We start from the raw sequence: 136606 nt of genomic DNA on the forward strand, positions 1-136606 counted from the left end.
GGACATGAGTCTGCGTCACTGAGGTTTAAAGGTGGGAGAGCACTGGGCGTGGTTTGCAGGGTGGTACTCTCTTCCGGTCGGCACATTCCTTCCTGCCACGTACTGAGGCAGGACCTCATTATATTGCCTAGGTTGTACTTGAACTCAAGATCCCAAGGCTTCAGCCTCCTAAAAACTGCAAATATTACAGTGTGTCACTACATCCAGCTTACAGTTTCTTGAACACAGAACGAAGGAGCTTTCATTTGGGGAAATGCTACACTCTTGCTAATTTATAGAAGGGTTTGTTATTGTTAGCATCAGAACCTTCCACAGATAGCCAGAAGCTGTTTACAGCCAGCCTCTGAACCCAGCAATGATGCCATCCCTAGATGACAAGACCCTCCTGCGACTATTGCCATGACAACCATCTCACACCCCCTGTGCATGGATTAACCTGTTACTGCATCATCTGCACATCACCACCTGTGTTACTTAAGTCACAGCCCTAATAAAAGCCCAAACCATGACCCAGAGCTCTCTCTCTCCCTCACTTCTTTCCCTCCCCATCTTCAGGAGCACCTCCTTCAGTAAAGACCTCCCCTGTGAGAACTATGCTGGCTTGGAGTGATCTGTCCAGTAATATGCCGATTTTCATCTAACAGTTACCACATTTGAAGTGGGCACACTCCTGAGCAAAACCAATTTTAGGGTCATAATCATATACCACACCCCATGTTGTCCCCAAAAAGATGGTTGATACAAACAACCCCAGACAGGGATTTCAGCATAAGGAGCCAAGTTTTCTTCTATAGGGCAGCTAAGATAACTTCGGGAGAGGTGCCTTGCTGAAGCTGGTGAGTTTTTAAGTTTGTCCAAGGAGCCTTTCTTTACTCAAAGAAAAAGAAAACTTTAGTGCTGGGCATAGGTCTCAGATGATAGTCTTTCCCTAATATGATCAAAGGCGTGGCTCGAGCAACAAAGCTACATAAAACCACAAGTGCTGGCACGAGCCTGTGACATACAGCTCTCAGCAGATAGAAACAGGAGGGTCAGAAGTTCAAGGTCATTCCCAACTACCTAAGGAGTCTGAGGTCAACCTGAGCTATAAGAGATCTTGTCTGCCAAAGTAAGGGTAGTGGGAGTGAGTAGCCGCCGTGAAACAACAAGAAGGGAAGAGGAAGCCTAGGAGATGCACTGTCAGCTGACAGCCTTTCTTTCCTCTTTGCATATGGAGCTTGTCCCTAAAGGTCCCCGCCTTGCCTCCAGCTTCCTGCAATATGCCTTGCTCTGACCACAGAATAGAAACAAAAGGACCGAGGACAGAGAAGGAAAAGAAATGGCTTTGACTCAATAGAGAGGAAGCGGAAGTTCCCCAACCCTTATCACGAAAGGAATAAAACCCACAACTCTAAAGAACAGGGTACTTACATGGAGGGGCCCATGACTCCAGCAACATATGCAGCAGGGGTTGGCCTTATCAGGCATCAACAAGAAGAGAGGTCCTTGGCCTTGTGAAGGCTCAATACCCCAGTGTAGGGGAATGCCAGGTTGGGGAGATGGGAGGTAGTGGGTGGGTAGGGAAGCACTCTCATAGAGGCAGGGGGAGAGGAGATTGGATAGGGGGATTCCAGAGGGGAAACCAGGAAAGGGAATAACATTTAAAATGTAAGTAAAGAAAATATCCAATTAAGAAAAAAAAAAAGGAAGAAGAATAGGGTACTCTTATCATTTCTCAAACTATATAAACTTTCACTGTGTGTTATGAGGACAACTATTCTCTAAATGGAAATGTCTTAGTCAGGGTTTCTATTTGTGCACAAACATCATGACCAAGAAGCAAGTTGGGGAGCAAAAGATTTATTCAGCTTACACTTCCACATCGCTGTTCATCACCAAAGGAAGTCAGGACTGGAACTCAAGCAGGTCAGGAAGCAGGAGCTGATGCAGAGGCCATGGAGGGATGTTGCTTACTGGCTTGCTTCCCCTGGCTTGCTCATCCTGCTTTGTTATAGAACCCAGGTCTACAAGCCCAGGGATGGCACCACCCAATGGGCTGGGCCTCCCCTCCTGGTCACTAGCTGAGAAAATGCCTTACAGCTGGATCTCATGAAGGCATTTCCTCAACTGAGGCTCCTCTTTCTGTGGTAACTTCAGTTTGTGCCACGTTGACATCAAACCAGCCAGTACAGGGAATGTTCCCACTATGTTTTTCAGGTGACTTGTGAGCCTACAGAAGACAGCATTTTGTGACGATGTTCTGAGTCCTAGGAAGAACCCCCAGCCCCATTCTGAAAAGTCTGCTTCACCCACTCAGAGCTTTGTAAGTGTAAAGACTGTGGGTGATTATCACATGCAGAACACATCAGCTTAAATGCACAGAAACAACTGCAGGAAATATAAAACCCGAGCCTGAGAACACAAGGAAAGATTTTTGAACAATGCCTGTCAAAGGTGAATACCGCACCAGTCATTTTCTTCTAATTCGTTAGGCACTTGGGCTGGCTAGTCTTAGGTCAACTTGACACAGAAGCTATAGTTATCTCAAAGAGTAAACCTCAGTCGAGAAAATGCCTCCAGAAAGCATTTCCTCAATTAGTGATTGATTGGGGAACCCATTGTGGGTGGTGTCATCCCTGGGCTGGTAGTCCTGGGTTCTATAAGAAAGCAGGCTGAGTAAGCCAGTGAGCAGCATTCCTCCATGGCCTCTACATCAGCTCCAGCCTCCAGGTTCCTTCCCTGTTTGCGTTCCTGCCCTGACTTCCTTCAGTGTTGAACAGCAATGTGGAAGTGTGAGCGAAATGGACCCTTCTCTCTCCAACTTGCTCTTTAGTCATGGCGGTTTTAGCAAAGCAGTGAAAACCTTAACTAAGACAGTACTCTAGGTCAGTTGATTCAAGGTGTTAAGTCCTCCTGACAGTTTCCCATGATGAGGCAGGTCTCTGAGACCTGGTTGCCCAGACCTCCGGAGAGGGCTGGGGGGTGGAGAACAGGTGGTTTCTGGCTAACAGAAGCCTAACCTCAGTAGTGACATTCTGTGGACCTCTTATGCCATTTATTCATTGACAAACACATATTGCTGCTATATCTTTTCCCAACTGACAGTTGTAAAAAAAAAATAATAACAATACTCCACTAATTTTTTTTGTTTGTTTTGTTCTCAGAATTTTCCCCTTGTCCTGAACAGATCAAAGCTTGGGGAAAGGACTATGTTAACATTGATTGTTTAAAAGGATCAAGCCTAGCTGATAACAGTGAGCAACTTCCTAGCATCCAGATAAGCAGGTTCCACAGCCAGCGGAGAAGTTGGGCAATTGCCCATTATCAATATGGCCGGCCTGCTCTGAGGACCAGGATGTGCTAAAGCCTATGGCAGGTATGCTTCTGGAAACTAGCTTCAGTGATTTCATATCCACGTTTGCTTTTTACTCGAAGATATTTTATTAAGAGCAAAGGTTTTTCATATCATTGTTTATAAACCCTCAGTCTACAGAGAAACAAAAAGTAGATATATATCTTTAAGGAACTTTTGACAAACGTTAAAGACATTTTCGTGGGGAGGGCTGGAGAGATGGCTCAGTGGTAAAGAACACTGGCTGTTCTTCCACAGGACCCTGGTAAAATTCCAGCAACCACATGGCAGTTCACAGTTGACTGTAGCTCTAGTTGCAGGGTATCTAACATCTTCATCTGGCACCAGATATATATGTGGTGCACAGACACATATGGTGGCAAAACATTAATATACATAAGATAAAATATATCTGTAACTAAAATATATAAAGAGATAGAGATATAGTTTGACTGGGTCTGGTGAGATGGGTCATTAGGTAAAGATACCTGCTGCCAAGCCTGTAGACATCAATTGGATCCTCAGGACTCACATGGGCATAAGGAAAGAACCAACTTCCAAAAGTTGGCCCCCTACTTCTTTACTCTAGACATGAAACCTGTACACATACGCATACACACATATCATTTAATATAAGAAACATTAACATTAAAGGTACTCCCACACTGATCAGTAAAACAGTAAAATCGAGTTTTTAATTATTTTAAAGATATATTTATTTATTATATATGAGTACACTGTATCTGTCTTCAGACACACCAAAAGAGGGCATCAGATCCCATTACAGATAGTTGTGAGCCACCATGTGGTTGCTGAGATTTGAACTCAGGACCTCTGGAAGATCAGTCAGTGCTCTTAACCACTGAGCTATCTCTCCAGCCAAGTTTTTAATTTCTGACCTTAACTCTAACTCACTTTTCTTTAAGTGACTCTAATGTATGGGTAACCTTTTCCCAGAGATCACTGTGCTAAAGGCTTAGTCGTTGGTTTGGCACTTTAGAAGGTAGAGGAAACTTGTAAAAGGCAGGGTCATTGGAGGAGCAGGGTAGAAGGAAGTAACATGTCTTCCTCTCTCCTTTCTGGCTGCCATGGTCACGGTGAAAGTAGAAACCCGTTAAGACACTATTTTCTTCTGGTCAAAAGAATGAAGACACTGTTTTGGTGGAGACATTCCAGTTGGACAGGTCTGTGATGTGGCTAAAGGACCACCCTTCAAGAAGGAGATTATCACCCAAAACAGGTAGGCTTGCCTTAAGCCATGCCTCATGGGAGGAATGATTGGCTCTTTAATGAGATACTGTATATTCCCTTCCCAGAATGCCTGCCTCCAGCGCAGTCCTGCGGGCTCCCAGAAGCCCTGATCCAGAAAAGATGCTATTTCTTTTTCTTATTCTCTCTTTCTTTGGGATGCTTTCTTTCTATTATTTGGGCTTCCCTAGTCTTTCTCTGACTCTCCTCTTTCTGTCATGTGGCTGACCCCCATGCCAGCTTAACTCAAAAGGACACGATGGGCATTTTTCCTTCTCCCCATCCTTCTCCCAGGGGAGGCTTCCAAGATTTATAGCTTGCCTGCCCAAAGTGTTTTTCTTTTAAACTCCCGCTGTCCTCAAGCTTCTATTGAGTCTGTTCTTAAATTCTTTTATTAATGCGAGTAAGGACCCTAACAGGGGACATACAACAACTCTACTGGGATGTCCAAAAATTTCAGGTCACACCATGAAGCAAACAGCTTCCTCTCCCATGTGTGTCTGATCCTGACCTGTTGTCTCAATCGTGGGTCCAAAAAGCAATAATGAAACAAACCTACCTTTTGTTTATATACCTCGGGTGCTTGTTATAGTAACAGAAAGTTGACTAACACAATGGGCAAATAGAATGCCCTCTTGATCTTTGAAATTTTTAAACAGATTTTTTAAAGTGGTACCCTGTATGCTGGTACCTGCAGAATCTAGAAGGTGTCAGATTCCTGGATCTGAAGTTATAATAAGTCTTGAGCCGTCTAACCTGAGTGTTGGGAATTGAACTTGGGTTCTCTGATAAAACAGGAAGTACTCTTGACTGCTGAGCCAATCTTAAATTTTTATTTTTATTTTTTATTGGCACCGATGTGCGTGCACGATTAAGTGGTGGCATGTGTGCTATGGCCCTTGTGTAGACTTCAAAGGACAACTTTGTGATGTTACTTCTCTCCTTCTATCTTTATGTTGTTTCCAGGTACCAAACTGAGGTCATCAAACTCTAGTTCTTTCTACACACCGGGCCATCTTACAGGCATGATCTTAAATTCTAAATATATTAACTTAGAATTTTAAGGGTTTTTCTTTTTCTCCTATGCACAGGTCAATGTTCTATCTTAGAAACAGGCTGCTAATGGAATCAAAATAGCCAGAGAGAGAGCTTTCAAACAAAGACAATGTTAGCTTTGTGGCTAAGTAAATGTAGAGAACAGGAAGAGATAAACGCCACCTTCAAATGCAAAGCCCACTGGGTCTTTCTTTCCTCCTGGTCTACTTCCCTCTACAACAAGAAAGGAAAATAGGGGCTAACAGTCCCCGACGGTGTAACTAAATTATAAGACAGTTTTCTAAAGAGACTAAATATATCTACGGTTATAAAGATCATTTGCACTGTGATTCTGACTTTAAATATGGAAACACTGAGATCATCATTTGGAGGTCTTCTGCCAGGATTTTTATTTGCAGCTTCCTGATAGGAATAATAGAAAAATAGCAAGTTTGGAATATAAGTCACAAGGCCCTGGTTAAAACCCAGTGCCATGTGGGGGTGAGGAGGAGAGTAAGGGAGAGGGGAGGGGAGGGGAGGGAAGGGGAAAGGAGAGGAGAAGAGAGAGAGGGGAGGGCAGGGGAGGAGAGGGGAGAGGGGAGGAGAGAGGGGAGGGGAGGGGAGAAGCGAAGAGAAGAGAAGAGATGAGAAGAGAAGAGGTAGGGAGACAGACAGACAGACAGGGCACACATGCATGTGTGCATACCACATAAAAATGAATTTATTTAAAAAAATAAAAGATCAGAGAAAGAGAGAGAGAAGAGACAGAACAGGAAGAGAAATGGAGATGGAGAGAAAAGAGATGAGGAGAAGCGAGGGAGGAGAGAGGGAAGGCGATGGCAGAAGTCAGATCATTGCGTAGCCATACTCTGTCTCCGCTGGGTGGGTAGCAGCCTTTACCTCCCTGTGTAGGAGAGATTGCAATGTTCATGGTCCTAGACACATGTCTTTTGCATTAACAGTTCTCGTGCCTGTTCTGTGGCGTTCTGCGAGTGTGCTCTTGAGTAGGCAATTAAAGCTATAATGCATGCTGTTGTCCAAAACTTTTAAGATACAACTGAGTCATACCTGAAAGTAATGGAACTAAAGGAGTTCATCATTTCAGACAAGAGGTCAATTCGTTCAGGCAATAAACAACTCCAGACTGAACTCATCTGTTTTTAGTTTGGAGGTATGTTATTATTGTTGTTGTTATTATTTAAACAGATGGTTTTCTTTCAAACCAATTCTGTCTCGTTTTCCCTCAATTTCTCTCAAATTATTTATATAAACAGAAAAGAACTTTTAACACAAAACCAAAAAAATTCTACACACACACACACACACACACACACACACACACACACACAAAATCTACTTGTTGGCAGATGTTGATTTTCTCATTTTCATAAAAATCCTTGATTGTGAATAAATCTCACAATATTTTTCCTTTTAAAAAAAAAAGAGAGAAAAAGAAGAGGAAAAGGGACACAGAGTACATGCTAGTACATATTTTTAATCTCAGTACTTGGGAGGCAGAGGCAGGTGGATCAGATCACCGAGTTCAAGACCAGCCTGGTCTACAGAGCAACAGCCAGGAGTGTTTGTTACACAGAGAAAGCATCTGTTGAGAAAATTAATTAACTAATTTAAAATGAGATTTTGATATTATATGTCAGAGGAGCAGATGCTGATACCTTGAGGGAACCTGGGAATGTGGCAGCCATCCTTAACTTAGTCCTTCTCATGGCTGACTGAAACAATGTGTGTTCTTCAGGGAGCCACTAAGCTTACCTCTCTGCTGCTCCCTCACGCTAGAGCAGAAACTGGGGTTTCTGGCAAACCCACCTGTTCTTTGCTCTCCACCATTACTAATCACACAGATGGCTTTCCTATTTGTATAAGACACACCACACTCGGCCATTCCAGCACCCAGTAGGCCTCACCCGAGCAAAGAATGTTCTTTTCTGCACATATAAGGTCTTCCTTTTCGTTCTCTTCCAACCAACACCCCTGCTCCATTCATAACTATCCCCCATTGTTGGAAAGCCAGCACTACATATTCTCCCAACAATAGGCTCGGCCTTCAACTGACTCCCACAGTTGTCCTCTGGGCCTCCACACATGCAGTGCTGAACACAAAATAAAGGTAATTTTTTAAAATACTAAAAATAAATAAATCATACCTTGGTCTCTCTCTCTCTCTCTCAGATCATACAAAATTGTTTACCTTCTAAAGACAAAATCAGTGATGTCAGGAACAAACCTGTTATTGGGGTTGGCAATTTGTAGGATGTGCTAGGGTTTTGGTATTTTGATGCCAGGCACCGTCTGCAGTACATACTCAACCCACTCAAGAATGAGTCCTTGAGGACCAAACAGAAAAAAATAGGCCTAGCTTGTAAATGTCTCATTAGCCTGCACTGGGCTTGCTGCCCAACCCAGATTGTGTTCCCAGTGACCTCTTTTCAGGCATGAGGCCAGAACTTATTTTTGTTAGATCTGGAAGCCATTTATTCCCACAAACGCCCCAGTATTGTGGCAAAGTGCAGGTTGAACAGTGGCAGTGTCCAACAGAGGTGTAAGTGGAGTAGGAAAGAGAGAGACACGTAATGAGGACAGTTCCACTCCCTCCGTCAGAGCAATCCAAGTTCGGTCAACCCGTGTCCCGAGCTAAATTCCCACACCAGCTTGAGATAATTAGCCAGTTTCCAAGGGAAAAACCTCCAGCATCGCAAGCAAGCCATGGGGGGGACAGAGAATGCAGACAGAGAAGGCCATTCACTGATCACCGATGTGTTCCCAACCCTATACTAGTTGTCCGCCGACTTGCCCTTCAGAAAATTCCATGAGAAATGACGGGAAAGGAGACGCTGCCTCGCTTTAACTGACTGCACAGAGCCTGGTCATGCACAAAACATGGGAAGCTGTCAACAGCAGCAGAGTCATTCCATCGCTTGAATAAAGCTGTACTAGGTATTGCCTTTGCATGTGGCTCCCATGTCTGGCTCCTCAGTAAGGACACAAGTTTACCCCAAAACTGGTTGGCAATCTTGAGGATGAGTAACCGTCTCCACCCCCACCACCCAGTTACTTAGACAAACCACCACATGGCTATGGCTCATGGAGGGATTCCTCCATTTCCAAAGTTTCAGACTCGGGAGAACATCAAAGGCCAGGCTTCTAGTAGTGTTCATGGTTTCCCCACGCCCCAGGGTTAAGATTGATGGGATGTATTAGTTACCATTCTCCTGGCTGTAATAAAATGCCTGACAAAAGCAACTTAAGGAAGGAAGGATGTTGGGCTCACAGTTTTGAGAGCACAGTCCACCATGGTGGGGAAGGCATGGCAGCTGGGCACATTGCATCTGCTCTCAGGAAACAGGAAGATGAGTAAGTGCTGGTTCTTAGCTTGCTTTTTCTTTCAACAATGGGAGATTCCAGCTCACTCAAGGTGGGTCTTGCCTCCCCAGTTAAACCTTTCTGAAAATGCACTTACAGATATACCTAAGGGTAGATTTCTACACCAATCCAGTCAAATTAACAGTCAAGATTAGCCCTTATGCTGGGCTTGGCCAGCCAGCCATCAGGAGTGTCTTCGAGTTACCATGATGAAACATAATAACCAAAGTAAGTTGGGGAACAAAGGGTTTATTTGGCTTACACTTTCATATCGTTGTTCATCAATGAAGGAGATCAGAACAAGAACTCAAACAGGGCAGGAACCCAGAGACAGGAGCTGATGCAGAGGCCATGGATGGATGTTGCTTACTGGCTTGTTCCTCAGGGCTAGCTCACTCTGCTTTCTTATAGAACCCAGGACCACCAGAACAGGGATGGCACCACCCACAAAAGGCTGGGCCCTCCCCCATCAATCACTAATTAAGAAGATGCCCTACAGGCTTGTCTACAGCCTAATCTTATGTAGGCATTTTCTCAATTGAGGTTGCCTTCTCTGTTGACTCTAGCTTGTGTCAAGTTCACACAGAAATCTGGCCAGGATAGTGAGTCTACAGAAAGTTTGTACACTTTCAGACACCTTTCACCCCCACCATGTTTTTCTTTGGCATGTTTCAAGTTAGCTTTTCTGACAGATAAGGACAAAATCAACTGTAAAAGGCTGATCAGGGGCTTGGAGAGATGGCTCAGCGGTTAAGAGCATGGACTGCCCTTCCAAAGGTCCTGAGTTCGATTCCCAGCAACCACATGGTGGCTCACAACCATCTGTAATAGGATCCGATGGCCTCTTCTGCTGTGTCTGAAGACAGTGTGCTCAAATATAAATTAAAAAAAAAAAAAAGGCTGCTCACTTATAGAAGCAACTTTCACCATGACGTTACTGAATGAAGAGCTACCGGGTATAGGGAACACTTGTACCTGAAAACACCCTTCTGGAAATCACCCTTCTGGCCTGTAAGGATCCTTGTATAGGAGGATTGGGGGCTCTTGATGGTTGGCTCAGAGATTTCCACAGGTGGCTGTTACTCAGGAGATTATCTGTGTGAGAAAATGGCCCTGGTTCACTGAGCACCTCTCCCAGCTGCCTTTCCTAGCTTCCTCAGGCTGCTACCCTCAGAGACTCAAGCCTCTGCACGAGTGCGTGTGTGTGTGTGTGTGTGTTTCCTATGGGTGGGCACTTTGATAAATTCCTTTCTATCCCCTCCTCTCTTGTCGATCTATCTGTTACCAGTCTATTTCAAATTAAATTATCAAATTGTCATAAGACAAAGAATAAACTGAAACATCCCAAAGGAAACCATCTGTGATGGAAAAAAAAAATTAGCCTGCATACAACAGGACACCCAAAGTCATGGATGATTTTATTTAAAAACAAAAGAAAAAAGGAAAGGAAGGAAGGAAGGAAGGGAAAGGAGAAGGAAGCAGGCAAGGAAGAGAAATCCAGTCTTTCAACGTAAGCTAAAAGCACTGACCTGTGACCCCAAGAAACTGAGGATATTGGAGAGATGTAAGCAATTAAGTTAAAGCCTCCTCTGTGTCCCATTCCCAACTGAAGCAATGACCTTCAACACTTATTCCTCCAGGTGCCCACCCAGCAGGGCTCACAAAGGGTGCCACACACTAGATACCATTCTGGGAGACGGACAACAATGGAAAAATGATCTTCTGTCAACTGAGTAAACCTGGCTTGCCTGAGAAATGTCATAAAATGGAGTCAAATCAGAGAGAAAACATCAGAGTTTGAACCAGGAAAAATGTTTACATTCTTAATGTCAGGTCCGACTTCTGGCAATGAGACAAAAGCCAGCATTTCCCCTCTAAAGGAGTCAGCCATATCTCTATCAGTGGCTATCTGTGGCACCTTTCTTTCAGCATTCGACCTCAGGCTGGTCTCCAGGTTCCTTCAGTATCACGAGTGTTACACATTTTAAAATCCATGCGGGCTCCTGGTCTTCTCACTTGGCTTCCCTACCCCAGACTTTCCCACCTCGGCTTTTCTTCCCCCACTTCTAATTCCCTTAAAACCCCACTACTCCAGAAATGTGCTCTCTTGCACCCCGCCCCATGTTCACCTTTCTCTTCCTCTCTTGCCCCACCCACTTCCCGTGGCCAAGTCCAATCTGTTGGCCAAGTTCAGTGTATTATTACTTCCTCTCCCTGCTCTGGACTCTTCCAGATGCTTACGGCTGTTCTCCTCATATCTATGAGGGAAGAAAATCCCCTCAACCATACCGTGGATCTGTCTTGTCACTAGTTTATATAATTTACTTATGTAGTGTACAGTTTTCTTCTCAATGTATATGAATCAACTATTTTCACCACTGTAATAGCTGGGGCTGGTTGAGTGAGGGTGTTTTGGGGGTTGATTTGTTTAGTTGGTGGGTTTTGGATATTTTTGGAAGACCGCCTTCAAATATGGCCTAAGGTGGCCTAGAACTTGCTGGGCAGGCCAATAGAAAGTTCATGAATCCTTCTGTCTCAGTGTCGGGAGTACACAGACCACCACAGGTTCAAGCCACCACACCCAGCATTTTATAAAGAGGCTGGTTTAGCCTCTGTTTGGGAGGCTGGTTGACTAAACAGCATGGTGCTGTCGAAGGAGAGACTCATAACAAATGACATCATGGCAGGAACAAAATAAAGCAGAGGCGTAAGGCCTGATGGTGCACACAGAACCTCAGCCCTAGGGAGCCCAGGCAGGAAAAGTCCTGAAAGTTTGAGGACATCCAAGGCTATAGAATGAGACGCTGTCCAAACAAACAAACAAGACAAAACAAACAAACAAAGAGCCTGGGAAAGACTGGGAGAAAGCACGTAGTCCTGAGTTCAACCCCAATTCTGCAACACTACACACAAGCCTGGCATTGGTGGCAAAAGCCTGAAACCCCAACATTCAGGAGGTAGAGGTGGGAATTCTCAGAAGTTCAACTTCTTGGCTACACGGTGAGGATGAGGCCAGCCTGGGCTACATGAGACCCTGTGTCAATATTATAGAGAGAACTCGAATCATAAGGCAGGGACTGGGGATGTGTGGGGTTCACTGTAACAATTCATTCTCTGGAAATAACTGGAGTCCCACGGCCACCATTTAAAGGTCCCCCTGTCTCTTAGGATCACCACACTAAAAGACTCCTGCACATGAATTCAGGATGACCATCCAAACCATACCATACGTTGTCTTCTCCTAGTGTGTGTATGTGTGTATGTGTGTGTGTATATGTGGTGGCTGATTTTCTCACTTGCTGTGTTCAGTTCAGCAGATTGCAGCCAGGCTAAACACTAGTTTCCTAAGTACAAAGGAACTTGTGTTCACTTCTCACCAGTGAACTAGATTAGTGGACTCGGAGGTGGGAGCAGGGGGAGGTAGGATTAAATGGACCCTAAAGCCCCAAAGCCCTGCTTACCCTATAGATTGCAAGGCAGGGTAGAGGAAATGGCTCCACAGCTCCCTGATGACTGTGGATGGTGAGTGCACCGTGTCCTGATGGGACCTGTTTATAGCCCTGGGTGTACCTGGGTCACGAATGGGAGGGACATTTCCTCAGTGGGTGTAACAACACAGCCTGGTGTGCTTGACCACTGGGCTACTTGAGAGGGAGCCCAAAGCGTAGCTGGGTGTGGTTTGAGCTCTTGCTGAGAACAGCAGGGCAGGTAGGTGTGAGGAGACCCAGCTCCTGCAAAGACAACCTATCATTTCTTCAAGAGCTTACATTACTTCAAGCCAGTGAGATTCTTACTCATCTGAACCTTCATTTAAGTTCAGTCTATTGTACTTCAGCAATGGTGTAACACTTAGGATCCTAGTCTTCAGATCATATAAGAGGAGTCTGCAACCAAGGAAAGCAAGCATCCTGACAAGTGAAACTTGTCCACACCCCACAATGGGGAATTTTCTCAGAAACCACACTGCAGAATAATCCCTACCGACAGTCTCATATCCTTTTACTTACTTACATTCACCAAATCTTATCGGTTTTTTAAACACTCTAGAAGAAAAAAAAAAAAAAAAAAAAACTATGATACCCATTTCCCCAGCTCTAACAGTCCTGCATTGAACAGCATAGTTACTAAATGTTTGTGCACCTGCTTTCTTATGGCCTTAGGGTAAACATCCAAGGTGAATTTCAGCTCAAAGGATAGATACATTTTTATGGCTTTTGAAATCAAATTGCTCCCTCAAAGAAGGAGCTATTTCTGTTCCCACTAGTCTTGTGTGGAAGTATTTTACTCCCTGTAACTGTCTCTTGGTTGAATACTGCAATAAAACAAAATTGCCAATACGATGGATGAATAAACAAGTTACTTCTTTCTATGAATTTCTTTATAGCTATTGGGGTCATAGATTCTGTTTGCCGTATACTTTGTATGTGAATTCATTGTTCATATAGTTTGTAAGTATTCTTTATGGAGCAACGAACATTCTATATGTATATATTTTACAAAGAATGAGCTTTTTAAAAACTGTAAGTGTGTGTATATCTACGTATGTGTGTGTGTGTGTGTGTCTGTTTCTGAGTCTGTGTCTATATGAGGGTATGTGCACTTAGATGTAGGTGCCCCTGGAGTAAGAAGAGTATATAGGATCTTCCAGAGCTGAAGCGATGGGTAGTTAAGAGCCACTTAATGTGTATGCTAGGAACTAAACTCGGGTCTTCTGTAAAAGAGGCACAAATTCTTAACCTCTGAGCCATCTCTCTAAGCCCAGAACAAGCCTTTATAACTTATATGCTATTCTTGATAGTTTCTGTCTTCTGTGCTCTGTAAATCATACGCAGAATTTGGTTTCATTCATCATTTCCTAATCACATTTTCTTAAAGGCTAGACTATTTTGAAGAATGGTCCCTTAGGCATGGCAGTTACAGGGAGTAAATACTTCCACCAACACAGCTCACCTCATGCACATTTAATGCCGAGGACCAAGTCTAGAGTCTCACACTTTCTAGGAAACTGATCTACCATGGAGCCACACATCCGAACCCTCGTTCTTATTCTTTAGACTATTCTCAAAACAAAACACATCACACTGTGATCCAATATATTCATACGGAGATACATGTGTATACATAGTTAATAAAAATTCATGTCTATGATAGAAGCATTTGTTTTATAGAACAGTACTTTCCTTAATATCTGTCATTTACATGATTGGACAGGAGAGAGAGAGGCAGGGAAAGGTTGAAGGATGGAAGTGAAGACAGGAGGGGAGAGGAGATTCCAGAAAAAATAAATCAAGATGGAGCTGGAGAAGGAGGATCTGGATCCAGGTGGACTTAATTGGCGATAGGTAGATATGAATATTTTAAGGGATTCTTTAGGTCTTTTTTATCTCATATAAAAGTGCAGTTTGTATCTTTATCCATTGGATGTAATCTTATTGTGTTGAGGGTTTGTTGATTGAGAATTTAATATATAAACCTGCTTTAAAACTTATTGGGCTTTGGAGTCATGTTTGTACCAGGTGGCGGAGGAAAGAAAACACCAGGGTGGTCATATCCACACGGACAGAAACAACAGGGGCGGTGGAGTGAACCATGCCTGAGTTCTTAGAGGTGGCCTGGAGAGCCAAGTGATGTGGGGACCAAATGTGCGTGAGACCGTGGGGGCGATAAAAGGCTAAGCCATCCATTTTAATATTTACCGCAACAGTTAAGAGCACTGGCTGCTCTCCCAGAGGAATTGGGTTCAATGCCCAGCACCCACATGGCAGCTCACAACAGTCTGTAACTCCAGTTCCAGGGGATCTGGCACCTTCTTACAGACACACAGGCAGTCAAGACACCAAATGCACATAAGAATAAACTTAAAAATCCTTAAAAGGAGAAAGACTCAGGTAGAAGGATATTATTCTCATTTGACAGATAAGAAAATCCAGCCTGGCGCCGTAAGAAATCTTCACACCCAGAGCTGCCAATACTACTTCTTTAGGCTCCATCTTCAGAGCCTACACGGTGGCGCCTGCTTGTGTTCTCAGGACTAGGAAGACCGAGGTATGCAGATCTGTAGGGCCGGCTGCCTAGTCAGTCTGGCCTGCTAGGCACACCCCAGGCCAACGAAAGATCCTATCTAAAGGAAAGCCAAAGCTAAGAGAAAACCTGAGGAAGGACACACATGCATACACCAGTAAACACATGAACACGTGTGCGCACACCTGTACACACACACATCAATAAGTAAAGTGAAACTGAAAAGAACCGGACAACAGCGACTGCTGCTCCCGACAAACCCCGTGCCCCATCGCTAAGTGGAGGCGCTCTGGCCTGCTGCCCTGGGCTTCAAAGAGTCCTCAAGCAGAATCCGAACTTGGGTTTCCCTAGCCACTCACTTCAAACCTCTTTTTCTTTTCTTTGATGTCTTATTATCTCCGGCAAAGCTGGGCACTCAGCCTGCTCTACGGTTGGTGGATGGTGGCTTGGTTTTCATACCAACAATCAAACTGGCAGGAAGTCCTCTCCTGCAAGTCTTCACAATAACTCCACCAGCAACTCACTTAATAACATCGTAACCAGGAAGTCCTCTCTGAGATCTAATCTACATCCAGATGGCAGCAACTTATAAATAAACTTTAATTTCCCACCCCATAACCAGAGTGTTGGATCCAAGGACAATGCAAAACAGTAGTTGGGTGCAAACCAAACACAGCCAAGAGGAGAACTGGTTAATTTGCATGTGAACCATTGTAATCCTCAGAAAAAGGTGTCACACGTTAAAAAGACTTTCTACTTTAAAAAAAAAAAAATTAGTCCTATAATTAAACTCCTGCTAAGAGTAGCTGCAAATACTCAATAATCTTATTCAAAGAAGAAAGCCCCCATACTTCATTTCCTCTCGTTGTTGGGAGATATGTACATCCTTATCTGAAGACTTGAGGCACAGAACCCCTGCTGGGGCAAATTAGCAACGATAGTGAGCTGAATCCAATGGAATTTTCAAATTCTCTGCACCAGAGAAAAAGGTTCCCCAGGTCCCAGGTGTCCGTTGGAGGTGGGAGGGCGGAGGGTTTCACGGTTGCCTATTAACTCTCTCACCTCCCCTAGATAGCCAGGTGACAGCTGCAGTGTGGTTTCTTTGAAGTGTCCATTCTGGGGCGGCACTTCAGAGAGCACAGGCCTCTAAGGCAGGTATGTTTGCCGGACACACCTGCTACCTGCCAAGCTCACAGCCACAGATGGAAGGCAGGAATCGTCTGAGCCGGTGGTTTTCAACCTTCCTAATGCCACAACCCTTCCATTCAGCTCCTCATACTGTGGTGAGCCCCCGTGCCCCGCAGCCATAAAATTATTCCATTGCTACTTCAAAACTGTAATTCTGCTCCTGTTATGAATCGTAGTGCAAATATCTGGGGAGATAGAGGTTTGCCAAAGGGGTCGCAACCCAGAGGTTGAGAACCCCTGGTCTATGCCAAGGGACCCTTTAATAAAGTACAACCAACTGACATTCATTCAAGGAGACAGGGTGAGCTCAGAGATGACGTGTGTCAAAATCTGTTCTTCTTGAAGGAAAAACAAACCTTTCTTCTCTACCAAGGATAATCATAGCACAGACTCATTGTAGGGGTGGGGTACTTTGACTGGCAAGTGCCCTATGTGAAGAATCAAATCTTATTCCCATGAGCAAGAAGCTGTGAACACAGACTTGGTTAAAAACAGCCTGGGAGTAGAAAGCTAGGGATGTGTGTTCTGTTGTACATGGAAATGTGAAACCACCATAAAAATAGATACTAAGGAACCAAAGAGTCCACGCAGAGGTCAGACACAGAACGTGAGGAATCCTGGCCTCTTTCCAAGTTGGCTAGACAACACTCAGGCCGTACCTTATGCCGAAGACATTGCCGAGTAGCCTTAAATAAGTCACCTTCGGGATGGTCTGCAGAGTGAGTATTACTCAGCCCATACTCTATCTGTGGGGGTGTCAGGGCGTAAACAAGACACCATGAAAATTTAGGGTGTGATCCAGACAGCTGCAGCCCTCTCTACCCAGCATTTGCCTCTGGGGGGTGGGGGGAGAGACGTCCCGTGGTTTGAATAGAAGTCTGCTAACTGCGAGACACTGAGCAAACAGATGTAATGTCTCTGCTTCAGTTCCACCCTCCAAAAGGAGTTGTGTGCGCTGAGTAAGTGAATGCACGCACTTACTGGGCTAGTGTCTAGTGCTTAGCAACAGCTCAACAAATATTAACTAATACTCTGATGGCCTGTTGGGAGGAGATTGGTAACGGTGAGATGTGACCTGAAAAAAAAAAAACCCACAGTCCCACCCAGCCCCGAGAACCACATTGACTGTCAATGAACTATATCTGCATTCTTGACTCATTTGTTTCTGGAGGAAGAAAGGTCCAGTGCCAGATGCTTGTGGTCTACCTCTCTCTCTCTCTCTCTCTGTGTGTGTGTGTGTGTGTGTGTGTGTATGTTTTCTTTCCCCAGAACATCTGGAGTAGAAGGCAGCACAACAGAGCTCGCCCAGCTTCATGAAGCTCAGCAGTAAACAGGAAAGTCCTCAACTTAACTTACCACCTCCTCCCAGCAGCCTGCCTGCCCTACAGATTGCTCAGCTATTGAGCTTCTTGCAAGGGTTCCATGAGAAGCGGAATGTGATGCCCGGGGTGGTAACTGGTATCCAGGAAGGACACCAATATGGCGGCTCTCACTGTGCTCCCATAGAATTGTTGTCTAGAACAGCACAGGACTATTTTCCATGGACACGCCCATTCCTATCACCGAGCTGGTGCAAGATAAGTCTAGTGTGCAGCCTTCTTCAAGTGCATTTCGCACTATTAGGAAGAACGTATAGACTGGCCTGGGTTTTATAAAGACTTTGCTACTTACTATGTTACTTCACCTCTGTAAGTCTTAGCGATCTCATCTCTAGAAAGAAAAGGGGGCTGGAGCGGTGGCTCGGCAGATAGGAGCACTCACTGCTCTTCCAGAGAACCCAAGTTTAATTCCCAGCACCCACATAGCAGCTCACAACTGACTGTAATCCAGCTCCAAGTGATCTGACACCTTCACACAGATATGCATGTAGGAAAAACACCAATGCATGTAAAATGAGGATAAATACATTTTTTTAAGGACAAAAAGGGATTGGGGAAATAACCTTGTGTTTATTTGTAGATATCTATAGTTGCTATTTTAAATTATGTGTACTTGTATATGTATTCCTGTGGGAATGTGTCTGTCGGGGTGATAAGGAAGCCAGAGGTATCTGAGTACCTTGGGGTAGTAGAGTCACAGACTCATGAGCTGCCTGACATGGGTTCTGGGAATCAAACTCAGATCCCCTGAAAGAGCAGCAAATGTTCTTGACTGCTGAGCCATCTCTCCACTGATAATACCTAGTTCAATGTCTGGTTTACCATTATCAATAGACAGCCATGATACCAACTACCTATTGGTTCTCCTTTCTTACACATTCTCTATTTTTGTAAACAACAAACGTGGGCATTTTTTTCTCAGGACGAGTAACCCCACCTAGGAAACAGCAGCATATGAGGTAGTTGGATAAGAAAGATCACCACCACCTCGTGTATGGGACTGCTCAGGGAATGGCACTGTCTGAAAGGTTAGGAGGTGTGGCCTTGTGGGAAGTAATGTGTCACGAGAGTGGGGAGTGAGGGGGTTGGGGGTAGGCTTTGATGTTTCAAGGGCCCAAGACAGGCCCGCTATCTGTCTTCCTGCTGCCTGCAGATCCAGATACAGAACTTGCAGCTACCTCCCCAGCACCATGTCTGCCTACATGCTGCCCGTGTGCTGCCATGTTTCTTGCCATGAAAGATATTGGAGTAAACCTCTGAAACTGTAAGCCCCAATGAAATTCGTTCTTTTATGTGAGTTGTGATGGTCACCGTGTCTCCTCACAGCAATAGGACACTGACTAAGACAACATACTGGAGTGTATTGGCCATGCTTCCGGCAGGCAACACTACAGATCTGGCTAGCCCCAGCGTGGGGAAAGCGGGAGTTAACTTCAGTAACTCTCTTTCCTGTCTTAGTCAGTGTCCTATCAATGTGAACAGACACCACAACCATGGCTACTCTTATGAAAGAAAGCATTTCATTGCTTACAGTTTCAGAGGGTTAGTCCTCACAGCAAGGAGCATGGTAGCCCACAGGCAGAAGACATGTAGGTGAGAGTTCTACATCTGGATCCATAGGCAGCAGGAAGAGGGTCACCTGACCTGGCTTAGGCCCTGGAAACCTCAAAGACCACCTCCCCACACACGGAGACGTACTTCCTCCAAAAAAGCCACACCTACTCTAACAAGGCCACGCCTCTTACTAGTGCTACTCCCCTACGACCAAGCTTTCAAATATATGAGCCTATGGGGCCATTCCCACACAAACCAGCACAGTTCCCTTTCTCCCAACACCTCTTCCTTATTACTTCTTTGTTCTCATTACTACCCAGGTGACATCTTGGGGGCTGATAACTCATAGGTACGTATTCATATGCAAAGGGATGCTCGTATGCATATATGCCTCATTCTGTGGATTTAACACAGGTTTTGCTATTTGAGAAACTGTTAAGGTTTGTTTTTGACAATTTCATACGTGTATATAGTGGATCCTAGATTTAGACACCCCCTCCCCACTCTCCCTCCCTCCAGACTCCTAGCCCATCCCCCTTTCACACTCACGTCCTGCTATTTATGTTTCAATAACTTACTGAGTCCAGTTAGCACTGCCTGTAAGCATCCTCTTCTTAGGTAGGTAGGTTTAAATGGCAGAGATGTGACATCCCAAAGGCCAAACTCCTAATTAACACAGTTTTCTAAGGCTCTGTCCTCCTTGGCCAGGGCCGAGGCATGTTCTCTATCCCTGAGATAGCTAGGTCTTCATTGTCAGCAAACAAGCTGGAAGTGGTTCCTGTTTCCATCCACCTGCACATCCTGTTTTAAAATTACTACTCCCAAATTAGAGACCAAATAGTTGTCCAGTGTGGTACAGTGACTGACTCACCCGGAACCAGACACTATGGCCTGATAGCCCTTGGCATCCCTCTGTGCAAACAAAAAGGAAACCTTAAACACATCCACCCCAAACCCAAACCAAACCAAAGAAGCACCTAACTGGGAAGTTTACTTCACCCTGTGAGTTTGTGGCCAGTCTGCTCGGCATAGTGGGGTCCAGCACAGCCAGCCAGGGCTTTAGAGAGAGACGCTCAAAAACAAAAGCAAACAAACAAATAAAAGAAAAGAGCTCTTCATTCAAGTGCAGCTCAATTTGAATTTGGCACTGGCAGAGGACTTGGTGTCTGTCAAACAGCTGACTACACCCCCTCTGAAGGACAGGGGTTAGATAGATGCCTGAGGCAGTATGTCTACAGAAGCCTCCAGCTACTGCCTGGTCAGGCTGGTTTGCCTCACGCCCTCACTTCTGTATCTATCTCTCCAACACACCAGACCAGATGGGCAGGTTCCTGGTTAGTGTTTTAGGATGATTTTAGAAATCCTGAGAGATGAACTCCACCATTTCTCTCCTCGGGGTTTCTGCACTGTACATCCTTGGGGCACAGCGGAGAGGGTACAACCCTGGCATAGAAGGCTATCTCTCTTTCCCAAAAAACACTTTTAGTTTCTCACCAGTGCCCCGAGGTGTACCAAGCCTTCTTTCTGTACTTGGTAAGAATACTTTAAATGAAGAGAGTCTTACCAAAGAGTACACCAAGAGTCAAGTCTTTGCCTGGTGATCCTTGGAGGTAGGGGTAGTCATAAAGGACTTAACATTGCAGGCTAAATTGGTGGAGGATGTGGGAGAAATGCTGGGAAGACAGGGAGACACACTGTGCACATATGTTAAGATGAAATTCAGATATGGCTTTCAGAATGCCTGAATAAACACCTTGGTTTGAGGATAACATACATAGAAACCAAAAATGCTGCTTTCTTACCTTGTTCTTCAGTAGCAATCTATCCCCATAAATAAAATTCAGACATGTTTTTAAGGAAAGGAGAGGGGACCTGTGATTTTCATAGTACTGAGCCATCTTCGATTTCCTGGTTCTCAGATTTACTGTAACATGCTGACCTGCGTATTATTTTGAGAAGACAACTCAAGTTTCAGAAGACATGCATTCCATGGGGGTGCTCGAAAGAAATTGCAGCCAGGCTTCCACAGATGTTTCACTACCTAGTCATTAAAATGTGACACTCTCAGCTCATAAATCTTGAAAACAGATTCCCGCCCCCCCCCCCCCAAGTATAATGTTTTCCTTGGCCAGGCCGCTTTCCCTCCTCTCCCTTGACATTCTATACCCTTTGTGTTTAAATATGAGGTTCCGCTGGCTTTGTCGGTGGTCGGGTTTCTGGTTTGGCTTTACGAGAAAACACAGAATACAGTCCCCCAAGATGTCCAGCCGGTGTTCTCTTTTCACCCCATGGTGAAATGGGATCATGTGCAGAAATTAATATGGAGTGAAAGGGGGGCAGGTGGAGTAACCAGCCCGGCGGACAAAGTCAGAGACTTGGTGGTGGGCAGGCTCAAAAGCGCTATGGGGCTTTAAAGATGGGCGCGCACTCGTTTTCTCCGTCCTTTTTTCAAAAAGGACGGAGATCACCAGGGCAAACATCAGAAACTCAGAAGCTAAGGAAACTTGAGCTTCTCAGAGTACGTGTGGAAAAGCTCTGGAGCAAGAGAACGGCTGCTTTTAATAACAAGATTCTTTTCTATCGTGTGCGGCCCATGTTCTGCCTTGTTCACATGAGAGGTATTGGACCTTTAATAGTCTACGTGGCCAAACAACCAACCAAGTCAAGTTTCTATCAAGCATTAAGGCTCAGAAGAAGCCAGGGATTGGCATAAATCTAAGCCAGTCTGGACAGGAAACAATCCCTTCCCTTCCTTCCCTTCCCTTCTCTCTCTCCCTCACTCCCTCCTGTTTTCCCTTTATTGGGCGACAGCAATGTTCCTCCTAAGGCTACCCGAGGCTCCTCCCACGACACAGGCTGATGCACAGACGGGTGGTGCCTGAGATGCTGATGTGGGTTAACAAGCCAGAAAGGCCCGCATTCTTAGCCATGCAAACGACTTTGAGTAGAGCAAAGCTTTCCCTCACTTTGTGGGTGACAAGTTTAGGGCTGACTACAGTGAGTTCTCCATGGACCCGGCTTCTTTCTTTGTTCTTTGTTCTTGGCATCTGGCCTCAAGTCCTGTGTTAAATGTTCCCCTAAATAAGAGGACTCTGGCTCCTGCTCGTTATCCAGCGATGCCACAGGAATGAGTTCATTCTTCTGCTTAGGAAAACTGACCTGAAACACTTGCCTGGAGATTTTGGAGATATAACAAGTGTCTCAGGTGGAGAGCTGACTTCATGATGTATGCTGTGATGCTCAAGTCTCCAAGCCCCCTCTCGGCACCATCAAATTTAGTCCGATCTCTGGGGTCCCAGCACTAGGGATTGTACCACTCTACTGGGTCATAACTCATTTGGGGTAGAACACCCGTATGCTGTCTGAGGCTCCCCTTAACCTGACAAATGCAGAGAAATTTGGAAAAGGTGCCTGCCTTGAAGTACTGCAGGCTGTCTTCATCTGGGACACTCCTCCTTGCTTCTGAACCAATTCCTGGTTCTTGATGACTTAGAACAGAAAGCATTAGTTCCCCCTTTCAGACCCCAGCTCTACCCATGGGAAAGAAGAGCTCCATTAGTCACCAAAGAGAACTTTGTTTAACCCACTGTAAATCAAAGTGCCTGTCACACCTGGGTAAATTCTGTTATCTGGTAGCTGGGAGAGCAATGAGTTACTGTTGCCACGGCAATCTTCCTTGCTTTATCTCATTTGTACCAGCCTCCAACTTGGAGCCATACACAAGACCTCGGCTCAAATTAAACCAGGGGGCTCCTAACGCCAGGGCTGGGTACCATAACTATCTTCCTATCTAGGCACCTGGCATAAAAGTCACTAAGAAGAAAGGGCTTGGGCACAGAGCCCTTTTTGACAGCCTGCCTAGCCACACCTTTGGCAAGCAATCCCCCCAAGTGTGGGTATTTCCAGCCTGTTGTGAGCTTACTGCCAGACCCTGGAGCAATCTGAGAGCTGGACTCTGCCAAGTGAGAAAGAAGACACTAAATAGGCCTTTTTATTTTTTAACCATGGTTGGATAATAGTATATGATTTCACTCTTTTTATTTAGCCCAGAGTGTGTTTATTATTTGAGTCTTGAGACATTCTTTTATTTTACAGTAGCTACCCCTACAATTGTGCATAAATTTTCTCCGTAGCATTGCTTTTATACTTGACTACAGGGTGTAGGCTGGGAAATAACACCACCTATTTAAATAAGTAGGAAAAAACGAGGATTTGGACAATACAGAATTTAGAAACAAGAATTTGGTGTGCAGTTCAATTCAGTCCCTAACTTGACATATATGAATGTTCTAAAAGAACAAAACACTCGAGTACAATTACTTTTCTATTGTTTTTAACCTCAAATATCTTATTTAATGAGCCTCAACTCATTGCTTGTTACAGAGTCTCCGTATACACTGCTCTATTGCCATTAGAACTATGACAGACATACAGGTGTCCGATTCCCACCTGGGCAGTGGCACAATGAATGGTGGCCATTCAATGACACAGCTGGGAAGACAGACCAGTCGGGAAGTATATTTTGTAATAAAAGGGATGAGGCTAATTCTGCTGGTTACCAGGCACTGACATTAGATAAATCACCTCCTCAGCTAGAGCCTCTTTCCACCGAGATGGATACTGGCTGTTGCTTCCGGTTCTAGTGGAGAATCTAATGCTATTTTAGATCTTCAGAAATAATTCATAGTTCACACAGAGTCAAGAACCAAATCTGCAATGTTCTCCCGGTGACTTGGATACAGAAGTAACACTTCAGAAAGCTAATTCAGGAATGTGCTTCCAGTGTTGATACAGCTGTAAGAACAAAGAGAACAAGGGAGAGAGTAAACCCTGTTCTTTGGGTTCCATCACTCCATAAAGTCTTTCCTTACTGTCAAGGTTTACATGTAACCTTTATCGTTATTATTTCTATAGATGACCAACACAGGCAACTTTTCCATAGCACCTACAATCATATAATTGTGTTTTTAAAGCTCATGGAAAATAAAAATGAAGGGTTGGCAAAGCCCTGAGTTCAATCCCTGGAACCCACATGGTAGAGGGAGAGAGCTGACTCCCCAGAGTGGTCCTCTGACCACCAAGTGTTCACTATGTATGTGTGCACGCATGTATTACACACACACACACACACACACACAGAGAGAGAGAATACATACATACATACATACGTAAATAAATAAATGTAACTTTTTTAAAGAAACACTTCATAAATGAAATAAATTGCATTGTTGGTTTATATTGTTAGCTATTGCCAGGGTCTAAGACACTGCCTGACAATGTGTGGAGAAGTTAAAAAAAAAAAAAAAAAGAACTGAAGGAGCTGAAGGGGTTTGCAACCCCATAGGAAGAACAACATCAACCAACCAGACCCCCCAAGAGCTCCAAAAGACTAAACCACCAACCAAAGAGTACACGTGGAGGGACCCATGGTTCAGCTGCATATGTAGCAGAGGATGGCATCAACTGGAGAAAAGACCTTCGGTCCTGGGAAAGCTTGATGCCCCAGTGTAGGGGAATGTCAGGTTGGGGAGGTGGGAGTGGCTAGGTGGGTGGAGGAGCACCCTCATAGAGACAAAGGGATGAGGGGAGGGGATAGAGAGACTCTGGAGGGGAAACTGGGAAAGAGGATAACATTTGAAATGTAAATAAAGAAAATAATCCAATTTAAATGTTTTCGAAATGAATAGCCACAGGAATTATTTTCTTAGGAAGGCAGGCTGAAGGAGTATTTCATAGGAAAATAGCAATAATACGGTCACTGTGTCCCTTCAGAGAAGCTAAGTGATCCAGCCTGGAGTGGGGAGGGGACAGAAATTTGTCCTTGTCTCTGTGGATTCAGAGCCATGCTCCCTGGCTTCCTCCTCTGGAAATGTCCTTCAGCACTGAGCCACCATGCCCACTTGATGAATGAAAACCACGGGCCCCAGGATCCTGGCCCTTGTGACAGGCTCTGAGGTCTCGTCCAGGTTCCACATTTAGTGTGACGCAGATGTTCCTCTCCCAAACTCCAGGATACAGATTGGGACAATTCATAATCACCTCTGAAAATATCTTCTACGTGCTCCATAAATGCCACCTCCAGACACGCTCCAAAATTAAATCCCCGCCTCATTTGTTTTGTGAACACCTGCTCCTCAGCTGAGCAACTGCTGCCTGAAGCCTTCCCGTGTTCTCCTCTCCTGAAGAAATGCAGCCACAGGATGACATGTGGGGGTGGAAGGTGACAGGGGACATGGGCATGACTGCCCTATGGGCAAAGGCCAACACAGAGTGCGGCCTTACGTTGAGTTACACATTTCGATAAGGTCTGAGGCAGACAGGTGTTTTACCAACTTGAACCCCACAGTGAACCCCATTACACAGCTATGGTTGTCACCACAGTTATCTCCCTTCAAATTGCCTTCCTCCTTTTCTAATTAGATTTTTCTTACATTCTGCTCAAAAATACAGGACTACAGACTGTGGGTCGGAGGCAGCCAGACCTGTCAGGAAACACAGAAACTGGCCCATGATCAAACAGGAGCTTCAAAGACTTATGGCCTGCCCCTCCCACCCCCCTGTAGGGGAGGAGGGAAAGGGAACTGCCATACCCTGAGGCCCTTTACCCTAAAGATTCTCAAGTCAAAGTCAGTGTTTTAAGTATGTGGGTCCCAGGGCCGATTTCTACCAACAAACCTGAGCGCATATTTCCTGTCTAACAAGAACTCCAGAGAAAGGGGGAGGGGCAAGCAGGAGGAGGAGGAGGAGGAGGGGGAAAGAAAGAAAGAAAGAAAGAAAGAAAGAAAGAAAGAAAGGAAGGAAGGAAGGAAGGAAGGAAGGAAGGAAGGAAGGAAGGAAGAAAGAAAGAAAGAAAGAAAGAAGAAAGAAAGAAAGATGGAGGGAGGGAGGAAAGAAGGAAGAAGGAAGGAAAGAAGAAAGAAAAAATAGTAAGGTGGTTGTGAATGAACTCCAGGGTCCTCAGCCAAATGAACACAGAGGGGGCTTACCTAATAAGAATTTGGGTGCCAGAGGTGGGGGTGGGGAAGGCATGCATACCTTTAATCCCAGTACTTGGGAGGCAGAAGTAGGCAGATGCCTAAATTCAAGGCTAGTGTGGTCTACAGAGTAAATTTACAGAACAGTCAGGGCTACAAAAAGAAACCCTGCCTCAGAAAAGAAATGAAAACAAGCAAACAAACAAAAAAAGAACTTAGTTTTTTAGATCAACCTTTGAATTCCTGGTGTCTAGTTTTGGTGAGCCTTTAATAGTTTCTGAAGGGTTTTGGTGGCAGTGGCCTCTCTTACATGGTAGGAACAGTAAGCCACCATCTCCAAGAATTGTATGTATAAAATACTGTTAACCTGTCTGCCCCCAAGCAAATCTGTGTTGGCCTGTGACAAAATAAAGGAAATCGTGGAAGTAAAAGAGGTTGAAAATGAGCTTTTATGTCCAATCCCACTTACCCTCTTCCCTAGTTCAGCAGAGAATACTCCAGATCAGCCCCAGAAGAAATACACAGAGACAGCAAGTAGGAAGTTGGGGTGGGGGCGGGGGTGGTGAGCCTGGAACTAGGAAAAGGCCCTTGTCATGAACAACTTGTGAAGACTTTAGAAGCTGCTGGGCTATTTCCCACCGAAGTTAAAGAGAAGAGCCTAGAATAAGGAGGGGCCAAGTCTTCCCACCAGGAGCTATTTAACTCTACTTGCAGCCTAGAAACTGCAGCATGCAGAAGGACCACTGCAAGCATCAGGCTTGGGCCACTGCAAGGGTCACGACTAAACCACTACAGTGTCTTGCTTACCTCACCTCCACAGTGCTATCATTCTAAGCATATGTCTTAGCAGAAGTGCTGTTAGTTCGCAACTGGAGACATGGGTTAGCAGTTTTGTGTAATTCTGAGATGAAAAAAGAAGGCTACATACAATTGGGCTAGCCCTGTGTTCCCTGTGGTTATTACTTAACACAAACGAATCACACCGTGCCACACACAGGAGATAAAGGTGACACTGCCCTAAATATAATTACCTAGTGCACAGACATATTCACAAAAGCAAGGAAGTAGCTGCCATAAATAAGGGTACCCCAAGGGGTGGCAAGAGCGTGGTCTGGAAGGCAAACAAAGGAGGGGCTTCTGGGCTGGACCTGTTTCACTTCTTGATGGAGGGTGTTTGGTTGATAATTATTTCTTACAGTGTGCACTTAGTTTTCTGTTTGTATATTTGATTTCATGCCTTTTAAAAGATGAAAACAAAACAGTGACCTCCCTTCATTGAGGAAACAACAACTTGGCAGAGTCCTCAGTGCGAGGTGTTTAAAGGCCACCTGCCTCAGTTGATGTCTGCTGTCCCCGTACTCAGTCGTTCTGGAAGGTGAACTTTTGAGGAGTCATGACTACACCTCTCCGAATAGTTTAGTCTAAATGATGTTCAAGCATATTTTATTTTGTGTGTGTGTACACATATGCATGCATATGTGTGTCCATGCTCATGTGTGTCCATGTATACATGATTGTCAAAGCAAGTCATCTTTCTAAGTCATTCCTCTGATGCCTTCCACCATGTTGTTGCTGTTTTCCAGAATTTATTTTATTTTTATTCTTTTGGTTGCTTTGTTTTGGTTTTGAGACAGGTTTCTCTGTATAGTCCTGACTGTCCTGGAACTCGATCTATAGGCCAACCTGGCCTTGGACTCAGAAATCCACCTGCCTCTGCCTTTCTCCCCCACCCCAAGTGCTGGGATTAAAAACATACACTACCAATGTCCAGTGATTTTTTTTTAATTATGTGAGTGTGTATCTCTGTGTGGGTATGTTTATGTGATGGCAGGTACCTAGAGAGATGTGTCAGAGAATCTCTAACTGAAGTTACAGTCAATTACGATCCATCCTAAGTCGGTGCTGGGAACTAAACTTATATCCTCTGCAAGAGAAGTGTTTGTTCATAACCACTGAGCTGTCTCTCCAGCCCCATCCTGTTTTATGAGACAACGTTTCTCATTGGCCTGCAGCTTACAGATTAGAGTAGGCTGGGGCCAGCAATCCCCAGATAGAGAAGGACCCCTCTCTTCTCTATCTCTTGGCACTAAGGTTACAAGCATGAGCCAGTACATCTAGCTTTTTGTTTGTTTGTTTGTTTGTTTGTTTGTTTTTAAAGACAGGGTTTCTCTGTATAGTTCTGGCTGTCCTGGAACTCTCACTGAAGATCAGGTTGGCTTGAACTCAAGAGTATCTGCTTTCTGAGAGTTGGGATTAAAGATATGCACCTCTACCACCCAAAACACATCTGGCTTTTCCATGTAAGTTCTGAGAATTGAACTCGAGTCTTCAAGCTTGTGCAACATGCATTTGACTCGCTGAGCTATTCCTCTAGCCCCTGGGAAGTATTTTAACATAAGGGTAAATTTGAGGTATATTTTATTATTACATAAAATGTCTGACATTTCTGGAGTCAGAATTCAATGAGAGCACATTAGATAATAAAGTTCTCCAAGTAAGCAGGCTGCATTTACAAACTGGGCAAAGAAAGGGGGCACAGATGAGCTTATGAAACCACAGGAGGAAAATACAAAAACTGTAAGGGGTCCTCAAGAACTATTCTTCTTCCAGCAGCGCCTTGGGGCTCATGTAAAAGAGCCCCCACCCTTCCCCCATGCTTGGCATCCGAGTGACTCATCCAGAAAGCTGTCCACTGCGTGCAGCAAAGAGGAAATGAATCATAGAAGTTTCTGACCTTTGCCCTTGTCATTCTTCATGAGAGTGGGTGCTGGGAGGGGAAACCACCCACAGACCGTCTCCCAGTGCTGGAGGAGAGGCAGTCAAACAAGGCACACACAGAGATGATATAAATTCATTGGCTGGGAGAGCTGGGAGCTCCGGTTAGGAGAGAGGAGCTCAGGGGTTGCAAACACAAACAGTCATTTTATGATAGAGAAAGCAGAGCCTGTGTGTTGGCAGGGACAGTTAGCAGTGCCCAGTGGTGTCTTGTGCAGTAATGCGAACTTCTCACAGTCCTAGCTGGGGGTGGGAAGGGGGCAGCACAGATGAGAACCGTGACCTTTGAATTCCCATCTTACATCTGGCATTTGGAGAATTTGCTTGGCTTGCTTAGAGGAAGTCCAGTGTGCAAGTGGGAAGGCATCTGCGATTCACAGATTCAAAAGATGGAATCCCAGAGCCTTTCCCCTGCAAAGGCAGAGAACTTCCAGTAACCAGGCAGGAGCATCAATGTTATCTCAAGAGGAATCCAACGAGTGTAGGGGGTGATTGAAGTTTGAAATAAAAGCAGAGTGGGCCCTTCCAGATGCTAAAAGGAAAGCAAAATACAGTTCTCCAAGAGAACCTGGATGGAGCCAAGAGTAAACAGGCAGTGGAGACCAGAAGGCCCAGCTTTAAAGTGCCACCTAACTGTGTGCTCCTCGATGCCTTTGTGTCTGCTTGAGTACAGGGTTCGGAGGTGAGACTGGCAGGTTCTCTGCTCATACTTCAGCATAGAGAATGGCTAGCTACATTTTGAGTACCAAAGTAGTTCCTTAGGATGAGGTGGGTTTTTTTTTTTTTTTTAATGTAATTTTTCTCCTCATCTGGGTCTACAGATGGCAACTTAGCTTCTTCAACTCCTTATTATAAAAAGAAGGTGCCATTCTTCAAAGCAGCACACTTCACTAGGAAAAAAAAAAAAAAAACACTCCTCATAATTGCAGAAGTGGGAGTCAGGGGTGTTCATGAACCCCTCGGTTCAGTTCAAAGCCTTCTTCTCTGCCTGGTACAGAGTCATTGGATAGTGGATGATGCTCTAGCCATCTCTCAAAAAGGAAGCCTGGGACTGACCCTAGGTGCATCCCTCTCTCCTGTCTGCACTGAATAAATACTTCCACATTTCTTCTTGCTCGCCTGACAGCAGTCTACTTGCTTAAATGACAGAGAAGACAGTGTGTTCCAGTTAGGCAGACAGCACCTATTGCTTCTTTGCCTTCAGCATATCAGTACATACTGCTAATGTACTTCCTGTCACAGGACAGAATTACAGCAACCATGGTGCCTCAGGAGCTCCTTTAACTGCTCAGAAAGTTCACCTTGGGCAAACCCAAGACCCATGACTTTAATGCAGAAAAGAACCCAGAACTAGCTGGTATGAGGCAGAACTGAGGCTGAACAAAGATATCTTAAGACAGACATCAAACACTAGGACAAGAGAGGGACATTTTATTTTCTTTATAATTTTCGTATTTAGGATGTGGGTGAGGTTTGAAGTTAGAAGCTTTAGAGGGTTGTTAAGAAACCTAAGGGAGGTCACTCACAAGTTTCTGTGGGGCATCTGTCAGGATGACAATTGATAATGTAACAGTCTAGATCTTGGTGGCTAACTACACTATATGCAAGAAAGGTGGCTAGCTTCACTATAAACAAAGTTAACTGTTTGGTTTGAGATTCCCAGGACATGTCTAGGGACAGATATGAGAGGGTCTACCCAAGGTCATATACACTAAAGTTTTACATCTTATTTATTGCTACTTTAGAGTAAAATATCTGTATACGAAGCAAATATTATTTCTATGTCGACTCACATCAGCCTGATAAAGTTACCCAGTCTCTGTACCCTGCTTCAGTCCTTGGCTCACAGTTCAATGATTTTCATACAACCGGTATTCAGGAAGAGCAGTAATCTCCCTCTACCTCCTGTGAGCTTCTACCCTATTTTCAAACAATAAAATAGTTGCTCTTTTTACAGGCTACAGTTTAAAAGTAACTTTTATTAACCTGATATAATTGTTGTCTCTGAGGCTTACTACCTTTGTCTGCTAACTTAGGCCTAGTTCTGGAAGCTTCTTAGCCTACATACAATCTAACCTAGGCCTAGAAAGTTTTCAGCCTCTAAGACTTTCTGCTGAATAAGCTCATGCTTTCTAGCTCTTTCTGAACTCTGGCTAGCTGGTCAACTCAGCTGCTATGGCTCAAAACTCCCCAATAAGCTGACTGATTCAAACTGGCTTCTCAGCTTCTGACTAAATTGCTCTGCTTGGCCTCATCCTAACGTTGGAAATATGTTCTAAACTTCTGGCTCCTTCTCATTCTCTGGCTCATTCTGTCTACCTGTGACTGGCTTGTTCTCTCTTCAACACATTTCTGACAGACTTTCCAGTTAAAACTGCCTCCTCCCTCTCTGTGCTGTTCTCTCTTTTCATCTCTCTTTCTTCACTGTTTTTGTGAGAGTTGGGCGGATCCTATTTTGTCAGATCTCTCTCTGATTCATCACTTTGTCTGCCCCTCAATTTGACGTTCAAACATAGCTGCTTCCTTCTACAAACTAACTTTACCTTCATTGTTTGGAATTAAGGTGAATACTAAGGGCGTGTCTGTATTCCAGCCGAATTAGCTATGTTACTGGGTTAAAATCCCTCTATAGGGCAGTGCTTCCCTAATAAGCACAAAGCCCTGGGCTCCATCCTCAACATTACATAAACTGGGCATGGTGGCACATACCTGCAATCCAAATTCTCAGGAGGTAGAGGCAGAAGAATCAGAGGTTCAAGGTCACCCTCTACCACATATTGAGTTCAGGATAGATTGGGAAACATGAGACCCTGGCTCAAAAAAAAAAAAAAAAAAAAAAAAAAAAAAAAAAAAAAAAAAAAAAAAATTAAGTAACTATTATCTATTCAGTACTTCTCAAACACCAGGGTTTCTCCTAAGTTTTTTTTAAAATAAGCATCAGACCTTCTAGTCTCACAGTAATCATATTAGAGAAATGACATTTTTATTCCTCCTAATAGATGAGCAATCATGAGTTAGCCTATAGAGCTTGCCCCAAGTTAGGCCAATTAGTGAAGAGATCAGAATTGAAGTCCAGGGCTATCACTTTCAGGTTTCAATCTTTTAACAACATATTGTGGGCCCCAGGAACTAGGAGCAAATGTGGCAGCAATGGGGCTTGTATATTTGTTGCCATGTCAGGTTCTGTCCCTCTTCCTTGTGTCTGAGAATATAACAGTAGAATGTGATGGGAAAATGAAGAAGTCTTGTTCCCATGTGTTATCTAGTCATTTTTTAATTTCTTTCTTTTGTATACAAAAGAAGGGGAGATACAGCAGCAAACATCCTAGCAGCTTCTAGCCTATTTCCTTGTCCCCCCAATATGGAAAATGTGACCTTTGAGGACAGACTAACTTTCAAAGTTTGACCAATAAAAGCTCCAACCAAAACACCTCATCAAGCACCCATTGAAAGGGGTCCATTGAATTCTGGTTCTCACTTACAATTTGTCCTCTGACCTTCTGTTGTGAACCATAGTCAAGGCAACCATCCCTCTATTCCCCCAGGATTTTAGCAGACAATATTCAGAGTGGCCCCTAACAGCATTAGGATTGTGACTGTCACCACAGCATCCCCAAGCATCAGCACATGCCCCTTAGAGCGTGATGTTGTGCAGAATGGTTGGCCTTTCATCTTGTTTACTAAGCATGTCACTGTATTCATATCTGAGCAGCTAGGGCTGGGTACAGCACATCTTTGCAAGGTTGTTCACCCACATCACACAGCGGAAAAGGACAAATCATTTAGATATGGCATGGGGGGGTCATGCTAATGTGACCCATAGCGATAGGTATGAAGAATAGGCTGTCTGACCCAGAATTATTACAGCACCTGAACCAAGTGACTTGAACCCTATTGGCCTCCTACATCCAATGGCTGGATCACATGATCTCATTCCAAACCACTACCAATGGGAAAGTCCTGAGGAACATTTGGTAATCTGGACAAAAACACTTACGGTGTCTCGCTCCACCAGAGGTCATAAACAGCACAGGAACATACCACGACTTGTCCAAACTAAGATTTCATTATTAGGAATGTATACAAATGCTTCCTGAATGACACTGAAAACCCACCAGGAACATCGTGAGTGTTGAGCAGCAGCCCATTCTGAGCTTTAGCAGTAAGAGTCGGACTAAAATGCAGAACGAATTTCATCGTCCAACAAGTCCTAAGAAACGAAATGGGTGGAGCAGTAAGGGAAATAACCCAGCAAGAGAAGGCCAAGGAGGGAATAGCCTACTTGGATCCTGCAGAGGATGGGAGGCGAGAACACCAAAACTCACAGGAAATGAAGTCAAGAAGGAAACTGTGGGAGAATTCGAGAGTGCCTGGAGGAGAAGCCAGGCGTTAGTGGGTGACGCAGACGCTCACTTCCTGCCAGCTGAACTCCTGAGCAGAAGAACCCAGAGTCTGTTCAAACCCTGAGGAAAGCAAAGGCTCCCGGACCTGGCAGGCTTGTGCAGAGCAGCCTCAGGCATGATCCTCTTCACTGACACTGCAATCCCAAGCCAGTGGTGACACAATACAACAACTCGAATTTATCTCAGTCCTCCGTGGGAAGGCTGTATTTTCTTCCGAGGTAATCTGCAGCAAATATAGCTCCCACACGGTCTCGTTTTATGAGGAGAGGTAGCAAGTCCAGCTTAACCTGGCTGCACCACACTAGGCTAACAAAGGGAAATGGCAGAGGTGGCATGGGGTGACTCAGCCCGTCTTGCCATCTGAAAGCCTGAAGAGTAACATCTAGCTCAGCTCTTCTCACACCGAGAGCGCTGGGGGACCTGTCTGCTTTCAGAGCCAAGAGATCAACACTTGGGGACAGCTGCCTGTCCTTGTCTCCTAGTCCTCAGTTTCCAGGGGCGAATAAAGAACCTTACTTTCTACTGCCTGAACTGCCATCCCTCAGCCTTACTTCCAGTTCCTTCTGAGCCGGGACACGATGATGCAGTCCCTGGCTTTTCGACTTGGGAAGCACACACACAAACACGCACAAATTCCAACTTAATGTGTCCAGTTAGCTACTGAATACCTCTGACGAGTGCCAAATGTGACATGTACCAAACAAAAGGCAACGCCCCATTCCCCCTCCTCACTGAATGGCAATTCCATCTTCTCCAAACTCAGCTTAATAATGTGCACCCAGCCCTCCAGAAAATGCCTTGGGTGTCCATTTAGACCATACCTTGACGGCCACGTCTTAGCCCACCACCATCCATCTCTCATGGCTGCAATAACCTCCTACCTGGCCTTCCTGCTTCCGTTCCTGTTGTCCTTCATACAAAACAGCAGACTTACGGGTGCTTCCAAACTTCAAGTAACACTTTCCACTCAGACTCTCCAGGGATGTCAACTAGAGAAAAAGAGAACGTTCCTTTTCTAATTTTAGCTAAAAAGAACCTAATTATTTTGTGTGTTTGCGCTTGTGCTCCAGCATACATGTAGCGGTCATAAGATAACTTGCTGGCAGAATTAGCTCGCTTTTTCTATCACGTGGGTTGTAAGGATCGAACCCAGGTCATCAGACTTGGAGGTAAGTGCCTTTAACCACTGAGTCATCCCAAAGGCCAGCAAGTTCTTACAGTGGCCTAAAACACCCTCCAAATTCACCCCATCCCTCTAGACCTCTCCTGCCTCATCTCTTTCCATCCCCCCCTTCCTACCTCTAACTCAGCCATCACACCCCCTCCCTTCAATCCCCTGACTCTGCCAGATAGATCTAACTTTGCTGGATTTAGCAGAGAAGAATACAAGGCACTCTGCAATTTTCTAGGTTAGGCGTGTTCTAAGTACTACAGGATAATTACATTAACAATTCTGCATTGTTTATGTGAAGTTCATCTTTGACCCAGCATCCTGCCTTTTCTCTGGCAAGCCCCAGCTTTCCCCCACCTCTGACTCTTTTACAATAGACCTGTTCCCACTGCATCAATACCTTATCCATACAGTTACTGATTGTGGTCTGTTCTCTCATCTACTTAACATGTTTTTCCAAACATAAATTACATATGCATTCTGGAGTTGGTGGGGAAGTGGAAATAAACTCCACAAGAGCAGGATAAGGTACTAGGAAACCACCAGTGAATGTTAGTTGAATGAATGAATGAATGAGCAAGCCTCTTAGAGCTTTTGGTTAAATCTCTAATAACAACTAGCCCTAATTCAATGATTTCAATCTGCATTTTCCAACCATTTTGCAATTACTTCACAGCAGAGGAGCTCCAGATAAATCATCATTTGGGGTTACTGTCAATAAGAATTGTCTCATTTGATACTAATTTTGAATATCTTAAACCCCAAACTTCATAAAAGGCATAAAAGTAACTTACTTTAATGTCTTGCTATATACAATATACTTTCATGCGTGAATTGACGTGAAGGCCTTGCATTTCATAGAACCAGATCCAAGGGGAACAACTAATTTCACAAGGAAAACCATGAGTCCCATGATGATAATTATATGTGTGAGGACAATAACACCCAACTCTAAATAATTAAGCAAAGTCCGTAAGATATCTACTTTGCTCAAAATGTTCTCTTCAGCATCCTGCTGAGATGGATAATGTTGTGATAAACAGCCTGAGAAATCAATCTGTAGGGTAATACCATGACGTCGTATGTGTACACGTCTGTCTATTAGGTATACGTGGTTTTAAGAGACAAATTCTTGGCACCACATCCCAAGTGATGGAGGAACTGATGATTGTTGGACTCTTCGGTGTACATTTTAAAACAAAAGGAAAGTGTGCATTTCTCAAAGCACAGGGAGAGTGTTCAGAACGAGAGATGACAGACCTTATCTCTCATCATGGCGGGAGGGGGGTGGTTAGCCACTTAAGTAATCCACATTCCGTAAGCCAGCCCATGCGAGCGATCCTGGGAAAATCTGGTGAACTGTGCCTCCGACCTAACGGCCCTGATTCTCAGCTAGAGCCTCGCACCGGAATTACCTGCGTGGTGACTGCTGACTCACGTCGTAGCTCAGCTTCCAATACAATTGGCTGGGCAGGTGGGGTACCCCAGGATTACATTTAAGACTCCCCAGATGAGTGTAACCAATAGCCGAGACTGAGATGGCTGTTTTAAAGTCTAGAAGCGGAGGGAAAGACACAGTCTGGAATAAGCCGAGACTGAGATGGCTGTTTTAAAGTCTAGAAGCGGAGGGAAAGACACAGTCTGGAATAAGCCGAGACTGAGATGGCTGTTTTAAAGTCTAGAAGCAGAGGGAAAGACACAGTCTGGAATAAGCGTGCCCCGTTCAGCTTCCGGGTCTTAAGATAGATCTTCTCTCCAGAATACAGAGAAGTAGATGAGTTTGAAGGAGAGGAAAAAGTTTTCAGGTTTTATCTAAAACTGATGTGTAATGCTTAAGAGGGGAAAAAAATAATCCAGGCTTTAATGTAGACAAAGGAAGCTTCAGTTGAGCTGCCTTGGGAAAATCCCCAATTTCACGCAGCCTCGCTGTGATTCTCACGAACCATCACCAAGGCAGAAATAATAAGTTACAATGTTCACTTTATTCACACCAAACACACTAGTAGACTTCAAAGGGAAAAAAAATTAACATTTACAGTTTAATTACTATTTATTGTCTGTATTCAAATCCGTTTTCTTTGACTCCCCACCCCCCCAACTCCACCACCATCACCAAAAGTGCGGAGGGAGATTTAATCATTTGATGTAATTTTTCCTCAAACAATAGAAAGTTATCATTATGACAGCAACGTTGAACTAAAACAATTAAAGAAATGCTGAGGAAATTATATGCAGGATAATTGCTTTGGACATTTTTCAAAACCAGTGTGAAGATAAAATAATTCATTTTAAAGATAGTAATTGAGGGGTTAAAAGGGCCAGTTTTTATTTCTTCTTTAAAGATTCAGTGTGTGTGTGTGTGTGTGTGTGTGTGTGTGTGTGTGTGTGTCTGTGTTTGTATGTGTGTGTGCCTGTGTGTATGTGTCTGTGTGTGTATCTGTTTGTGTGAGTTTGTGCGTATGTCTCTGTGTGTGTGGCAGGATGTGTTTGTGTGTATGTGTCTGTGTGTGTCTATGTGTCTGCCTGTGTGTCTATCTGTATGTATGTGTGTGTATCTGTTTGTATGTGTGTGTCTACGTATGTGTGTGGCAGTGTGTGGCAGTGTGTGTCTGTGTGAATGTCTGTGTGTGTGTCTGTGTCTCTGTGTGTATGTGTGTTTGGGTGTGGCAGGCAAGCATGGGCATCCCATGTCATGCCTGTGGAGGTCAGAGGGCAACTTTTAGGAATCAGAAATGAGCTGTCTCCCCCCACTGTGGTTTACAGGATGGAATTTAGGTTGTCAGGTTTTTGTGGCAAGGACCTTTCCCTGCAGAGCCATTCCACCGGCCATGTTGTTTTGCTGAGATGGTGTAGCTTAGGATGGCTGACCCCATTACCTCAGCCTCCTATGTGCTGGCATCAAAGGCATTTGCTGCTTGAGCACCTTCTTATCTTTTGGGTACTAAGTCTTCACAATCTGGAACACAGTTTCGATGGGAAGCACATTTTGATTCCGAATTCTGGACAGTCGCACACAGATGGAGTAGCATTTCCACATACATAATGCCAGCAATGTCTGGACACTCAAGTAAGCGTAGTCCCGAAGGCTTCTTTATTTCCTGGCAAGGATTTTCCATCTGTTCTACACTGAGACTACACTTCCTAACAGATGGCACACACCGGAGAGCTTGACCCTTTTCAGGTTTGTTTCTATGTCTCAGCTAGGAAAGAAAATTATAGCGCAGCCTTTTTCTCTATTCTCATAACTCACAGAGCTTATCATTAGCTAAAAGGAAAGACTGATTCAGCGGCGTTCTCAGCATGTGCTGGAGGTTGACGGCAGTACAGTCCGAAACATAACCTGTGCCTGGAGAAACACTTCTCTATTAACAGTGATATTTGTTGGTTATCCTTCCATGAGTTACTCGACCTTTGTTAATTGCAGTTTTTGGAAATTGCAAAGCCCTGCTTCAAACACATCTAAGAGAAGCCTTAGACTTACTCAGGATGCTTGAAATGCATGAATCCAGCATCATACAAGGTCCTAACTGCAGGGCACCTTCTTAAGCAGTGCAAAGGACACCACTGTAGACACTGACTTTACCCCAGCAGCACTTTGAGCTGGTCTCTCCATGACCTCTTCAACAGGACATATTCAAATTGCACCCCAGTCGACTTCCCATAACAGCAAGAGGCAACCCAGGTCACCTTTATCTACACCCCTCTCCACACACTCTTTGAAGTTACATTATTTCTTAATCGCCGTCAGCCATCGCCGTCAGCCATTGGTAAATACACTGCTTTCTCCATCCAAATCAAACAGAAATCTCCGTGTTCTCCATTTAGCCAGTAAGGCTGGCGGAGATACGTGAAGGAAACATTGTACTTGTGCCACGAGGCGGTACGCGGTGACCCTCACCTCGGCTTCCAAGAAAGCAAACCGAACAACCAGAGATGGTGTCAAGTTCCTCTGGCAGAGTGGATTTCAAGGACCCAGGTCTCACGTCTGTCATTTACCGACCTCACTGGAGTGTAAGCTCGTGCAAATACAGAATTTCCTTCTGTGCAACAACTCCATTCTTGACCCTGTACGCTTTGCATTTTAAAGACATCCTGCACATAGCAAACCTCTGATGAAAGGGCATGAAGAGGTTGAAGGCTAAAGGACTTCCTTCCCTCCTCCCACCCCAAAAAAAGCACTCACCACTGGAGGAGGGATCTGTTTTGAAATCCCCAAAGCACAGAAAACTAGAATAAGAATCTTTATGGATTCCTGGTCCATTATACATAAATTCAAGCTCTCCCCAGTGTGACCTCACACAGACACCATTTATCACACTCCTGCCTAGCAGGGCTTCCTTACCCACCCTCACCCCTCTCCTCACCGCCCACCCCCCACCAGCACACACTTACCCCTGCCTGAATGCCTTTAACCCTTGTTCCTGCCCACTCAGAATCCTTCAGACTTCTACATATCAATAACTAAATACACGTGGAAGTGCTATGTCCCCCCCCCCTCCCGCAGCACTTTGCGATTTAGGTTTGTCTGTCACATTGCTTCCCAGTGCTCCTTTATCCACTGCCACAGTAGCCGATGCCTCAGATGACACCAAAATGTAAGTTGCTAGAATTACATAGTGAGATCTTGACTAGTTTAGAAGAAACACTCTACTACTACTACTCTTCCTATTCCTTCTTCCCCTTCTCCTCTTCTTCCTCCTTCTCCTTTTTCTCCTCCTTCTTCTCCTCCTTTTTCCTCCTCCTCTTCCTCCTTCTCCTCTTCCTCCTTCCCCTTCTCCTCCTCCTTCTTCCCCTTCTCCTCTTTCTCCTCCTTCTCCTTTTTCTCCTCCTTCTTCTCCTCCTCCTTTTTCCTCCTCCTCTTCCTCCTTCTCCTCTTCCTCCTTCCCCTTCTCCTCCTCCTTCTCCCCCTTCTCCTCTTCCTCCTCCTTCTCCTTTTTCTCCTCCTTCTTCTCCTCCTGCTCCTCCTCCTTTTTCCTCCTCCTCTTCTTTCTCCTCTTCCTCCTTCTCCTCCTCTTCCCCCTCCTCATTCTTCTGCTTCTTCATCATCATCATCATGTTTTGTCAATAAGGAAGCGTTTTACTCTGAGACAAATTATTTCACCAGCATATTTTTATTATGAATGTCTGGTTTCTCTTATATTGTGATTATATACGTATTTTGGCCATTTCTGAACATGTAGTTCAATGGGCTTAAACACAATCACATTCCTGGGTGACTATTACACCATATATCTCCAGAACTTTCCACTGTCACTAACAAAAATTTGTACCATCCACACTCTTCCCAGCTCCTGGGTCCCACTGTCCCACCACTCTGTAGATTTGAGCACCCTGGTATCTTAGGGTTTTACTGCTGTGAACAGACACCATGACCAAGGCAAGTCTTATAAAGCACAATATTTCATTGGGGCTGGCTTATAGCTTCAGAGGATCAGTTCAGTATTATCAAGGAGGGAACACGGCAGTAGACAGGCAGGCATGGTGCAGGAGCAGCTGAGAGTTCTACATCTTCATCTGAAGACTGCTAGCAGAAGACTCACTTCCAGGCAGTTAGAATGAGGGTCTTAAAGCCCATACCCATAGTGATACACCTACTCCAGCAAGACCACACCTCCTACTAGTGCCACTCCCTGAGCCAAGCATATACAAACCATCACATCTGGGAACCTCACATAAAAGGAACCATACAATTTTTGTCCTTAGGTCTGGCTGAGTTCACTTGACATGTCTTCAAGGTTTCTCTGCAGTGTAACATATGTCAGAATTTCATTTCTCCTGAAGCTTAAGTAATACCCCGATGCATATGAATGGCATACTCTGTATCCTCGAGCTTCTGACAGAGCTGAGTGGCTCCAACCTTTTGCCTGCTGTGAACTTTGGTAGAGGAACATTCATTCCAGTCTCTGCTTTTGAGCCTATCCTATGGTGAGTCATCTTACAGTGACACCGTGTTTAATTTGTAAAGGGATTTGCATGCTTTTCCTTTTCACAGTGGCTGATGTTACATTTCTACTAACACACTCATACATTTTTAGATTAGGGAAAGACATAAACTAAAACATGGGCTTTGACTCATTGATAATTTTATTGATCCTTCACTTTTTGTTCTTGGGTTTTTTTGTTTTGTTGGTTTGGGGTTTGGTGGTGGTGGTGGTGGTGGTGGTGTGATCTCATGTTTTTTGTTTTTTGTTTTTTTCTTGAGACAGGGTTTCTATGTGTTGTTCTGACTGTCCTGGAACTTGCTCTGGAGACCAGGCTACCCTCAAACTCAGAACAGCCTACTTCTGCCTCCCGAGGCCTGAGGTTAAAGACGGGTGTGCCTCTTCTGCCTGGTGATACTGTACGGTTTTTAAGCAATCATTAACTTCACTCATATGTTCCCAGAGATGAGAAAAGCAAAACCATGCCAAGAATTCTGAACTGGCCTCAGAACTTCAGATTTTGCGTTGAAAGAATATGAGGCCTGTGAGCTTTAGACAGCTTTGTGCGCCTTTGGTCTTCATTCCTCTTCTTTCTTTCTGTCTTTCTTCCTTTCTATTTTAAGAAAACAACTTTGAGGCACATTATCAAAAAGAGGAAATCATGTGCCCTTTGAAGTTTGTTCTCAATGACCCTCTGCTTCCCATCTCCCTGGGAGTCAAATAGAATTCCCATCGTTTATTAAAACAAACAAAAAAAAAAATGTTCAGAAGTTTCCATAGCAGCCTGCCATTGAATGCTCATGAATGGGCCTTTTAAACATGGAGTATTCTCTCTCCCTCCTCCAACTATCTGCCACTCTGATCAATCCTACATCTGCCCACAATGAACTGCTTGCAGCTTTAAATACTTGCACACTGACAGCGTTCAGCTCAGCATCAGTGCTAATGAAATCCCAGCTGGCATGCAGAATTGAACTTCAAAACCCACATGAAGCAGACCACTAAAGAAGTGGTTCTCAGCCTTCCTAATGTGGTAACCCTTTAATACGGTTCTTCGTGCTGTGGTGACCCCCCAACCATAAAAACATTACACTGCTACTTAACTTAAATTTTTTTAATTTTTAAAAAATTAACTCTAAATTTTTCTAGTTATGAATCGTCATGTAAATGTCTGATATGCAGGATATCTGCTGTGTAACCCCCAAAGAGGTTGTGACCCACAGGTTGAGTACCAGGATTTTTTTTTTTTTTATTGGATAGTTTATGTATTTACGTTTCAAAGTTATCCCCTTTCCCAGTTCTCCCCTCTTCCACTCCCACCTCCACACCCTGGCATTCCCCTACACTGGGGAAATGAGCCATCACAGGACCAAGGGCTTCTCCTCCTATAAATGCCAGACTATGCCATCCTCTGTTACATATGCAGCTGGAGCCATGGGTCCCTCCATGTGTACCCTTTGGTTGGTGGTTTAGTCCCTGGGAGCTCTGGGGGGGGCAGTCTGGTTGGTTGATATTATTGTTCTTCCTATGAGGTGGCAAAAACTTTCAGCTCCTCCAGGCCTTTCTCTACCTCTTCCATTGGAGAATTTTTTTATTAATGAATGATTGATGGGAAGGGCCCAGCCCATTGTGGGTGGCACCATCCCAGTGTTCTATAAGAATGCAGGCTGAGCAAGCCATGAAGAACAAGCCAGTATCACCCCACCATGGCGCCTTTATCAGCTTCTGCCCCCAGGTCCTTACCCTGTTTGAGTTTCTATCCTGATTTCCTTTATGATGAACAGTGATATGGAAGTGTAAGCCAAATAAACCCTCTCCTCCCCAAGTTGCTTTGGTCATGGTGTTTCATTACAGCAGTGGTGACTCTACCTAAGATATACAGGGCAAGATAAGAGACAGTTCAAGCCCCCCCCCCCACAAAGCCTCTACTTAGTACCATCCCAACAGTCCATCCAAAGTACCTTAAGTATAACCTAAATGGAATATAAACATGGCACTTATGCAAATCATATTTCTATTGTTCACAACAACTGTTCACTAAAGCTAGGCCAGTTGAGTTATAATTTACAGATACTAAAAGGCTAACTTTAGACACACAGTCCTACAAATCTGAATGATTGCAAAGAGTTGTGTTTCCTCCAATAAAATCAAGATATAGAATCTTTTGCAATCATGGGGGGAAAAAAAACTGTTCTCTTGTTAATCTTGCTCCAGACTTGGGTCTGTCCCTGTTTTTCACTTTTCTCAAATGTTCCACAAGAGGAATCAAATTTGTGGGCTTTGAATCAGGTTTCTGTCACTTAGCATAGTGCACTAGATTCGTCTATACCACTGCATGGATCGGCAGCCCACTGTTTTTACTGAGAAGCGATTTCAACAGTGTAGACAAACCTGCTCTGTGTTCATCTCTTCGCCAGTGATAAACTCTGAGCCTCTCCACTTTCCAGAGATTTGGAATAAATGTGGGCAGACACTTGTAGGGTTTTATAGAAGCAAATCTTATCATTTCTCTTCCTTCCAAAAGTAGACGTTAGAAAGCCCTGGGTTACATGGAATGCCTGGTTTATAAGAAACTACCAACCAGGATTTCAAAGTATGTGACTGTCCTTTCTTGCATCTGTACAAGCAAGTGACTGAATAGTACTGTCCCAGTAATTCCGGGTTCTTATGAGCACTCTGAACTCGGTGCAATAGGCATCTCACTGTTACAACTTTCTCGTGCATCATGACTAATTACGTTGACTATCTCTTTGGATATTTATCTGATGTTCACAACTCTTTGTAGGTAAACATTAGTTTTAACGGCTTAACCTATGTGTTATTGAGTGTTTTAGTCTTTGTCCTCGTATTACTGTGAGAAGTATGATGATGTATGATGTATGTGTAGCTGCACATGTGCCATGGGACATAAGCAGAGGTCAGGGGACAACTTTATAGAGTTAGTTCTCTCTTTTTACTTTCATGTAGGCTTCATGGATCACAACCGGGTCACCTGGCTTTTGCAGCAAGCACTTTTATTCCTGATTCATTTTATCACCTTTAATCTATTTTCTGAGGTTAAAAAAAAAGCATATCCATAATTTGTTTCACAACAATGGAATCATACTTAATACTACTGAACTGAACACTTGTGAAAACACAGGTTGGTAATTTCATTTGGTTTACATTTGTTTTTCTTCTTTTCTATCCATGCATATCCATTTGTTTCTTGCAAACTCTACATTGTGACATATATGTTGTAAGGTTTTTAGTCACAATATATATATATATATATATCTGAATTTTGCTCTGTAAGTTAGATTGTCACTATTTGTCCTTTTCCAGGAAATCATCCAAGAAGCCAGCTCCTAATATTTCCTTGAAACCAGAGACAAACATCTCCATCTCTAGTAAGGGCAGAGAACAGGTCACCAGCACAGCCAACACAAGTTACTCTTGAAGTTCTCAAGGACAATGAGGCACCTGAGAAATTCTTCTGACCCATAGGTGAGATAGTCAAGATTATTGCCACAGAGTATTATGGAATGTGTAAGAGAGATAAGGGCAAGCCTGGGCCATAGCCATAATCTTGGTACAAAGCAAGAGATATTCATATGTCTGTGAAATCTTGTTCTCAGCTTCAAGGAGTTCATTCTTAGCTGGGATGGCAAGGCAGAGAAAATGAACAATGGTCAGTCAGACAGACTTAGTGGTAAATAAATGGAATTCCTGAAGGGTGAGGTGGCCAAGAGGACCCAGAAGGTTTCCTGGAGACGCCAGGAAATAGAATTATTTAAGAATAAGCATGCTATGGTTTGACTGGTTAGTGCCTTCCAGAGCCATTTGTTATGCGTACTCTGCCATGATGGGAGCAACAGTCTCAGGATCTGGCATCCTACTACAGCAACAGAAAATCTCCAAGGCAGAAAACAAACCTAAAGTTTGTTAGCATCCGTAGACTCTTACTAAGTGTGAGCTGATGTATGTGAGGAAGCTTTACCCAGACCACCGGTCTCACTTCAATGACTAACTACATGGGATCAAACTTCCTGTACCTACTACCCAGGAAAGGTCCTTAAGACTATAGCTACGACCTTGTCATTTCCCTTGTAATGTAGACATAATTGTCTCAATTGAACCATTTATACTGAGCTAAGTTTAGACTTATGTGAGTCACAAAAAAATGGTAATGTCCTTCGATCCCTTATCTTACTTCCCCTAAGGTACAGCATAGTCACCAGAGACAGGGACTTAAGAGTGGCGCATCACCATTGACTACAAAGCACGTCCTCAGACACCACAGTTTTCTACAGACGTCCTCTGACCAACCCAGGATCCCATATTGCATTTGTATGACCCTTAGTCTCCTTTGTGTGTCCCTAAGAGTCCCTGCCTTTCCTGACCTTGGCTCTTAAATAGTGCGATTAAGTTATTGTCAGGTGTTCCCTGGGTTAGGTTTGCCTGCTTCTCTGAGGCTAGAACTAGCATATGTTGGGGGAGATGCACAGCAGAGGTACTCACTTCTCTGTGTTACACTGGCTCCATTTTTCTTTCTCTTTCTTTCTTCTTTTTTATGGGGGGTGGGGTGGGGTGGGGTGGGGACAGCCTTGTCAAGACAAGGTTTGTCAATGTAACTCTGCCTGGGATTAAAGGCATGTGCCAACACCACCTGGAAGTCCTATTTTCAAGATGGATATTCTAAGTTCATAAGAGGCTAATGCATCAAGTAGCAGCAACATCTGCATGAGCAATCAAGTTTGCCTTTCACTGCCGTTCCCTACCTTTGCACTGGGGCAGGACAAGAAAGCGTTTAGATGGTATTTTGTGGCAGCCAGCGTGGGAGGCCATGCAATGTCAAACAGACAAGTTGGGGCTCTATTCTGTGGGAATCAGGTAATTATTTAAAAGATCTTGAGCCAGGGATTAAGAATTCAAAAGCAATGTTTGGAGGTGATTAACCTGTCCCCCAATTTAAAAATGGGCTGGAAAAGGGTAGGGCTGGTGTAGAGGAAACCAGTCAGACTCTAACGAGACAGTGTAAATATGAGGTCATGAGGGCCAGTTTTCCTCCAGGTGTGGCCAAGGGAGCAATCACATGGAAACCATCATTAGGGTTTTTTAAAACTCTCTCTCTCTCTCTCTCTCTCTCTCTCTCTCTCTCTCTCTCTCTCTCTCTCTCTCTCTCTCTCTCTCTCTCTCTCTCTCTCTCTCTCTCTCTCTCTCTCTCTGCACTTTGGTTTGGTCTGGTTTTTTAAGACAAGTTCCTCTTTGTAGCCCTGCTGTCCTGAAACTCACTCTGTTGACCAGTCTGGCCTTGAACTCAGAGATCTGCCTGCCTCTACCTCCCAAGTGTTGGGATTAAAAGTGTACACCACCACCTCCTGGCACAACATTAAGCCCAACATTAGGTTTTTTGACAAGAAAATATTTGTGTTACACTAGGCCTCCAATGACCCAGAATCTCCGCAATCGGGTTCAAGTATTTGTATTTTGAACATATTCCCTGTCTCACTTGGGATATTAACTACGTGTAATCAGGTCTTGTGAGGATACAGTGTGAGGTCTTATCTTCGGCACACTAGTTCCTTGTGTAAGAGTGCAAACAATTGCACATAGTATACCCATAACTTCTAATGTCCTTGAAATCAGCTCTGCTTTCCTTATACCTCACAGCACAGTGGAAAGGTTGTGTTACATTGCACTGGTTAGAAGCAATGACAAGAAAAAAAAATGTGTACATAGTCAGAACAGGAATTTATTCCAAATATTTTCGGGCTGCAACTACTTGAACCAATTGATGTGAATGTGGAATCTTGATGTAGCTACAAACTTAAGAAAACAGATGGCCGGGAAGTCAGGAATTAGGCAGCTTCTGTTAAGGATGCCAATATTTTAATTTTTAATTTAATTTTAATAATTTGGCTCTGTGGTTTCCATCACCTAGAGAAGTCATATAATTTGAAGGGCCCAAGAAAGAAACCAAGGAAGGAAGGAAATGAACAAATGAAGAGGGGGGGGGGAAGAAAGAAAGAAAGAAAGAAAGAAAGAAAGAAAGAAAGAAAGAAAGAAAGAAAAAAAGGAAGAAAGGGAAATCTTTATCCAAAATTACTAAAAATTTAAAACGGGAGAACACTGTACCAAGCATGGAACTTGTGAAACTTTGAATCTGTAGACCTGCACAGATCACACTGGGCAGCCAGTCCTGTTGGCTTCTCCTCACTAGCTCTGCCACTTTAGCACTGAAATAACCACAGCCAAGAAAATGAATGGATAGGCAGGTTGTGGGCAGGGCTGGAGCCTGGACTGCTGTGTGCAGATCCCTCGTGTCTGCCATCTGTTAGCAATGTGGGCGTGTTCCTTACTGTTCAGAAAGAAGGGGGAGTTAATATGCAATGAAAGGAGGGGAAGCTCTCCAAACGGGCTTGTTCGTTTACCGAATAAACCCAACTCACTATCTAGCTAAGTACATCTTTAAGTAAAAATTCCGGAGTGTTCTGTTGTTGTTGTTGTTGTTGTTGTTGTTGTTGTTGTTGTTGTCTATAAGACAGGGTCTCATGTAGCTCAAACTGGCCTCAGATTTATTATGTAGCCAAGAATGACCTTGAATTCCTGATCCCCCTGCCTCCACACTCCAAGTACTTAGAATGCTTGCGTGTGGTACCATTCTCTGGGCTGTCAAGGAGAGTTTTAAAATTGATATTCATACTTACTGCAAGAAAATGGCTGGGTGGTATTGAAGGGAGAAAGAAACAAGGGCATTAGACATCGAAAGAGCCTCCCACACTTCAGGTCTTCACCTGAGAAGGCCTCACTCCAGATTTACCATCTGCAAACTGTAACTCAGCTAAAATCCACTTCAAAGAAATCTGTAGCCTACCAAAGTCCATGAGATCACGTAAAAAGTAAAGACAGTTTGGGGTGTTTGCATAAGAAATCAGATAATATATGATATTCCAGACTGTTCTAACAGAAACTGGGAAAGTGAAACAGCATCCGACCCTGTGTTACGTTTCCCCCTCAGCAACACCACTCCCACGCACTGTCTTCTCCTGCGCCTGACGTCATTGCCATTGTCTCTGAATCTGAAGAACTTCAGCTCCAGCCTGTCTCTACAGCAATACAATTAGAATCATTAAAAGAAAGAGGCAGGGAGAAAGAAACCTAGCATAAACGCAGTAATACTTGAACAAAGCAACCAACACATGATAGGTGCTCAAAAATTACTTGCTCTGTTTGTTTTAATGATAAAAAAAGGAACACGGGAATCTGGAGGGGCGGGGGAGGTTTCCTTCAAAATTTTTTTTCCGGTCCTAATTGACTGTTCTAGATAAACAAATGCTATGCAGCTGTATATGCAAACCTGATCACCTCTAAATTAATTAAAAGGAGGCAGCCCTCCAAGCTGTGAGGAAACCATGGTGTATCATAGCCCCCCAACATTTGTAACCATTTATGTAGTTGTAAATATCTATAAATCATCGTATTACAAACACCTGCAGGGGAGAAACACTAAAAACAATACAACCCCCCAACCACTGCTACTTCGGGCCACAGTTGTAAGAGACCAGATTGTTTTTCCATTCTGAATCTTGGGCTCTGGGAATATGGAGGCTCTCAGGAGTTCCAGGATCTCCAAGGGAAGGCAGCTAAGATCCTTTCCGCAGCCACGGGGCTGGCATTTCCAGTTCAAATATCTCATGCCACACATGGTAAGTTACGATTCAAATCCTTTGTTCCTATTGGTGCGGTCTCCTTACCCAACAAAAGTGCCATGTTCAGGGTTAGAGAGATGGCTCAATGGTTAGGAGAACTTGCCGTTCTTGCAGAGAGCAGGATACCCGGGTTCAGTTCCCAGCATCCACATGGCAGCTTGCAACCATCTGTAACCCCAGTTCCAAGGAATCTGATACCTTCTTCCCACATCCTCAGGTACCTGTGGCAAACAGACATACATGCAGACAGTCATACATACACATCAAATAAAAATAAAACTTTGTTGTTATTTTTAGTTTTTTGAGACAGGCTTTTTCTGTATAACCCTGGCTGTCCTGGAACTCACTCTGTGGAGCAGGCTGATCTTGAACCCACAGAGATCCACCTGCCTCTCTCCCTCCCGAGTGCTGGGATTAAAGGCATACATCACCACCACCCAACTATAAAAATAAATTTTTAAAAAGTTAACATGTTCAGATATTCAGTTTCTTCTTAGTAGACTCTCCATTCATTTGCTTCAAATCCTGATTCAGATAATGTGGGGCCAGGAAGCTGTGGAACCAGGAGGAATAGGCCTGGAGCAAGAGTAGGGTGGGGGCATGTCCAAACTCCAGAAATCTTTTCCTGAGATTGGCAGGAATAGGATCCAGACCTCACTGTCTGAGGCCTGTACCTTTGCCTCGCCAGAGGACGTCGTGTAGAGCGCGGCCAGATTATTCCCTTCCCCTTATAAGGTCACGTCCAACAGCACCTGGAATTCCCCCTCATGCAAAGGGTCACCCCCAGCACCCTGGTCTCGGCACTGTACACTCACCCTGAAAAGGTTTTAAGTGGCCCTTGTTCCCCTCGATAAAGCCGTGTGTTATTTGTCCGTGCACTCACCATGATCCTGCCTGCACCCCGTCCTGGTTGAGTTTCCTTCCTCCGGTCCAGCCTGATGAGCGACAGACCTGACTACATCGAGGGAGAAGTGGACCCTGACTGGCAAGTTAATCCGGATGGGAGCCCACAAGCCGGACACTTTAACATAATGTTCGCCATAACCGGGGAAGTCTACACCATTCTAACCCGTGTCTGAGGAGGGAATGTGACCTCAGAGAATATGACCTATGACCTGAAGTCCTGGCACCGCCCAGCCTTTTGTCCCATTCCTCTAGCATGCAGTGTTCCTTGCACCATTTGGCGCAACATCCACCGCGATTTTATCAGCGCGTGGCTTTCTTCCTCACCCGGTGAAGAGTGAAGGTCAAGAATGGAATCTCTCTATAAAACTGTCAGAGCTAACAAGGAAGTGGGTTAGTCCACACCGCCAATTCTCATTTGAGCCTTAAACTGAATGAATAAACCACGGACTTCTGTGGTCTGTGAAAAATCCCATGGTGCTTTGCGGTCTGTGAAAAAATCCCATGGTGCTTTGCGGTCTGTGAGACTCCCATGGTGCTTTGTGTCCTGAGGGTACCTGACGCTGCTTTTAGGTTTCTCTCCCACAAGGATTGCTATAGTGAAGACTGAAGCCTTCTCCCAGTGATGAATTAACACTGAGGGCTTGGTTGAAGGACTTCTTAAAGAATGGATTACTAATCAGTCATCCTTTTCTATTTCAAAGAAAATACGCGCTAGTGTCACAAAGAGACTTTGAGGCATCCCTCCAACTGTGGCCGTCTGCGGAGGATTTGCAGGGCATACCCGGATGTGTTTTCTAGGCCTCCACACCATCAGCGCCGTCAGCAGCTGCCATTCTCCACTTCCATCCTCCCTGTGTCCTCTGTCTGAATTAGATGAGTCCCTCCCAGGCACATGGGCGGATCACGCGGCAACATGAATGCAGTTCAATGCGTCGCTGCATGATTTGTCTTTTATGGCTTTAATCATGTCTGATTTGGGAGCAAAATCGTAGTAATTGAATTCCGTGTGGTCCCCAGACAGGTTGGGAGCTAATAATTGAAAAGGCCTCAGCAAGACATCCCCAGTCATATTTATTACCTTATTATTTATTCATCAGGCAGGCTTACTCGAGTTTTTAAATCATGGGTCTTATCAAAATTCATGAAAAGTAGAAATTACTCAGTAAGTGTCTGTTGGATGAAATGCACAAATGAAAGAGGGGAAAGGGGACACACAACAGTGATTTCCTGTCTCAAACATTCACACATTCATATGCATACATATACAACTCTATGTACCCACACAGACACCTTCCAAACATGTATATGTGCCTCCACACATGCACACACAATGCATGGATATTCCGACACAGACACCATATACTCATATATGTGTGCACAGATTAAAAAAAAAAAAAAAAAAAAAAACCTGTATAGTCACCACCATATAAGAATCACATGGATAACACAAACCACATACACAGATCACACACATCTGTCACCATATGAACACACAAATATAAGTGCATGCATACTCACAGACAGCACATATATATAACCACCTACCCATACATGAGCACATGCATACTCTATAGATTTCCAGGGACCAACTCAGGAATATCTGATGATAAGTCATAGCAAGCTTCTATCCCTGATCCCCCAAGTTCTCCCTAAAGCGCTCCTCACTGCCACTGGTTGGAGTGAGGCAGGTCTCTTTTCTACCTCTCTTGGGCTTCCGGATGTCACACATTTTCTGCAGCTCTTAGTTTTCTCCCATCACCACTGGGTGCCCTAGCCCTTCGTCCTGGATAAAATACATTACCCTGTCAATCCTTGCCTCATGTAAAGGGGTCTCTGGTAGGATGTGCTAGGATGCTGTGATTAACTGGATTCAGCAGTGTCAGTCACAATAAGACCAGCGGTGTCCTAAGTCAATAGGAACAGGTGGCATATTGGGCCCTTACCAGGTGTCAAGACTATTCTTGCAGCAATTCATTAGGCTAGGCATGGTTATTATAGCACCTTTGTTATAGATGACAAACTGTCTGGAGGCATTAAATTACTCAGGTTCACACAATGGGGAAGCTGGAACTAAACATCTATGAAGTCTGAAAGCCAATATATTTACTTCCGATGTGCCAGCTCTCCTGAATATACTCTGATCTGATAGAATGGAATATTGGATTCCCAAGGGTCAGGTGAAGCCTGATTTTTAGCACAAACCATGTCAGGAAGTTACTTACCCTACCATCCCCATTGTTCCAACTCGAATAACAATAACACATTTTGCAGATTCATTCTAGGAAGTAAAATAGTAAGATATACAAACTTTCCTTCTACTAGAGCGTCTAGCACCACAGAGATGTTAATAATGTCTTACACACCACTGCAGCCTTTCTCCATTAATGAGATGTCAGAGAAAAATGCATTAAATTCACATCCATGTCCCAAGAAAAGGAGACTCAGCCTGCTGATCATTCCCATGCCAGAGACATACTGGCCAGGCCACTGTCACCAGATCCACTATGGAAATGCTAGACAAAAGCACAAACTGTATCTGCCCAGACTGCTTCCTCCATGTTGCCCAATGGCGTCTCACCAACAGGCTCAGCTGGTCAGCCCTCCTCTTGCTTAGATTGGAGACACGCTGCACAGAACATAATTGTCTCGTGGTATGTCGAAGGCTCATGGTTCTTGGCTTTTATAAACATGATCCAGAAGAATAACTGTTTCCTTTCTGCTTAATACAGCACACAATTCTACGTTGGACATTGTGGCCAATGTCTGTAACCCACAAGGCTAAGGCAAAAAGATCATGACTTCAAGACAAGCTTAGGTGGTTATCAAAAAAGTTCCAGATTGGCCAGATACACAATAATACCTTGCCTTAAACACACACACGGAGAGAGAGACAGACAAACAGACAGACAGAGAGAGAGAGGGGGGAAGGAGGGAAAGAGAGAGTGGGAGGGAGGGAGAGAGGGAGGGAGAGAGAGAGAGATTTTACACACAGTATTATTTTAAAACAGTATTAAGCTAAGCAGTGGTGACACATGTCTTTAATTCTTATACATGGGAGGCAGAGGCAGGCAGATCTCCATGAATTAGAGGCCAGTCTGATCTACAAAGCAAGTTCCAAGATAGTCAGAGCTACACAAAGAAACCCTGCCTTGAAAAACAAAGAAAATAAGACAACAACAGAAACAGTATTAAAATGTCATATATAGACAAATACAGGGGCACATGCCTTTAATCTCAAGACTCACTGGTGAGTCAGAGGCAGGCAGAGCTCTATGAGTTTCAGGTCATCTTGCTTTACATTGTGAGGTTCAGACTACCCAAGGCTATAAAACTCTGTCTCAATATTTTATATACATATATTTCATATATATATATATATATATATATATATATATATATATATATATATATGAAAAATTTGTATCTAAGGCTAAACAGGGTATGTGGGTATGTTCGGCATATTGTTGGCTTTGAATTTAATCCCAACAGTGAAATAAAATAGTGTGTGTGTGTGTGTGTGTGTGTGTGTGTGTGTGTAGAGTCAGACAAGAAATGATTGTGTCAGATTATAAACCAATTCAAACAGTTCCTTTCGTTAGACTTCAATTACTTGACAACAACCTTAAAGCAATGTTTAATTTTACCTATGGAGTCAACTGCCTCAAACCTTACTATCCCTTTAGAAGCCTAGACAGCTCAGGATTAACACCTGCTGAAACTCGATATTGTGACCTGGCAAAAGAAGAGATGGCTTGTGAAATATAATGAGAGAATTTCAGGTAAGCAAATGCAAACACAACTGTCAGTCTGTTTAAAGTCCCTTCCAAGGTGAGATTCTTATTTACATCAATCAGAATGGTGTAATGCTCCACCATATCACACGCCGTGACATTAAACACAAAATGTTAACCCAACAGCAACCATATGGCAATACCAACTCAGTAGCCCAGAGCCAGTTATGGGTTTCAGAAGTATGGGAAGTGGTAGCCATACTCCCCTATATGCATAAATATAAGCAATTCTGGTGCGTTTATAATGTCAAAGTAAGGCTTAGCCATTGACCAGGATTTGTTATTTCCATTTTTTAAAGAAGTGAACATACAATGGTATCAGGTCCAGTATATCCATCCAAAGTTCACACTTGCTTTGCCCTGGAAGGCCAGCCTACACTAAACTGGATTAACAGAGAAATACACGAGTTTGCATCAAGTCCCTGGCCACCAGAGATCTACCATCTGAGGATATTAAAGGAGACCTGTACCCTGGCCATCTTGACCTCTTTTATCCTTTGCCCCCTTTCCTTCCATCCCTAACTTTCCAACCCCAGATAATCTAGTTGAGAGATTGAGAATACTCGTGATGGGGAACCATAAGGCTCTGGGACTCCTGCTGAGGTTTAGAGCATGGCCCTGGGTAGACAGAACATGTGCGTTTTCTTGGTTCAACTTTCAAAGTCCTTGGCACAAGAGATGCTATGAGTTGCCAAAAGCCAGGAGGGCATTTTCTTATTTGCTGAGGCTGATGCTCATGTATATAGATGCCTACTCTTTGAAGTTGATCTGCTTTATTTACAATTGTGCCCTAGTCATTAGCCAGCAGGGACTTTGGGAGTAGCATGTTCTGGGAATACTTCCTGTCAGGTTTTTCCCAGCCTCTCTGGAATGCCTCCGAGATTCATTTGTATCTCTGGGGGTGGTCTGATGTGCCCAAAGGGACTTTGCCTTTATCCTCCAGAGGATTCCTAGCAACCAACCTCAAAAATAAACCAGGGCTTAGCAAGACCTCACCGAATCAGTGCCTGATTTTGCTTAAACACACAAGTTTGGCCTGGTTTCTATAAGTTACTCATGAAGATTTATTTTGCTTCTTACTTTTCAAATTATAAGTCGGTATAAGCAACTAATCTTGTGTTTATTTTGGAAACTCTGGGAAATGGGGGTAAGGCAGTAAGATCCCTTTATCTGAAGAGAAATAGCAAATGTTTGAGTCCTGACAGAGAGACTGGGATTATCACCTCTTAACCAAGGGGAGGCAAATCCTGCCCTGTCTTCTCAGAACAGGAGGTGAAAAGAGCACATGTTAATTATTGGAGCAGCAACCAAAGCAAGCAAAAGCGGCTGAGAGCAGATCCTATGGGAAATCCATACTGAAGGACACTTTAAGACAGGCTCAACACTGTGAACTTTAAAAGTCAAATTTATCTCTGTAGATATTAAAACTGCTCTAAGTGTGTGCATGGTGTGTGTGTGTGTGTGTGTGTGTGTGTGTGTGAGAGAGAGAGAGAGAGAGAGAGAGAGAGAGAGAGAGAGAGAGAGAGAGAGAGACTGCTCTATACAGGATAAAGTTTCAGTCAAGGCTGGTTAAAAGCTTTGATTAAAATGACAGGAGTATCAATCAAGAAGACAGAGAGAAGCAAAGGTAGAAGAGAATAGGGAAAGGGTAGCATTTGAGGAGTCAATTGGAACCCTAATTAAATAGAAGCTTCTTAAAATACATACATATAAGAAGGTGACCTGAACAAAATCACCATATAATAGGGGAAACAGAGCCCCAACTGGACATCTCTCATTACCAAATGAAACTTCCAATAAGAAGAACAGGTTTTATATAATCTTATTTCGGCCAAGGGTGTTCCATGGGAACCTTCAAACAAGCCAGGCAGTCACCAAAGCTGTTGGGGGTTCTCCACAAACTGATGGTATGGTGCTATTGCTGAAGACACAGCCTGTACAATTCCCTGAAAATAGAGTTAGAGCTGGTACCCACCTGTCTTCCTCACTCCTACGGACTGGTATTCACAGCACTGGAAGGTGTTCTGCACACTACCAACATCAGCACAGCTACAAACTCTTAGACCTACAATGGTGACCTGCTTGCAAGATACACTAGTGCAACCGTGGTACAAACCTTTGGGAGAAACCAACCAATATCTAATTTGAGTCAAAACCCATTCTGTGAGCTGGAATCCATGTCCAGTGCTTCTTGGGTGGCAAAGATAGTCCAGGGCCCAGAAGAAAAACAACTCCTACTGCCTCGCTAACATTCTGCTATATGCATAAATCAGTGTCTTGATCAGCCATCATCATAGAAGCAGGTGGAAACAATACCAAGACCCACAGTCAGACAATATGCAGAGAGTGAAGGTCTTTGGAACACTTAGCCTAAAAGGGATGCCTCCAACAAACCTTTCTTTCCCCTCAGAGCTCAGGGAATTCTTCAGAAGATAAGGTGGAAAGAGTGTAAGAGCCAGAGAGATGAAAGACACCAAAGAGTCAAGGCCTTCTAGACACAATATGGATGGGGTAAATATGAACGCCCAGAGAGCGTGGCAGCGTGTGCAGGGCCAGCATAGATCTACAGATATGGTCCTGATGCTGAAAGAACATGAACTGACCTGTGCCCCCATCCCTAGGCCAGGAGCTACCTCCAACTGACAGCCACTTGCAAATGAAAACTCGGTTTTCAAGTTGGCTTTCTCAGAGAGATTCTCACTAGGGAAACAAACCACTCGTAAGAGTAGACACCATGCTCAGAGGTAGATGGCCAATGCCAAATGAACCTAACACCTTGGCAGGTTCTTTGTCTTATAATTGTCAGATCCAAAGGAAACTCCATTTCCTCAAGTTCCAGAAGGCAGAAGGGGACCCTGTGTTTGTTATCACACCAAAGCTCATGGTGGCCTCCAGGTTCCCTCAGGATGACAAGCACCTGTTACACATTAAAGAGTCAGTGCTGGCATCCTAGCCCTTCTGCCCTCTCACCTCTTCCCCTCCCCCAAACTTCCCCTGCTCACCTCCCCCTCCCCCAGCTACTCATCCTCCTTATAACTCTGCTCTCCCTCCCTCCCTTCCTCCCTCTCCCTCCCTCCCTCCCCCCTCTCTCTCTCCCTCCCTCCCTCCCACCTCTCTCTCTCTCTTTCCCTCTCTCTCTTTCTCCCCCTCCTTCCTCTCTCATCTATAATAAAAATCTTCCCCTTTACCACACTATGGAGATGCCATGTTGTCTGTTTATACAATTATGTTAAGTCTGGTCATTTTTTTATAACCTATAGGTCCTTTGATTATGTAGTATGGCTTCAGGATATGTGTTTTTATGGGATTCCTGTGTGTGCAAATGGATGTGTCTCTGCATCTATACGCATTTCTTGTGCTTTTTCTTTGACAGTGGTTTGGCAGCCCATCTGTCGGTCACATTCCTTTGTCATTTACCACAGTGCAAAGTATTCTGACATATATCTTCTACTTTAGCCTCAAATTGCCTACCTTGGAAGACTTTATCACCCCCCCCCCATCTACTACTGGTAAAGAAACTGAGCCATGTATATGAAATCACACAAACTTATGGAAAACCATGTTAAGATTTAAACCCAGATCCTCCATGTTGGGGACCTTTCTAAAGAAACGTGACTATGTAGAGAAACAGTCTATAATTGTGGGGTTGGGGGGTCAAATGACACATCTTTAAAGACAACAAAACTAGAGTCTCCACAGCTACTGGTCTGCCACTGTCCTTATGGTGGCAGTTGGAGCATTCCTCTGTGGGAAGAAACTGTTACACAATTTAATGCCTCTTTCTTAGCCACAGAGAAAGAAATATGTGTGGCAGACATAAGGGGAAGGGGGGGGGGGGCAAAAACAAAACAAGAGTCCAGAGAAGCGGCCCCATGTACAGGGTCATATAAAATTCAGGATTCTTCCCACAACACTTTTTTAATTACATTTTTAAACAAATTTTGTGTATAGTCTAGGCATACAATGCAATTACCATGCATATGAAAATGTGTTGGTCCATCTTCACCGACAACTGGACTTCACCGGATTTGAGGTCACCATAGAAATACACCTTTAGGAGTGTTCGTGAGGGTGTTTCCAGGGAGACTTAGGAGAAGGAAGATCAGCCTTGAGTGCGGGCAGCACCATCCAGAAGGTTATGGTCCAGACTAAAGAAAAGTGAGTGGAGCACCAGCGCTGGCCTCCTGCTGTTTCCCTGACTGAGGCTGATGTGAGGCTCCTGCTTGCTCTGTGCCCAAAGAATGCCTGCCTGCCTGTTTGCTGCCTGCCTGCCTGTTTGCTGCCTGCCTGTTTGCTGCCTGCCTGCCTGCCTGTTTGCTGCCTGCCTGCCTATTTGCTGTCTGCCTGTTTGCTGCCTGCCTGCCTGCCTGCCTGCCTGCCTGCCTGCCTGCCTGCCTGCCTGTTTGCTGCCTGCCTGTCTGCCTTAAGTTGTAGGTTATTTTATCACAGTAATGAGAGTAGTAACTAATGCTTTAACAGGAAAGGTAAGTATACAGCTACTGAAGTGAAGCAAATGAATATATCTGTAATCTCACACCCACTATGTCTGTTCTACAGAGTTTTAGAACGAAATCCCGAGGTCAAACCTAATCAAGCATTGATAATAAGAACGAAAAGGGAGAGGGATAACTTAAGATATTTAGAGCTCTCTGTCCCCTGGGTTTTGTTTGACAGTTCGATATTTGTTTATAAGAGAATTGACAACCAGCTTTATTGCTGCGTTTTGTTTGTTTTTAAATAGAATGTGATCTTTTGCAGAAAAGTTTAACGTATAGAATAAAATTATGTGAGTCTGGCAAAACAGACTGGGAATGCCAATGGCAGCACCCTGTCAATTGTTGCTAGAAGCCTTATAATTACTGTCACCTTCCTTTGTGGAGCATTCACTGGGAGCACCATGAGAGGCTAGGCATTTTGTTGCTCTGTTGGAAATAACCCCCAAGCCAGCTGCTACAGGAGAGATATGATTACCTGGTCTCTTACTAGAGGTTTAGGATCCAGGGGGGGATCTGTCTAATGAACGGCAGCTTTTCCAACTCCAATCAAAGCACGATAAATGTTTCTTCAGAGATTTGCGCCTGTAGAAATGTGCGCATGCGTGCACACCGATCCACTAAACTTGATGTTTATTTCCTTTGATTCTTGTTTAGGGAGAAATGTTGGACTCTTTTTTAATGGCATTATTGAGATCAGACGAATGCACTAATCCGTACGTATTCCATGCTTACAATTGGACGATTGTTGCAGGTCGGCATGGGGGAGGGGAGCGCTCACTTCCCTCCGCTACTAAACAGTAATTATCAGAAACCAACCGAAGCCTTTAGTTTACATCCCAGGAAAAGATTTTTCCCCCTCTGACAAAAGAGCAATGTCACGGGTGCTTCGGAAAGTATGAGAGGAAGAAACGGGGAAAGTTCCTTCCTCTCCGTCTCCTTCCCGGGCCCGCAGGCAGTCCTTGCCCTTCCTGTGCACCCGGAGGGTCCTCCCACCCACCTTGCAACTCACGCTCTTCCAACTGTATACTTCTAAGTCCCCCTTTTTAATTAACAGACACTGTCTCTCACCCAATCCTGTGAGTTGATTTCTAGCTGGTAAATTCAAATTTAAAACACTTTTTTTGTGTGTCGGAGTTAAAGGCATATGACCAAAAATGTCCCCTGATTATGCCATTGGCATAGCCACCAGCTGGTTGAGGACGCTGAGAATCAGCTAATTTCACAGAAGCCGACCCGCAGATCTGTTTTACAGTCATTTGGTTGAGCTGGATATTCTGTTTGAAAGCCACATTGAAATCAAAGTGTTTTCCCAGGCTCTTGGAGAGCCCGGGTCAAGAACGCTGACAGCCTGTCAGAGAGACAGCCTGTCAGCCTTGCCCCCTGTCACACGGCCCAGTTGTCACTCCAATAAGAACAAGCAGGCAGCCTGCTGCCTTGTGACAAGCACTGTGACTCAGAGACAGAGCCAATGCTGTGAATGAAACCCCAGGAAAGGTCATTCTGTGCCAGAGGAAGTATGGCAGCTCCTCAAGCATGCTCATAATTTTGAATTAAAAAGTGGGTTAACTGAAAACCCAAGGACAGTTGACAGTTACTGAGGAACCATGTTCTCTCTCTCTCTCTCTCTCTCTCTCTCTCTCTCTCTCTCTTTCTCTCTGCTTTTCTTTTTTCTTCTTTTGTTCTCTTTCTTTTTTCCTTTTCTTCTTTCTTTTTTTTTCTGGAGTATGTATGTGTGGGATGAGGGAGATGTTCAAGACAGCGATTCTCTGTGTAGTCTGTGTAGCCCTGGATATCCTGGAACTCAATTTGTAGACCAGGCTAGCCTCGAACCCTCAGAGATGCACCTGCCTCTGCCTCCCAGTTGGTAGGACTAGAGGTGTGTGCCACCACACTCAGCTTCCAGCTCCTTTGTATAATCAATTTCTGAACTCTTCTCTAGCTTGAAATGTGTCATTTGGGGTTATTAATGTCCTAGGTGGGGGAGGGGTGTTTTTAAAGTTTTTCCCTCCCTCCCTACTTTATTTCTCTTTCTTTTTTCCTTCCTTTCAATTAAAGACAAGGTTTTACAATGTATCCCCAGCTAGCTTTAAACAAAGGGATTGCCCCGCCTCTGGCTCCTGAATACTTTCCCAACTCAACTAAAGAAAGAGTAATGATTAATTACAATGGCGTGATCTGGTGCTAAGCAAATACCTTTTGTCTCACTCTTCACAAGGACGACAAGAGCTATATGGGGATCTCCCAGTGGCCCTTCCAGCTATTAGGCTCAGCCACTGTCTTAGTTAGGGTTTTATTGCTGTGAACAGACACCATGACCAGTGCAACCTTCATAAAGGACAACATTTAGTTGGGGCTGGCTTACAGGTGCAGAGGTTCAATCCATTATCATCAAGGCAGGAGCATGGCAGCATCCAGCAGGCATGGTGTAGGAGGAGCTGAGAGTTCTACATCTTCATCTGAAGGAAGCCAGGAACAGACTCAGCATCCTCAAGCAGCTAAGAGGAAGATCTCCAAGCCCACTCCCACAGTGACACACTTCCTCCAATAAGGCCACACCCTCTAACAGTGCCACTCCCCCGGGCATGCAAACCATGACAGACACCCATTTTAGTGTAAAGATGGAGTTAACAGGAGAGTGTTTTTCTAACTTGTGGGGGACTCTGAGTTAAATCCCCATCAGCTAATCCAACGCAAATACCAAGAAAGACTTTTTCCAGGCACTCCCGCCCCAACCTGGGGAAGCAAAGGAAGCTGGTCAGCTTCTTCCTCAAGTCACAGAGCCAGCAGCCAAAGTGTGTGACCATTTTCCAACTCCACAGATAATTTCAAGACCTCAGGGTGACTGACAACACTAAAAGAGCCCATAAATAGTTTACAAGTCATAAAATAAATTCCAAATAGCTTTTAAAATCCAGTTTCCAAATTAATTGTTTTTCATGAAAAAAATTTAAAGACTATAGTGTAAAAAAAAAAATCACATTTAAAATATATCTATTTGCTGGGTCATGGGAGTGCACGCCTTTAGTCCTACCAACTGGGAGGCAGAGTCAGGTGGATCTCTAAGTTCAAGGCCTGGTTTAGAGTGAGTTCTAGGACAGCCACGGCTATACAGAGAAACTCTGACTCGAAAAATTAAGATACTAACTAACTAAACAGATAAACCATGTGTATTTAAAAAACATGCTTGTGGTTTCTTTTGTGAATTGGCTCCGTTGATGTTAAAGGTCTTTGTTCACCTGGCAGATAACATTTGGAAGGGCTTAATCACTGCAAGCCTGGTGACCAGAGCCAATCCCAAAAATGCCTATAAAGGTGGAAGAAGAGACTCATCACCAGGAAGTGATTCTCTGTTCCCCCAACCCCATAGTAATTAACTTTTTAAAATATCATCTTCAATTTTCATAAATTGTACCTCCAGCCTTACAGGGTAGGGCAGTGGAAAGACCAGAACACCTTTCAAGGTCTGATGCGGTCTTTGACTTTATCTGCTGCCCTGGATGGAAAACCGGTACCCTCTACTTCCCTTTCCCCTCTGTGAAAGGATGTGGGCTGCAAGATGCTCTGTCTGAACTTCCAGGATTCTGACTTCGAATTCATCATTTATGCAGGTCAAGGAAAAGTGTTTACACAAACCAGTGTCCTGCTATGAAATCAGGGAACTCAGGCCACCCAGGAGCTGCCTGGCACTAGTCACGGGCACTGGGGACTTGATGTAAACCTTGGGCGATAGTTACAATTTCTCCTTTCTAAGCCTGTATTCGGTAAGAAGAAGCACCTTCATTCTCATGGCTATACAGCTCAGACAGTGATATCCACCGTATGAGTCTCCTGTGCTGTCTGTGCCTAAGAGTGAGTCACCGGGTTGTTGCAGAGAAGAGCCATTCCCTCCAGCAAGTTTTGAAACTCCACCACAGGAAATTACACAGGACCTGCACCTCTGCTACAAAACAGGTCTTCTGTTTTGTAATGAATGTTTAGAATGCTAGGACCAACCCTCAAAGCAGGGTGCTCAAACCTCTGAAAAAGCCAGCTCTCTTCTTGGGACTGTCCCAAGCTCTAAGATGTAAATTGCACACCATAAAGCTGGCCCGCCTGTCTTTCTGAGCCATGAAAATTAGAAGGGGAAGAAAAAAATGGAACAATATTACACCCAACACACACACACACACACACACACACACACACACACACACACTCACTCACACACACACACACACACACACTCACACACACACACACACAAATGTATGGATTTAGGGTCATTGGAAGAATCGTTACAGAGAGAGAGAGAGAGAGAGAGAGAGAGAGAGAGAGAGAGAGAGAGAGACAAAGATGACATTGAAACTCAGAGAGAAGCTTCTTTGCCCTAAGTGAATAAGGAAGTCGGTCTGCCCTTCTGAGGTGATGAGTCAGCCCTGACCAGAGCCTCACTCCTGGCTGACTGGCTAGAAGCTGCAAGACTTAGACTACTTCCACACCAGTAAGTGATCAGCTTCAGTAGAGCTGACCTGAATGAACACTGGCGTCAGGAGGAAGCGAGCAGAGGACAGTGACATCATTAAAACTTCAAAACTCTGAGACTCATTTCCTGCCTCCTTCTATGCACTAGCTGAAAAACTGCTCAGTGGCTTTGGAAGCACAGGATGTGGACATGTGGTCTGTAAGGACTGAGGACTGCGTTGGCTCACCCCATTGTATATGACTCTGGCAGGCCTTGGGAGCACGCAACATGAGCGCACCGACTTTTTTTTCTTTCAAGTTTTCATTTCCGGAGTCCTAAGCAAACACAAAATGCTTCAGGTGAATGGCCTGGCAGGGATCAAGGACCAAGCCATTCTCACACTTTCTGTCTCAGAAGCACTGAATCGAACTCGATCCAGGGAGAGCAAACTGAACATTTTGTCCTCAGGTTCCAGCTCTCTTTGAACATGAGTAAGGTTAGATTCTAGGACACTTGGTGCCATGACACTTCACTGTGACCCTCCTCCGCTGTCTGTGAAGCCAGCAGAAACACTCTGTTCAAGACACAAGTGTCTGAGCCTCTCATCGCTGACCAACTCACATAAAAGGAGGAAGGCTCTTTGGCTTGTGTGTTAAGGGTCTCAGTCCACCATAGCCTGACCTTGCTGCTTTTGGACCTGTGGTGACGTAACAAAACCTGTTCACATACCAAGTAGGAAGCAAAGTCAGAAAGAAGGGGTGGGGAGAATGTTCTGCGGGGACACCACACCTGAGCATTACAGAACAACTGTGAACATATTTGCTATCTACCAGCTGTGATCGTCTCCCAAGCGTTGCTAAATGTTCCCTGCAGAACCAAACCATTCCAAGTTAAGATGACCCCTTAAAAGTCCAGCCTTAAAGCAATGTCACCGGGCTCATTGTTTCCCAGCCCCCACAGCAGCTTTCGTTCGGCAAAGTAGCTGTGGGTGTGACAGATGCAGTCAGACATGGGATTCCTTGAGAAACAGACTGAGACTAGTAGGGAGTTGGGGCACAGAGACGGACATTTCTATATAAGAGGTGAAGGGTGAGGCACAGAGTGTCACCTTTAAAGGAACAAGGGAAGCAGAATTGGGCCGAGTTAGTTCAGGGCGTGGGGGGAAGGGTCTGGAGCTGGCCTTAGAGTTAGGTTAAGGACATGACAGGGCCTGGCTTTATTTCCTTTCGCATATACTGCTTCCCAGATATGGGTAACACCCGAAGGAAGGTTATGTCCTCAGGCAAGGTGACACACCAGGAGAGTAATTCTGGGGGCACAATAACCACAATAGTAATAAACCCAGTGTTTGCCCTTTAACTGGCCATCTGGGTGGAGTCTGGAAGTCATAGAAATGAATGTTATTGATTATATAATCACAGACTACAGAATACATAAGTACCTAGGTGAAGGATGGAAAATAATTTCAAAACAGTCATTAACTTGATAGTGCTGGGGTAGTTAAAGATCCCTGCTGATAAGCCTGAGGACATGAGTTGGATCCCAGGGATTTAATGTGGCGGAAGAAGAAAACTGACTCCTACAAACAGTGCATTCTGTGCCTGCTTCCTTTGCAGAATAAATAAGTAAATAAATAAATGTAATGACATTTTAAAAAAAATTAATACTATAAATAATGTATTTTCTGCTTGTTTTTTAGATGTTGCTTTACACCTAAAATCCATGTTGCTTTACACCTAAAATCCCAGTATGTAAGAGAAAGAGACCTGTGGATTGCTAGTTCAAGGCCAGTCTGGGCTACATAATGAGCTCCCGTCTCAACAACAGGGAGATATTACGTACATGTTCAACATCGCCACCAACAAACGAAAAGTACCACAACCTCAGGAAATGAAATTCATGTTACATATCCACACGGCTGTAGTGAGTTCCAAATCTGTGCTATTTGTCCTGAAATATAGAGAACTTCCTTTTGTAGAAATGCTAGGCACTGTTTAAACACTTGAAACACAGAAGATGTCTGTAACTCTAAGATAAGCATTTTATTAATTCGATTTCACCAAAAATTCAATTAAGTGATTCAAGATCTATATAGCAGGAAAGTGGTAGACCTGAGGCTTAATTCCATGACTCTCCAATCCTGGCTCTTACACTCTGATAACCTATATACATGTATTTCAAGTAGCCTTAAAGTTCTCTCTCTACATCAGAAGTTCACCATCTGATTCAAGTTCTTAGGAAAAACATAGTAGAAAAAGCTGCCAATGTTAAGTCTATGTTAAGAAGGCATTAAAAAAAAAAAAAAGCCTTCAAAGATCTACTTTAAAGACTTTTCATATTTGAAAGTTTAGGTCCCAAGGAAGATTGAAGGCATACAGCTTTCAACCCCAAACAGGAGGCTTTGTAGATACCTATTTGAAGGTATATCTCTAGTCAACACTTTACTCTTCCTAGAAACCTAAGACAAAAATTGTTTTCAAGCTAATTCCCCAGAGACTGCCTCTCATCTTCTGGGAAAAAAATAATTCAGTCGAAATTTATTAGCATTTTTCTCCATCCATCCTCCTTTTTAGAAGCAAAAATACAGTTTATTAAGAAAGAAAGAGCACACTCCCAGTAACTGGAGTGGGCTAGTGGGGCTGGGGTCAAGCCCCAAAACATAATTAGCATTTGGAAAGCTAATTATTTCACCAAAAGAAGAACAAATTTCTAGATTCAAAGTTTTCAGTCTTTAAAAAAAAAAAAAAAAAAAAAGAATGTATAGCCTTAACCTCAAAATGTCCCTTTTCATCCCAGAATGGTCATAGTTTTTTATAAGCCAAGCTCTTCAGATGCACAAGTTGTCTCAAAATACTTCACTGGAGAGGGGATGCATTTTCAAAGTACAAAAAAAAAATAATAATAATTCTTCTTTAGCTATTTATACAAATTCTGACCTGCTTTTAGGGTCACAACCAAGTAGTGTAGGGGCAGATCTGATACTAAGGTCCTGTTACCCAATTGGTTCTTGATCTGTCAGTAAAGAAAGCCATGGGCCAATTGCTGGGTGGTGGAAGGGATAGGCAGGACTTCTGGTCCCTGGAGGCAAGCAGAGCAAGGGAGGAGAGACAGAGTTTCATTGACACGCTTCAGGTGGTGGTCAGGGACATTTAGCAGGGGCTAGATAGGACAAGCCACTAAAGTTTAGGGCAGGTGGGAGGTGTGGAACTAAGAGTAAGAATAAGGGCACGCTTTTCCAGACAGGAGACAGTATCACCCAGCAATTGTGCCAAGAAGGCAAGTTGAAATTGAACAAGTGCATGTCTGTGTCTTTTATCCATGGATTCAAGGGAAGCAGGGTTAGGGCCATTCCCAGAGCAAAGGCAGGGTAGTGAACAACAAAGTGTGTGTGCAAAGAAAGCGCTTGGTACAACAAGGTACTTGCTTCCACATCCTGAAAACTTGAATTACAGGCAGGCCACACAAAGGTAACCGTCTAGTAGAGTTATCTTTAAAAACAAAACCAAACAAACGAATAAACAAAACCCTCTACTTCCCCACTGCCTAGTTACTCGCTAGACCTTTGAGCACTAAGGGGGGTGTGTTCAAACACTAGAGATCTTTCCTCCATCGGAGAACTCCTTTTTGGAGTAATTGAATCTACTGATACACTTAGACTTCCAGGCCCTCTTTCCCCTTTGGTCAATGACTTGTTGGCAAAGATGCAGATATCGTTGGCACCCAATCTTATCCACTGGTTGTTTATTCAAACTGCGGCTGTTTAAAAAAAAAAAAAAAAGTCACTTTCAAAAACTAGGTCAAGAATTTAAAAATTAAAACTGTGGATGTATTTCAGTTGGGAAAGTGCTTGCATAGCCTGTGTTAGCTCTCCAGCATCCAATAAATGTGGCGCTACACACCTGTGACCCCGGAAGTAGAGGCAAAGGGACTAGAGGGTCAAGGTCATCCTCAAGAATATAACAAGTGTGGGGTCAGCCTGTCTCCGTATCTCAACCTTCCTAATGCTGAAACACTTTAATACAGTTCCTTATATTGTGGTGACCCCTCACCACCACCATAAAATGATTTTGTTGCTGCTTTGTAACTGCAATTCTGCTACTGTTACGAATCATATTATAAATTATCTGTGTTTTCCCATGGCCTTAGGTGACCCCTGTGAAAGGGTTGTTCAACCCCAAATGGGTCTCCACCCACGGGTTGAGCCTGCTGATCTATTGATTTCCCAACTTAACATTCTAAGGGCATTTATTTGTTGAATAGAACCCAAGTAGATTGATAGTTAGAAAAAAATAAACACATGTTCACAGACTCCAACCCACACAGCTCTATCATCCATGGCTCTGATCTGTGTCCACTCAGATTCCCAGACCCTTCTTCTAACCCTGCCCTATAATGATACTGTTAACACCTGCAGCCAGGTAAAGCATCTCACTTTCCCTGTGAACAGAGACAAACAACACAGATGAATGCATGATCGGATAGGGCTTATTCCATATCAGATTTCAATTTAGGACTTCTAAAAAGAATTTGATGAGTGTCCAAAAGGAGCTAACAGGGGTCTTTCAGCTTCAGCCATACTTGTTAGCGTTGTTTACATTCAAAGGAAACTCCTTTAATACGCACTGCTTGCTTCTTTAACCATCACTGGTTAAGAAAAAAATATGAAATAAACCATTTGGCTTGCTTCATCCCGGATCAGAGAATCTTTGCTTGTTGATTGAAGATGTCCGTTCTGAAAGGACCTGACGCACATTTATTCTCTGACCTCAGGACAAATGGATCTCTGCTGAGAAAGTGCCACTAAGGAAGGTCATAGAACTCAGCCTGTCGCTGACTGTCTCAGGAAACGTGAAAGCAAGAAAGGAAAGAGCGGAGCAAGAGCAACTACCTCCAGAGTTAAGGAGTTCTGCGTCTCTTCTCCTTTCCTTACTGAGTTACTGAGCTGGCTGAGTGGGAGGCCGGCTGCCAACACAAACTCAAGGACAAAAGTTCAATTTCCAGATGGGACATTCCTTTTCATTTTTCTTTTCTTTCTTTCTTTTTTTTATATCTCATGTTTGTTTCAATTGTTTTTCAAGGGTGGATTATTTTTTTAAAAAATGGATCTGCCCCTTTGATCTCTTTGTTAGGGTAAAAATATTTTCAGACTTTTGAAAATGATGAAACCTTGTCTTCCAATGCTTTGGCTGGTTTATATCAATTTCTTACAGGTAGAATAAAGCCATCGAGTGCACCTGCATTTTGTTCTGTTGTGCATGCTTATTTTTCCAATCGCTGAGACCTCACAGCTCAATGTCAAGAGAGAGCTTTGGAGAGGGTCAGTTTAGCTCTCGTTGCAGAGACAGGGTTACGAAAATTCTAGCAACTAAGAGACTGAGTATGTTTTCTTGTTTTGGGAGTTTTTTTTGGGGGGGGATGTTTTGTTGGGTTTGTTTGGTTTTTTTTTTTTTTTTTTTTTTTTTTTTTTTTTTTTTTGGTTTTCTGCTTCATTTTGGTTTTGTTTTTAGCAATTTGATGACCTAGTTCTATATGCAATCCAACAACAGACCTATATTTAAAAACAACAACAACAACAACATTTTCTCACAGCAGACTCAGTTCACCACATTACGAAGCCGGTCATCACACCTCAGGTTTTCCTGTTTCGAGTTCCAACTCCCTCCCCTGCCCCCCAAAAACTATTCAATTAAATCTTAATTTCAAGTCATTTGGTACAGCCTTTACCATCCTGACAGTCCATACATAGAGAGGAAGTGGAGGAGCTGGGAGGAGCTGGGAGGAGCTGGGAGTTAGCGGAGAAACTACAGTACTGTGTGCTTGCATCCTATCAGAGAGTACAGAAATAGCTCCAAAGAATCCACATCAAACCTGGGAAATGTGTCAGCATGTCTCTTGGGGCTGTCCCACATACACACTATGTTTTAAACCTTTGGCAAAAAATATCTCTACAACTACAAATCAGGCAGCCCCGCAGGTGAAAATTCGCTCAACTCCCCCAACCCCTACAACTTTAACTAAATTATGACTTCAGAATTACAGCACTTGTCTTGCTGAATCTTCTTTTAGTACAGAAGGTGAGAAAAAGATTTCTTATTTCTTAAAAGCAGCATTCCAGTTTAGATGCTGGAGAAATGCTAACCGTGATACTGAGAAAGGGCCAGGGCAAACAGGTCTGTTAGCAGCCAGGCAGCGAGGAAGTGACTTCCAACCCCTAGAGACTGGTATTATCTGGGACTCCTCCACTGAAGTAGCAGTAGTGTCTGCCTTTGTGAAGCTTGACTGTCCCTTTGATTTTACACAGTGGAGGGTTTGTTCTACCTTTAAAAGCACATCCTCTCCCTCCACCCCCACAACATCCTGACTGTTAAACAAGCATTTGTTTTCTTACTGACAGTTCAGAGCTGTGGTTCTCAAACCTTCCCAATGCTGTGATCCTCAGTGAGTTCCCAGTCACTGCTATTTCCTGTGACTTTGCTGTTATGAATCCTGATGTACAGGTCCCATATGCAACAACCTCTGTGTTGATCCTCAAAGGGGCCGAGACCCACAGGTTGAGAATCTCAGCTCTCTAGTGTTTCTTTCCTTGCTAATGGTGAACTTAGCCCCCTGATCAGAACAGGGAAGGTCCAGACAGCCCCTGGGGCAGTAAAGAAAAAAGTCTTGTTTTCTCTGCCCAGTCTTGTTTCCAGAATGAAATTTTAAAATGCTATGGCTCCCAGTCTTTTGAAATATTTACAAATGGCCTTCAGAGTGCATCTACGACAAAGTAAAAGGCTAAGAAAATGTGGCCCCAGCCGAGTATGCAGAGAACTTGCTGGAGGGTATGGGATTCTGAACAGGGTTAAAAACACTCTCGAGTGAAGCCCCCTGTAATTTTAAAATCAAAACATTAATACTCACAATTAAAATGACTTTTTTTTTTTTTTTTTTTTTTTTTGGTGCTAGGATTTATCCCAGGGGCATTTGAGTCCAGCTCTCAGTTTCCAAAGGACCTCTTGTGCTTTCTTACATGGTCGCTACAAGTTCCTCACAGGAGACTAAGTCCACCACATCACCATGCCTCTGGCTGGGCAGTAGTTAAACGCTTTAAAATCCAGTGTGGTTCTTTCTTCCTAGAAAAGTATGACCCCGACCCCCAGGTTTTCATGATCATACATTCTGACCCATTGGCTTCTTAAAAGAAACTTCTGCACACACTACGCATCTATGAAAGAGACTTTAAAAAGTGAAAGTAATAGCAGAATTTAATTTCAACTTCTTCAATACAATGAAAAAGAGTCGACTCTATGAGAATGTCCTGGAGATAATGAATCCGTTTTTCATGTTTGACCCCTCCACCACCCTTTCCCTTTTTCTTTTCCAAGATCAGGGCTCACTAGGAAATAGGTTTCTGAAAATATTTTTTTTTGTGAGGAGGGGGAGAGGTGGCCTACATTCAGAAATGTCTTAGAATAGGCATAAAAAAACTAATAAATAATCATAAACCAAAATACATTAAAATAAAATTACAGTACATAAATTGTTCCTACAAGGTCCATTACGTTAGGTGATCCTTCCAAAGGTTCATAAATAAAGTCATCTTGACTCAAAATCGCTTCCTGCACTGTGATGAAGATTACGCAGAAAACTATGAGGAACTGCAAGCGCGTTATCCACAGGGTGATGTCCAAACTACTTGATCTGGCACGGGGTGGGGAGACTGTTGGTTTTGATCCAAGTGAACTTAAATAGCAATGCACTCTTCCCACTTCCCGAAGTCGTCAAAACCTGCAAAGAAAGGTCACGGAATGAAATGGATGGCTCAGAAGTCAAGACCCTGTTCCCTCCCGGCCAGTACAAAGGACAGAGTACCCAGGACACCAGGCACACAATAAAGTAGCACTCAGGTGGATGGCACTGAACAAGAGTGCTGGCAAGGTAGGTAAGGTATCCACCGTGTCCAGCTCCCGGGTGGAACTCCAGCTCTCCCCTCCCCCTCCCGGCCTCTACAAGCTCCAGCCTGCCCATCTTCTTGCCACCTCTCCAGAAACTTGAAACTTCTTTTTTAAACTTTGCTTCGGGAGCGGAACCGGTCAACGAGCTTTCCTCTCTTCCCAACAGCCATGCTGGCACATTTCTAGGTGTCCCAAGTCGCCAGGATCTTACCTTGAGTGGCCCGGGTGCCGCCCTCTTCAGGCAGAGTTGGAGGTGCTGCGGAGAAGCCGGTGGCCCTGTGGCTGAGAGTGAAGAGGCTGGTGCGCGTGCTGGAGTTGGTGTGGATGAGGGTGCGGGTGCGGGTGCTGGTACGGGTGTGGGTGCTGGTGCGGGTGAGGGTAAGGATGAGGATGTGGATGCGGGTAGGAGTGGAGCTGTTGGGGTTGGGGTTGGGGCTGAGGTTGAGGCTGCATCTGCGGCTGGGGTTGAGGCTGGATCTGCGGCTGGGACTGGGGCTGGGGCTGGGACTGGGGTTGGGGTTGGATCTGCGGCTGGGGTTGGGGTTGGATCTGCTGCGTCTGGGGAGGCTGCTGTTGGACCAGGTGCTGCTGCTTCTGCCTCGTAGACTTGACCGCCAGGATGGCCTGACGGTTTTTGTACTGCACCATCTGCAACGTGATCTCTGCGTTCCAGCCCTGGTCCTGGGGGCAGCGAAAGTCGATCTCTTTGCCCTCCGCCATCACCACAGTGAAGTACATATACTTGCCCTTGCGCTCCACGCAGTCTACAGTCTTCATATTGGAAAAGTGCAATTCCTTCAGCTTGGCTGGTGGCTCAAGGCTGGCGACAGCAGGGCCACTGGGTTGGGACGGTTCGGCCGTCCGTTGCCCGGGCTGTTGTTGCTGCTGCTGCTGATGTTGTAGCTGCTTGGGCGGTATGAGCAGTAGCCCTTCCTCGGTGAGGATGCAGCACTTTTTCTTCCAGAGCTGCAGCAGCCCGTCGCTTCGCTTTTCCAGCACTCCTTCCTTCAGCGCCTTGCAGCCGCTGCTCTCCAGCATCCTTCCGGCATAAGGGGAGCTGCTGCTCCGCTCGGCCTTCAGGCTTCCAGACGCTCGGGCTGGGGGTAGCAGTAGCAGCCGTGCGCCGTCCTCGCCCCAGCGGCTTCCGCGGCCGCCCGCCCGGAGCGCGCAGAGGAGGCTGACTCGCAGGAGACAGAGCGGTGGCGGTGACGGTGGCGGCTCGGGGTCCCGGCAGAGGGAAAGGCGAGTCCTGACTCGCCACCAGATGCCGGAGCCGTGAGCGGGCTGCTCTCTGCCGTCCTCCTGCGAGCGCTCACTGAAGGGCACTGGCCGGGGCCCCTCGCGGCGCTTTTCAATGGGCCACCCTCCCCACCCCCGAGTGACACCCAGCGGAAAAGGCGGCTCCTGGCGCCCGCGCCGCGGGGGAAAACCCAGCTCCGAGAGGCGCTCGGCCGCCGGCGTACGCCTCATTAACTTGGGGCCTTCCCAGAGCCCGCCGCGGACACGCCTCCGCCGCTGGCCCCGCCCACCGCCGGCCCCGCCCCACCATCCCCGGCCTCCCGCGCTGCTTGGAAGCCGGGCTCCGGAAACTGCTGGCGGCTCCACGCGGTCGCTGAGGTCGCCGCGATTGCCGGGCGACGACTGCCGACGCTCAGAGGGCGCCAAAAGGCCATCCCCATGGTCCCGCCCTTCCCTGGCGGGTGGGCTCTCCGCTGCGGGGACGGGTAGCAGATCCAGGCAGGCCTGGAGAACCACCCCTTAAGTTAGCGCCGAGCCGGTTCCACTCGAGAGCATAAAACTTAGGGGAGCAAGTTCCATGGTGTGCATCCCCCCCACACCCCGAATGCCTGTGTAAACATCTCAGGGAAAAAAGCCCAGGTGTGCTTCGTGCTCTTTTTGTTCAGTCACTTAGTTCTTCCTGGAGAAACTAGCCAAGTCAAAACCCTAAAGCTTCCGGTTTGAATGTAGTGGCAGGGAAAGAAGGGTGGACTCTCTCCACCCTTTTCCACCACAGGGCACAGGCTAGCCAAGCTCTCAGATGTTTTGGTTTTCATGTTTATGTTTTGCTCGAGTGTATGTATGATGTATGTAAACACAAGTCAGAAAGCAGGTCCCTGGAACAGGTTGTGAGCTGCCCTATAGGTTCTGGCAATCTCTCTAGCTCCTCAGGATTCCTTCTAGGCCAGGCCTTGCAGTCCACAGCAGTTATCCAGTACAAGATCACACACATAAGCCTTGTCCTACCAAAACCCATGGAAATCTGACTCTGCGAGGGTCCTAGTCCCAGTCTTAAATTTAAACATTTCAGAGACACTGCTTCCCGATAAGGCAGAATAAAAGGTACAGATTATATTGTCTCCAGTCTCATAAGGAGTTAGGACAGACTGTTGGTCTGGCAAGGGCTGCTGCCACACCTCATGGAGGAATCAAGAATCCAACTGAAGAGAATGTAGAGGATGAATCACTCAAACTTTGCGTCATGTTAAGAAATTCAACTTAATCTGAGAGCTAGAAAAAGTCTTTTTAGAAACAGGAAGGTTCTTGAACCTTCATTAAATAGTTCACTAAAGGTTCTGATTAAATGGACTAGTTAAAAAAAATTGAGTCTTAAATTTGGCTGTATCTCAGGGCCTTCCAATGTTTGTTTTTTTTATTAATTTAAAACTGTAAAATTTCTAATGTGATTATGCATTAATATCCTGGTGCATACCTAGATTTGTAATTCTGATTATTAACCATCTCAGGTTTTCCCTCTGTAGAACACTACACTACCAGCTATCTTTTTCAGCAGAACAGCATTCTCTTGCTATCTGCAAAGTGCATTTTTATTACAGTCCCTAAAGTCAGATATAGTTGTGTAGCAGGTACATACAGGCACAGTTGACAAAGGTATTCTATCTGGAAAAAGACTGAACTGTAAAGCATAGCCCAGTCTTCCAGAAAAATAAATCACTATTTTTCCTAAAATATTTGCAAATGCCCAGCCATCAGATTTCAAATGTGCTCACCTCATTCTGACTAGACTTTTAAATTCTCTATTTCCCTGAGGCTGCTTCACAATTGGTATTTTTGTGGTAAGGTAAGTGTACATTGACCACAAAGCGTTTGATTATTGGAAAGTTTCAGAATTTTGTAGATTGAAACTCCACTCAGTTTATTTCAGTCACCTCACTTAACTGGCTATAGAGGGCTTTTTTTCTTCCTAATGAAAAAAAAAAGCAACAGCAACAACCCTCCCCCCCAAAAGTCAGAAAATACAGGAAACAATCACTAAAATGTTTTGCTTTCCGTATTTAATGGTTCATTCAACTGGTCTTTAAGGACACTGTTCTGTGTTCCACCTGTTTAGTACATCCAAGTACATATTGCCAAATAATAAAACAGATTACTAAAGTTAAATACTCAGTAACTTATAAAGGCATGCCTTTGAAATTAAGAATTGAGTCGCAGAAGGTCTTTTACTTAAAGACCCTTAAAAAAAATAAAATTTTAGCTACAATGGAGGAATCACTAAACAAACAAAACTTGGAACCGGTTTAGTAAGGGCTAGGGGCCCAGTAGCTCTTACCTAGAGCCCTGAGCCTTGGGACTAAGTTTCAGTGAAGATATTTACTCAGGACCCTCCCACTAAAGACCCCAAATACACCATCTACAGGGCAAACAGGGGAAGAATGCATCATCAGCATTCTGTATACTCACGTACAGCTCAAATGTGCAAGCACCTTCTTACACCAGTTCAGAGGTGAGGGAACCAAGGTAGGGTGTTGGCCACAGACCAGCTATGCACAAGCTATGTTCTGCTGTAATTCCAGACCTTGCATCCCAGTTTCCTTTGTCAACATTCTAACTACTTCAACAATGGGTCATAAAGACTGTAAATGTGTTAATAAACACACCTGCCTCTCACCACTTTTTCTCCATCAATACCTAGCTATCAAACCCTATATGCACCTGGTATATCTTTAAAGTGAACTACAACACGCACAAAACTTTCTATTATTACACACACACACACACACACATTAAATCCCAATGGATTTGGGGATTTCCATGTTTTTAGCAACAGCGTGAGATGTTCCTGTATCAGAATCCCAATGCCTGCAAAAGTAACAAGGCCTGATAAACATGGCTCAGAGGTTAAAGCTGCTGACCTTACTACACATTATGGCATACTTGCCACACCACTGTGTGCACAGAAAAGTTACAGCTATTATTATACCACGAAATTATCAAGTATTGTGCCGATGTTAAAACACAAATAGTCCCATCCAAATGAAGAAACCCAAGATTTCTCAGTCATTTCCTAGTTTTCTGGGGGAAAAGAACCTCAAAAATGCTGAATTTCTAACTTCTAAATCTACACTACTCAGGTCTACAGCTCTCTGTGCAGTACAAGCTGATGAACTGATGACCCCTAGTGACCAATTTGTGTAGCACACCTGATTGTCTCCAGTAAGGGAGGTCCTCAAGTTACTGTAGGGCTGCAGATCTAAAATCACCCTATAACACACCCAGCCAGCACTGTTTATGGGACAAGCACTGCACATACAAGCCCCCATCTTCTTATGCTGGGTATGGGACCAGGACCTAGGGACTCATAAGCACTCAGCAAGCACCCTCCAACACCTGCCCAGCCCCAGGTACTAAGATTTTTTTATTAGTTTCTCTCTCCTACCACCTGCAAACTGGCCTTTAGTTTTCACTCTTTCCAGGCAATTCTTAAGAGGGTGAGCAGGTAAAAATGAAGATGCATTTGCACACCGGAAGCCACCACCAGATATCCTCAAACGGATGCTGCAGATAGCTGACTTGAACAAAAGTACAGCATTCAAACACCTCCAAGCAATGTTAACTCCACTGCCTTTCCCAAATTCTGCGATCTTATGTCACCCAGGAGTTTAGGAGCTCACCTCAGGCTGAAGCTAATTAATTCCTTCCTAACTTTATTTCCTACCAAATACTGACTAGAACCAGGCATACCTCCTGTGAATTGACCAGCCTTGTCTACACAGTAAGTCCCAGGCCATTCAGACCTACACAAGGGAACTTTTTTAAATAATAAGATGCAAGTTAACAAATTGCACTTCACTAAACCCCTGTTGACTGTCTAAGCCTTCTTCAATCTGAATGGCAGCAGCTATCATTGTCATAAGGTCTACTTTCCCAGCTCATGCCAGAATCTCCAGTGTCTCCATCCAAACAACCAACCGCCCCATAACGCTGGAAACACCAAATGCTAAGTCCAAAATCACACTGGACTGAGATACACAAAATAGGCATCTCAGAATATAGCCTCTAAGGCCAGGAGACCACATCAATGTCAGGCTGAAGACAGTAGAACTGACAGTGTATAGCACAGGTTGGATTACAACCTGACACCCTTGCCCGCCCAGCCTGTCCTGAACACACCCAGTTGTTGGCCTCATCTACTACTCAATTCTTGGCTGCACCTTCATTCCCATTTCCTATAAGCCGAGAACATTGCCCAGTTCTAACCAAAACACTCTAGTCTGGTTCCTAGCCAAGTGCCAGATTCCCATCTTATCCACACCCCAAGTTTTTTATTGTCTCGGGAATCATTTTATCACAGCCATAGAATGTTGGGTTTGTCACTTGCATTTGATCATTATTCCCAATTTCTTTTCAATTCTGGGTTTAAAAAATGTAGTTTCAAAGCACTACCTTTACTTTAAGCAACTTAAACATGAGCTTTATATAAAATTTAGTCAATAACTCACTTCCTGGCAATAATTTTGTTGTGCCCATTTTTTCTTTGAATCAAAACATGTCAACTTCTTGAAAGATGAGAAACCTGAAACTACAGTAAGATGTCAAGCTGACAACAGCCTACACAGTATGTTAAAATATGGGGGGGAGCAGTGTTTCCATTTCTCAAAAATCATGTGATAGACATTAATCCAAAAACTTGTTTTTAATCCAGTTAATGTTTGAGTTTATAAACCAGCAGACCATCTCTAATTTTGCCACTGCCAGATACATATTTACTTTAGAGACTTAATAGTTTAAATTACCTAACATTTTTTAAAATTGAGTTTTTAATTACTAAGGAAATATACAATGCAGATTTAAAAAAATATGTTTGGGACATTTGTATTTTCCCAACTCCCTAATTAGGCTTCTTCTAAACTATGTATTCTGTATATCTGAGTCAACATTTGTTTTAATTTAAAGTTAAAAATTAAGCCTAAAACTCACATTAGACTAAACAATAAAGACCTTGAAATCAAGTATGTGGTTATTAGATTTCATACTACTGCACAGCAAGATAGTTCTAAAAAGCACTGTTTTGTAAGTTGTAATGGGTTATAGCCTGTAACTCAGATAAACCCATAAACTGTAGTTACAAACACGGATGTAAGAAATTTTTCTCTAACCAAGACTTTTATGAAACACCAACCACTGTCATTAAACACAGAACAAAGACCAAAGCTCATATCTCCTCATGTGATTTTGTGAACTAGTTCAAAACAAGGTAAATAACCATTTTTCCTTTGCAAACTCACCATATCAAAACAGACCTTTGTAGACCGGTTGTAAACAATAAATTGTGTGATAACAGCCTGGTCACCTGCCGATTAGACGGACTGGCAAAATTACTTTCAGGGGGTTGTGTTTAAAAAACTGTATGTGCACACATGCATGCATGTGGAGAAAGGGCTCAGAGGTCTATTCTTCCAAATGACCCAGGTCCAATCCCTAGCACGCTTATAGAAACTCACAAGCGCTAAAGGATCTGACACCCTCATACCAATGAGCCTAAAGTAATTTCCTTCAAAAACACAAAAAACTGTGCAGGGTTTTCCATAGTTTAAGAGGAAAATAAACTTGACACCACATGAACATCATAAAAAATGAGTGCAAATTCAGAACTGTAATGTTTGCCGACAATGAAATGTTTGTAGACCATGGGTCCCCTTCTTCTCATCACACCAGACTTAACATGCTAAGACTAAATGAATTGTAAGCACAGAATCAGCAGCTCTCCCTTCTCCGATGTTATGTATAATTGTAAAAACTTCAAATATCACCAGTGTATTTTATAAAATTAGATCCAATTTTATTAAGGATTTCAGATTACATATTTCAGACTTCTAGAGAATAGAACCATTTGGGGACTGACAGATGTCATAATAAACACTGACCCCTGAAGCTCCACACAGCACTTTCCCATTATACAAGAGCCAGCTACCTCTTCACTTTGGCAACAGCTACTCCTACAGAAGGAAGACTGTGCTAGTCTGTAAATTCACTGAATCTTTAGGTTACAAACTTCAAGAAAATAGGCTGTGTTTAGATGAACTATGATTACAGAAAATAGCACAAACCATCTAAGAAAAAGCAACCAAAGCATTTTCAAGATAAAGAAAATATAATTAATTGGTTAAGGATTTCCAGTAGTTAAAAATCTCAGGAAGATGTTGCTAAAGAATGTGTTCACATTCTAAGAGCTTAATACTAAAATCTCACAAAAAGAACTATCACCTTCAAAAAGACTTTTCCTCAATGTAAATTTTAATAACAGCAGGAACTTTTCTCCAAGTACAATCCAATTAATATACCCTGTCAAAATCTATTCCTTCCCTCAAAGTGAACAGTAATTAGCCTGAGGTATTTTAAATGTGGCTCTAATGGTCTAAAACGTAATGCCACCCTCCCCTGCCTCATTACCACCTTAGAATTTATTACAATGTGGTCACTTGAAATATCTGAAGGGGAGTAAAAAGCTAACTCGAAAAACCCCAAAGCCTTCAATCTCTTAAAAGCATATACTACTTTCATTCATCCCCACTAAAATAGGAGCCACAAGCTCAGATGTAGATAGAAGTGTTTAAACTTCATTCTCCAGTTTAGTCATCAAAGCTTGGTGTGAATATAATGCTGAATATCACACTTGTGGTATAGAGGCCCAATTTTTTGAGCATTTTGTAAGACTTAGAGTTTGTGAGATTTACCCCAATATGCCCTATCAGAGCTGAGGTAGTTGAACCAACAGTACCACCCACCTTAGTGATGCACAGTAAACAGCAGGGCTCATGACACTCCTCATCCTCAGCACTGAGGACAGAATAGTCAAAAGGTATTCAGTTCTAACAAGTGCAATTTCACCTTTCTGTTCAAAGGACAGCACATCACCTTTTTAAAAGCACATGCGTATTGCCTCCTGTAATGTTGTTCAATATAGAAAACTAGGCACCCCTGAATTCCAACTAACCCTCTGCAATAGCCTAAATCGGTACAAACTGAGACAGCATCCCGTAAGAGCTAAAACTGTGTCATATTTTTATTTTAGGCTATAAAAACAAAATAAGGCAAACAAACAACAGAAAAACTCAAAATAGGTTCAAATGATGTATATTCATCTTTTCCAGGAAAGCAGAAGGTAGGCCCTACCACAAAGAAACTATTTAATTAATGGAGGTTAATTTTCAAAGTACATTAAATACTATCAATTAACATCTGAAGAGAACCTAGGGTTTGTTCACCTTGCTTTATAAGCGTGAGTTTTGTTATATCATCAAAAACATAAAAAGACCTTAATAATCTCAGTTATTAAGTTTGATCTTACTGGAAATTCTTAACCACAATTTTCCTTTCTCAAATATGTTGTGCCTTGTGTATCCGTCTAAACATAGCGGAAAGCACAGCCAATGCGGGCAGACCTCAACCTGTTCTACCAGCTGAAAACAGCTTTGGTTCTTTAGGAAAGAAACAGCTACTCCAAGTATGTTCAACAGTTGGTTTTCATAATTGTACTCAATAGCTACATGATGAAAATAATCCAGAAGAACCAAACTGCAGCAAGAAATGAACATGCATTAGAGGATGTGCATTAACGTATCTGACAGAGCTAGAGTTAGGATGCTAGGTAGAACAAACTGGTCTTTAAAACATCAAATTCCTTTCCCTTAAAAACTTGCTGATTCTACCAAGAGAACACGAAACCACCGGGCCGTAAGTAACTGAGTCATGTTAGGCTATTGCAGGGCGGCCGTCCTCAAGGCCTGGCTGCTCACTGCTGCTTGCACTCGGCTGGGTTTTGATCCTTCTGTTAAAGGAAAACAACAAGTCAATCTACCTTCGACTGATTGTGATGCATTTTTCAAACAATTATTTTAATTACCCAAATGTCTTGTAAAAGTAACAGTGAAGACAAAAAATATGGGATAGTGACAAATTAATGTTCAAAGTCACTGAAGTATACATTCCTGAGATAATCTATAGCCTTAAAATAACAATTGTATTGGAATTGTCAATTTTTGTCTGTTTGTATGTAGCTGCAACACTAACTTATATCAAATATCTTATTCTCTGCTTCCCTTCTGCTTGATTAGTTCATTTGTCTCCATGGTGTTTCACAATAAAGGAAATGGTTTCGGGTGAGTCCAGGAAATTATTATTATATACTTTGCAGGAGAAAATTTAAAAAATTAAAAATTAAAAAAAAATATAAGCTGGGACCTTTAGGAATCAAATCATTTTAGTAGTTGGAGAATCCAAAGTTCTAAGCATTCCTGCATCCAGATTTCCTTTAGTAAGTAACTATAACTTTCCTTTCTTCCCATGGAAACAATCTAAGCAATAAGGTTTAAATTTAAAGGCCAAATGCCCAGTGAGCAATTAAAGAGCACCTCCTCTATTCCCACTTTAGCATAAGGTACACAAAGAACACCAGCACAGGTTTTGCTCACCTTTGGGTCATAGTCTGGATCGTTTTCCTCATCTCCTTCTTCTTCCCCTTCCTATATTAAAGTTCAAAATGTATCCATGAAGTAGGTACATACTAGAAAACACTGGCTCATAATGTATGGAAATTTTATACAAGTTACTCTATGGGTCAACAGATTTTCATGATTACAGGTTTGTTGATAATGCAATTTAATTTGAAAGCTTCTAATATGAAAAATTTCCCAACACAACTTGAGACATCCAGACAGCTTTTATTGAAAAGATTTACTGCAGCTTTTGACTTCTTCAAAGAGCTGATAACCCTGCAGCAGAACAAAATTATTTGAAATAAAAAAAAAAAATGTTGCTGAGTTTTGCAATTTATTTATTGAAACCTTATACATACATTGTTTGGCTGTAGAATTCTAAAATCAGTTTCCAAAATTTATCCCAAATCACAGAATGATTATGCAAAGCAATACATTAATCACTCAATTCGCTCCTCCTCAATGTGTTATACAGTGAATTATTTGCTCATTTGGTAAACATTACCTCATCAGCTTCTTCACCTTCTTCGTCATACTGAAAAGAGACAAGCAGAAGTTTGAGTGAATAACAAATCAGTGCGCATGAATTAGTAACACCCATAAGTATTAAATGCTATCAACTCTGTAAAGTCACCAAGCTCTATGCTAGCTCCAGGGAAAGCATTTCTCTAAGACTGCCTTGCGGCCTCTTTATACCTACATAAATGTTGCCATGAGCAATCGAGTTCTAGTTGTTTCATGACAATGAGGACAAAATGAAATATATTTCACCAATGCAGAATATTCTAACAGAAAAACAAATTGTAAATGAATCCAAACATCCTAAAGAAACTTCTTCAAAATTGAGAAAAGTTATCCAAAGAATTAGCTTCATTATGAATCTATGTCCTACTTTATGAAACAGAAAATCTAGCCTCTTATTAATTCTGACTATGGTACCCTCACCAAATGACGGGATTTAAATGTACTCACATCATCGTCATCATCCTCAATAGCTTCTCCGGTGAAGTATAACACTGATCTTGGGATTATACGTTCACGTAAAAAGTGGCCAATTTCAAAGTCTGCAGCCAGGATCGCCTCAGCATCATCATCCTAGTGAAGACAACTGCCAGGTCAATTGGTGTGCGAGAGTCAAAGTTTCAACTCTGCCTACCTGCCATTTACCAAGTAAGTCACCTAACACGTTAACTTTGCATGTAATTAATACCAAAAATAAGTTAGCAGGCCAGCATATACACCAAAAAAAATTGTAGTAAATAGACTTTATTTCATAACTTTGTACACTAGAGCATTCTTTGGAAATAACAAAAATATGGCTGGCAAGTTGGCTCAGATTTAACAACATTGTCTGCTCGTGCAGAAGAGCTAGGATTCAGTTCAGAGCACCCACAAAAGCAGAGAACAAACTGCCCATTAACTCCCGTTCAAGAGGACTCAACACATAAATAATACCGAGTCTTTAGCAAGCAATGGTAGGACAGGCCTTTAATCCCAGTGCCTGGGGAAGGAAAGGCAGGTGGATCTGAGGTCAACACCAGCAAATGCCACAGTGAGTCTTTTAACAACTCAACTTACCAGGTCTCCATTCTCAGGAACTGCAAAATTAAAAGAAATTCAAATCAAACTAAGCAAGCTTACAGTATAATATCAACAACCAACTAAACTGAAGCACCAGTCACGACTTACCTTCAGGGGGAGCAAAAAAATTAAAGAAAGAATCATTGGAAACTGTTTTAGTCACAGTACGAACTGTCCCACGTCCCTTGTGCTTCTGCTTCTTCTTAATGGTTTTCAAAGTAACATTCTTTCCTTTTTTCCAATCTATCTGGCACCTTAGAAAACAAAATATATTTTTTGACATTTTAACATGTGATTTATATTTTTACCAAGTGTTTACATGTCAAATTAAATTTTTAGAGGATATTTTCTAAACAAAGCTTTTAACTTTACAATAGCATTAACATGATACAAAGTAAATAGTGTATTCCTTCCCAAAAATGAACGTTAGTCAGACCCAGAGGAAAATGGAATAAACTAAAAAAATGTCTGGCTATGTACAAACCCAACAGGATACATAAAGGGTACGGAAAGTTCTACCTACAATTAAACACAAAACACATTAGTACAATTAACTCACCCTGTACAACCCATAATTTCTGGTCCATCAAAAGAAAACGGATCAGAATCATCCGGTTCTGACCTCATCCTGTAAGTCTTTGTTAGCACTTCATTTGTGAAATGTTCATTGGGTTCAAAGTGAAATTCTAGGATAAAACTCTAAAAGAAAACAACAGTGAGTTAAGTTCTTAAACGGGAAATTTCAGTGCATTAGTAAACAGTTTGGCCTGTGGTTTTTTTATAAGCATATCAAAGTCTAATGCTCTTTTCCTCACTCTGCAATACAATGTAACAGGGATGCAGAAGAAACCCTATGGTTTCAACCCTAAATTATCATTTAGGTCAGGTAAACCTAAAGGACCAAGTGCCTACTCTTTCCATGGGCCAACAGACAGTTCTTGGATAAGAAGCTACACCCTCATCTCAACCTTGAAATGACTTGACTTTAAGACAGTGATCCTGAATTAGTGGCACTGCCTGCCCATAGGTGGCATAAAATGGGTTATTAGCTGATCTCTCTCCTCCTTCAGGCCCTCAAGCACCATTTGCCTGGAGTCATTAGCAGGCTATATTTTATCTACTAGTCTAAGCTTAAATCCCACAGAAAAAAGATGAAGTACAGAATCACAAGCACCAAAACCAAGCATGCACATACTTAAGAGTGTCAGCTGTACTCCCATACTCCAACAAAACTCTTAAATGTCATGCTTAAAACTTATTTTTAACAATGTACTACAAAGTTAAATATTTAAAACTTCTTTTACCATAGGCTGGCCAGCATCTGAAAACTTCACTTTAATATCTTTCAAGTGCTTCAGAATCGGTTCATCGTGTTCCTTTAATTTAAAGTAACAATTAGCATTTAATTTGGCGTTTTAGGGTCAATGTTCTATTATGACATAAAAACTAGTGACTATAGGCAGTTTTTGTTACAGTTTTATATAGTAACTATGAACCCTGCAACTTCTTTACCAGAAGTTTCACACTGAAGCGAGTTCATATTGTGCTTTTCCAGCACACTGACTGACCAGTCTGAAAAATACAAAAATCTAATTAACAAAGGCTATTGTTTATTTTAAAATATTTCCTGATTATCTGCTGTGGTTTTAAGCTGTTTGTTCTTTCTCTACTTTGGCAAAGCAAAATTGCATTGCCACTCATCACTGAGATCAGTCCTTTGCCACTGGGAACTCCAGCGGTCACTAACCATGGCTCCAGTACTACAGACAGCAATGGCTCAGGAACCACAGAGACAGTTCCCAAAGAAGGCAACTAAGGGATCAAGACATTATAAGTGCGATAAATAGCTTTATAGTTTAAGATGCAAATTCCCCCTGGAGTAACAAGTTTCACACTGAAAAGTTTTAGTGTAATACAAATTAAACACCCTACCTTGATACTGAGCACAGAAAAACAATGTACTTAACCAACTAATAATGATCAAAGATAACAATTCATTAAGGACTTTAAAATATTTTAAACAAAACTGAACTGTCTTTGTATAAAACCATAAGTAAGCCATGAGGGAATCACAGATATTTAAATATCAAAAAGCTTCTTTTAGGAAAATTGTTGGTTTTTGTAAATTACCTGAACCATATCACTGAGCAAATCAACATTCTTAAAAACTGTCAACCAAAATTCTGGAATTCCTTTAGGGTCTTCTTTCTCTTCATCCTTTTTCTCATCTTCAATCTTGGCCTTTTCTTTCAGCTCCTCCTTGAAGACAGTATCAACACAATGACTACACATACAGGTCTCTGACACTCTCAGCTCAATCAGCCTTCCAGCTTCACTGTGCAAACTCTGCTGTCACTCACTCATACGTCTACTCCACAGCAATCAGTGCTCTCAGAACCACCTACGAAGAACCACCACCCACATCACAAAGCTTTTTGGAACATTTTAAAAAGCAGAATAAAGTCAATAAGACTTTTAACCACAGCAAACATAAACTAGTCCAATGTTTGGCCTCAGATCCTTAACCAAAATAACCCTGACTATACCCTGCAGAGGCAGCCTTCCCTCACAGTTGTCATTGCTCCCTGTGGGCAGCCACTCACTGGAAAGCTTTTCACTTGAAAATGGTTCTCTCTCACCAGACATCAAAAGGTCAAAGCAAACTCCATGAGAAGCTTGAAAAACCCCATACAAAAGTAGCCCTGCCATCTGTGCTATCCACACTGAAGCAAATTTCCTAGGTCTAAGAACACTGTAGATCTCAGCACTTTCAAAGTTCTCTATCTAATCCCACACAACAGATAAATGTACTTCTTCTAAAAACCGCCCATGTTCCTATCACCTAAAATACAGGAAACTACTAACCGAAACTTCATCTTCCTCATCTGGTTTCCATTCACATTCTTCTTCTGTGGGTTCATAAATTGCATTAATGATCTCAAATCGCTAAAATTAAAAAAAAAAAAGAGCTTATGTAAGAACATAAAATCAAAACTTGAAACCACTGGTTTCTGTTTTATTAATAGATAAAACTTTTAATAATTGCTGATGCTTTCACATATACCTCCAATATCCATTCCATTGAGATATATTTCATCTAATTATCAAGCCTCCTGCAAGCTTGTTTCCCTGAGTTAGCTTAGAAAATAGTATAACTCATTACCTTATCAAATAAAGGCTGATAGAGAACAGCATACTTTCTCTCAAGATCATGAACTTCCTCATAGAATTTGGCTTCTATCTGTGCACATTTAACTTGCAGATTCTTGAGAGCATTCACTCGTCTTTTGACTACCTTAGGCAAGCTGCAAAATCATATAAAATCATATAGAAAAACAAAGGTCAGACTTTGCATACATTAAGATAGAAACATAAGTGGTTAAGTTTCTGAGTTGAAGCAAGGAATTTAAAAAAACTAAAATTCAATATACATAAGATCCTTTCAATATAAAAGCAGGTAGCATGAATCAATAGGAGAAAAATACCCAAACTACTTTGTAAAAACAAGGAATACCCTTAATCCAGGTTGAATTTTTTCTAAACACTGAAGTAGTTAAAATTAAGGAACTCCACTGTTATTGGTTCTCTATAAGATCAGTGTTTTATTGTTTTTGTTTTTTTAAATATTTCTTACATAGGCCTCACAACTTAAGTTGGATTCCCCAGAATCTGTAGAGACAGGAGAAAGTGCCAAGAAGCTACATAGTGAGCCTGAGGCCTGATCAAACGGACTTCATGTCTCAAAACAATCCCACGAAGTTAATTAAGAAGCTTGGGCTGGTAAGATGGCTCAATGGCTAAGAGCACTTGTGCTTTTGTAAAAGACCCCAATTCCTAGCACCCACATGGAGCTTGCAAACCACCAGCAACTCCAGACCCAGAGAATCCAAAGCTCTCTTATGTATACACTATGTTCATGAAGGCGCAACACTCTTTTTTTTAAGTAACTTAATGCTTTAATTTTTAATACCAAATAAAAATATTCAAATTGTGAAAGTTGAATATGCATCTTAATGTTAGAAAAAATATGGCCAAAGAATCTACAATAAAAGGCATAAGTACATATACACACCATACATTTAAAACTTAACTAGCCTACAGTAAGAACTGGAACCTATGCTAGAAACTTCCAGACCAAACCAACAGTTATTTCACGGAAATCTAGACAGCTTACACAGCACGATCACACTAGAATTATTACCATCAGGGGCCCCTGCTCTGAACTTAGTTTTTACTATTACTGCCCAGTTGGGGGCGCTGTGCATAGGTCAAATGGCCATACTGAGAAGTGTAAAGGTTCTCTCCACTTCTGTATAGGTTCCATGCATTAAATTCAGGCATCAGGCTTATACCACAAGAGTATCAAATAGTTTAACTCTTAATCTACCCACCCCCAGTCAGTATTTACAAATGCTACAAAACCAAGGGGCTGAAGCAAAGGCTCAGTGACAGAGAGCGCTACTCTGGCATGTCCCTGCACCCACAGTGGATTGCTCACTAACCTGTAACTTCTAGAACCTGCTGTTCTTTCCTAGCCTCCCTGGGCAAGTACATACAAATGCACATACACAAAAAAATAAGAATTTGAAGGCCATGAAGGACAGATTAAACTTAAGAGACAAAGCTAAGTACACAATCAGCCAGAAATATGGGAGAGCAGCAGGAAATGCAAAAGAAGTCCAAGGTAAAGTTAAGAGCTTAGTCACTGAGCACACCTTTAATCCCAGCACTTGGGAGGAGGCAGGCAGATCCGAGTTCCAGGCCAGCCTGGTCTACAGAGTTGACTTACAGGATGGCAAGCGCTAGAGAAACCCTTTCTGAGGGGAGAGGAATAAAAGTGCTAAGAAACATTAGTAAGATCAAGACAACTGCCTATTTAAAACCTAACTTATAGGCTTGTTTAGAATATGGCAACCCAAAACTAACACAAAAAGAAAACTTGGACAAACCAAATTAGATTTTAAAATAAAATTGTTAGCCAGGCTTGATGATAATACAACCCTTTACTCCCAGTACTTGGGAGGCAAAGGCAACATTTCTGAGAATTCTAAGTCAGCTTTGTCTACATAGCAAGTTCCAGGCTGGCCAAGACTAGAATTATGCTAATAATTTTAGCAATGCTACTGGATACACTATTTTTTTAAAGAAAAACACACCAATTCTTTGTATAGCAGAAATACAATATAAAAAAATATTCAAAACAGGAATTTTACATGCAAACTATACAGAAATGAATGGAACCAATATTCTAACAAGAATACCACAGACTGCATGTGCTGTGAATACAGATGCACAGACAAGATGACGGTAAGATAAGACTCTTGTCAATCCATGAACTTGAATGTAACTAGTATCAAACATGTAACATAAAGGCTGAGGCAGGTTAGACTCATGATTGTTTACACATAAGACAATATGAAAGAAAATACCCTGTCTGACATATCTACTGAAAGGTCAAATGTGACCAAAAACAACAGAATCATGTCTTGATCACCATGGAAACTGTCTAGAGTTGAGTGGAAGCAACTCACCCTTAGCTATTAGCACATACTATGAAGCCACAGTATCTAAATATTGAATAGAAAGAAAAAAGGAATAGTTCAACTAATAGTTTTTAAGAACTTACTGAAAAACAGGAAGGAATGTTTATCTATACCAAGTACAAAGTTGGGCTTAAGGAATGAAACACCTAAATTTAAAAGGAAATGCTAAGAACTAGCCACAAGAACGTAGGAGCTAAGACTTCCTAAGCAATTTGAAAAACAAGCTAGCCATTTTGCTAATATAAAACTTAAGTATGTGTGTTTACTCAAAGACTCCATATTTTTATAATGCTACGATGAAAATGAGTATGCAATTATTTCCATAAAATATTCTAATGAAATGAAAGTAATGTCAGGAAGAAATGGCAGAGGGTAGTGGCTGCCAAAAAGTAACAAGTAAAACAAGATCACACCATCTTCTAGACTAGTTTACAAGGAAAAAAGTCTACACAAGCTAGATGCCAACTTCTGGTATACACGGGAATAAAGCCACCTTCACACCAAATACCCAGCACTTGCAGGAATCTTGCTACAAGATTGGTACAGGTAAAGTCTATTGGCCTAACTAGCAATTCTACCAAACAGCTCAAAGAAACCATTATAGTTCTCTAAGAGAATATTCAAAATGATGTACATCCATCCAGTACATCTGTCCTGACAGTCCTATTAAAGAAAAAAGTGCTAAGACAGAAGACACAGAACCAGGAAACATTCCCAGTAAGCAGGGAAAGTGGAGGAATTCTAACCCTTAAAATACAAGAAGTGATCTATATTTAAGAAATTTGTATTTCTAATTCTGTACATTTCTGACAAACTTCTAAACCAATCACAGAGATGGCTAATACACTTTCTACAGACCTGACTGAACCAAGCAAGTCAAGACCCAATCTAATCAGTTTCCCTAACTCCCCCAATTATACTAGATACTAAGAGACATTAGCTTTCCCAGGATCACACAGATAAATAGAAAGATAAATAAAGAAGGTAGGGAAAAAAAAAAAGATCTTGTACCTTTCAATGTATCCTGTTGGTGTGTCTACCAGACCATCAAGTCTTTCCTGAAGAGCTGCAAGAATCTGAGGATTCTGCATCATCTGAACAGTTAGCTGACGTGCTTTTAAAAAGAAAGGGGGTATTGAAAGACGGATTTATAACATGGTTTCGGCTTTGTTTCTTTCCCACTGACAATCCAATCATGAAGTCTTCCCAACAGACCCATAAATGCTAGTCTGATGAGAAGATCTCTAATTCAGTGGGTCTTTCTAGGCCTTTCTCATAAGCTTAATGAACACAATCTTTTCTATTTGTTATTTTGAATCTCATCCACCTTTCATCTTGGGGAAGCCCAGCACTTCATCCAGGTATAATCTGAAGGCAGTCCAACACTTACCAGAAAACTAAGTGCACCAGAGAAAAAGGGGTTATATGGATGTTGTTTGATGCTTAATAAAATGTGCCTTTACTTTATGTACACATATAAGAGATTATAACATAAAATTTTATATATAATGTCTCCCTTTCCTGCATATTAACTTAGTAGCAAAAATAGTCAAAGGCTGTATGTACTAAAGCCAAAAAGTAACCAGTCACTTTTTATAATTATTTTTAATTTAAATAAGCTGAATTTATAAATTTTCAGTTATATTCTTGGAGACCAATTAGCTTTTAATAATAGTTTAGTAACTAAATGATATACAATTATAAATAGGCCTTTAGCACCATCAATTAGGAACTCTGGTTTCACAATTAAAATCCATCTGGCTAAAATGAAAGTGAGTCACCTGGTTACCTTGATACTCTTGGACCACATCAATTCCAACAGTACTACTTCTTGTGCAAATTATTGCTGTGTGCATTATCAAGTGCCCTTTTGGTGTTTAAGAGGGCATACTTTTTAGGACACACACATACAATACTTTCTACACAATAGTGAACACAGCCAGATACTCTAACTCCAGCAGTAGTGGGGAAAGGCTGAGTAGCCGCACATTCCCATCTCCCTTGCTTACTGCTACCTCTATCCTCGTTACTCAACTCAAGGAACAGTCAGGAGATGGAGGACAATGGACAGATGTTCAGCAAAGGGGAAATGTTCTCATTAATCTCCTCTAAATGCCAGAACTCGCTGGCTCCTGAAGTAATTTTAAAAGAATACCTTTGATTTTTGTTTCTTCACCCGTTTCTTCCTCTTCTACTTCTTCAACATCTTCCAAATCTTGATCAAGTTCAGACTGTTCTTTGCTACAATGTCATAGCATCACACCATAGTTTAAATGTATGAATTACAAAACAAGATTAGAGAAACTTGTACTGACTAGCCAAATAAATGCTTCTTTCAGAGAACAGAGATCCAGTGATTCTACACTTCAAACCATCCAGCCAACAACAGTGTATGGACTTGGAGCTTTACAGCTGTTTGTGACCTCCTTCGCTCCTCTCCAAAGACTACATTCTTGTGTCAAAGAGCTTTCATCTCAATAGGGCAGCAAAATACCCAGCCTCTTTGTAACTAGGACCAGAGGCTTGACGACGATATTTTACTTGCTGCTGGTTTTATACATTTGTTCCATGTAAGATGAAGCTAGGCTTCAACGTCTGAGTCTCCTACCTTGACCTTCCTAAGTGCTGTTTACACTACCTGGCCTGATTTTCAGCACTGAGTTATTGAGTTCTTCTGTCCTATTTGTTTTTGAAAGAATGTGTTACCATGCAACCCTGGCTTGTTGCTTTGAGATGGTATACAACAAATAATTTAAAACTTTAAGAATCCTTGTAAAATGGTAGATAACTTTCCATTCTGCATACGACAACTACAGCGTCAGCAGCCACATTGAACCATGAGCTATCCCTGAAAATGTTAAATAACTAAATCTAAGAATGAAGATGTTAGTTTTAAAACAGAGGATCTTGGCTAGTGGTCAGGAGGCAAAGGCAAGTGGATCTCTGTGATTCTGAGGCCAGCCTAGTAGTCTACAGAGCAGAACAACCAGGGCTACACAGAGAAACCATGTCTCAAAACACCAAATAAACAAAACCCAAAAACACCCTGTTATTATTAATGGTTATGACTACTTATAGGACTACTATCTCTGGACATTTTTTTAAAATGTCACAGTAAAGTTGAAGAAATATTAAGATCTTTGACCTAACATCTTGCTTAACGTTTAACTAGAATGGTTCCATTAGGTGAAAGGTAACATCTTTCTCATCATCTTGGAGAATCAGCCAAATGTACTTTGCCTACATGAGATTCCATCTAGCACTAGACAGTATGATATTAAGGACAGATTCCCTTTGGGTTTTGTTTGTTTTCTTGACAAGGTTTTACCATGTGTAACAAACAGGGCACCCTACAAGGCCAACTATTTCCTAGCCTCCATTTCTAGAGTACTTACTGGGACTATAGACAAACATGGGCCTCATTTAACATCTGGATTAAAAATATAATTGCTTTTGTGTCTAAATGTACTCTATGGTCCTAGAAACTCAGGTTCTTTGACTCCTTAAGGTCTTCTGGGCACACACATAGAGCCAGAGGTTGCATGCATTAGTTGCTCCTTTAGTATCTTTAAATCTTTACTGAACAATTCTATCTTAGGTCTTTAAAAAGTCTTACAAGCTATTATCAAAAGGTCAAATCTAGCCTACTTCTCTTTCTAAAGTACTACAAATTTAGTATTAGACATAATGCACAGTATCAAAATAGTTGAGATAGCTACTTGAGTAGTTTTAAGGCTCAAAATGCCTGGAACACTCCCTCAGCATTTCTAAGTCTCCTGGTTCTTTGAAGAATCACTTCTCTCAGGCTTAACTGCCATTAAAATTAAGTAGCAGGGGAGAGCAATCAAACTGTTATAATCAATTTACAGTTTTTCTAATTGTTTATGAAATGATGGCTACTAAGTTAAGATGACTTAACTGTATCTAGTTTAATACATCTAAAATCAGGGCACTAGAGATGACTCAGCTCTTCCAGAGGTTAAGAGCTCAATTCACAGCAACCACATGGTAGCTCACAACCATTTATATGGGATTGATGCCCTCTTCTGGCATGCAGGTGTACATGCAGATAGAGCACTCATACATTAAACTTTAAAAAATCAATTTAAAAACAAAACAAGAAAATATTGAAGTGTTATTTAAAATAGTTAAAAGATTAAATGTCAAGGAAAGGAGAACAGCAAAATTGTGAAGCCAGAAAACATAAGCAACAATCAACTTTACTAGAAGAACTGAAATCCAAGTAGGAAATGTGAAGGGCAAGCATGAAGGACAGTTAAAGTTAATGTAAGTAATGACACTTCTATCTAAATACTAAGTAATTTAATCCCTAAGTCCTCTCAGAAACATGGCAGTTTGTTCCTATTGTGGAAATGGAACTCACAACTTGGCCTGAGGAAGGAGACATTGAGTTCCTACTATGACTAGTGTGTGTGTGTGTGTATAAAATATATATTAAAAGAAACGGAACGCTTAAGGCTTCCCTAGCTGCCTTCTCCCAAGCCGATTCCCACAACACTGGTAGGCACCGCTCATTCACCCGAAAACTACTCTGACACTGGGGAGTTCTGATAGCACGCACTTCTGAGCCTACCCCAGAGTCCCACAGTAATGAGACCCTCTACCAAGCCTTACTTCCTCATCAACTACTGTTAATGTCTCCTAAATGCTCTCATCCGAATCCCTCAACAGTAATTTTAACAAGCAGATGACCCTACCTCATTAGGAAAGCCTATTACAAATTAAGTAAGTCGAAAACAAAAAAAGAAAACTTAAGAGTAAATAAGACTAAATAGGAAAGAAACACTCAAAAGACAGGACAATCGATAAAACCAGAAAGAGAGACAAAGAGCAAGAGAGAACTAAAGCTACAGATTTGAAAACACAACAGAAAAGCTTCTACAAATCTGTCCAGCAAGAGGGAAGAACAAAGAGACAAAGATGAAAAGCTGGCCAGGGGAGAAGGGGATCACACAGCATCTAACAAGAGCTGCAGAAGATACGGGCCAATGGACAAAGCACAACTGAAAGCCACCTAAGTTGGCTGCAAAGGGTCCACTACTATAAGGCTAGTTTCAAGTGAAAAGTTAGACAAAACTAGACATTTTAAAATCTAAAGCCAAATTACTGAAACTTAAAAAAAGCAGAATGAATAAGTGATCAGAGAACTGTGGCTTTGAATTTCAGTATCATACTGGAGGCAAAGTGGTTAGCAGTGCCTTCAAAATTCAGAATAGAAATATTCATTAGAATTTTTCTATACCTTAACTATCAAGCATAAACAGTAAAAGCCTTCAGTCATGCTATGTCAGAGTAAAGAACTTTCTTGTCCTCCTCCAAAGAGAGCATGCATGTATTAAAAACGCATTTGTTGACCTTAAGGTAAAGTTCCCATTCCTCTACCAACTCCATGCCCTTATATCTAAAAAGCCACTGAGGATCTTAATGTTGTATTTTAATGGTAAGAATGTCAGCCTATCCCACTCCCAGACCATAATCCTGTGTGACATCCAGCCACCTGATACACTATATGAAACATGCTTACACCTATGTTCCAAGCCATCAGAACAAACCTTTGTAGAACCTTAAGTTTAAGCCACTAAAAGCCAACACTGCTTTAAGTCAGTGCTTCCTACTCAGTTCTTCAAAATCCACTCAGCTAGAGACAGCTCAGTGACAGAGAACTTACCTAGCAAGTGGTTCTATTCCCAGCACTGCCCCCACCCTCCCCAAGCCAACATTAAAATTCAAAAGAAAAGCAAAGAAGTGAGTTATAATACAACTAAGATTACAACTGAGAGGGGTCATTTTCCACTCTGTATGTACACTGTTGCTACTTCACTTTTACAAGTTTACACACATCAGTGTTAAGAAGAGCACGTAGAGAATTATATACATGTTGAAAATTCTCCCATGTATTCACGATCTATGACCATGCTCAGTACTTTTCTAATACATACTGACAAACGATATTTTTCCCTTTCTGTATAGAGATAGGGTCTCACTATGTAGCTCTGGATGTCCTGGAACTCACTATGTAGACCAGGCTAGCTTCCAAACTCCCAGAAATCTACCTGTGTCTGCCTTTCAAGTACTAGGATTAAAGGCAGACTTGGCTGTTTGGGGAGGGGTGGTACTGTGTCCTAGGCATGAAATAGCTTTGGCCACCAAGCCAGGCATCAAGCTAGGATGAACAAAGGACTGCCCTCTGCTCTGCCCCTGACTGATATAAGAACAACACCATCAACAAGGTGTCTCTTTGCCCATTGCCAGGGGGTGGTTGACTCTATTTGAATGATTATATAATGTATTTTATATTTAGAGTAGATATTCTACCCAACTTAATAGTATAGTGGGTACCAAAGGTAAAGCCCCTAACCATCCATTTCTATTATCTACAATCTGTCCCATTAACTACATCACAACAAAGTATCTGAAAAAGGACCGAGGTCCCCACTTACTTGTCAACATCTGCCATCTTGTAAGAACTCCAAATATCTAAGAGAAAAAAAGAACAGTGTTAAAAATCATGAGTTGCTTCAAAGAGAATATAAAGTGACTAGATGCAGTGTTTTATTGACTCAATCTAGTCACTCTTTTATTCTCTTTAAAAGTCACAAGTGTTAAGAAAAAAATAATGGAACAGCCTTTTATACAAAAGAAGACAATTTTCACAGGCTAGGTTTCATAATTCCATATAGACAAAAGAAACCACATTTAATAGATTCATACATCAGCAATCTTTATTCAAATATTTTAATGATAGTGAGAAGTCAGTTTTTACTTTGCTTCTTAGAAAAAGATTCTAAAAGACAGGTTTTCTTCATGTAACCCTGTCTGGTTTGAAACTCATTACACAGACCAGGCTAGCCTCAACCCAGAGACTTGTCTGTCCCTGCTTCCCCAGGCTGGGACTAGAGCTATGTGCTACCACACTACCCACTTTGTTTAACACTGTATTTTAAAATGACATTTATTTACCGTGTGTGCACCATGTGAGGTGTTCAAAGGACAATTTACAGAAGCCGGTTTTGACTTTCCATGGGTCCTGGAGATGAGTCTGAGGTCATCAGGCTTGGAAGCAGACAATTTACTTAGAGTAAGTCACCTTGCCAGCCCAAACCATTAATTTATTTAACTCAAATTCATTTCAAAAAGCAAAACTTTAACTGCCCTTTCTATGACTCTTGGAGTCAGTCTTTAATAGCTCCAGCATTGTCTAACTATCAGTTCTTTCAGCTATTTTATGAAAACTGGCCCCAGTACTTAGGAACAGCTAATGCATTCAGAGATGGAAGCCAGCCTAAGCTAATGAGAAGACTTGGTCTAAAAACCTATTGCAGCCACCCTTTTAGGTTTCTCTTAGCATCTGGAAGCTTCTAAAGTCTACTGAAGCAGGGTTTGAGTATAGCAGCTTCAGCATACAGTCAGTTCTCAGTCATGTGACCATCATAATAAAGGTGGCTCGGATCAGCAGCCTTCCCTTATGGTATACTTTCAAGCCTCTGGAACATGGCTTCCCTGCACTAAGACTCAGCCCAGCCACCAAAACAGCTATGCAGTATCACCAGAAAAATGGTGAGAAAGAACATGAAAAGCCTTAGAATTGAAGCCTAGAAGCAGCATTTATGATTTCTGCCCCCACAGTATTAACAAGAACTAAAAAAACACAGCGTCATATGGTGTATTATACAGATATGTGTTTTTAACATATGATGTATTATACAGCTATCTGTTTTTAAGTGTGCAGGAAACCAGAAGAGGGGCACCTGGAGTTATAACTAACTACCCATGGGTGCTAGGAATCTGAGCTCTGCCCCTCATCACTGAGTAAGGAATACCCTGTATGGACAGGACTGCAATGAATCCTATCACAAGGGAAGGAGCCAAGACAGGCAGATCCTGGGGGCACTAGCCATTCATCTTAATGAACTCAGTAAGCCTCAGTTTCCAGGAAGAGATCATGCATAGAGACACATGTAAAAACAGTATTCTCATCACTTATATAAAAAAAAAACAAAAAACTTTCCACCCAGATTAATAACAGCAGACTAAGCAAATCACTTCTGAAAATCAAAAATACAGAATAAAATGTTTTAACATTGTGAAAGCACAGAAGCCTTAGCAAAACAGTTAAGAAATCCTTAGGCCAAAGCTCAGGTCTTTGGAAGATACTTCTGCCCAAAGGTCAACCAACTGCCATTATCAGATAAAAAAACAAACAAAGAACCAAAAACCAAAACAAAAAGCCTCACTTAGTGGGGAGGAGCTGAGCTGGCACAAGCATGGATGGGGGTCACAGAACCCATTGTCCCAGTGACTAAACCTTCGGCATTTCAATAGCTCCCTGTGCTGAGACAGCACCTCACACAGCACTGATTCTAGGACTGGCCTAGAACTCAGTTCAGAGCCAGGATGGCTGTGGATGTTTCATAGTTCCTCTTTAAATGAGATTACGTGTGTGTGTGTGTGTGTGTGTGTGTGTGTGTGTGTGTGTCACCCAGTCAAGAATGGAAACTCAGTTTTAATAGCCCTGGGCTATCAAAATCCTGGGCACCCTCAGGGAGGCAACTCAGTTTCCCTACTATGTGCAATGCCTAGGGTTCAATTCCCAGCCCCATAAAACCTTTTCAGCAACCCTACCAAACTAAGCAGAAATCCCAACTACTATGCCCCGGCCCCAAATAAACCATTTCTCCTGGACAAATAGCCCAAATTCATCCACTATTCCGTCCCCTAAACTTAAGCTATAGCTTAGTGGACTCTGACAATGTATTCACAGGCACTTGCACAGCACCTTCTTCCCAAGCCTCAAAGTCATAAAAGCAAAAACCTAGCCATACTACAAAAGCTTAAATATTTAATTCAAAGACTTTCCCCCCAACATTCAAAAGGTCTGAGTTTGATCTTAGAGAGGAAGAGAGTAAAGGGAAGGGAGCTGAAGAAAACTCTACAAGACAACCATCTATGATAAAGATAATAAATTTAGGAAATAACTAAGTGGAACTGCGAGTAAAGGGAGTTGAAGGAAGAAAACACCCTTTACAACCAAACAACCATCTATGATAAACATATGAAATTTTAGGGAATAACTAAGTAGAACTTACAGAAAAATAATGACATCAAGCTAAATAGGTTGGCTTAACAATAAACATTAGGTTCTGCTGAGGAATGGATTAAGTTCAAAGCTGGAAGTCACACTGCAAGCAAGGCAGGCCTGAGAAAATACTAAAGAGATTTAGAATATTACAAAATCTGAGACTGAACACAAATTCTAAGTACAAAGAACAGAACAAACATTAAGGAAGTCTAAAGGGATGAAAGACACCAGTCCACAGTTTAAAGGAACCCAACAACTACTCTTCTGGTAAAGAGAAACAACTGAGACAGCAGTAAAAAGGCAAAGCACTGCCACAGATGGTACACATGCTTGATGTATTATTAACCAATGGTTAACTGGGTATATTAACCGATGGTTTTAGACATCTGCAACCAAAATCGCCTTTAAAAATGAAAATTAAATGAAGGTGAAGCAGCTAATTGGAAGCAGAAAAAATCTCATTAGAAATATTTTCTTACATACAGCTTTAACTAGAAGGCAAGCAACTTCAGGTTAATAGTCCACTTGGGACAGAGTTGGCTGTGTATCTAAATATTTCTTTACTTATGGTACCACCCATTATATTGCTAGAGATGTACTCAAACTGCTAAGCTTAAGTGATCTCCTGCCTCAGATACCCCAGTGCTGAACTACAGGTGCATGCTACACTATCCAGCTAAATAATAGTCCCACCACCATTAGAGTGGTAAAATAAAATACAACCCTAACCAAACAGTATTACCATGGGGGGGGGGGGGGATTCAAGACCATTATGATAGAAAAGGTTCAGTTTGGATCCCAAGGGTATACAGACCATCTCAATGGGAAAGGATGCTGGTCTCTAAATTTCCTTAAATCAATTAATCTGAATTAAGTAAAATCTGCCACAAAAGTAGAAAAGATGCCACAAAACACCTGACTTCACAAAACACTGATCAGTTTATATCCCAGCATCCACTAATCAACTGCTTACTTCTGACACATCATTTTCTGGAAATTTTCCCTGAGATATCTATCAGCAGATAAAATTTTCCTCTTTAGAAGAATAGTGACTGCATGATGAAGCATCATTTTATAATAAAAAAAACCAGTAAACTCAATGCCGTGACCTTTCTTTCTCCCATACTTCATTTCATCCCAAGAATTTCAGATGTGGCTGTTCTTTTGGAACAAAATCACTAATTCAGGGCTCAGCACAAAATCTGGCTCCAATTCAACAGTTTAAACAGCACTGTTTTAAACACTCACTTTTCCATTCTAGTGATATCAAGTCAAGTCACAACTGACCATGTATTAAACTCCCAAGCAAAACGGACTACTTGAAGAGACTACCTTCCGATCTCCACACCCTGAGTACTTATTACCCAACTCAACAGCACGTACAAAGGACTAGCATTTGGCCAAAGCCCTCACTCACTATAATTTATCCATAAGCAGGTATGAACTTCACACTGATGTCCAGCACTCCAAGTCAAACACCATCCTTTAGAACTCAATATAAAGGGGTTAGAGATAGCTTAATGTTCAAGAACACTTGTTTTCCCTGCACAACTTGAAGCCGTATCTAGGTACTCACTTGGAAACTCACAATTGCCTGAAACTCCAATCCGAAAGGCCCACACACCTAAGCTTTACAGGTAACAAGTATGCACATGGTACAGACATGTAGGCACTCACATACAAAATACAAGCTTTAATATAAATAAAACCAACCCAAGTCTTCACTGAAAAATATGGTAAATAAGCTTTTTACCATATTCACTTGTTTTCTAGTCAAAATATTAGAACTACCTAAGCTATATAGTGAGACCCTTCAAAAGGAAAGAGCTAATGCTATCTATCTGACAGTACTGAATAAACAATTCATGTGGAATTTAAACAATGCTGTGCCTTTACTCTAAGCACTTCAGAAATGGAAGAATCTCCAAATTCAAGGGCAGCCTTGTCTACAACAGTTCCAGGGCAACAGAGCTACATCAGACAACCTGTCATAACTAAAGCCTCAGTAATCACTGTGACTTAACGATTTGTTCCCCTGTAGTATCACTCTTCAAAAAAATTTTATAACCTTTGTTTTGCTTACAACTATGTCTGTACACCATGTGGGTGTTGGATAACCTCGGACCAGAGTTACAACTGTGAGCTGCCATGTGGGTGCTGGAAATTGAACCCAGGTCCTCTGGAAGAGCCAGTGAGAGCTCTTAACCTTTAAGCCAGCTCTCCAGCCCCTGCAGTATTTTTTTATTCATTCTAAGAAAGTTCTATCTCCTTTTCCACTTTAAAAAAAAATAAATAAAAATGTGAAATTTTTTAAGTCAAAAAGTACAAATTGTACAGTTTTACCAATGAGTTGCTAACCCAGGGTGTAATAGTTCCTGTGAACCCAGTAACTTAGTCCAGTGGTCTAAAAGCAGGTGTAGGGCAGCCACTCCCAGGACCTTACCTCTAACATGCACAAAAACGTGCTACTTGGATGAAACTAGGCTGAATTAAGTTTAAGCAATTCTAACAGTTTTCCTGTAAAGCAAATCATAATTACCTTACTCTTTTCCAACTTTCTTCCCAATCCTTACAGCTTAACACTTCACACCCAGACAAGTAAATAGCTTACCTGCTTATGGTATGAGATATAGGTCAGAATAGGTTTAGTTTTAGAGTGAGTAGAATGATCACTCATTTCTAGAAAATAAGATTTTATAATTCTTTGAGAACTTTGAACAATATAAGTAATGTATTTTGACACCGTCAGAATCCTTTTTAGCCCCTTTCCTGTACTGGCTTAGGACACCTGAAGCCAATACTAGCAAGCAAATAAGATAACAAATATAGAATTTTAGACACTACTTTGCCAAGAGTGTTATTTTTAATCTCATGAAAGGACAAGTCAGGTGCCACAATTAGTATTATCAATTATAGGGCCAAAGGTTAAAAACAAAAAAGGACAAGTATTTTACAAAAGATAAACATGACAAAACTTTCCTTGTTGACATTAGGCATTGTTAGCTTCTATTTAATATTTAATAATATAAAGGTTGGCTTGAAAAGAACATCTATTAAGTCAAGATTTTATGACAGATGTCTAAGTCCCTACTAAAGCTAAATTAAATCCCTCCAATCCAGACTTAGAATTAAAGTAGTTATACAGTTTAAATCTGGGATGTATACCGTAAACAAGTTTGAGAGATAAGAATTCCCCAAGACCACTGAAAATTCCATTTACTTATAGTTTTAAAATATATTAAATTTTAGGCACTCCCCTAATCCAAAGTATTATTTGAATATCAAGTTTGAAAATAATCTTTTGATGGCATCTAATTTCAAAAATGGCAAACTTTATGTTGGCCCTCCTGAAATTAGAGGTGCTGGGAGTCAGGAGACAGCTAGGCTGTGTGCCTGGTGCATCCTTTGAATCTGAGAAGTCCTGCCCTCCCATCAGGACCTGTCTCCGCCCTCTCTCCAAGGCTTCTCCTGGGCTCTTTACAGAAATGTGGCGCACTGAGCTTGGTCAGTATATATTAACGCCTTGTTCCACCTCATGGTTCTTCCACTTCATCCCTAGTTTGAATTCTGGGGGCTTCCCGAAGGGAAGAACTACACTGTTGGCCTATTAAACTCGAACCCCCTCCCACCCCCAACAAGCCAGCCCTTCTCATTTTTCGGCTCAGAACCATCTGGAGGTTTAAGGAGACTAGGATGAAATCTTTCCACACAAATAAACCCAGGCCACGGTACCCATCGAGGTTCTAACTGTACCTGTGAGACACAAAACAAATCTTTTGTTAAAAAAAAAAAAAAAAAAAAGCCAAGCTGAACGCTTTGCACGTGTTAACCCCTTAAAACCCTGGCGGTAGAGGCTGCTCGCCCCTCCATCCTCCCATCCGCTCGCACATGCTCCTCCAGGAAGACCGGGGGGAGCCTGTGAGACCGTCGGGGGGGCTGGTACTCGTGGCGACCCCTCTTCCTTGGACTCCGATGGAGGTCGGATGGGCCCCGGCAGGGGTCTCCGGCCGCCCGTGGCGCGGTCCCCACGTGCCCGGGCTCCGGCGCGCGGAGGCCGCGGCCTGCGCAGCCCCTCCCTGAGGACGGAACTCGCGGCCACCGTTCCTTCCATGGTCCCCCATCCCCGCGGCCTGCCTCGCGGGGATCCCCTCGTGGTGGGGTACACCGCGGCTGAGGCGGCCGGGCGCCCCACGGCGTGGCCTCCGATCTCCCTCGGCCTCGCCGTCCCGCGCGCCCCGCAGCCGCCGGCGCTCCCCGGGGGTCCCTCAGGCCGCACGGCCCCTCGGGAGCGTTTACCCTCGGCCTCCGCCCAACACCTCGCAGGCCCCGCTCCCCGGCCCTTCCCGATCCCAGCCGTTACCGTTCCAGGAGGCTCGGACGCGGAGCCGGGCGGCCGGAGCTGCGCAGGCAGTGACTCAGGGCGGCGGCGGCGGGAGGAGCAGGAGGCGGCGCCGCGAGCAGATGGCGCTAAAAAAGACCCAAGAGCCCGCCGCTCGCGCTCATATACAATTAGCGTCAGCACGTAGGGCTGCTCCCAACGCCCTCCCCCTCGCCTCGGGGTTGCCTAGCAACGGGAGTGGGAGGCGGGCCCGGGCCTTGTTGCCTGGTAACAGAGCCGTCCTTCTTCCCCCAGCAACTTAGGCTTCCCGCCACTGGCGGTCTTCTGCTGGCTTCTTCCCTCTGTGCAAGGGTGGAAATCCCAATTCCACAGTCTACGACCCATTGGTCCCGCCCCTGGTTCTTCTTGCCCCTCGGGTTAGGGACTTGCAGCCTACTGTCAGGCTTGCAGTATCCTGGCTGGGATTCTCATCCGCATCCAGGCCTATCCCTACATTCCTTTCTACCTACTCTCCTCTGAAACCATTTTCCCACCCTGGCCAAGAACTACAGCTCTTTCCTTGTGACCACTCCAGCAGCATCTTCGGCCTGTTTTGCTCAGGGTGTCTCTACACCTTGCAGGGTGTACCACATCATGTTTACCTGATATGCAACCCTTCATTTCTGCCTTAGCTCATTTGATGGAAGCAAGAACGTATTTTGCATATTCTTACTGCTTTAAAATGAAAATAATCAGCGTATCAATTTTTCATCTTCCTGAAAAAAAATAAATAAATAAACCCGTAAGCTTATGAAATCTTGTGACTATTTTTGAAATGACTACGAATTACCTGTACTGTCAAACCTTTGTCTTTTGTGCTTTGGGGTTTGTTTTTTTAGATAGGGCCACACTGTGAAGCCCATTGTACTAAATTTTAAATGTTTCTCTGTGAGTACGTGTCAGAACGCAGAGATCTACAAATAAAACAGCTGTGCTCCCAGTGTGGTCTGTCCTTCCACACACCCTTTATGGTGGAAAGCTCATCTGTCTATAATACACTGTCTACATTTTACATTCCTATTCTCCCACAAGCCCTCACTGGAGTCTTCCAGACAATACACATCGGAGGATAGGGTAACATTGGAAATACAGACCGACAGGAGAATCTGGCTATCCGTTGTGAAATTGGGCATGGAGGAGCTGGGTAGTGTGTGCATATGAAAGGCTATGCGATATTATTCTTTTAGTGAAAGAACAACTATTCTGTGAGGCCTTTGGACATAGCTCACTTGGTGAAGAGTGCCTACCGCAGCATCTCCTCACCCACACACAGCATCATTTTTCTGGAGTTGCAGCCCTGCAGAGCTGGAGCCACATGGATAAGTAATTTAGGGTCATAGAGAGTTCCAGGCCAGCATGGAATACTTAAGGCTCTGTAGAGGAAAAAAAAAAAAAACACTGCTAATTTCCAGCAAGATAACTATCAGTATCTGGAATGCACACAAAGTTCTCTGGGGGAAAAGTGAAGTGTGGTGTGTCACACACCAGTTAAGCCAGAACTCTAGAGATAAAGACAGGAGGATTTTGAATTCTTGTGCAGCCTGGCTACATAGGGAGACCCCACCTTAAAGTTGAACAAAGCTTTTGGAATCTTCAGGCTTTTTTTTTTTTCCTTTAAAGGAAAGGTCCCGGGACATCTAAATATTAATTTCCTTGAAACATCAAAATGCCTCTAACCCTATCTGCTGTCCTCACATACAGCAACCAACGCTTCGTTACCAAAGACAAAACAAACAAAACCAGAACCAAACACACTTATTTACATGTATGTGTGTTCCCTTGAGTGTACACCTGCTCACTAAGTAGGTGTCCAAGTCGGAAGACAACTTGAAGGCGTCAGCTCTCTCCTGCTATGCTGTCCCAGGGGTCGCACTGAGGTCGTCAGGCTTCGTTGGTGTTAAGCACCTTTATACACTGAGCTATCTCAGGGGCTTGCAGTTTTTCCTTCTTACTGTCTAACCTGAGTACAATTAGGCCATTTCTCTAGCTAGATAGATATGCTTCCGTGTGCTCTCCTGTTGGGGTACTTCAGATGTGAGACTTTCGTTTGTTTTGGATAGAAAAATGGTGTGTTCTTACCCTGTCTATAAAGCAGATGAAAAGATGTAAGTTCACACTGATCAAAGTTCTGTCTCAGGACACAGACCATTGGAGGCAAAGCCAGACTTCCTTTGCAGGTAGCTTAGCAACAGAGCCTAAACGTAGAGTCTCTCCAGTTAAATGCATAGGATGTAGGTCTATGGCTTTAGGAGTTCATTTCCAGAGAGACCGGTGTGCTAACAGTTCTACTGTACAGTGGGAGTGCTTCCCGTGTGAGAGAAGACATGGGGAATTGACCCTGAAAACAATCTCTGGCTTCCATAGTATTCCAAGAGTAGAATGTTAACTCGGAGAAGCTACCTTAGTGTCTGGATCTGCCCACATGCAAAAAGCACACTAGCCAATTAACAGCAGTGGCCCTGTTGACTTCAGTAAATAAACAAGGATACTGTGATGTATTCGTAGGATCTTAGTTACTAACACTGGGAGTGAGAGAAGGGGAGGGTGAGTGAGATGGGGGATTAGAATCAGATAGACACTGAAAAAAATCAAGCTGAGAAACAGAGCTGGAAGGGAAAGGCTACCATACTATTGTGATCCATAGATTTACTTATGAGTTGTGTGTGGGAATACTAAAGTGTGCCCAATCGTAGACTAAGTAAACAATAATACAGAGCAATCGGACAACTGAACTGAGGAATGGTGTGATGGATTTTTCTGGGGACATACAACATCATGACCACCAACAACAACAAGAACACCATCATCACCACCACCACCATCATCATCACCATCACCACCACCATCATCACTACCATCACTACCACCACTACCACCACCATCACCACCACCATCACCATCAACACCACCTACTGACTCCAGAAAGGGAACTCAGAACAAACCAAGGCAATGATTGCACCAAAGTCCAATTTGGTGAAGCAGTGTTTTGCTGTTGTTGTTTTCTCCCTGTGGTTACTAACAGGAGTGTGGGTGAAGGGTCATTCAAAAAGATCATAGATAACCCCCGACTTGGAAGCAAAACCTACAGGTGTCACTGTGGTTCTTAGCCCAGGTGGGAAAACGGTTTCACAAAAGAGGATCAGGAATAGTTGCAGGAATTAGGTCTTGAACTCACGGAGATCTACTTTCTTCTGCTCCTGGAGGAAAGAGAGTAAAAGGATGTGCTAAGCTTGGCCTTGATGTTCCAATCTCTTCAATTTGCTTGACTCTGCAATATTCCTTTTCAAGTGTTCTGTTTCTTTTGAGATTTTTGTAGATGTAGATTAAAAACAACAGATAAGTTAGTGTATTTGTTTTCTTAATCAAAATTAATTGGCAAGAAAATAGAAACCAGGGTTTTCTGAATCTCTCACATTACAGCTGCAGAGAGAATCAGAAAGCAGATTGTAAAGCAAACAGGTACCGTGTGCAACACAGCTAAGGTATGGGGTCAACCCTTATTATCAAATGCTAATACTGACTTCCCTTCCAAAGAACATTAACGATCTATCTTTGAAACAGCAAATTAGAATAGTATCACTCAGCACATCACCACGTTCCCACGTCTCCCTGTCACACTTCACCACGTCAACGTCATCGCGTCTCACGTCACCACGTCACCCCCATCACCATGACCACTTCCCATTTGATGGAGCACCCCAGCATGGGAAGCCACACATGTTGCTGTAAAACTCAATCTGCACATCTGCTTAAATAACAAAGGTAGACATTTATTTTGTATGACGTTGTGACATGAAACTGTCATCTACAAATATCCCACTCAGTAACTGCCTAATCGAGTTAATTTTATCCCCCAAACTCAATATTTTAAGTAAGTTTACAACTTTGGGTAGGGCCAATTTTATAGCTCTTCAGAGCTGAAGGTGGTGGGTTAGACACATCTGGTTTAAGCCACTATTAAAACAAACAAGCAAAAATCCCTGAAATTAAAGAGGGACTAGATATTTAATCAATTGCACCTGTGTTGTGAAGCCTCCAGTTATACCTTGAACTACCAGTTTTGTAGACCTTCCCAGCGACTGAATAGCTTACAGGTAATAAGAAGGTGGCCATCTTGAGAAGGAAGGTCCTCCGCTTTCTCTGGCTTTATCTAACTTTCATCTATATCTTTTGTTTTAGTTTATATGTCATTTGATAATACAGTATATCTGTAAATATAATCCAAAATTTCCCTGTGTTCTATAAGTCACCAGAAAGATAACTGTCACACTGAACAGAAGGGAACTACTCCCCCGCACCCCCGCCCAGTGACTATAGAAATAAAAATTGAGGTATAATGCACAGACCCTGAGTCAAAACTCTTTGGTGTTTTCTGTCTGAAGTAAAATTTGTAATGAGAAAAAAAATATGACTGAGTTCAGATGGATTGCAGGAGATGCAGGCTACTCGCCAACAGAAAATATTACACATCTTATCAAGTTGTTGAAGTGGACTAAGATCTTTTTTGTTTGTTTGTTTTGTTTTTCTCAGTTATGAAGATGGTCTTTATTTGTTTTTTTGAGGCAGTGTCTCACTATGTAGACTTGGCTAACCTGGAATTTACCATGGAGGACAGGCCGGCCTCAAACTCAGAGATCCACCTGCTTGTATCTCCTGAGTGCTGGGACTTAAGTTGTACCCCACCATGCCTACGGATGACATTTTTCGGTTTTTTGGTTTGTTGTTTTGTTGAGACATGATCTCTGTATATATCTGTCTGTCCTGAAGTAGCTACTTAGACAAGGATGGCCTTGAACTCATAGAGATCTACCAGTGAGATAGTATTTCTTTTAAATCTCTTCCTCATAGTTTAAGGATCAAATACAGATCAGTGAACTGTTTGTCCTTTCAGACATCAAGTATCTGTTAATTCTCCCCCATCCCCTAAAAGCCAAGAAGAGACAGGCACACTCCTTTCGTTGATAGCAGGAAAGAGACAGGTCATAAATGAAGGAGATGGAACCTATTATCTCTAGGCCCCAGGAGGCTCTATTTCTATTTCATTAGGCCTCAAAGAGGGGGTAATAGAAACCCTGACCCCTGATGGTAGGTCAAAGTTAGAGCTGTCACTTTATCATTTGCAATCAATATGTGCCATTTGGGTAATTTTGTGGGGCCAAGACTTTATCGGGTGGGATATGACTCTGACCCCCAAGTCGATATTGTTAAAATAGAGCTGAATTATAGGCTGTCAGGCAAATGAGGAACTTCTTGGTCTACAGGGAGAATCCCCATATACCTGGTGTCAGAAGTGTAGAGTACTGATCATGAGAGTAACCCTTTGATTTCATGCTTCTCACAGGTCTTAAATCTTCACTGAGTGCCCGAAATTTAAAAAGTTCGTTCTGGCAAGAAGTCAGTTTCTATAGATGCATAACGTTAGCACATAAATATATAAGTGCATCCTATTAATTAAGTCATCACTTGACAACATTTTCTTGAGCAATTGTTACATTTAAACGCTAAGGTTTCTAATGTTAAAGACATATGGCAGAATCTAGTTGAGGACATAGACAAAAAATGTAATAAAAGGACGTATGTACTCTTCTAGGGAATAACAGTTTAGGAAGTGAAATTGTAACTGTAAATGTCACTTCTTTTTCTTTAGAGGAAGGAATGAGATGAGAGCCATACTGATGCTTTATGAATACATGGCTTGGGCTGAGCCCAGAGTATTTCTGTCTATCCCTAGACCTGGGACTGGGATTGGAAGCTTCTAGCCTTCGTACAACCTAATCTTCTGCAAGCCTGGACTGAAGGCTTTAGCTTCCAGTCCTCATCTGCTAACCTAGGGCTAGAATGTTTCTGCCTGTGAGACTTACTGCTGAACAAACTCACTCTAGCTCTTTCTGAACTCTAGCTGGCTGGTTCAACTCAGCCGTTCTGATTCAAACTTCTCTCCACACTAACTGATCCAAATGGTCTTCTCTCGGCTTCTGGCTGAATTGCTCTGCTTAGAAAGACTGCCTCTGAACTCCATGAACTGAACTGCTCCCAACTTGACGGCTCTTCTCTGAACTGAGCACGGCTGCATGCAACAGAACTGCACACAACTGAATTGAACTGAATTGACCGGACTTTCTGTCCCTCACTTCTCTTTAAGCAGTCTCTCTTTTTGTCGATTCTCAGAAGAGTTGAGCATATCCTAGCTCTGACTCATTCTGTCCAATTGTCCTCCGGTTTATCACCTTGTCTGCCCCTCAATTAGACATCCTTGTGTGGGATTAAAGGTGAGCACCAAGGGCATATCTGCACTCCAGCCAGAAGCATTCAAACTGAGCATTCCAGCGAGGGGGATTAAAGGTGTGTGGCATGTCTGTATTCCAGATGAACATGTGATCCTTTGCCAGATCAGCCCTGTGGCTGGATTAAAATTCCTCTACATAAAATAGCCAAAGGTTCCTCGTCTCTAAAATGGAAATCACAGTTTCTTTCCTATAGGACTCAGATAATCACTAATAAGACAAGAACATGGACATCAGAAGAAAGACTACTTATGCCCACAGAGGTACCGTCAAGGCCCTTAGTGGGAGCCACACCCTATATCTATTACTGAGCACGAGAAATATGCAAAACCCACATCTGATTGCAGAGAGCACAAAGAAAAGAATTTAAGATACTTCATTACATTTCTGCATTAGTTATATGTTGAAACAATAATATTTCGGATACCTAGGATTAAGTTAACTACATTACAGTTAAGTTCTGAGATTTATTTTTCCTTTTTAAAGAAAGCAAGGAGATTAAGAAATTTGAGTTTTCCAAGTGGTGGTACACGCCTTTAATCCCAGAACTCAGGAGGCAGAAGCAGGCATTTCCTTGAGTTCAAGGCCAGTCTGGTCTAAGGAGTAAGTTCCAAGACAGAGCTATACAAAGAAAACCAGAGAGACAGAGAGAGAGGGAGGGAGGGAGGGAAAAAGAGAGAGGGAGAAGGAGAGACAGAGAGAGAGACAGAGAGAGAGAGAGAGAGAGAGAGAGAGAGACAGAGACAGAGACAGAGAGACAGAGAGAGAGACAGAGAGAGAGAGAGAGAAAGAGAGAGAGAGAGAGAGAGAGAGAGGAATTTTAATTAGTTTCTGGGGGCTCTGTAAGGTAGAGACTACAGGTTAAACTCAGTGGTATGGTGTGGTGTGTATACAGAGTTATACATGCAAAGGCAGTTTTTAGAAGCTGGCTGTCTCCTTCCACCATGTCAGTTCTGGTGACACTTAGGTTGTCAGGCTTGGGGGCAAGAACTATAGCAATTGAACCATCTTGCCCATGGGGCCAACAGCCCCAATGTCTACTTTTATAAATAAAGTTTTATTAGGACAGTGCCACAAGGATTTAGTTCCAGCTTGTTCATGGCTGTTTTTCCTGTTCTCCTGATGTCCAGTGTGACAGAATGAGTTTACGAATGAGGCATAGTTCGAAAGTTTCTCTCCTTCTCTTCCTTCCCCTTCCTTCCTTTTTGTGTTTCTTTCTTTGTTTCCTTTTTTTTTTTTTTTTTTTTTTTTTTGAGATAAGGTCTCTAAAGGTGCACACCACTATGTCTGTCTTTGCAATCTGTAAATTTTGAGTCTATGAGAATCTGTACATTCATTATGTGATTCAAAATTATTTACCCTCAAACTCCATCATTTATTTTAGTAATGTCAACTGTAGATAAATCCTGAGAATGTGCTAGTTTTAACGTGGTGTAGGGGAAATAGCGTCAAGACATTAAAAAATGTTAAGAACTATTCTAAAGCCTTTAGTGTAGAGGTAGCTGCTTTCTCAAGGAACTGTGCTTGTGGAAAGCAACATCAAAATCTCTCTCTCTCTCTCTCTCTCTCTCTCTCTCTCTCTCTCTCTCTCTCTCTCTCTCTCTGTGTGTGTGTGTGTGTGTGTGTGGTGGATGTGTGGATGTGTGTGTGTGTGTGTGTGTGTGTGTGTGTGTGTGTGTGATGAAAGGCTTATTTGAATTGAGAATGAAAGGAAGGCCCCCTGCTGACAGATGTTCAAAGGGAAAAGCCATGAAAGCAAACTTTCTCCTCTGTATCCTGGGGCCCTGGTGCATCTGGGAACTAGGAGTTTTCTTCCCCACGAGTTACCCACCCTACACGGAAGGGCTTGCCTAGGTATGTATACGTTTAAGGGCCACATGCTAACAGTCCAGAGGAGGGTCGGGAAGATGAGTGGGACCTTCCCAGATGGCTTACCCAACACCCAGCCCGTGTCAACAGTCCAGGAATGTCTGTCTTATTGCTTTCTTTCATAAGCAAAATGCAGAACAATTTAGAGAGTAAAAATGTAGAAACGATTTTTTTTTTTTTTTTTTTTTTTTTTTGTTGTTGTTGTTTTTGTTTGTTTTTTTTTTTCCTTAGTGGAATTTTGTAGGCAACCGGAAAAGAAGTAGTAAGGGAGGGACAATTTGGATTTTGTCCCTAAATCATAGCTAACAAAAACAGAAGCTGTGGAATGTTTGATGATTAATGAGTCCCCTGTCGCTGGTCCCTCCATTCCATTCTGTCTGTCTGAGTTCTGGGACACCTAGAATTAAAAACCAACAGATGTTATGTTGGCAGTTTGGCCTATTTTGCCAGAAGATTTTCTCTTTCTAACTTCTCTGTCCCCTTCTAGCGTACCGTGGGAGAACCTCCCCCACTTCCGGCCTGCCTTGGGCGTTCAGTCCACTTCTGCTTCTCCACTGTGCTAAGACCTGTCCTAAGTGCTGGGCCTTGCAACCGAACATCAAAGGGCCAGTGCTAATTCTTATTTTACTGGCAATATTTTGAGCATTTTTGGGGTGACTCCTTCTTCGTTTTTGGTGTTTCCTGTATCTTTGTAAGTGGTTCAGGGCTCCTTCCTTCCTGAGGTTTCCGGGTTCCGTTGTATGAGTGCGTGTGCGCGTGACTGCGAGTGTGTACATTGCGTCTAGAACTGTGCACTCGGTCAGCATCGTTTAACCTTTTCTAGGCAAGTTCTCATGTAGCCCAGGCTGGCTTTGATTTCTTTCTGTAGCCTGCACGCTCAGATTACAGGTTTATGTCACTTTTCCCCCCAGCATAATTCCAGTCTTCTGCCCTACGTGGTACAATGTGCTCGATTTTAATGCTCTGCCTTTAAACTCCAGTTCATGATAAACACCATCCCAAAAATATCAAGTGTCCCACGCTGTTTATGAATTTCCCACCCTCCAAGAGCCAGTGAGGATTGATATCCTAGAATCTTCTAAACCCAAGTCTGGCAAGATACTTGACTGGTAAAGTTTGCATTTGACAAGCAGCAGTGATGTGGTCCCTGTCTTCCCCCATTCCTTTAGCCTCTTCTCAAACTTCCACAGAGGCGGAGGTAGCCTTTTTGACTAGGCTTCCATTTGCTTTTTCTCATCTTATGCAAAGGAAACCCTGGCAAGAGGCCAGCTAGCTGAGAGTAAGGCCAGTTACTTTGATCCCCTCTCTCATCCTCACTTTGCCACTGTGACACCCCCTCCCTCTGTCATCCCTACCTTTCACTGTTACAGGCAGTATCCCAGCTGCCAGCCAGGATGCCCTCTCTTGGAAGACTCTAGCTTTGGCCAAGCCAGTAGCAGCATTAGCTCTTGGACTTCTAGCTTCCTAGACTGACTGAAAGCCAGACGGGAGGAAATTCAATTATCCAGTCTCTCTGTTTTATATCTTAAAAACAAATACAAATTTAGAATCGTTTTTCAGACTAAGTTATACGCAATGTTAAATTTTCTTGATCTTGTCATAGAACATCGGTTAGATAATAATATCAGGAATCCTCTGAGTTCCCATATGATGACAAATCTGCCCATAAACCACAACCAACTATTAAACCCTGTGAGGCAGCTTTCCGCTCTGGCCACCACTCCCATTTTATAGATGATGAAATTGAGAATAAATTGCTTGCCCAAGGTTACCTACTCTCAAGTGTGAGTCTGACTCCAGATATCAGAAATATATAAGTGGCATTATTAATACTTTCTCTGATAGGATGTAAGATGAAGGACCAAGGAGAGAGTTTAGTGGCACATGCTTAGCATGTACAAGGCCAGTAACACACACAGAGACACCAGCTATGGTGGCAAGCACCTGTAATCTTAGTTAGCATTCAAGAGGCCAAAGCAGGATTATAAGTTTGATGCTAACTGGGGCTACAATAATGAACCCTTCATTCAAAGGAAAAAAAGTTGAAAGAGATTTAGTATACAGAAGAGAGTTTAAATTTCTCTTCCTTATGAGCCAAATTATTGGTGGCAGGCAAATTCATCTGTACTCCAAACTTCATTTTTCTCATTTGCATTTTGAAAATAATACCTCCCTCATGGGACTATTGTGTAGATTTAATGAGAAAAGCTGAGAGTACTTACAAGAAACCCTGGTAACACAATATTATTTTTGGAACAAGGGACTGTTCTCAGCTGTCAGAATGAAAATTACCTTTGACATGACATTTGTGGGAGGAATTAAAACAGTCTGAATGTCTAAGGGGAGCTGGACAAGTCAATCCCATCAGCTCCATAACCTTAATGAAGTCTTAGAATTTTGTTAACTAGGAACCATCCCGGCTTGGCAGCCAGACATTTTAACTGTTCTAGAAAGGTACTGTGCAATAAAATTACCCATGACGATAGAAGTGTCCTATTTACCCTGTCCAATAGGATAACACAAAAGAGCCACACAAGATGTATTTCTCATGGACTCCTGTGATATTCAGAATACGAACAGGTCGATGTGTGTTCAGAGGTGGGTATGTGGGCTGACAGTACCCCAAAGTAGTCTATTACTTAGTATATGCTGATGGCCAGCAGGTCCCCTGGATGTAAGAACTGAATCCAGTTCTCCAAAAGGAGCAAGTGCTCTTAACCACTGAGTCATCTCCACAGCCTCTACACTATCAATGTGTGGCTCTCCAGTGTTTGAAATGGAACTAACATGGTCAAAGACCTGAAACTGATTCTAATTTAATTCATTGTGCTTCGTGTTAACTTGGATGTTATGATTGGTGGATGCATGACAGGCAACAAAAATAGTCCTAAATGAGCCAATCGGTTTATTGCATCTGAAGGAAAAAACCCTCTAGGCATTAGGATTTTAGTTCCTATTGCAAATTCTAGACGTGAAATAAAATTGTTTTCCTATTTATTCTGAGCCATATGGGCTCAGCCTAGAAAATATGCATGTGTAACCCAGCAGGACCACCTCGGTTGCTTCTTTAAGGCCAGGAAGTTAAGCACTTAGGTTCAATATCCTTATAATTAATTTTGCTAGTTATGAATTATAATGTAAATATCTGATATGCAAGATATCTGATATGTGACCCAAAGAGGTCTTGACCCACAAGGTGAGAACCACTGATCTAGAGAATCTTAGAAATTACCAAGTTTAGTTCACACAGGTTTACAGGTAAGGATTAAAACTGTCACATTTCATAGCTGTTGGAAGCCAAGGTTCAGACAGAGTCAAATGCCCAGCCTAAAGCCTGCAACTGGTACAACAGAAGTCGAAACCCGCATCTTCCTAACAGTGGCTTAAGCAATTAAATGCCAAAATACACATTACATTGCTTGATCGCTATCAGCTATTCAGTCAGTATATGATCTTCAAAGACATCCTTGTGGGAAAAGGTCACTTAAACTTTTAGGGTGACTCCATAAAGTAACACATTTGGATGGTACTTAGTTCTGCAAAATCACAGTTCTGGCCGGATCTGCTATTGCTTCTTGGGGTTCAGCACAAGGAAAACTGCCTCTTCCTGTGCATGCTACTAATATGAACCGAAGTCTACAGCCTATAGGTTTTTCCTTGAGTGTTAACTACAAAGAAATTGCCAGATTTATTGCTCGGTTATTACAACGAGCTTATCTCAGTGCCTGGTGATATCATTTGTTTGCTCAGTGGTGTGATTATTTTATTATAAGGCTGGATGTGTGCTGGGGACTGCAAGATGAGGGTGAGGCAGGCTGTAGTGTTGGACACGGCAGAGTTCGTTAGGTGATCAGAGGAAGATGCAGAAGAGAATCACACTGTGACAAGAGTCATACAGGGTGAATTAGCAGTGCTCTCTTGCTGGATGATAGTCACGGCTTAATGTTCTATTTAAGAAGAAGAAACTCTGGAGGCAAATTGTAGATTTATCCAGCACGGATAGGTCATTGCATATAATGTCATAAGTACATGAGAAAACAGCATACGAATAAATAAGAGGTATAAATACCTCCTGTATTTATCATGGAATACCAAACAATCACACTGGGTTTTCTCCTAGTATAATTCTAAGTTGGTTTTTTTTAAAGATGTATTTATGTATTTCATGTATGTGAGTACACTGTCACCTTCAGACACACCAGAAGAGGGCATCAGATCCCATTACAGATGGTTGTGAGCCACTATGTGGTTGCTGGGAATTGAACTCATGACCTCTGGAAAAGCAGTCAGTGCTCTTAACCTCTGATCCATCTCTCCAGCCCATAATTCTAAGTTTTAAGAGTTCTCATGGAAACATACAAATCAGTTTTAGTGTAATGATAATGAAAATGATGTCATTACTTTGGCATCTATATAATTCAGAGAAGACAAAGATGGATATGTTCTAGCTTTCTATTCAGAAGACTAACAAGTAAGACGTGCCTTCGAAAGATAACTAGTTCTTACATCAGGACGTTGCACGAAGAGGTAATCAAGAAAACCTAACACTCCTTGTCTTTGAAGGCTCTTAGACACAGGAATGGAAACCATCAGGGTATTCTTAGCCTACAAATCAGAATTGGCAGGAATCAGTCTGAAGATTTCATCTCCAACTCTGAGTTTCCCTACAGTGAGTTCAGTGAGAACTGATTTTCCTATGGGCCAGCCAGGAGCCAGCAGACACAGGCATTGACCACTCACAGTAAGAAACTGGGCCACACAGGAGACTCCTGTTTCCCTGAAGTTCAGATGCTGGCAATTTAAGCTTCAATTTCTTATCCTAATGGCTTGGGGAGGTGAGATTTCTACAAGATAATGAGGTAAGGTCACAGGGCAACAGCATCAGTGGCTTTAAAAGAGGAAGACAGGGGCTGTGGAAAACTTTCTTCTAGAAGTGACAGGGCCGTTTCATTGCAGGATTCTCAAAAGCTGCGAGTGCTTATCTGAGACATGCAATTGGGTCTCCTGGCAGCATTTCCTTATAGCAGGAATCTGGAGAAGAGTTCATAAAGCATCTCCCGTCCTGAAGATCTATTGGTAGTTAAAGGCTGCTATGAGGGAGGGGGCCTATTCCTCTCCAACGTCATCATGTTCTCACTTCCATTGTATTACAAGACTCATCCTAAGTCTGAGCAGATGCTGGATCCATCTTCTTGGACATCCTAGCCTACAAATTTATGGGCAGAAATAAAGGTCTTTTCTTTAGACATTACTTGGTCTTAGGTACTCTGTTACAGCAACGGGAAACAGACTAAGCCTTTAGTGCCCCCTCCTGATGGTCTGTAGACTGTCAGAGGAGCTGTGTGTGTCAATGTACCCTCACTGGTCTTTATCCCCACCATTTCTCTCGTGTTCACAAGTGGAGAAGGGGATGATGTAAGAATCAGAGCAGCTTTGAAAGCATGGCCCCCGGGAACCTAAAAGGAGCCAACTTTTCCACTCAGTTATCAGGAGCTTCCCGTTCCCGCCCTTCACTGTTAGAGCTGTCACTGGAGATAGGAGCCTGGTCAGGACAGTGCTGGAGCAGAGAACTTGGGTCTACACCATGGAGTAAGGAATCCTGATCTCAGACTGAAAGCCAGTAACTTAACACAGAACACAACTCAAGAACACACACACACACACACACACACACACACACACACACACCTCAATATGTAAAGAAGATTGGTTCTATTACATAGACCCGGCAACTTGAAAAGAAATGCCCCAGGAGTTGGGAAAGAGCTGGACATGGTGGTGCACACCTTCAATCCCAGCACTTGGGAGGCTGACTCAGGAGGATCTCAGTGATCTACCTAGTGAGTTAGCAACCAATCAATCATTGATCGGCTGATCAATATGGAGATACTGACTGGTCCTCATGGCCACCTACACAGAGCCCCATGAGCTGGGTAAGAAGGGTTTTTTGTTTTGTTTTATTTTGGGTTTTCTTTTGTATTCTTGCCCTTCAAACGCCTGTGAATCTTATACGTTGAATACACTCCCTGTCTCTGAGATGGGATACCAACTGCTTCCTAGGATCTGCTGTGGCTGCACTTGAGCGATTCTCGGTGGGAGGATTTGTCACGGTAGCCTCTGGTGCTGGGTCATTGCAGGTATAACTGTGTAAACTGACCATTCCAGGAAAGAACAGGGGAGAAGGAACGAAAGCTAAGATTTTATGTGAAGGCACCTACCTTGGTCATGAAAGGAAACAAAGGAAGAGCCAGAGCAGAAGTTCGGCAGCTTTGAGCATGGAGAACAAACAGAAAAGCCTTGGATCCACCATGAGGTTAGACTATGTAGAGTACAAAAGCTCTCATTAAATATTTCTCACTTAAATACAAGTATTACTCAAAATATAGATTAAATGTAAATATTTATTTAAAATAACAGAGAAGGAAGGTGAACAACAAACCGGACCTTTGTTCTCCTGCAAGGTGTTTAATATTGGCATCCAGCCCTGTGCGGTATTGACCCAGAGATAACGGGCGGCTAGATAGGGTCAGGTAGGACCAGAAAGGTTGCGCCCTTCTCCCTTCCTCTCCTCCCTTCTTATCACTGAGCGTGCTGATACCACGCCTCAGACACAGGACTTCTTCCAGACATACAGCACAGTTCATTCCCTTAGGTAGAGGAGATAAATGACCCGGCCCTGATTCTAAATAATATTCATCCTATTATTTTAATGGAAAAAGTGTTTGGCACACAGTAGGCTGGCACTTTGCAATTCCTTGTTGAAACAGTGAGTGTTTAGTTGCAAACAACCATGTGCTCTTTGGAACTGGATCCTTTTCTGTAAAGGTTCTATGCTTCCTGTGTGTTGCAGACACATTTAATACAGCTTTCTTGTTCTCTTTCTCCTCCCTTCTCTCATGTACTTATTTATTTTTGAAGCAGTCTCATTATATATCCAGGCAGGCCTTTCATGCTTAGTTTCTTCCTGCCTAAGATTCTCTCAAATTTTCCGTTTCTCTTTCTCTCCTCCCTCTTTCTCCCCTTTGTGTTTCCTCTCTCTCGACCCTTTTTCCTTTCTTCATTTCTTTCTTTCTTTCTTTCTTTCTTTTTTTTAAAGTGGTACCCGAGAATGATGCCAAGGCCCTGAGAATACTATGCAAGTGGTCCTTCACATCTTTTAAAAATCCATATTACTGTGTGTTCATGGCTGGGGAGGGCTTCTGTGGTGCATGTGTAGAGGTCAGAGGACAACTTGTGAGATCTGTTTTTCTCCTTCCACCATGTGTGTCCTGGGGACTAAACTTAGGTCAGTAGGTTAGCACTCTGTCTGCTGGGCCATCCTGATAGCCCATAGTAAAATTTAATTTGAGACGGGGCTTCACTACATTTCCCAGGTTGTCCATGAAGTTACTTTGGATGTAGCCCAAGGAGTCCTTGAACTCTTCATCCCCAATCAGGTGAAATAGTTGTTTTGATTTTTTTTTTTTTTTCTGAATTGAACATTTTTTCCTGGTTGAGCACTCATGGTAATATATACCTGCAATCCACACTTAGAATGAGAAGGACAGAGACACCTAAATGAAAGTTTTAGACTAGCTTGGGTTGCATAGCAGACTTGTGATGACCATTCTTGTCACCTTGACTGCATCTAATTAACTAAAATCCAAAAATGGTGGCCCACTTTCTATGAGAGTTTTGCTTAATCTGAAGTGGAAAGATCCACTTCTAATCCAGATATTTGAAGTAGGAAGACATACCTTTAATCTCAGAAGCTCCTCCTGCTCCTCCTCCTGCTCCTGCTCCTGTTCCTCCTTCTTCTCCTGCTCCTCCTCCTAATTATCCTGCTCCTCCTGCTCCTCCTCCTCCTGCTCCTCCTCCTCCTGCTCCTCCTCCTGCTCCTCCTCCTGCTCCTCCTCCTGCTCCTCCTGTTTCTCTTCTTTCTCCTCACCCTCCTGTTCCCCTGATGGACTAGCCTGACTCCATCTTAAGGATGTAAGCCATTTTTTAAATAAGGTCAGAAAAGGTTCGTTCCTCTTTGGAATCTGACCAGCTCCCCACCCTATAGAGTTTGACTCACACCTTGCATATACCCTGCTGATAAGATGTGCCAAATAATTTTGGAAAAGTCCACCCAAGTTACTATGTAACTAAAATTCCTCTAGAAATTCTCCAAAACCCATGAAAACTCCCTATTCTTGAAGTTTTTTTTTAACTGTAAACCCAATCCTCTTTTGTGTTTAACACTGTTTTTCAAGCTCCATTATACAAAGACAACCCTGTCTGACAGAAAGCAAAGCTTGCTTGATTTGACCAAAGAATTGGGTAATGGTCTTGACATCTCCTCTCCCTCCTCTTCCTCTCCCTCCTCCTTCCTCCCTGTGCTCTACTTTCTCTTCTTTCCCTCCTTCCCCTTCCCCTCCTCCTCTGGTTTTGTTTTGTTTTGGTTTGGTTTTTTGAGATAGGCTCTCACTACGTAGCTCTGGCTAACTTAGAACTATGTAGATCAGCATAGCCTCAGACTCACAGACATTTGTTCACCTCTGGCAGCCATGCTCAACTCTTCTGTATCCTTGAGAGGCAGGTCCATCCATCATCACTGTTACCCGTGTCCTGCCCTGTGCACCTGTGGTTTTACCTTATGTCTGAACCAGAAAAATGTCTTTGCCACCCTCGTCAGCGATTCTCCCTACCCCTTCTTTATAAACAGACTTGAAAAAGAAAATCTGTCAAAAACCATTTCAATTTCTTCAAAGAACAACCAAGAAGCAAACAAAACAAAAACCAGACATTCCATTTAAAAATTCATATACTCATAAATATCAATAATAAACAGTTGGCAGTTAGTATGTTGGTATCAGCTCAAGAAATAGGTGTAAGGTCTAGGATTTCTGCCTTCTAGTCTCCTGATGCTGTCCCTCATTGAACCCCCCCTCCCCAAATCACGCTTTCCTCTTCCTTTCAGGTCCTATTCTTGTCCCTTGCAAAGAATCATTTTGTTACACAAGACTCTACAAAACAAAGAAAAAGGAAAAGACATGGAGATGGAGCTGGAGCTCAGCCATTAGGAGCACTTGCTACTCTTGGAGAAGACCCAGATGCCATTCTCAGCATTCACACGGCAACCACCCGAACTCCAGTTACGGGGGATTCAACACCCTTTCCTGGCCTCTGTGGGCCCTGCACACACATGGTGCATCTGCATGCATGCAGGAGGCATCCATGTGAACTAAAAATAAATCTTTAAAGCTTTCAAAAAAGATACACAGAGAGCAAGCAACCTGGAAACACAGTACTAGGAATCATAAGTTCCAAAGAGATACGATCTGAGGACTTTTTAAGGCAGGCACCTGTACTCAGATCGGGAAGGGAGCATTCCATATTTAAATAGAGCATATCCAGAAATCAAAATCATCACAACCGGGAGCTTTGCCTTTACAGTCATTACATAACAACGTATGATCCCAAGGAAACTCGACAAAGCTAACAAGATGCTGAATGAAATCAGGAGGAACAGATGACTTTTTATCCACAAGATAAAAGCCCACGGTGTCGTGAAGCCACTTGGGGTGGAGGCCGTTAGCTGGGCTTACAGTGCAGTTGATTCAGCTGCTGTAATTACTTTCAACATTAAAGAGAGCAGAAATGAATAGATCAATCGTGCCTCAGGCCAGTGTGCTAGCCACAGGACTCTAAAAATAAATAAATGTCACTGTGGAGAGCTTTAGAAGAGGAAGCTATCTGCTAAAAAGAGGACACATTGGCCCTTTATGTTTTTCCAAGGTCATGACTGCCATGAGCTATTCAGATGCCTCAGAAATGAACTCCTTATATTTTGATACCTCAGCAGTATTTGGATTTTTTTTTTTTCCTAAAAAGAGAATCGTAGCAAGCATCCAATTTTGTAGCACCCCCAAGTGTGCCTGCTTATCTACACCAAAGATGAGTATCGCATTCCTAGAGGTAGAGGGGAGGGTTCCTGTAGGGGCCAGCTCAGAGACATATGGCCTTCGAAACTATTTGATAAACAGCTTCAGTTCTTGGAAAGATTGAGCCCAAGTAGGAAATGGGAGTCGACCACCAGAGACAGACAGCAAAGGCTTTTAGAAACCACAGTGGGGTGGAAACAGCTTTGGGGTGACTTAGAGGACAAGCATTTGTCCACGATGGTATTTTTAGTTGTCTTTTATTTATAACCACAGATACTGAATCTTCATTTATGTTACTAACATGAACTTTCCTTTCCAAAAAAAAAAAACCTCTTTTGAGTTTAGAAAGTGAATTAATGTAAACTGCTTATTGGGAGATAGGAGAAAGTGTCTGCCATCGGCATGACTCAAAGAAGCAACTGACTTAGAGAGAATCTCTTCTAGTTTTTGGTCTCCTCCATTCATGACAGGGATCCTTACTCTGTGCGGCATAGTATAAGCTAGCTGCTCCATGGTCTTCTGAGAAATTCTCTCCATGTGACCAACCAGTCTTACCAAAGGAGTGCTGGGGTTACAGATGTGCACCCCCACACCTGGTATTTGTGTGTGGGTTTGGGGGTGGAACTCAGGTCATCAGGTTGCACAGCACAGTATGTGAGTCACCTGCCCAGCCTCATTTTTCTTTTCTTTTCTTTTTTCCATGTTGTGATGTAGCTGGAGAGCATCACCAGAATGCTACAACTGAGCTATTTTGACCCTTCAACACTATGAGCCAAAAACATTTCATTCATTTTGTAGCCCCGAATATTTTATTTTAATGACAGGAAATAGACTAGTACAGTGGCTTGTACTGTTTGTTCATGGGTGCCAGCTATTCAAATGGCAGTGTGTGCTGAACATTCCCTTATGCTAGGGGCTCTCAACCTGTGGGTCATGACACTTTGGGGGTCAAATGAACCTTAGACATTGTGATGATTTGTATATGATTGGCCCAGGGAGTGGCATTATTAGGAAATGTAGTGTTGTTGGAGTAGGTATGTCACTGTGGGTGTGGGCTTTAATACCATCATCTTAGCTGTCTGAAAGCCAGTCTTCAGCTAGCAGCCTTCAGATGAAGATGTATAACTCTCAGCTCCTCTAGAACCATGCCTGCCTGGACACTGCCATGTTTCCAGTGATGATGGACTGAACCTCTGAAGCTGTAAGCCAGCCCCAATTAAATATTGTCCTTTATAAGACTTGGCTTGGTCATGGTGTCTGTTCACAACAGTAAAGCCCCAACTAAGACAGACATGGACTACCTAAAACCATCAGAAACATTGGGTATTTATTTACATTATGATTCATAACAGTAGCAAAATTAGACTTATGAAGTAGCAACAAAAATAAGTTTATGGCTGGGGGTCATTACAACACGAGGAACTGTATTAAAGGGTCACACTGCATTAGGAAGGTTGAGAAACACTGTCCTGTGCAAATCATAAAATATAACTTTTTGGTGTGGAGGGAGGTGTTGTGGACAAAACTCAGGCCTCACACACCAGCCCCTGTGAATAATAAATAGCCTTGAAAGGAACACACCGATGTAGTTCTATAACACTGAAAAGTTTGTTCAAACAATGGGAAAAGGAGCCAGGAATTCTGTTCTATATTAGCTCTGCCATCCTTAGGGATGGTGACATATGTGTACAGTCATTTACCAAACAATGATGAGCAGGTACCAAGTGTGAGTGGTCGACAGTCTCCTGTTCTCAGTGGAGACAATTCCAATCAAACAGTCCCACTAATACCATTTGATTTTTTGGCAATGCATGTCCCCCATCCCCCACCCAGTGCTAATGACCAAACTGGAGCTTCATGAAGGGAAGGGAGAGCTCTGCCACTGTTTCTCATCCCCACCTTATTTGTCTACTGAGTTCAATAGTGTTTCTTCTAAAACACAACAGTTTTCCGTTATTTTCCAAATACATTTCTTATAAAGCACTGCATCTCTATTTTGGAATTGTTAAAATGCCCTTGTGTATGTGTGTGTGTGTGTGTGTGTGTGTGTCTCCACGGTCTCTCGTTGGACCTGTAATTCATGGATTCACCCAGACTGACTGGCCAGCAAGCCTCAGGGATTCTCCTGACTGGCCTTCTCAGCCCTGCGATTACAGGTGTCCACCACTATACCTAGGTTTTCTCATAGGTGATAGGCATTAAACTAGATTCTCATCCTTGTCCAGAAAGTACTTTCTCTACTGAGCCATCTCCCAGCCCATGATTCTTTTTAACTTCAATGAACAAAGAAACAATTAGCTCACTGTGGACTTGGAAGCTATGGTTGCACATGTATAGCTCTCGTTTGATTCTGATTGTTACGATAGGTCCTGATATTCTTCCTTTTTCTACGAAGAAAGTGAGTTTTAGAGATGAGGCGATATTTACCTAAGGCTGCACAGGGGGTATGCATATAGCACTGGAGCCCCCAAATTCCATTTTTAGCAGGCTTTGCATCCTCTGATTGCCCCTCCTACAGAGACTAGCTTTCCTCAGATGCTCTATTCTCTTCTATTAAACAAACAAACAACAAACAAACAAACAATATTAGGCTCCTGTGTCAACATAACCCCTCTCTTCCTTCCACATACTTTATTCAATTTAACAGAGGATTGCTTACAAAGGATCAGGCAACATGCAAAAGACTATTATTAAAATGAAAAACAGCAGAGGATAGTGTAGTCTGTGGGGAAGAGCAGACTCACAAATACATTTTCAGATGAAACGTACTCACGCACCAGCTGTAGGTACTAAGCAGCCATTATGTGGTCTTTGCCACATAAGGAGCAAGAATGAAAATTTTTTCGACAATGTAAAGGAGAAGGGTGGATAAGGTTTGTTTAGATGCGTGCGTGCTTTGGGAACTTGGAATTGTAGCTCTTTCATTTTGGCATGCTTGTAATGAGCTCAACAAAATCATACGTTTTCTCTGATACTTGACGAGAGCTCACCTTGCTGAAGGTAGTATTCAGCTCCAGCGGGTCACATCTAATAATTCTGCACGTGAGTCTTTTTTTAGGACACTTATCTCTGTTTTCAGGTGTTAGGATGCCCTTCTTTCCTATGACCTGTCCCTTTAGGCTCTTAAGTCCCACTGCATGAGGCAGAGATCCATAGTCTCTTACAATAATGTTAACTGAAGTGTGCCACCCATTAGAAAACGGCCAAATACCCAGCTGTGAAGAAGAAAGACATAAAAGGGATCCAAACAGGTAAGGAACAATTCAAGTTAATTTTTTGTAGATGATATAAAATTATACTGAAAAGACCCCAAAGACTTCACCAGAAATATCTCGGATCTAGTAAACACTTTCAGTTTAGTAACACATGCAAATTCAATGGCTTTTCTATATAGTATATAGAAAAATATATAAGAATGGACATTTTTAAGAAATAATAAATGCAAACAATATTTTTCATAATGGTCTCCATTTTTAAAACACTTAAGTGTAAGGAGATGAAGACTTTGATAAAACATTAGAAAAAGAAATCGAATAAAACTTTGCAAGATGGGAAACCATACTGTATTCATAGATTGGCAGCATTAGCATAAAAATGGCCATGTGATCAAAAGTAAGATTAATTATAACCACCATCAAAGTTTCAATGGTACTCTTCGTTGAACTAGAGCCTTCAACCCTAAGCCAGAGGAAGGCAGAGGATCCTAAAGAGTCAAAGTCATCATCCTCAGCAAAAAGAACAAAGCTGGAATTATCACAATACCTGGTTCTTAATTATACTGCAGAGCCGTAGAAACAAAGCAGCCTTGATAAGTGAACAAAAACAAATGTCAATAATAGACTAGCATCTACAGCCAAAGCCAAAAAAAAAAAAAAAAAAAAAAAAAAGCCAAAGCCATGGAACAAAGACAAGATCTTCAACAAATGGTCGTGGCAAAACTGGATGTACACATCTGTAGGAAAAAAAAATTACACTAGATTCCCATCTTTTATCCTGTTCAAGCATCAACTGAAAAATAGAAGATCTTAGTGTAAAGCCTTTTGAAATTATTAGAAGAATCAGGGGACCACATTAAGGCATAAGCACTGGCAGAGTCTTTGTGAAGATCATTTACTACTCGAAGTTCGAGACTCAGTTGCAACAGTTGATACCTGGGATGCAGCCTGATTCGAAAGTTTTCTATGTTTTGGCGTACACAAGGGGAAAACGAGCAGCTTCAAGAGACAGCCTACAGAACAGGAGAACATCTTTGCCAACTACCATCTGACCAAGTGTTAACATCCAGAAAAGATAATTAGCTCAGCCACTGCAGAAAACCCAGAAGATGATCTTCCTGTTCCGCTTTTGAACACGACCCCGGGAATCAAAGCCAGCAGACAGTATTGGCTGTACACAATTCGAGATAGCCAGGTTGTACAGGTAGCCTAGGGTCCTGTCCATCAGTGGGTCAGTGGATAAAGACAATGTGGTATATGTTCCCAGAGAAGTTTAACTCAGTCTCGGAGAATGAAATAATGAAATCATGGCAGCTATTCAAACAGCACTGGAAACCATTATACTCAGTAAAATAGTCCAGCCTGAGACCTCTATGTTTCCTACCACCTAATCACAGAGTGTAGTTTAAAAAAAAAAAAAAAAAGAAAGAAAGAAAGAAAATAAAATGGCTCTTCAGAGCCCAAGGAGAGCAAAGGTCTAATCACTAAAGCAAATTGCATCTTCTAAGGGTCTCCCCACTGCTCCTTCGCCTTTGCCCCCTCTGCCCTCTGTGAACCTACTTTATTAGAAGTCACTATCACAATTACTGTGGTCATTTGCTGCCCCTGTCCTAGAGTCTGTCCACATGTCCATCTATGGCACACTTGACCCCTCTCTGTAAAACCCTCCCTCATGCTCTCCTCGAAACTGTGCAAGTGGGCTTGCTGGATCAGACACAGACACCTGACGTATAAGGACTGGGACTGCAGAGTCAAGCAAGAAGCGGAAATACAGTGGGCTGTAAGAAACACACTCGCGGGCCAGCCGAATGTACCAGAGAGACCCCCGGAGGTCAGCACAGCCAGAATCCTGTATCTGTATCATGCTTGCTTGGGTTCACTCACTCACTCTCTCTCTCTCTCTCTCTCTCTCTCTCTCTCTCTCTCTCTCTCTCTCTCTCACACACACACACACACACCTTTCAGGGATTCAGCACAAGGCTGAGATGTTCATTCTCCAAGGAGACTTCCCCTATGCAAATTTCCAATGACATTTAGTTTCCGTACCTACCACAACAAATATTTAGCTTTGTAGTTTTTATTCTCTGAGTGAAATTTTTGGATTAAACTACGCACATATTTTTAGCTTAAACTGGGTGTGTTTGTGTGCCTAGACATACTAAGGCCGACTTGTGTAGTCGATGTGATGGGGGACTTTACCAACTTGGCGTTTGCTCGTCTGGTAAGATGCCGTGTGCCAGACACAGTGCTATGCAGTAGGATGAGGGACGCTGACAAGAGACAGAGCTGCAAGGAAGGGGGAACTGTAGCTATTGCTGGGCGGGGAACCACTACATGGTGGAGCACTTGCCAGCCATACACAAGGCTAGGTTCTGCACACAGCTCTGAAGAACAAAGATCCTGCCATTGCTTTCAGAGGCTCACATTCTACCTCGACACATGATCTAGGGGGACAGGCACATGGGTGCTGTACTGTGGGAAGAAAGAGGTGAAAGTCAACCAAAGGTCAGGAAGACTAATTGCAGATCCGAAGAACTGAACCAAGTTCTCAAGGATAAATATATTGAGAAAAGGAAGAGTGTTTGGAGACAAAATGAACCATTGAGGTGTGGTTGAGCATCTTGTGTTAGTGTAAAAAAGATGCTGAGTAGAAAGTACGAAGCAGAGAATTGGGGGTAAGACTAGCATAGAGTGGGCCTCAGTGATGAAAGACTCCGTGGGAAGGGCTTTAAGCAGAGTATGACGCAGCACACTTGTAAACCAAATTTATTTGGTTCTTTGAACACTGGGAAACTTAATTTTCACATATACTCTAAATTTAATGAATCCACGAAGAGCTTGAGATCTTTTAACTCTGTGTCATAGACTTAAGAGTCACCCGTCTGCTTAGATGGGGCTCCCACTTATGTCTGTAATGATCTCAGTGTCATTGACATTATCAGTAATGCAGATGACAAGCAGCCTGGCTAGGGACCCAGAATGAGTAAACAGTGTCATTTGATATGAGTCTCCTTTAAAGGTGGCACATGCTCTGAACACTTCTACCTCAAACCAACCTTCCTGGTTACCTACAGCAATGAAAATCGTATTGCAGGCTGGAGAGATGGTTCAGTGGTTAAGAGCACTGGCTGCTCTTCTAGAGGTCCTGAGTTCAATTCCCAGCAACCACATGGTGGCTCACAACCATCTGTAATGGGATCTGACGCCCTCTTCTGGTGTGTCTGAAGACAGCTACAGTGTACTCACATACATACAATAAATAGTTCTTTAAAAAATGAATAACAATCAGTATTGCCCAGTTCTTGTGCTACTGTCTAACGATTCTTTTGGTTTCTTAATCCATATCATAAATTCTGAAAGAAACAATAAACTGCAGTTCATAAATCACGCAGCAAAATTTTCTACGGAATATATGCTTGTCTTTTTAGGGTCTCGTTGATGTGAAGAAACACCATGGCCAGGGCAAATTTTACAGAGAAAAATATTTAACTGGGGCTGGCTTACAGTTTTAGAGACTCAGTCAGAAGTATCATGGCAGAAAGCATGGGAGCAATGCAGGCAGACATGATCCAAAGGCAGCCATGAGGAGGAGACAATCTTCTGAACACAGCCAGGAGGAGGCTCTCTCTCTCTCTCTCTCTCTGCTTCCTTCCCTTCTTCCCTCCCTCCCTTCCTCCCTCCTCCCCCCCTCTCTCTCCCACAGTGGGCAGAGCTTGAGCATAGGACCTCAAAGCCCACCCCACAGTGATGGGGGCCACACCTACTCCAACAAGGCCACACCCCCTAATAGTGCCATTTTCTATGGGCCAAGCATATTTAAACCACCACAATACTCTATAAAAATTTCCCCAAAATTTTACATTAAAGTAAGTTATCATAATATTAGACTTAATTTTAAAATAGTTTCCCTTACGCAAAAAAATTAGTCATTTTAGAATTTAAAAATAAGTTTCTATTATGATCTATCATATAGGTTAAAAATAAAATGGTGACATTAGTCAGTGCTGAAATAATTTTCTAAGCTTAGTTTTGGTTTCTTGCCTAATTTAAGTAAGTACTTTCCTAGCTTTTTAGTCTGAAGAAAGTGTACCTTTGGAGGTGTATTGAGAAGAATTGCTCTATTTATATCTCGACCAGCTCAGAAATGGCAGTAATATGAGGATACTTATCCAGCAATATCATACTCAAAATGCAGATAATTCAATAATTTATATATTTTTCTTCTAGTCAAAGTCTTGCCTTTAGGAAGCCTAGCCTGCTTCCTTCTTTGCCTTGACTATGATTCATGCTGTTTTCTGTGGCAGGTTTTAATTTTTAAAATGTAAAATATATTTAATCCAGAAGGCAGGCTGCCAGCTATTCCCAAGAAAAGTTTCAAAGTGAAACAAAGTAGCAGTGTTCATTGTGCTCCTTGGAAACAGAGGACATCTCCATGGATACCATTTTTATTGTTTTCCTCTTCTGCTGAGACCTTCCCAGAGGGGCTTTTCAGTGATGCCATCTCTCCATGTTGGCACTGCAGTGACTGCAGATGCCAGTAAAATGTGGGCAAGCCCTATGCTCGCCACATGTTGTTAAGTTCTCTCTTACCTGGTGTCGTGTTCAGTAGCACTGTTTGCCACCAAATGAAGCTCCGATCTCCTCTCAATACTTACCACAGTTTGATTCTGATGTCAAATATACAAAAAGGATGTGCTCCCACACCAATCAATTATTCGATACTAGGTCTCTTATAATCAATCATATTTAGTTCTGATACCAAGGCGTTAGCTACACAGTAACTAGGGGAAACTGTATCTCTGTCCCCTGAGAATTACGAAGCATCTTTGTGGTTAAAAATACTTGAAGCTGCATTTAGGATGTTTCTCCATTAGAAGCTAAGGTACCAGGGCATTCTCCCATACTTGTGCATTAATGAAGGACCTGTATCCTTGAAAGACCAGATGACATTATACTATGTGCATTGTTATGCAATAGACTTCTACTTTTATGGAGACTCTGGGGAGAAATATTTAAAAGGGAGATAGTATTCACCATGATTTGGGATAGAAGAAAATGGTTATTTTATCTCATAAATATGCTACCTACCTCATAAATATTCATTGTTTTTATAGAAAATTTGCAACTAGGGGGCTGGGGAGGTGGACAGAAGAATCAAGAAGCAGTTTGGAACACTATTCTTTTACTTTCTGTCTGTGCCCTGTGTTAACCCTGTGTCACATCTCTCTGTACTCAGACACTGCTGGGAGAGAGCTGATCCCCAAGTAGTCAAGCCGCTGTCAGAATCAGCAAGATCAGCTAACACCAGAAATAAGCAGATAGCCAGAGGCAAGTGCAAGAACCTAAGCAACAGAAACCAAGGCCACTTGGCATCATCAGAACCCAGTTCCCTCACCACAGCAAGTCCTGGATACCCCAACACACCAGAAAAGCAAGATTCTGATTTAAAATCACAACTCATGATGATGTTATAGGACTTTGAGAAGGTCAGAAATAACTCCCTTAAAGAAATAGAGGACAACACGGGTAAACAGGTAGAAATCTTTAAAGAGGAAACACAAAGACCACAAAAATCCTTTAGAGAATTACAGAAACCATGAGCAAACAGGTGAAGAAACTGAATAATAAAATGGAAATATAAACAATAAAGAAATCACAAAAGGAGACAACCCTGGAGATAGAAAACCTAGGAAAGAGATCAGGAGTCATAGACCAGAGTTGGAAGAGAGAATCTCAGGGGGAGAGGATACCACAGAAAACATTGACACAACAAAGAAAATGTAAAATCTCCTAACCCAAAGCATCCAGGAAATCCAGGACACAATGAGAAGGTCAAACCTGAGGGTAATCGGTGAAGATTTCCAACTTAAAGGCCCAGAAAATATCTTCAACAAAATTATAGAAGAAAAATTTCCTAACCTAAAGAAAGATATGCCTATCAACATACAAGAAGCCTACAGAACTCCAAATAAACTGGAACAGAAACAAAATTCCTCAAGTCACATAATAGTCAAAATATCAAATGCACAAAACAAAGAAAGAATATTAAAAGCAGTAAGGAAAAAAAATGTCAAATAACATACAAAGGTAGACCTATCAGAATTATACCAGACTTCTCAACAGAAACTATGAAAGCTAGAAGATGACAATTTGGGAGAACTGGTTCTCTTTTTCTTCCACATGGGTTCCAGAGACTGACCTCAGGGTGCCAGCCTTGGATGCTGGCACACTTGTATACTCGCCAACTCACTGGCACTTCAAGTTATTTTTATGGAGGCAATATAAAATACACGTCTCGTGGTGTCTAGAAAAGATATGGAAGCCATAAGCTTGTTTTTAAAGTACTTCCTGAATTGGTTTCACTTCCTCTTGCTCTAATAAAATACCATGACAAAGAAACTTAGGGAAAGGGGGATTATTTATCTTTTAATTCCAGGTTATGCTCCATCATTGTGGGGATGTCAAGGTGGCTAGAACCTGAAGCAGCTAGTCATGTCACATCCACAGTCGAGAGCAGAGTGAATGAGTGCATGCGTTATTATGCTAAGTGTGCTCTCTCTACTCTAATACACCTCAGGATACCGGCTAAGAGAACAGTGCTACCCATAGTGGATGAAAAATAACCAAGTTACTCCCCCCACGTATATACCCACAGGTCACCTTAATCTATTCACTCCCTCACTGAGACCCTCTGCCCAAGGGATTCTAGATTATGTCAAGTTAATTCAAACTAACCATCTGAGGTGGTTTGAATATGATTGGCCCATGAGAAGTGGCACTATTAGGAGGTGTGGCCTTGTTAGAGGTGGGCTTTGAGGTCTCCTATGCTCAAGTTCTGCCCAGTGTGGAATTCCAGTCTCCTCCTGGCTGCCTTAGGATCAAGATGTAGAACTCTCGGCTCCTCCAGCACCATGGCTGCCTGCACACTGACTTGCTTCTCCCCATGATGATAATGGACTGAACTTCTGAAACTGAAAACCAGCCCTAATTAAATGGCTTTTTCCCCCTTTATAAGAGTTGCTGCAATCATGGTGTCTCTTAACAATGTAACCCTAACTAACACACCATCACACCCTCAATACTAAAGGAACTATAAATAAGAACAATTCATAACCTCAAAGGATTTTTGTGCAGATAGTTCAACTCTAGAAACTCTACAATATTGTTTATCCCTTTATTTTAGTTACTATTCTACTGCTATAAAGGAACACCATGACCAAGGGCGACTTTCTCTTGCCAGAGCTTATCTCTTTAGTCTTCCTAAGTAGTCCACAAAAGAGAAACAGATTCAAATTTACAAAGGGCCATTATCACTCAAACTACCACACATATAAACCCTGCATAGTCGTACAAAAACTACAGCATCTTAGATAATAAAACAAAGAAACACACACAAAAAAGAAAAATTGATAAATGTTCCCCACTTAAATCTGTTTCAGGCCAGATACCAACATAGTCTTCCTTGGAAAATATTAAAGGCATTTGCACTAAACTCCACATCCTTCTGTTGTTATTTAGTGTTATGATAGACAGATGATAGGCAGATGATAGACAATCTAGAGATAGTCCCAGCTACTTACAGGAATTTGTTATAGTGCAGGAGATATCTCAGATCAATGTTAGAAACATGGCTGTTCTCTTAATGCTACTGGAACAACTGATCATCCATCTCAGAACAAACAACAATAAAAAACCCATAGGTGCACGGTTAATATTGTCAACAAGTTAGGATCTACACCAGTGGTTCTCAACCTATGGGTCGAACCTCTTTGGGGGTCAAACAACCCTTTGACAGGAGTTGCATATCAGATAATCTGCACTTCAGATGTTTACATTATGATCGATAACAGTAGCAAAATTATAGCTGCAACGTGTTAATAAAATTAATTACGGTTGTGGGTCACCACAACATGGGGAACTGTACGGAAGAGTCAGTGTTGGGAAGGTTAAGAACTGCTGATCTAGACACACTGAAGAGACAAGCCTCTCTTGAATGTGAGGGATCATCTAGATTCAGTCATGTGAGAAGCCCCACCTAAGTGTGGGCTGTTTCATCCCAGGAGCTGAGGTCTTAGACCAAATAAGAACAAGGAAGTAAAGCCAAGTGCAAATTATTCAAGTCTGACTCTGGACGGCAAATGCAGTGTCACCAGTGGTCTCAAGCTATTGCTTTGGTCATAATTTTGTATACGTATAATATACATGTTATGAATGATTTTGGAGAAAGAACTTTCTGACTAAAACCTAACAGGCTTTTAAATGAAGGTGAAAAAATGTAAAATTAAAAAAATCATTTGTTAGCCTGGTGGAAAAAAAAAAAAAACCTAACAGGCTACAGGCTATTTAACTGACAACTCAGGGTAAAGCTCCTAAAAACTATGAAATGCTGTGTAGTTTACTTTTGTATTGCCATGAATAAATACCTGACAAAGAAATTTCTAGAGAAGAGCTGTTCACTTTGATGCACAGTCTCAGAAGGGTCAGTCTACAGTTTCTTGGCCATGAGCATTCAACACGGCATCATGCCTACAAAAGCATGTGACATAGGACCGCTGTTCACGGGTAGACCTGGGAGCAGAGAGACAGAACCAGGAAGCTGCCAGAGATAATTTACCCCCAAGGACACACACTCCAAACGATCTGTTTCCTACAGCGAGGCATACCTTCCAAGGTTTCCAAAAGAGCCCAATATTCAAAGCATGTGCCTTGTTGAAGGTGCGGTGCATTTCAGATTAAACCATAACAAACGTAAAAAAGGATTGACTAAGAGTTAGAACCTGACTAAACTCCATGAAATAGCTGAAAAGATTCCAAGAGGTGATGGGGCTCCAGTCATGCCAGTGAGTCAGTTCGAAGTCAACAAAGCCTTCTGCTGCCCGAAGCGCCAGCCATCAGTACCCAACCCACAAACTCAGGAACTTCAAGCCAGGGTTTCCTGCTAAGCTAAGACCTCTATCATTACAGAGATGATAGGTGGTTATTGATGCTCCTGCCCAGTGAGTTTAGAAATGATTTCTTACACTGCAAGATCAATAATGCAGAGGTGCCTTTGAAGAGGGCACCAACTTCATAGAGTGTCAATGAGATTCAGCTGAGCACCAAGAAACTGGTGAGTGTATGCTATTTATGTATCCTGGGGCAGACAGAAGAACCCTTTCTGTGGAAGAAACATAATCTCTATATCAAAGACAAACTAACTCGAACAGTAAGAGTGTAGAGAGACAGAAAGGCAGTGAGACGAACAATATTAATTAATAAATGTGTTTAATTGCATTAAAACACAAAGCACGATTACATAGATTTTTGTTTGAATTTGTTTGTGGCTAGCAAAATTTACCATTATAATCTATTGCATTGGCATACCCATAAAGGAAGCTTTGATCGTCTCACTTGATACCGGGCCACCGAGATGGCTCGGCAGATTTTGTTCTTTAAACACAGAAGGTTGGCAGGAGAGTACCTGGTAGTGTGTTAGATGTGACACAAAGTCCAAAAACATTCATTTACCGTAAAGCAAAAACCAAATGACATGTGTTTTCCAGAACAACAGTTAATGTCAGTCTGCAGGAACTAACAGGAAACAGCTTGACAACAGACAAATACAAACTACCAGCCTGGCCTGAAGGCTCTCCTGAGGAGGAGGGAGGAGAATCAGGAGTCCAGGATCATCTTGGCTGTATGGTGAATTCCAGGAATGCCTTGAATTCCCACCGTCTCCAACATTGTGATTTGAATGTGAAATGTCCACTATGGTTCCTGTCTTTGTACACTTAGTCTATCCCCAGCTGGTAGTAATGTTGGGAAGGATGAACCTTTAGGAAGTTCGGCCTCACTGGGGAAAGTGGGTCACCGGGGGAAGTGGGTCACTGGGGGAAAGGGAAGTGGGTCACTGGGGAGGGTCTTGAGGCTTTACAGCCTGGTCCCACTTCCACGAAGCCTCCTGTGCCTTCTGACCTGCTACCATATCTTCCCTCACAGGACAGACTGTATCCCCTTGAAACTAATATCTAAAATAAGTCCTTTCTAAAGCATATGCAGGAAGTATGCATTAGGTACCTGCCTGGTTGCTATGATAAAATACTCTAACCAAAGCTCACAGTTCATGGAGAAGATAGGGCACTCAGTAGCAGGGGCTTGGCATGACATCTATGGAGAGGAAGCAGAGAGTAATGAATGATGGTACTCAGTTACCTTTCCTGCTTATCCAGTTTGGCATTTAGGGCAGGTCTTTGCACCTGCGTTTACCTAATTTAGTAATCGCTCACAGATAGACCAGAGGTTTATCTCTAGGTGTTTCCAACTCCTGTAAAGTTGACAGCAATGGTTAACCTTCATAGTGAGATGAGCTATGTGTGATTATACATGATGTTTATCAAGTTTCCTTCCCATGATTCTGAGCTCCCTCAAATAGGCCCAGAAGCCCCAGCTTTTAGGAACTGTAAAATTGCATTTACAGAAGCACCGTGCCTCAGGAAAGAAATGAGGTTGATTTTTAAAGCATATATGGGAGGGAGAAGTCTTACTCCTCATGTTTCGTACTTGGAGGCAGGAGATCTTGGTTCATTCTTAATTTCCATTGTCTTCACAGAGGATGTAGGCCAAACAAGCTCTTTCTCTTCTCTATCAATAGATAAATTACTTGATGATACAAAGATATGGAAGGTAGGTGCTCCTCTCTCCAAGGCAACAATGTAATATAATTCTTTTAAAGTGCTATTGTAGGGGTTGGAAAGATGGCTCAATGGTCAAGAGCACTAGCAGCTCTTTTAGAGAGCCAGGTTCAATGGCCAGCACCTAAATGACAGCTCAGAACTATTTGTAACTCCATTTCAGGTGGATCTGACACCCTCTTTTGACCTGTGTGGGCACTGTGTGTAAGTGGTGTACAAACATACATGCAGACAAAATACTCCTCGGCAATATATATGTATATTACTGGAAAATAAAATGATGGGCTAGCATACATTGATCCTAGCTTCTAGATGAGACTGGGTAAGACACAGACCAGGGGCTAGGGACTGACCATCTATCTTTGTATCAAGGAAAGCTAGGATGTTGGAGCTCATGTCCAATATCCAAAGTAAAGTCATTGTGGGCCTACTTTTTAAACGCACTGGCAAAAATATGTAAAGATAAATTACAAAGAAAAATATTGAATTTCCTTGGTCTGGCAAAGTTTTCTCGCTCGTGAATTATTCATCATAGTATCTAAAAATATTTTTCACCCAAGAACCCCCAAAGCCCTTAGCAATAGGATTCTGCTTTCTCCTCAAACGGCACCCCCTCAGTATCTAAAAAACAGTCCGTAGGGTATGTCTACTCCTCACATACAGGAGGGAAGGCATTGCTGCCACTGTACCAACATAGAGAAGACGAGGAGGGTATTTAAAAGCCCAATAATGATTAAACCCCTTTCAAAGAAATATTTGCAAAAGATGAATGCCCAGGCATCTTCTAACCCTACTCCAAGGCGTGGTACAAATGTAGATCCATTACCTGAACCTGTTATGGAAAAACAACGTTGGTGTGTCTTTTGGCCTTTAGTATGTTTGAATCTATAGTTTTCAGTGTTTTTTGCAGCACTAAGTTTGAGTCTCTTGAGTCTTTAAATGTGCTACATGTGGTGGTTTGAATGAGAATGTCCTCCAAAGGTTCAGATGTTTGGAGAGTTGGTCCCCAGTTGGTATTGTTGATTGGGAGGCATAGGAGGTGCGACTTTCCTGGAGTAAATATGTCACTGGGGTGGACTTGGAAAATTCTCTTTCTCTCTATGTCCTGCTTATCACTGGGGAACAGCTCTCAGCTGTTCCTTCTAACACAACCCCCTACCATTATGGATTCTTACCTCTCTGGAACCATGAGACCAAATAATCTTTCTATAACTTGCCTTGGTCTTGCTGCTTTATCCCAGCAACGCAAACAAACTACTTTAAGATGCTACTTTGGGGGTTTGGATTTTTGTTTTTGTTATTGAGACAGGGTTTCTATATATAGCCCTGGCTGTCCTGGAACTCACTATTCTAGACATGCTGGCCTTGAACTCACAAAAATCCACTTGTCTCCTCCTCCTGGTTGTTGGGATTAAAGCCATGGACCACCACAGCAGTTCATTTCTATGCTTTGAAACGGGTCCAACTTTGTAGTCCTGGCTGCTCTGGAATTCACTGTGTAGACCAGGATGGCCTCAGAATTTCAGTGTTCCTCCAGCCTCTGGCTCCAGCAAGCTGAGGTGTTAGGCTTGTGTGACCTTACAGGTTAGACCCACTACGGTGTTAAAATGAAGCTAGCTTATCTTCAAATCACAGAACATTTTCAACCTTATTTGATTTACATGACGAGGAGGAAAAAGAAAGCTTGTTGTTCAGTGGAAAGTTCTAAATGAGAGAAAAAAGAGAAGAAATTCTGGTCTTTGTTTTTTAGGGTTTTTTTTTTTTTTTTTTTTTTTTTTTTTTTTTTTAAATAGAATCTTACATAGTGCAGGGTGACTTCCACTTCCTCCTTTCTCTTTCTCTCTCCTTCTCACTCTGGAAATTCTAGTGATCAACTCTAAGGCCTGAGTATGGGAAACAGGTGTTTTTCCATTGAGCTACAGCCCCAGCTCTAACCTCAAGTTACTATGTAGCCAAGGATGACCTGGAATTCTAGGTTATCTGCCTCTATTTACAGGTGCTGGATGTGTGGGTTGATGTTAAGGCGGTACATGATTGGACAATGGAGAGGTAGGCGGAGAAAGAGGCTGGAGCAGCGGAAGAGGAGACAGTAGCGGTATTGATTCTAAGGGGAGGCAGATGTGTGTGTTTAGATGTAAGTGTTTCTCTCAGCTATCTCTAGCTTGATAAGGTTGTTATTATTTCTAAGGGTTTCTATGGGTCTATTTATCTCATATAGATGGGCAGTTTATATCTTTGTCCATTGGTTGTAAGCTTATTGTGTAGAGGGTTTGTGGATTGAAAATTTACTGTATAAACCTGTTTGATAAGTTACCGGGTTGTAGAGCATGTCTGTTCTGGGCAGTGGAGGAAAGGAACACGCTGGGGTGGTCATATACGCCTGGGACAGAAACAGCAGGGGTGGTGGAGTGAACCATGCCTGAATTCCTAGAGGTGGCATAGAGCACCAAGTTAGAGATCCCCATAGTGCCAGATGCCCCCACACAACCAATGGGTGCCACAAAGTAGAGAAAGAGTCCAGGTACCAGCATTAGTGTGGGATAAAAATTTCCCCCCTTTAATATTTACTACAACAGGATATATACCACCACACCGAACCTTAGAAACTACTTCTAAACAACTAGAAAATAAGATGATAATAATAAAAAATAAAGACCACATTTCAAGATTTTTACTGACATTTGTATTACCAAGATTAGAACCTTATGGTGACCTGGATGAGAATGGCCTTTGTATGCTCATGTATCTGTATAGCCCCCAGTTGAACTATTTGGGAAGGATTAGGAGGTGTGGCCATGTTGGAATAGGTATGTCACTGAGGGTGTTGTTGAGGTTCAAAAGCTTCCTCCAGGCCCTGTGTCTGTGTCTGCTGCCTGTGTGCGGGTCAGGATGTAAAGCTCTAAGCCACTGCCCTAGCACCATGCCTGCCTGCCGCATCCTCCCCACAATGATGATAATGGACTAACCCTCTAAAATCATAAGCAAGCCCCCAACTAAAAGTTGTCTTTTATAAGAATTGCCTCGGTTATGGTGTCTCTTCACAGCAACAGAACAGTAACTAAGACAACCCTAATTGAGGGATTATTTTGTTCAAAGAACTAAGAAGCTTCTCCCTAGAGACCTGGTTTATTCTGAATGGGAAATATTGAGGGCAGCCACTGAAGACCAGAGTAGCATTGCACAAAAGATGAGAAATAGAGCCTGTGAATGGCAAACTGCAGACAAAACTCTGAAACTGTGCTAATGTTAGAGAACATGATGCTTAGTTAGAATTGTCAACTTAACACAATGTAGAATTACCTGGGGGTGAGAGTCCCTCCCTTCCTTTCTTTATTGCAGGTGTGCTCTTGTATAGGAGTGCAAGTGCACAAATGCCACAGAACACAAGTGATGTGTATTCTGGCCATCTACTTGTGTGAGGCAAGGTCTCCTGTCATTTACCATAGTGTCTGCCAGGCTGGAAGGTCCATGAGCTTCTAGGAATTCCCCTGTCTTTGCCTCCCATCTTGTAGGAATGCTGGGATTTCATATGAGTCATTGTGTCTGGATTTAACTGAGTTCTAGGGATGGAAACTCAGGTCCCTATGTTTGTAAGGACATTCCCCATGGAGCTCTCCTCCAGCCTCTCCTTGTGTTTTCCACCTTTGTGTTCTATTTTTGCTCACACTATTCAAGTGAGTCGCTTCTTAAAACACATCCCTCCACATGAAAGATAATATATTTGAAGGAAGGGAAAAGAAGTTTTACCTTTGAGTATAGGCTTTTTAATTTTTTTAAATCTCTTGCTTTCATATCTGTACCTGTTTTCTGTAGATTGAAACATACTCAGCCCATGGGGAAGAAGCAACTGCGGAGAAAAGATAACCGCACTTAGTTATCATGGTAGAAGGGTCCATGAAATTAGGTTTATGTGCACGGGATGTTGGTAGATTTTACGACAGGTATGTCTGGTGCATGGAGTATTTCCTTCTGTGATGGCGTGGCTCCAGAGCAGTTGCTAAAACCCATTGCTCTTCACAAGGTTGCCATGGAGATAAGACATAGGAATGCGGCTTCTGTTCCATGGGCAGAATTCTTCCCTTTGGGACTCTTTAGACATCAGAGTCCAGGACAACACAGACAGATGAATGAGAGAGCCAATATCTCTGCTTGAAGAAGAAATGGTATCATAAGAATTCTATGAAGGAATTAGGAAGGGTTTCCTATTGGAAGAGCGACTTTAGACATCCAAAGAGTCAGGGCACCTGCTTCTCAGGCTAGGATGTAAATTCAGTGCCTACACTTACAGGGGAGGTACAGGGGAAACTTGTGATTCTCATCACAATCACGTGGGGGGTTAGATGTTGCCTCCTGGGTCTTCTTTCTCCTAAATTGATGCTGGGATTGGGCAGCTGTGGGTCTGTGTCCAGCACTGTTTGAGGCCTGTTCATTATTTTAGAGGCTCTTGCATTTGTAGTAACCACAACACTATTTTCACTCATTTCGCCATCCTTCTACTTGGGTACGGGTCTCTTCATAGGCGAGAAAGCTGAAGCTGAGAGTTTAAATAAACTGGCAGTGACTTAGACCTGTTTGTAGAACCTTCTTAACGTATGTATAAATATGTATACATATGTGTACTAATGCAGATATGCTCAAACTACAAGTTTTATTATTTTTATTTAGCACCCAGAAAAGTTCAGAAGCT

The 136606-nt window shown here is 42.7% G+C and overlaps 2 protein-coding genes across 4 annotated transcripts; both read right to left on the reverse strand.

Moving 5' to 3' along the window:
* Positions 1–68989: 68989 nt before the first annotated feature.
* On the reverse strand, positions 68990–71110 carry PHLDA1 (pleckstrin homology like domain family A member 1; the record flags this gene model as incomplete). Its single annotated transcript, XM_080935065.1, has 2 exons — positions 68990–69473; positions 69852–71110. One exon carries the CDS (start codon positions 71108–71110, stop codon positions 69878–69880), a length of 1233 nt encoding a protein of 410 aa, XP_080791191.1. The 3' UTR covers positions 68990–69473; positions 69852–69877.
* Positions 71111–76694: 5584 nt separating this feature from the next.
* NAP1L1 (nucleosome assembly protein 1 like 1) lies at positions 76695–100064 on the reverse strand. Of its 3 annotated transcripts, none has more exons than XM_080935521.1 (15): positions 99959–100064; positions 92960–92996; positions 88654–88739; positions 87510–87612; positions 84119–84260; positions 83821–83901; positions 83086–83214; positions 82260–82331; positions 81515–81654; positions 81064–81209; positions 80953–80972; positions 80347–80469; positions 79880–79909; positions 79351–79401; positions 76695–78707 (listed from the first exon to the last, which is right to left on the reverse strand). In XM_080935521.1, exons 2-15 carry the CDS (start codon positions 92974–92976, stop codon positions 78672–78674), a joined length of 1176 nt encoding a protein of 391 aa, XP_080791647.1. In that variant the 5' UTR covers positions 92977–92996; positions 99959–100064; the 3' UTR covers positions 76695–78671. The 3 variants fall into 3 exon arrangements, with proteins under 3 accessions (XP_080791647.1, XP_080791648.1, XP_080791649.1); XM_080935522.1 differs by lacking the exon at positions 99959–100064 and adding an exon at positions 93480–93567; XM_080935523.1 differs by lacking the exons at positions 87510–87612; positions 88654–88739.
* Between the last annotated feature and the right edge of the window lie 36542 nt (positions 100065–136606).

The sequence above is a fragment of the Micromys minutus genome, assembly GCF_963924665.1.
Source record: "Micromys minutus genome assembly, chromosome: 22".
Classification (NCBI taxonomy): domain Eukaryota; kingdom Metazoa; phylum Chordata; class Mammalia; order Rodentia; family Muridae; genus Micromys; species Micromys minutus.

Coding starts and splice junctions, on each gene's coding strand:
- NAP1L1 (XM_080935521.1), bottom strand. Junction 82,332..83,085: donor TGCTCAGTGATATGGTTCAG/GTAATTTACAAA, acceptor TTTAAATTAAAG/GAACACGATGAACCGATTCT. Junction 78,708..79,350: donor ATCCAGACTATGACCCAAAG/GTGAGCAAAACC, acceptor TTCCTTTAACAG/AAGGATCAAAACCCAGCCGA.